The sequence below is a fragment of the Camarhynchus parvulus genome, chromosome 15, assembly GCF_901933205.1.
Source record: "Camarhynchus parvulus chromosome 15, STF_HiC, whole genome shotgun sequence".
NCBI lineage: Eukaryota > Metazoa > Chordata > Aves > Passeriformes > Thraupidae > Camarhynchus > Camarhynchus parvulus.
This window is the reverse complement of record NC_044585.1, coordinates 9852452-9954704: the sequence shown is the minus strand read 5'-3', so window position 1 is coordinate 9954704 and position 102253 is coordinate 9852452. Positions and strand designations below refer to the sequence as shown.

The window sequence follows — 102253 nt, the reverse complement described above, 5'->3', positions numbered from 1 at the left end:
AAACCCAACTTTAGCACATTATTACCATAATATGTGTGATGTAGACATAATTTGTCATACCATAATGTGTATGAAATATGTAGACAAAAATGGTTTTTTATTTGCTAACATGAAATTAGCACCTTGGTTTAAGTAAATAAAAATCACAGTATATTTTTATAGACTGGGAATCGAGCTTGACCCTCAGCAGTGAGAGTTTCCCAGATAAATTCAATTTCTACTATAAAGAATCAGAAGTGGACGGTGCAAGAGGATTTGGTTGTGCCAGGGACAGCCTCTTTTGCACCTCTCAGCCTTTGGAGAAGGATGGGGGATGCTGGGCAGGGTTTAACATCCCCAGGTTCCTCTCTGATCATTTTATCAGCAGTGGCCGTGCCTCTCGCTGGCGTGTGGGGACATCTGCTGCCAGCACTGAAAGCTGACTTGGAGCTGCTGCTGGAAAGCACTGGGAATCACATTCTTGTGCAGAGTGCTGCTGTGGGATTCATCTTTTTTTGCCTACAAGTCAAATCCCTCGCAGCCTTTTCCAGGGATTCTCTATTTTCACACCTAGATCTGTATAAAGGGAAAAAATAAGGATTTTTTCTGGTCCCTTCCACTGTTTATTCCAACTTTATACCTGAAAAATTCTGTCAAGATTGAGTTATTGAGTGTTCAGATCCTGATTACATGTCCAGGGCTGGGTTTGCCTCAATTTTTATGGAAACTGGGATCTTCCTTCCTGCTCACAGCAGCGAGTCTGGACTGGGAAGAGCCTGGATGGAATCGCCATCCTTGGACAAGCTGGAATAATGATCTCTTGGAATTACCTGTGCAAGGCTGATTTTTGTCCCTGGGGAAGGGACCTCTCTGCCCCCTCCTGACCCTGCACCCCAAAACCTTTGTGTTGTAGAAGGAGGAGGTGGACGAGAACGGCGAGGACATCATGGAAGGGGCTCTGATAGCCCGGGACAAGGTCGGGGTGCAGGATTTTGTCCTTCTGGATTCCCACACCAGCGAGGCTGCTTTCCTCAACAACCTTCGCAAGCGCTACCAGGAGAACCTCATCTATGTAAGTGTCCCTGAGGTGGCCACGTGGCTGCTGAGATGTCCCTGAGGTGGCCTTGCTGGTCAGGTCCAGGAGGAAGAGCTGAGTATCCTGTGTGTATCTCACAAGGTGTTGGTAGTGCCCAGCAGAGTGATCACCCAGGAATAATTTTATCTGCTTGAACTCATGAAAATAAATCTCAGCTTGCTCTGAGTTGCCTTGCAAAGCTTTAAAGGATGTGCAGTAAATAAGAAGGGAATGGAAAAGGGAAAGCTGTGATTGCAGGAAGTCAGGACAAGGTTTATCTGGGAAGGGCTGAGGGTTTTATTTTGTGTTGTGTTAACTTTAGTAGGAGAAGGGTCCTGGAAGCACCAAGAGATCCCAAATCCTTGCATTTAAATTGTCAGGCTCTGAGCTTGCTCTCATGGTTCAGCTTTACTCATAACCAAGGGGATTTTGGAAGAAGTTTGGTATCAGTTTGGGAAGGGTTCTGCTTGGTTGGTTTGGTTCTCCCATAACAAACTCTGTACCAACTTTGCCATTTGTTTGTGAATAATGTCCTCAGGTACTTGGCTCCTCCTTTGGGATTTTGGGGTAGAGCAGGTGCCCCTTGGCTCCTCCTTTGGATTTTGGGGCGAAGCAGGTGTCCCTTGGCTCCTCCTTTGGGATTTTGGGGTGGAGCAGGTGTCCCACCAGGCTTTCTCTCCCTGCAGACCTACATTGGCTCTCTCCTCGTGTCTGTGAACCCCTACCAGGAGCTGGACCTTTACACAGTGTCTCAGATGCAGCTTTACCGGGGCGTGAACTTCTTTGAGCTGCCCCCACACCTGTGAGTGTTCCCCTGGCACCTCTGTGCGTATTCCTAATTTGGGATTTCCCTGTAATGCTCTGCTGCCACCACGGGGGGTGTCCACAGTCACTAGGCCTGGTTTTTGCTGTCAGGCCTTGAGTCAGGCTCAGGTTTTGAGCCCAGCTTTCGCAGTGGGTATCCCTGCCCAGAACGAGATGATCCCTACCACCCCTTCCAACCCATTTTGGGATTCCATGACCCTGTCCAACACTAAACCACGAGTAAAAACTCTTGGAAACCTTTGCTATTCCTCCTCCTGTGCCATTCCTAATGGATGTTTCCCCTCCTGTGCCTGTCCCAGCTATGCCATAGCTGACAACGCCTACAGGGTGATGTGCAATGAGTTCAACAACCACTTCATCCTCATCTCTGGGGAGAGTGGGGCTGGCAAGACAGAAGCATCCAAGAAGATCCTGCAGTACTATGCAGTCACCTGTCCCACCACGGAGCAGCTCCAGACTGTCCGGGACCGGCTCCTGCTCTCCAACCCCGTCCTCGAGGTGAGAAACCAAAGGAAGACCCAAAAATGCAGAGGGGTTGGAGTTGGTGGCCTCACTGCTCGAAGATTCCCTGCAAATCTGCAGCTCTGAGCAAGAATGACCAATATTGGCACAGCCCCTGAAAGGATATTTGGGATTTAGTATCATTTAATGTTCGAAAAATTTGAATTTGGGGTTTGATTTGAGGACGTCTGGAAGAAATACAAGAAAATACAAGAAAACTGCACTGTGCAGCAGTTCCTTAGGGCTAGATAAGGAAAATCAGTAATTGGTTTAGCTGAATTCCGCTTCAAAGCTATGAAAATGCATTAGTTTGTATTTTTTTTTAATCCCACTCAATTCAATGGGACTTGGCTGAAGCAGCAAGTCTTGGTCACTTGGTCCCAGTGAGGTGAGGAGTGACTTTCCCTCTCTGCTTGCCCCCAGGCTTTTGGGAATGCAAAAACCCTGCGCAACGACAACTCCAGCAGGTTTGGGAAGTACATGGACATCCAGTTTGATTTTAAGGTGAGAACAAGCTCAGTGGAGCGCTGGGGAAAGGAGCTGTGTCTGAGAAACCTCCTGGATGCTGAGCAGGCAGCCCAGGATTTATTAATTCTTACCCTGCACATTTCTGACCCTGTTTTTGCAGACCTTGCATTTTGCAGGTGAGGTCACTGGTTATCCATCCTGAAAACTTCCAGCCTTGCTGGCAATCCTGGCAGTGCTCCAGGGAAAGCTCATAGAGAGTTTTAAAGCTCAGGTTACTTTTACAGGACAGCAAATCCTTGTCCTGTTGCTGGACACTCTTAAACAAAAGGTGGCAGATAAATGACAGCAGAATTTGGCTTTTCCTGAGCCTGTTCCTCATTCCTGGGAGTAAAGAAACAGCAGTCACAGGGATTATTGGTATTTTTGGTGTTGATCTGCCTGCTTTGCTGTGCCAGGGAGCTCCAGTGGGAGGGCACATCCTCAGCTACCTGATTGAGAAATCCCGAGTTGTCCACCAAAACCACGGAGAGAGGAATTTCCATATTTTCTACCAGCTGCTGGAGGGGGGGGACAAGGATCTGCTCTGCTGGCTCGGGCTGGAGCGTAACCCCCAGAAATACACGTACCTCATCCAGGTCAGTGGGAGCTGCAGCTCATCAGGGACTGTAAGGATGGAAAATGCAGCTTGGGCAGAAGGTATTCTTACCGTAAAAATAAAGGATGGCTGGAAGATCAAGCTCTGCACAGCTTCAGCCAATTTATGGTGATGCTCTCCACACTCAGGGGTTTGATTTATTTGGGGTTTCCAGTATAAACTGAAAGATTTGATCAAAGGAGCCATGCTCAGGATTAAGAACAGTGAAAAAACTCACCAAGGGAACTGGCAATGAAAGCAGTGTGCCCAGAAGTATCTGTGTTTGCTGATAATGAAAGTTCTTTACCAATTAATTATATTAATTCATCTTTCTTTTGCTGCCCAGGGTCGATGTGCCAAAGTGTTTTCTATCAATGACAAGAATGACTGGAAAATAGTCCGGAAAGCTTTTTCCATCATTGACTTCACTGAAAAGGATATCGAGGTACTGCTGGTGAAAAGGGACTGAGCAAAGGGATTTCAGAGAGGAGGGCACTGCTCTTTTCCTGAAGCGATGGGAGCAGCCTTGGAGAGGGGTGAAAGGTGGAACAGGACACACTTTGGGTGATCAGGACTGGAGGGGCTCACAAGAAACATGGAGAGGGACTTTGGACAAGGGCCTGGGGTGACAGGACAAAGGGGAATGGCTTCCCACTGGCACACAGTAGGTTTGGGTTAGATATTGGGAAGAAACTGGGTCCCTGGCACAGGCTGCCCAGAGAAGCTGTGGCCGCCCCATCCCTGGAAATGTCCAAGGATGGATGGGGCTTGCAGCAACCTGGGATAGTGGAAGGTGTCCCTGTCCTGGCAGGGGTGGAACTGAGTGATCTCTAAGTTCCTTTCCACCCTAAACCCCTCTGGAATTCCATGATTCAGTGGGATTGAGGGAGTGGGTGGTGAAGAGCATGATGCCAGCGGTGGTACTGGATCCTTTGGTTCACCTCCTTCAGCCCGGCCAAAATTCTGTTAACTAATGGCAGGAAATATCAGCACCACCCCACAGGGCTGTGAGAAACCATGTTCTAATGGAATATCTCCCATTATCAGCATCTCTTTGGAATCGTTGCCAGTGTCCTGCACCTTGGGAACATCCAGTTTGAGGAGGACAGCAATGGCCACGCCATCATCCGCGACGGCTCCCAGATCAAGTGGATTTCCAAGGTGCCTCTGCCCAGATGGGCCCAGAATTCCCAGTGCTGGGAGGAAAACCTGAACCTTGCTGGGCTTTTCTTATTGGTACAAGATATTTATTCCCGAAAAGCATAAGGATAACTCTAAAAATACCCAGCTGTAGTAAAGCACCTCGAGTTTTCTCCCTGAAATTTCCTTATCTCCTATGGCTCCAAGATGGGGGTGGCTGGAGGTTGTGCCCTGCTGATCACACAGTGCTGCTTTTTTAATCAGGGACCTGTGGCTGTGCTCTGAGTGCAGATATTTCTCTCCCTGCAGCTCCTGGGTGCTCACCTGTCCATCCTGCAGGAAGCTCTCACCAACAGGAAGATCGAAGCCAGATCTGAGGAGGTACCAGGGAGTTCTGTGTAGTCACAGATTAATCTGGGAGACCCCCACCTGGGGGGTGGGTGAGGAGCCAGTTCTGAGTGTAAATCAGATTCCTCTGACTGTCCCTCTCCTCCTCCACATCCCCTTCTTCCAGTCTGAGACATTAAACTAAAATATATTGGAGTTTTATTGCTGAACAAGGCAGGAGCTGTTAAAAAACTGGAACAGGGACTTGTATTTGAGCCAAACAATTTCCCCTTGCCCAAGCCACGGTGCTTCCTGGGCTTCACAAACAGAGAAAACCACTCTTTGAACATTTTATATTTTTATTTTAATAATATAGAAGTAAAATGAGGTCAGAATATTTTCCTGCTTCATCTAAATTAATGCTCACCAAAATGTAGTGCCCCAAACCTGCTGGCAGCTGGGGATACACCAGACTGAAGGAACACTGGTGGAAAATAAAGCTGTAGGGAAAATCAGGGAATTCCAGATTGATTTGGGCTGGAAAGGACCTTAAATGATCCCATTCTAAGCCCCTGCAGGAACGGCTGCAGTCCAGGGGTGGCTGTGCTGTGCTTTAGGACAATGTGGCTGCTTCTCCAAGCCATAGATGCGACCTGGCTGTGCAGAGGTTTGCTCTGATCCCCTGGGTGCTCATCCTCTCTGGGATATCTTTATTTCCAGGTGCTCAGCCCACTGAATGTGGATCTGGCATTCTACGCCCTCGACGCCGTAGCAAAAGCAATTTATGGAAGGACCTTCACATGGCTGGTCAACAAAATCAATGGCTCTCTTGCCAACCAGGTTGGTTTCTTGTCTGGTGTCCTGAATGCTCCTAAAATGCTGAGCAGTTTCTCCAGAGAGGCCCCACAACCCTCATCACCAAATATCTGGGATGTTGGATAAATTGCTGCTGGGACATGCCCCAGCCCTGAGCTGGAAAACCCTTTAGTTACTCCCTGTTAAAGAGTTTTAGCAGTCCATTACCTGCCTTAAAGTGGCTTCTCCACTGAGATTTCTCTGAAAGAGAAAGTTTGAAGCTCAGGTGAGAGCAGCCACCTGCAGGGAAGGAGCAATGGCAGAGCAGGGGTGTTTTTGGCAGGACCCCACTCCGAAAACAGTTATTGGCCTGCTGGATATTTATGGCTTTGAAGTGCTGGACACAAACAGGTAAGGGCTGTTCCCGGGATTTGGGGTGACCTGGGGGTACAGGACATTCCTGCATGAATTTTTGAGAGTGCCCTCAGCCCAGTACAGGGCACTAAAACCTGGGTGCAGGGCTTTGCTGGACCCCAGGAAAAGCTTTGCCTTGGGCTGTGGTGCAACAGTGTGGGAGCAGGGGGTGGGTCTGTTTGTGTGGGAATGGGGAGGTTTGGTCCCTGTAAAAATGGGGAATTTGGTCCCTGTGGAAAGGAGGGCTTGGTTTCTATATGGGAATGGGTGGTTTAGTCCATGGAGGAAGAAGCAAAAGTGCCCCGGGATCACATCAAACCTGCTGCTCATTTAACCTCCCTGAAGTTTTGAGCAGTTCTGCATTAATTACTGCAATGAGAAGCTGCAGCAGCTGCTGATTGAGATGACCCTGAAGGCAGAGCAGGAGGAATATGAACTAGAAGGCATTGAGGTAAATTATATTTCCCCCTCCCTTTTCCCTTTGAACTGCCATTGCACTGAATGCTTTTGATCACCAGTGTGAAAGTGATCCTGCTTTTTTGGATTGTTATTGTTCCCATGGGAAGTGTAGGATTTGCAGGGGTCTCTTTCTGCAGCCCTTTTGAAGTGCAATTTAGCCCAGATTTAATTGATGTCATTTAAGTAAGAGGAAGGACCTTCCCCAAAACTCAGATGCTCAGCAGTGACAATGTCCCTGGAGAATGAGGGATTCCAGCAGTAAAACATGGGAAGATGGAGAGGATTTAAGTAGAGAACAAGAGGATGGTGTGGGCTGCTGGGAGCAGGAGAACTCTGGATTGGGATCATGGATCACTGTACTGTCACCTTTTCCCTCAGTGGATCCTAATTCACACCACTCATTTCAGTGAGATCTGATGCCAAATCTTATTTAAGTACCAAAAAACTTCAAAAATTGCAAAGAAAAGGTCCTAATCTAAAACTGTTCTTCCTTTTTCCCTTTTCCAGTGGGAACCAATCCCATATTTTAACAACAAAATCATCTGTGACTTGGTTGAGCAGAAGCACAAAGGAATAATCTCCATCCTGGTAAGAACAGAGTTTGTACTAAATTAAAATGCAGGCCTGTGCCTTGCTCTAATGGTTCTTAATCACATTTTCCCCTCTAATTATGGGATGGGTCTGTGTTATCCAGAACATAAACACAGATTCCTGTAACAAACACCCAGAGGATGAGGCAGAGGATCTGATTTCGGGGGGAGTTAAAGGTGGGGGATGTTCTGCTTCCCCTGCAGTGGAGCTTTGGGTTTGTGGGGCAACGTTGTCCTAAATTTTGTTGTTGAGGGGGGAATATGAGCTCAGAGCAGCTCTGATCCAGTGCCTGCTGTTCCAGGATGAGGAGTGCTTACGGCCTGGGGAAGCGACTGATTTGAGCTTCTTGGAAAAGCTGGAAGAGAAAGTAGGAGACCATGCCCACTTCGTGACGTATGCATTTACCCTCTGTATCCTACCCCAGACCCTTCCTATCCCAAATCCATGCCAGGGCTGGGAGGGAACAATCTCTGCCTTGTCCCAGAGGGAACCAAACAGCCCATCCAGTGTCTCATGTTGGGAATCTCCACTGGTGGATCCAGGGTGCTGGGAGGTGTGAGCAGGGCTCTGTCTCTTCACTGCTCTGATGCTGAGCTTTGAGTCTGTCATTCCACACCAAAATTAGGGGATTTTAACCCAGGATTTTAGCCTAGGAAGGTTAAACGGCTTTAGGCATAGATGGCTTTGGTCCCCAGGGACTCCAGGAAAAGCTGAAGTTGTTGTGACAAGGAGCCAAATGCCTGAGGCTGAGGGGGGATATGTAAATATTTACACCCATCTTGTTCTGTGTGAGCTTGGAGTACGAAGAGGAGAGAAAATGCTCGTGCTCCTCTCCCCCGGATGAGTGACATTTTGGTTCATACTCCATTTGGAGAGGGTTTGGATCCCGTTTTGGTGGCAGCTGAGCGCGTTGGCGCCGGGCTGCGCTGGCACTTCCCTGCAGGAGCTGCTGAAGGGCTGTGACAAGTCATCAATTGAGAGTCACAGTGCTGAGCTGTCACTGTTCCTGCAGCTCTGAACTCCACCACAGCCAAGTGGAAAATTTGTAGCCAACTTCCTTGTCACCACAATGTGCCTTAATGCTGTTCTGCCTGATTAAAAGCTTTAAATAGAAGTGCTGGAGCTACTTCCACGGGATCTGCTCTTGGAAGGAGCTTTGATACATGAACGTGCTGTTGTGACACTCAGCTCTGCTGTTTGTGACTGCTTACAAAGCTGAAAATTCAGCTGTGAAGTTGCTCTTTTTTTTTTTTCTTGTTTGGTTCTTTTTTTTTCCCCTCAGAAATCCTTGCTTTCTGAAATATTCCTGCTATTCTTGAACATTTGGATTTTTCCTTTGTATTTGGGTTCTTGCTCTAGGGCGAAATGTCCGAAATCCTTTCCCCCTTGGGTTCGCTTTGGGGTTGAGGAAGCTGGTGGTTTTTTCCCCCCACATAAGCAGTAAAAATATATTTAAATGGATGTCATGGGAAGAAATAGAAATACTTCTGGAATGGGTGATTACTGCCAAATGACCACGAGTAGATCCCAGGTATCCTGAGGAGTTTATGGGAGTGCCAGCAGCGAGAGATGATGGTTTGCTCAAGGACCATAACTGCACAGTCAGAGCCCCATCAATAGGATCAAACACCACCTTCCTAGCTGTCCCCAAGCTGAGGGAATCTCTTTGCTGCTCTTTCTCCTGGTGTTCTGTTGGGTTTTCCCCCCGGCAGGCGCAAGCTGGCGGATCAGAAGACGCGGAAATCGATCGACTGGGTGGATTTCCGCCTCCTCCACTACGCAGGAGAGGTCACCTACTGTGCTGTGGGTGAGTGGGAATGGCCAGGCTGGATCTCCTGAGCTCCTGAACTGCTGTGGGTGACGGTGACTTGATGGGCAGAGGAATTGCAAAATACCTGCCCTCTGCAGGCACTGACCTGCAAGGCTTAAATGTGGCTGCAGTGAGAATTTTGAGGATATGAGTGCTCCTATTTTCTTTTTTAATTTCTTTTAATTCAATTTTTTCAGGATTTCTGGAGAAGAATAATGATCTGTTATACAGAAACCTGAAAGAGGTAAGCACAAAAAAAGAGATGCTGCTCTTTTACATCACCTGCTTGGTGCAGAAGATTTATTTACTCTATGTAGCAAACAAAAACATCATTTTCTCTTTAGCGCTGATCTTTAGGCATCTCTGTGCAGGTTTTCAGGGCTGTGCTGCTCTCAGGAGGAGTAGAAGGACTGCTCAATAGGGCAACTTTTATCTCCTCCTGTTTTAGGTGCTGTGCAACTCCAAGAACAGCATCATCAGGGAGTGTTTCCTCCTGTCAGAGCTGGACAACAGGAGGAGACCAGAGACTGTGAGTTCTGTCTTTAGTCTTGATTCTGAATATCAACTCAGCTTCCCAAGCCTTGGTTTAATCCCTGATCCCTTCCTCAGTCCTGATGGCCATAAACTAAAACACAATAAAACACAACATAAACTAAAACACAACATAAACTAAAACACAAGTTCTGCCTCAACCTGAGGAAGAGTTTTCCATGGAGCTGCCCAGGGAGGGTCTGGAGCCATTCCAAACCCACCTGGACACATTCCTGTGTCACCTGCTTTGGGTGACCCTGCCTTGGTAGGGGGTTGGACTGGGTGATCTCCAGAGGGCCCTTCCCACCCTATAAACTGTGGGGTTTTGGGATTCCTGCACTTGGTGGATGTTTTTGCTGCCATCCACCCCTGAGAGCTCCCTGGCAGAGGGACAGTGGCGCTGCTGAGACAGCAGTCAGCCAAGTGACATCCCATAGCACATCCCCCAAGGAGCAGGGGGCTCTGAAGGGCTGCCTGCTGTGTCCAGATGTGTCCAGCTGCATGGCCAGAGCTCAAATGCTCCAGCTCAGCACTGACACAACTGACCACGCTCCAAATCTTCAGGCTACCAATGCACCATCAGCTTTTGCTTCCAGGTTTAAGCTGGATGCAGGGAGTCCATTTCCCTTCCTGCAGGGAGGAGTTCCAGAGCTCAGGAAGTCCTTTTGATGCTGTCCTAGGTTGCAACCCAGTTCAAGAACAGCCTGACGAGTCTGATCGAGATCCTGATGTCCAAGGAGCCCTCGTACATCCGCTGCATCAAACCCAATGAGAACAAGGAGCCTGGTGAGGCTGGGCCTGAAGGCTCTGCTGAGTCCAAGGAATGGGCAGAGGGATTTCTTTGGAGCAGGGTGCAGTGTGTGTATGTTGTGGGAACCCAGGAAATTCCTCTGGCTGCCCTGGAGGACTTGAGACCTGTCAGGGGGCTCAGAGACCTTGGCACAGAGCCCAAGATCCCTGTGCCTTTGATTTAGCCCTAGCCCTTACAATTACCAACCTTTACATGAAGGATTACAAGCCACAACAGTTTAAGTGGAATGACAGTGAATTTATCACAAGGGTGAAAAAGTAGATTTTGGGGTTTTTAGAATGGGGGTTCAGGAGGCAAGATGGAGGGATCTGGGTGTGTCCTGCCTTTCTCCTTCTTCTTCTTGGCCTCCATCTTTTGCTGTGGTGTTGGCATTTTTAGACTGGTTAAGAGTAGAAGCTCACTGTCTAACATAGGTGATAGGTATTGGGGAGTAAACACCGTGCTTAAACACTGTTTAAGCTGGCAGCAGATTTGTCCCCGTAGGTAATTGGGGATTTGGTTCCTTCCTGATTTCCCCCAGCACACGGGGATGTGGATGAGCTTCCCCAGGCAGAACTGACCAGTGGAGGTGTGCTCTTGCTGCAGGGAAGTTTGATGATTTCCTGATCCGACACCAGGTGAAGTACCTGGGGCTGATGGAGCACCTGCGGGTGAGACGCGCTGGCTTCGCCTACAGCCGCAAGTATGAGCTCTTCCTGCAAAGGTGAGGGAGCTGCCTCCCCTCTGGCCAGGTCATCCTGCCCTCCTGAGGGCTGCAGAGCAAGCAAAACTCCAGTCCCAGCAGTGAGAGTTGCCAGCCAAACCCCTTCTCCTTCAAAAATATCCTTTGCCTGTTATCTGCATTGTTTTGGTCTCTGTTGGCATCTCCTGCCTTGAGTAAAGCAGAGGGGATTTCAGGGCTGGTTTCAGGAAGGGGTTCCTCGAACTTCAGGTTGTTTGCATGGATGTCCTCCTGATGTTTCAGGTACAAAAGTCTCTGCCCAGCTACCTGGCCACACTGGCATGGGCCAGCAGCAGAGGGTGTGGAGAGACTCATCAAACACATTGGTTACAAGCCTGAGGAGTACAAATTAGGAAGGTAAGTTCCTTGCTCTGGCTGCTCAGTGTTTGCTGTCCTGCATCCTCTGTCCTGTCTGTGACAGGAGCAAGGAGAGAGATAAAACCCCCAGATGCACAAATTTCCTCATTATTTTTACCTGTTTCCATGGGAGCTTGAATCCAACCTCATTTCTTCCATTTCTGGGTTAGGGCTCCAGCTTCTCCTGCTTCCCTGGGCAGCCCAAGGCAGCTCAGGCTTGGGTGGCATTACAGCTGTTTGTGGGGGTCTCTGATCCTGCTCAGGAAGGATGGCTCACCATGGATAACCTGCTCCTGGTCTCTTTTTCAGAACCAAAATATTCATCCGTTTCCCAAAGACCCTGTTTGCCACAGAAGATGCCTTTGAGTACAGAAAGCACCTGCTGCGTAAGGTTCCAATTCCCTTGCTCTGGGACCTTCTTTCTGGCTCTGGCTTGGGTGGGGCTTGGGGCAGCCTGGGATGGTGGGAGGTGTCCCTGCCCATGGCAGTGATGGAATGGGATGGGCTATGGTCTGCCTAGCTCTCAGAATCCATGGAAAACTCAGTAAAGTTGCTCCAGGCTGGGGGGAAATCCCTCGAATTGTGGATTTGTGGCTCCTTTGGAGCTCCTCAATCCTATGAGTACCTCCCTGTCCATGCCCAGATGCACCAAGAGCCTTTCCCTTGGGACTGGGGTCTCTTCTGTCTCATCCTGGGGGTTCCTTGAGAAGCAGAACTGAAGGGCATGGTCCCTACAGGGGCTGCTTCTGGTGCCCTCTGTCCCCTGTGCCATGGAGGGCAGGAGCTCAGCTCCTCACCGCCCTGACCCTGCAGGTGCCAGTGATGTCTCTGCCTTCTTTCCAGTTTCCAGACTCCAGGCCAAATACAAAGGATTCCTTGGGCAAAGAGCCTACCAGAAGAAGAGGAAAGCAGGTACAGGCTCTGCAATGGGGGATTCTCTTAGGGCTGGGGGCTTTCCAAAACCTTCCAAACTTGCCACCAGCTGCTTTTTAGAGCTGCAAAATAACCAGTTTTGGCTCCTGCTGGGGGAACGTGAAGGCCAAAGCCCAGGAATGATTGTCTCTTGCAGCAATCAAGCTGGAGGCCTACTGGAGAGGAGCCCTGGCACGGAGGGCAGCCAAGAAGAGGACGTGGGCAGTGCAGACCATCAGGAAGTAACTGTCCCAGCCATATTGCCCAGCCACAGAACCCCACGATGGTTTGGGTTGGAAGGGACCTCGAAGCCCATCCAGTTCCCCCTCCTGCCAAGGGGACACCTCCCACTGCCCCAGGCTGCTCCAAGCCCTGTCCAGCCTGGCCTTGGACACTGCCAGGGATCCAGGGGCAGCCACAGCTTCCCTGGGAACCTGTGCCAGGGCCTCACCACCCTCACAGGGAAGAATTTCACCCTAATTTTTCTCATGCCTCTCCATTCTCTTCATCCTCCCTCTCCACTCCCCTAAACGCAGCTCCTGAGCCGATTCCTTCAGAACTCCAAAGCACTGTGGTTTGGCCAACAGAACTAAATATTGTTAATATTTAGAATATTCTAAATCTTGGGATTTCCATGGCTGACCCTCAGTGTTAACACCAGTGATCCTTAGCCTGTCCCTCCCCTCATTTCCATGGATTTCTGGAGGTCACGGGATATTTTCTGTAGGTTCATAAACGGCTTCATCAATCGGAAGAAACCCCTCTGTGCAGAGAACAGGGACTTTGTGAGGCTTTCACAGTACTACTACCTGATGAAGCTCCGAGACCACCTCCCAAAAATGTCCTGGACAAGAGCTGGCTCCAGCCTCCCTCCATCCTGGAAGAGGTGAGGGGTTCTGGAGGCTTTGGGGGAGGTGGAGGTGGCCCCTGTTTGGTGGCCATGTGTGTGCACATTCCAGGTGGGAGAAGATGATCTGCTGCTGGCTCATCCTCTATTCAGAGCCTTTGGAAAACCCCAAGATCTGCTGTGTTTGGGTGGGAATGGGTGGAATAGCACAGTGGTTGGTCTTTGCAAGAGAAATTATGAAGCAATTAAAAGGGAAAATGCAGTGTCAGAAGAGTGAACTCACAAGCCGTAATTAAGACAAAATTAATCCCACGGGGTTCTAGGCTCTGGGCACAGGCAGAGCTGTTTGTACAACTTCCCTACTTTATTTTTTCCTGATTTTTTTTTTTTAATGCAGACATCTGAGATGCTCCAGAAACTCTGCATGAGGAACCTGGTGAGGAAATACTGCCGAGGGCTCACTGCTGAGAGGAAAGTGCAGGTAACAACCCCAGGAATGCAAATGTGGCAGATCAAACAGGTGTGAGCCCTGAGGATCACTGGGACACAGGCAGCACCTTCTGATCCTGCTGCTCCAATCAGTCCCTCAGGGATAAGAGCAAACTTCTCATCACAGAGAGCAAACTCCTGGAGCCAGGGGTTTCCTCCAGTGTCCTTCATGATGGAGAGACCAGACAGGTGGAGCTTAATTTATGGCATGAAATCTGCTCTCCATATAATTGGAAAAGGTCCATAAATACCAAAAATCTGTAGGATTTTCCCAGAATAACCCAAAGCTCTCAGGAGAAACGCAGCACATTTCCAAGACTCCATGGGTCAGGTGGGCAGTGTGTGGGCAGAAGGATGCTGTGGAGTGGCAGTGTTTGCATTGTCCCTGCTGGTGTTCCCAGTGGTGGGATTCTGAGGGTCAAGGCTGTTCCTTCTCCCATCAGCTGCAGCAGAAGGTGGTGACCAGTGCTGTTTTCAGTGGGAAGAAGGAGGGCTACCTGGAGAGCCTCAGCCAGCCCTTCCTGGAGACCCGCCTGAGTGAGTGCAGCAAACCCCTGCAGGCCTCAGCCACGTCCTCCTGGCTCTGTAAATTCCTGCCTGACCAAACAGACTCTTTTCCCAAGAGAAATTCCCTCCTGGCAGAGGCAGCATCACCTGCCAGTGGAGTCCCTCCCTGTCACATCCAGTGACATGACATCTCTGCTGGATTGTTCTCAAACTGGGGGTACTGGGATCCCTCTGGGACAGAAAGCCGTAAACCTGAGCAGAATTCCCTGGATGGACCAGGGTCTGAACCAAGAACAGGCAGAAACTCCCAGTGTGAATTTACTTGTCAGGCAGGAAAAGTCACCAAAATGGGTCTGGGAGCAGCTGGAGGTGACCACCCTCAGTTTGGAAGGGAGGAATTCCAAGGGGAAAAAGCCAGTTGGGGTGAAGACAGCTAAACCAGCTCTCTGGAGTTTGCTGGGGGGTGGGGAGTGTCTGTCTGGGGCTGTGGCTCTGATACCCACACCCAGTTTCTCTTTCTGGTTTGCTCCTCAGAAGAGAATGACCTAAACCCCAAAGTGCTGCAGCTCATCCGTGGGGAGAACATCAAGGTAAGGGAAGGACAGAACTCTTGGAATTACATTCACTGGAATCCTGGAGCTGGTTGCTCACACAAGGACTGATGAAGAGCAGCATTTCCTTGAAGAAATGCTCCATGAAGAGCCACCATCTCCTTGCTTTTAAATTAGAGACGGGTCTCAAAATAGTCGAGAAAAATAATTGAAATAATTGAAAACCTAATTAAAAGTAATTTAAGAGTCCTTTTAATGAAAGCTTAAAGAACATTCCTAGCCCTGTCCAGGGCAGGAGCAGAGCTGGAGTTCCCATGGTTATGGCATAGAGGGCACAGGGACCCCATCATTCCCAGGATTCTGCCTCCTGAATTTCCCAGTGTAGGGAATCCAGATCCCTGGGAGCTGAGACCTTGCTGAGCTGCTTCCAGTCAGGAAAATCCAAACCCCTGGAGCAGGAGCTTGCAGGGGTGGAAATGCTGATTCCAGCTCGCCGTTTTCAGTACGTGACCCCCGTGGTGAAATACGACAGGAACGGGTTCAAGGCGCGGGAGCGGCTCCTGGTGCTGACCCAGAGCTCGGCCTACGTGGTGGAGATGGCCAAGATCAAACAGAAAATCGAGTATTCCACCCTGAAAGGTACCTCTGGGAGTCACTGTCCAAGGCTGGGTGGGACTGGGAGCAACCCTGACTAGGTGGAATGGGATGATCCTAAATGTTCTTCCAACCCAAACCGTTCCCTGATGATTCTGTGAATTGTTGTGGGGTTTCCTGTCCTGCTAGGCATCCTTTAGGAAGGATGGCATTCTGAAACTTTGTCTTGCAAGGATATTGGAATGATCTGTCCCTCTTTTCCTGGGGGCTGGACAAAGCCTTGAAGGATGATTTTATGAGTAAGAGTTCCTTGAAATGTTTAAATGCAGGAGGATGTCACTTTCTGCTGACACAGAGAGGAGAAAAAATAACCCCAACCTTTCCTACTCTTTTTTGTGGGTATTTTTTAAATCCTGGCACTGTTGGAACTACAGTTCAGGGGTAGAATGGATCCTTCCCCCTCTTCTGTTACCAAAACCAAGGCACCAGGGAAAAGTTTGGGGCAAACAGCTCATGCAGGGGTTTAAATCACCACTGTTGGACTTGTATTATGGACAATGGGTGACATAAAGGGACCTGCAGAAGATATTTTGAAAATTCAGATTAATTAATCAATCCATGTAGGAGCTTTGTGTGTTTTGCTCTAAGAATGGGAATGTTCTTCACTCAAAGGAAGGACAGGAATGTGATTTCCTCTGTGACCGTGTGGGGCTGGAGTTGCTTCTCCTGGGGGAAGGAGCTGAGGGTGGTGTGGAGCTGGGTTTGGTAGGTTTTCCTCTAATTTTGGGCTTCTTTTGAAGGGATCTCCACCAGTAACCTGAGTGATGGCATCGTGGTCATTCATGTTCCTGAGGACAACAAGCAGAAGGTAGGAAATGGGGATGGTGGTTCAAGTGAGGGGCTGATGCCTCCAATACCATCCAATAAACTCCTGGAGTGACTCAATTCCTGATGTTTTTCAGTGTGTAATCAGCCAGGCCTTTACATCCTTGCTGTCTCAACATGAAAACTTTCACTTGAATCCCAACCTGCCAGGGACTAGTGGAGAATGAAAAGATCCCCCCTGGGCCTCCTTTTCTCCAGGCTGAGCCCCCCCAGCTCTCTCAGCCCCTCCTGGTGTGGCTGATTCTCCATCCCCTTCTCTGGACATGCTCCTTCCTTTTTTTTAGACCAAATAAATCCTAAATAATCCCTGGAGAGGGTGTTTAAATTGGTCACTTCTGCCTCGTAGTCATCCCAAAGGAGTTTCTCTGCACCATCACGTGCTGGGGTGATGCCAGGTGACTTTATCCCTCTTTTTTTTTTTTTGTTTCCAGGGAGATGTGATCCTGCAGTGTGAGCACGTCTTTGAGACAGTGACCAAGCTCTGCATATTGGCCAACAAGCAAAGCGTCGTCAAAGTGGTGAAGGGAAGGTAAGGAAGGCAGGAAGGTGGATGGGGAGCACTGGGCAGCCTCAATTTCATGGGAAAACCTTTTAGGCCTGGACTAGGTCAAGACTGTTGACATCACCCCAGCAGACAGTGCACAAAGGTGGACAGGTCTGGGGCAGCAGCATCTCTGTTTTTGTGACTTCCAGAGGCACAGGGAGATGAAATGGGATGCACTGAGAGAAAATGTATTAAAAATCATCCCAATGAGTCCTTGTACCTTGCTAGGAGTGCTGCTCTGCTCTGACAGCTGCCCATGCCCCACCTGCCTAAACCCAGCTTATTTCTAGGTGATTGTACTTTAAACCCTCTTTTTTTTTTAGTTTTCTGATGTGACCTGGGCATGAGGTCATGGCTTTAGTGGTTCCACAGGGGATCCCATTAGCCTCAGGAAAGCCAGCTGGGAAGCTGTGGGTCACATCAGGACAAATGCTCCTCTCCCAGAAGGATTGAGGAGGCCCAAAATGTGATTCCTCCCAGTGCCAGCCCCGAGCTCCTGGCAGGTGGATGCAGTCCATGTCTCCAACCTCTCTGGGAATTGGAGCTGGCAGGTGAAACCTGCACTTCTGCTCCAGCTTTTCAGCCTGGCCTTTGCATTTCAGCTCTAATTAGATTTGGTGTGCTCAGTGCTTTCCTCCAGGTCAGATCTGCTTAGCTTCCAGTGCTTAATTGCACCAAGAACACTCAAAAGCCTGGGCTGGGCAGCCTTGTTCCATTCATCAACCCCTTGGGCTCGCTGGGATAATGCAATTGTTTAGGAAATTCACCGAAGCTGAAGGCTCTGATCTGCTCCTCTAACGAGATTTGCCATGGGAACAGAAATAAAGGGGGTTTGGAGTAAAGCCTCTTGTGGGGAGAGCTCTCCAGGAGCTGTGGTGATGTTCACAGGGGTCCCAGGACGAGGGAAGAGATGAGAATCTTGACTCCATGTTTCAGAAGGCTGATTTATTATTTTATCATATATATTAAAATGATATATTAAAACTATATGAAAAGAATAGAAGGAAGGATTTCATCAGGAGGCTAGCAAAGCAATGGAAAAGGAATGGAATGATAATAAAATCTTGTGACTGACCAGAGAGTCTGAGACAGCCGGACTGTGATTGGCCACTAATTAAAAACAACCACATGAGACCGATCAAAGGTGCACCTGTTGCATTCCACAGCAGCAAATAATTATTGTTTACATTTCATTTCTGAGGCCTCTCAGGAGAAAAAATCCTAATGAGAGGATTTTTCATAAAATATGTCCGTGACAAGGGCCCTCCTGTGCTTCCAGCCTCCGGTTCCGTGTGGGCTCCGGCAAGGGGGGGACCATGGTGTTCACCGTGGGGCCAGAGCCTCAGGTCTTCAAGGACAAAACTGGACAGCTGACAGTGGTAAGGACTCAGCTGAGCCCAGGGAGGCACTGGTGCTTCCTCCTTTGGATCTCCACCTGCAGGAGCGCAGGAGGGACTGAGTCCCCTCCCAAAGCAGGAGGTGACCATCCTGTCAGTGTCACCTGCATGAGGTGATCCAAGACACTGCTGGGAGCTGCAGCTCCAGGGGTTGTGCAGGAATTGGCCCAGAGATGGGGCAGCAAGGCTGGTTCCAGGTGTGGGCACTCAGAGAATTTAGTCTGACCTAAACTCAATGTGCACCAGCAAAATGAGGCCTTAGGGGATGATTTTCCACCTCCCTCAATCAAGTTATGTTTGAAATGGGTTGTGGGATGAAGGGAAGGCACTTGTTGTCACCCAAGCAGGTCCTCTGAGGAGCCGACAGCTCCAAGGAAGAATTCCGAGTGGAGTTCTCCATCCTGCAGATGAGATGGGGGGAATTGTCTCTGTGTACCAACAGAAACTCCACCACCACCTCTCTTCCCAGGCACCTTGAGAATTCCTGATTTAATGGCTCCTTCCTCTTCTCCTCCCAGGTGTCAACCCCCAAAAAGTCTTGATGAGAACCAGTTCCTGTTCCCTTGGCTGGGAACAGAAAGGAGCCTGCAGGATGAGACCAGCCCTCACATCTCCCCTGGAATCTCTGATGCCACAGGGCTGCTGTGATTTGAGAGTTTGTTTGCATCTTTTAGGCTCTTTTTTTACAGCTTAAAACGATTCAACTATAGATAAATAAAATCCCTGACGTTGCTGTAACGTTCCCAGTAGGAGACGCTCGTTACGTGGTCACAGGGACACTTATCCCCAAAGTTCCAAGGTAAAATCTCCATCTCTGAAAGGTCAGGAAGGATTAGGACAGAAGCCAAAAGGCTTTTCTAGCTGTACTTTGACTCACTACTCAGGAGCACTGCAGAAAATGCAGAGCAGTATTAACCCAGGTCTAAAAACAATTTTCTCAAGGCAGACTGACCAAAGAGAATCCCAACAGCTGGGCCTCTCCCACAGGGAGGGCTGGGAGGTCAAACTGACATTAATTAGGATGGAGATCTGATATTTCATCCCAGAAGTTCCTCCAGCCACACAGCCCATGAGGATATTGAGCTCCAAGCAAGTAATAAAGTGACACGCATGTAAATATGAAATATTTTCTAATTTATTGTGTTATATTAAAAAAAAAAAAAAACCAAAAGTACATATTGCAAACATCAACCATACACTGAAATCCAGCTGAAGCTTGTTCTGTGCAGAAGTGTGGACAGGTGGGAATGATTGTACAGAACAGGAATTTGCTGTTGTCCATGAAACAATTCCATTAAGACTGCAAGGTTCTACCTATGCTTTGCTCTAAGGTAGGATGGGAGCTTGGAGCCTTGCCCAGGTGCTGCTCAGGGGGTCCAAACCTGCCCTGGGGAAGTGCAGGAGCAGCTGCTACAGGGAGAGAGGTGGCAAGGGGACACCAGGGCTGGTCCCTGTCCCCTCCTTGTGCAGCCCCACCCGTGTCAGGAGCTGGGAGGGGACAAAATCCCTTCCCCAGGGGGACTTTCCTCAGCGCCCCTGGGCTGTGCTGGCACTGCTGGTGCTGGGGGATGGAAGCAGCCAGCTCTGCTCTCCCTGGCACTGGGAGGCAGGGAAGGATAATCTGAAGAGCTGCTTGTGCCCAGGACACCTGCCCTGAGCCCCAGCTGCACCTGAGAGCTCAGAGTAAAACCACTTAGAGTAACGAGGCTCAGGGCTGAGAGCATTTGTGCAAGGGCATGACCAGGGTGTGGCCAGAGCAAGGACAGGGGCAGCAGGTAAAGGACAGGCCCCAGGACAGCAGAGCTTGGCTGCACCACTCCACACCCCGAGGGGTGAGCTCAGGAGTGAGTTAAGACAGAGTCTGCCCACAAATGCAGCAACAAAACTGAAATGGAAACTTTAACTCTCCTGGAGTGACTTTGCTAAACCAACAGCTCTACAAAGTGCTGTACAAAGATTAAAAACAGCCCTCCCCTGGTTTTTAAGAACTTAGTTTGCATATCCTGAAAGGGAAAAGCCTGAAGCCAGTTAAGGATCTATTTACAGAGAAGTTAATCACGTAGCTGTGACCTGTCAGGTGCTTAGTACTGCTGTCACCTCCTGGGGCTGAAGCTGCTCTGCCCCACAGGACTGGATTTGGTCTGGGGTCTGCAGGTCAGCACAGCCGGGGATGAGCTGGAGAGCAGCACCCAGCTGGAGTGAGCAGGGCTTGCTGCAGGACTGGTGCTGGTCCCTGGTGCCCCTCTGCTGGGACACAGCCTCCACCCCCGAGGGCTGCTCCAGATGCTGAGAAGCCCAGCGACAGCCCAGTAATCACCAGTAAGTGTCAAAGTACACAGTGCTGGAGAGACAGCAACCCAGGACTTCCCTGCCTCACCCTCAGCTTCTCCCAGCCCTGAGGGGAGAGGCAGTGGCTCCTTCCCCCTCTGCACTGCTCCAGCCCTAGAGGGTGCTGCAAACAGGTTTAGGTACAACTCAAACTGGAAGCCCTGAGGTGTCAGGACAGAGCTGAAGCTGCTGAACCCCAAGGAGACTGTGGAGCTCTCAGTGAACAATCAGCAGCTGCAGGAGAAAGAGGAGAGGAGACAGGTATAACACCCCCACCTGCCACAGCCAGCAGCTGCCTGCAATGTGGAGAAGTCTTTGGTTACTAGAAAGATGGCCTCAGATTAAATTTTAAATCTTTGAGCTTTACTTGATGATCCAAAACTGTACAGCCACTTCCTGGTGTGTTTCAGCCTCTACCACCGAGCTCTGTGGAACAGAAGAACGTGGCTGGTGCTGCTGCAGCACCTTTGGTTTCACACTGTTCCCATGTCCTCAGCAGCCCTGAGCCAGGAGCAGGGATCCTTGGAGCAGGAACACAGAGCTGGCTGCTCCAGAGGAGTGTGGCTGTTAAAGCCAGTGCTAAATATTCCAGAGAAAGGGTCAAAAGAAATTCTAGCCCAGGGCAGAGTGCTCTGGTGTCACCCACGGGTGCTGCTGCAGTGCAAGTTTAACACTTCCTACCTCAGGTTTCTCTCCCTCCCAGGACTGGTGACCTGAACTGTCACAGCTGTGGCTCTGCTCAGCCCTATGGAATGACACCCCACCTCCCACCACTGCTGTCACTTGACTCCACAACAGGCAACAGGAGACAAGGAGGTAGATAAAATATTCATTGAAAGAGAAAAGCACTCGTAGAAAACCACAGTGCAGTGGCCTTCTCCATGCTCTGCCCTTCCACACACAGCTGCCATGGCTGGGAGGACTTGGAACAGCCTCAGGGTGAAGTCAAACAGGGAATATCTGCCTCTGGGTCACTGCCTGCTTCTGTTTCCCCTCACTCAGAGCAGGGCAACGCTCCTGGATCAGCTCCAGAAGGGAACCAGGGCTGGGGATCCCACCAGCATCCCCCAGCATGGGGGGACTGAACCTGCTGTGACTCCTGGGGCCTGTCCAGCTGGAAACCAACCCCCAGCTGAGATCCAGGCTCAGGCAGAAGCTCTAAGCACTGACCAGCACCAATACCACTCCTAGGGAAAGCAACCGTGGACAGTTTGCTCCTGATTCTCCTCCTTTGGGAGGAATTTTAACCTTGAACTGTAGGGATAAAACAGGGACGGGTGTTCCCAGCTCAGTGCTGCAGAAGCTCCACTGAACCCTTGGAGGAGCAGATCCTGAGAGCTGTGGGGAACCTGAGGGAGCAGCCCCTGCTCTGAGGGATCCCTCTGCCCCCACACTCCAGGAATCTCATCAGCCTGTGCCATTTATTCTTTGAGGAGTCACCCAAGGCACTCCCAAGCCCTCTCCCAGGAGCCAGGGAGCTGTGCAGCAGCCCTGGGTCCAGGTCCCTGCCTTTCCCCCCAGCCCAGGAGGGTCAGGGAGTGCCTGGAGGGAAGGAGGGTGGCTGGCTGACCTTTGTTTGTTGTTTTGGTTTTAAAGTGCAGGATCATTACCAAAGTCACAAGAAGCCAGTCCTCCTCCTCTCCAGCACAAAACAGCAACAACAAGAGTGCTAAAAATTCTGGGCATTTCTCCAGCTGCTCAAGAGGCCCTTCCAGGCTGCCCAGTAACCTCATGGATCCTCGCCCTACAACTACCGCATTTAAATACCCCAAATAACCTAGAGTTTGTTACAAATCCCAATTTACAGACTGTGCTGGACAGGAGTTGCACTGCCTGGTCCTGCTGCAGGGCAGCCCCTTCCCCAGAGCTGAGGGGGTCCCCAGGCTGGCTCACTGGTGCAGGTGGGCCCTGTCATCGGGGCGCTTGATGTGGATCCTCCGCACGCGCTCGATGCGCTCCCGCTCCTCGTCCTCCTCCAGGTGGTGGGAGCGCCCTGCAGCCCCTCCCGTGGCTTCCAGGAGGGCATTGTCCGGCCCCCTCCCATCCTGGGATTCGTACAGAAGAATGTTCAGGGTCTCCTCGTAAATTCGGGCTTCTGGGAACTCCACCTGGCAGGGAGGGAAGAGAAGGTCACTGACTGCAGGCGCCAGGTTACCTCGGTGTGGATTCCTGACACCCGGTGTTACAGCTCCTGAAATGCACCCCAGCCACAGAAATCCTTTCAGGCACAATCCTTTCTATTCCATTTTTTGCTTCCAGCTTTTGAGTCCAACAACAAGTTGAGTTTTTACCAGAACCAGGCAGATCTCTCCTAGGAGAGGGAAGAATACAGGGAAGGTGTGCCACCGCTGGATCCCTCATACATGGGGGTGTAGAGCCAGGGAATGGTTTGGGTTGGGAGGGACCTTAAAGATAATTTAGTTCCATCTCTAGATCATCTACTTGCAACTCCCAAACACAAATGCAGTTAAATGCACAAGCTTGGACTGAACATTATGGATACCACGATGCATTATGGAATACCACAGAGCTTTATGGAATATCCCAACTTCCCAGTGCAGGCAGCTCCTGCTGTACCCCCAGCATGAGTTCCAGCTGCTGCTCCACTCTCAATGCACTGATTACCCTCCAGAGGTGCTGAACAATGACAAAGTGCCAGCCTGTTCAGCTGTCACTGTCCCAGGTTTCCTGTACCTTGGTCTGCTTCTTCTCAGTGGCATAAACGATGGAGGTGCAGCAGACCTCGGCGATCTTGCGGCCCTGCCCGTAGAAGGACCAGCAGCAGATCTCATCCCCAATGACATCCTTGATGAAGAGCACCCTCCCGTTGAACCTCAGGGACAGCTTGTCAAAGAGCTCAATGTTCTTCAGCATGTTGTCATCGGAGTTGCTGTGGGAATGGAGGCAGCAGCAGGAATTTACAGAGCACGTGGAAAGAGTGGGAGCAGTGAGCACTGACGGCTCTGAGATCCCAGAATGCTGTGTCACAGAATCCCAGGATGGGTTGGGTTGAAGGGACCTTAAAGCCCATCCAGTGCCACCCTGTGACATGGGCAGGGGCACCTTCCAGTAGTCCAGGTTGCTCCAAGCCCCATCCAGCCTGGCCTTGGACACTTCCAGGGATGGGGCAAACCAAAGAAATTAATTCTTATTATTACTCTCAGGCAGAAAAACCTGAAGCAGCAGCAGCAGCAGCAGCAATACAACAGCAACAGCCCTGTGAACAACTGTCCAAGGCCATTTCACCCAAGTGCAAAATCCTATCAGCCAAATCAAACCATTCCAGAGCTCAGCAGCCTGGATGGGCACTGTTTTGTCATAAAACTTATAAGGGAATAAGGGAAAGAGGACAAGGCCCCCAGTTTGATGATTTCACCACTCAGTGAGCTCCCTGTGTTCAAATACCACACAGCAGTCCACGGGAATGCAGACAGCACTTGGCCAGGAGCCTCTGCCAGCTGCACCTAAGGATTAGAGGAACTCCTCTGGCACAGAAATAGCACAGGCTCAGCCTTCCATGGATGGCAGCAGACTCCCTTCTGACTCCAGTTTGAAATTAATTGGGAAAAAATGGAGTACCTGCCAACACCAATCTGTCATTGGGTCTGGGGGAAGAAAAATGAAACTTTTATAGTGGATTTTAGTCAATGAAAAACTTCCAATAATTCCAGCTGAAATCACTTACCTGGTGTAGGAATATTTGTTGTTGCTTCTGTTATAGAGCAGCTTCACTGCTGGCTGTAAGAAACAAAGCACAGATGAGTTCCAGGGAGCACAGCCTGACCTGGAACCTCAGCTCAGCCCAAGGCCCCACAGAGAAGCTGCAATGACAAATTCCCAGTGGGATTTTGATGGCATTACCACTGTTGCTGCAAACCTGTGATGCACAGGCTGGCAATGGGGGTACAATCCCTCCTGACCCCTTCTGGGACTGGATCCTCATCTATTCTTATCTTCCCTCTGTCTTATCAGCACCCCCTGCTATGTGCAGGGACATTTTCCACTATCCCAGGTTGCTCCAAGCCCTGTCCAACCTGGCCTTGGACAATTCCAGGGATGGGGCAGCCACAGATTCTCTGGGCAACCTGAGCCAGGGCCTCCCCACCCTCACAGGGAAGAAGTTTTTCCTAATACCCCATCTAACCCTGCCCTCCTTCAGCCTAAAGGCATCACCCCTTATCCTGTCACTCCATCCCTTGTCCAGCACTCCAGCTCTCTTGGAGCCCCTTTAGGCACTGGAAGGAGCTCTGAGGTCTCCCCAAAGGTTCTCCTCTCCAGGCTGGACACCCCCAGCTCTCCCCATGGCACATCCCAGTCTCTCTCACCTTGTTGGAGGTGGCAATCAGCTTCTGCTCCTCCTTGGAGGAGGTGATCACCGGGACTTTGCAGAAGGGCTCGTAGGCGTCCTTGTTCTGTGAGAGAAGAACCAAACAGCAGCTGAGTGACACCAGCTCCCAGGGCACACCCACATTTCCTGGGAATGATCTCTGCTGAGGGGTCAGTGTCCACTCTGTCCCTGTGGTGGTTTTTGGGCTGTGGCTGGCCAGGCACCATTGCTCAGGGAGCACCTGAGGTGTCTATTCCTGTGCTCCACCACTGAATGTACTGTGCCCAGTTAAACAGCAGGGTCTGCAATAGGGCTTCTCTCAGACAGGACATCAGTGACAGTGGCATCAAACCCAAGATGGCAACCTCAGAGCATAACAAAGAACACAACAGGACTCCAGCAGCTCTGGAAAGAAGCCGGTTCTCCTAGACGCGACCAGACTCCAGCAGATGACAACATGAACTACTCCCATTTCCATCCCAGCCTCCAAAATCACCACATGAAGACCAGGAGAAAATCCTGCCCACCCCCAGCTGCCCCTGAGCCCCGTGCCCACCTGCAGGGCTGCCTGGCATTCATCCACCAGCCCCTGCACCAGGTAGTACTTGGCCTCAGCCAGCAGCTCCTCGATCTCCCGGCGGCTCTCCGGGAGCGGCACGGCCCCGTCCCGCAGGTAGTTCAGGATTGTCCCAAAGTGCTTCCCACAGCGGTCGATCAGGATCCAGCCTGGGGACACAGGAAGGCCACAGTGAGGACAAGCTGAGATCAATGTGGCAAAAGGCCTTGGCAGAGCAAACTGGTGAAGGTCATGATGGAACTGGGAGTGGGAGGATGGAACGGGGAATGTGAGCAGGGAGTGCAGCACAGCTGGACCATGGTGGGAAGAGAATCATGGAATGGTTTGGGTTGGAAGGGAATTTAAAGCCCATCCAGTCCCTGGGAATATATTCATGTGTTCCTGCTGAGGAGTCTGTGAAGGGTGAGTACAAATAACCCCTGACCCTGCCCTGCCCTGCCCAGAGAGGCACTGGGGGTGTTCAAGGCTGATGGAAACCACAGAATGGTTTGGGTGGGAAGGGATCTTAAATTCATGGGCAGGGACACCTTCCACCGTCCCAGGCTGCTCCAAGCCCCATCCAACCTGGCCTTGGACACTTCCAGGGATGGGGCAGCCACAGCTTCTCTGGGCACCCAGTGCCAGGGCCTCAGCACCCTCACAAGGAAGAATTTCTTCTCAATATCCCATCTAACCCTGCCTCTGGCAGTGGGAAGCCATTCCCCCTTGTCTTGTCCCTCCATGCTTTGCCCAAAGTCTCTCTTCCAGCTCTCCTGGAGCCCCTTTAGGCACTGCAAAGTGCTCCAAGGTCTCCCTGGAGCCTTCTCTTCTCCAGGGAAGAAAAGAGCTACAACCAAAGCTGTGGGTGCAGCATCCACACTTCACCTCTCACTGCTGGGATCAGGCTGGACCCTGGAAAAGTCAGGCAGTGCCAAGGCTGGAGTTTCCCTGAGTGAACAGATGGCCACTCTCACAGGCTGAGGCTCAGGAATGCAGTGAGGAAACGCTTGTGGGGAAGGAGTCATATTTTGGACAAATAAGGAAAGTAGGTTAAAGCAGCCCCTGTGTGCTCTGCATGAATGGAATTACGAGGAAAAGTCTGAACATTTGGTTCAGTCTGGAGAGGGAACACGGCCCTTTCTGAGGGAAAAGGAGACACTCTGCAGCAGCTCACTCCAGGCTTCCCAGCTCCCTCATTCCTGCTGTCCACAGACAACACAAAGTGTGCTCCAAGTGTGATTTTACAGGCTGGAGCAACAAACTAGAGAAAGAAATGATGGAAGAAAGGACTGATCCAGACTAATGGCTAATCCAACTAGAGCAGAAAAAAGCCCATTTGGCAGTGCAGAGTATGGAAAGAAAGAAATCCCATTTTAGTGGGAGACTTAGTGGAAGGTGTCTCTGCCCATGGCAGGGGTAGAACAACGTGAGCTTTAAAGCTTCCTAACCTTTCCTACCCAAACCATTCTGGGATTCTGTGATAAAGAGGAAAGCCGTGGTAATAAACCATTCCACAAATGCAGCTGCTTCCCAAGCTCACTGGAGCACACAGGAAGGTAAAGGGCCAGCTGGGAGCAGAATTACCATCCCCAAACTCCTCTGTGATTCCTCATAGGCTGCAAAAATCTGCTGCAACTTCATGTTTACAGATGGTGAAACTGAAGTAGAGTTGCTCATTTTCATGTGGGGATGAGAAAACACTTCCAGTAGCATTGCAAAATCTGAGTGACCACTAGAAGAGCTTTAAAAACCCTTCTGCTTCCCCCAAGCAGCCCAAAGGAGATGAGTCACAGGGAAGTGACCCTGGTGCCACTCGGCCACAGCAGAGCCAGCAAGTGGGCTGAAGTCTTTTGGAGTCATTTTTTAATTGCAGTGTTCCAAAAACATCCTGTGATCCATTTAGGAACATGGACATGGAATCCATGGGCTGTATGGAATCATGGAATGGGTTGGGATGGAAAGGAACCTAAAGTTTATCCAGTTCCAACCCCCTGCCATAGGCAGAGTCACCTTCTGCTATCCCAGGCTGCTCTAAGCCCTGGCCTTGGACACTTCCAGGGATGGGGCAGCCCCAGCTTCTCTGGGAGTTCCATCCCAGCCTCTCACCACCCTCACAGGGTGGATTTCTCCCCAATATCCCATCTATTCCTGCCCTCTGGCAATTTGAAGCCATCCCCACTTGTCCTGTCACTCCAGGCCCTTGCAAATAGTCCTTTCCCACCTTTCTGTCAGCTCCTTCCCTTCTCCAGGCTCAACAATCCCAGCCTTTCCTCCCAGCAGAGCTGCTCCATCCCTCTGATCATGCTGGTGTCTCCTCTGGACTCCCTCCAGCAGCTCCAGCTCCTCCCTGTGCTGGGCCAGCTCTGCAGGTGGGGTCTCACCTGGGCAGAGGGGCAGAGCCCCCTCCCCTCACTGCCTTAGTCCATGGACACATCACACCTTTAGAAATTCATCTTTGTCTTAAAGGAATTCTCAGGGAGAGGATCCAAACACTCCAGTTAAAACCAGATATTTTCCAAGCAGGTGAAACAGGAGCCTGACACTGGACACTGCCTGAGGCTCCACTCTCTTATCAGCAGCTGGACCAGGAACAGCTTCCCCATCAACAGCAGCAGGGGAAAAAAAGAGAATTGGAAGCAGGTGGATGCACCTGGAAAACTCACATCCTTCTCCCTGCTCATTACCATCCAAAAAAAAAAAATGTTCCAAATATGCTGATTTGCTACAGTTCATCAATAATTTCTAAGCTGAAAACAATCATCTGCCACCCACAGCCAGAGAAGCCCAGACTGTTCTCCTCCAGCCTGAGAAGCAGCAGGTTGGAATTGTTCAGCTGGGAGGAGGAGGAGCTGGGATCTGAATCCCAGACACAGAGCAGGACCCAAATTCCAGACTGGTTAAACCCAACTCCTTCCAGTTGCTCCCCAAGCCTGGCTTCTTTTCCTAAGAAACATTTTGTTTGGTGCCAGGTTTAGGGTGTGACCAATGAGGAGGATTTTGAAGAATTCCAGATAAAAAGTGTTTCCTTTAGCAGCCCCAGTGCTATTGTCCCAGTTTCCAGGCAAGGGGAGATAAAGCATGAACTGCTGCAATGGGAGTGTCTGTGTTACAACATACAGGAAGTATCAAATTCCTCTTAAAACACAAACTGGTTCCATGGAACAATCCCACACACACACTGTGGGAGTCACAGCAAAACAAACTTGGGATTTTACATCCCAAACGTGGTGTTTTACTGGGAGAAACTCCAGTTATCCTCAGATTTGGGGTGCAAACAGCACTTCCAGAGCTTCTGAGCCCTGGGGATGGGATGTCCCAACCCTCCTGTACCTGCCCAGGACAGTGGGATCATGCCAGGGTGAGTTTCCAAAATGAATTTGGAATTTCCAATCCATTTCCAACCACAGGAAGTCTGGAATTATCAAATTCAGCACAGCAGTTTCAGGGAGGGACAGGAAGATCCAGCCCAAGTTTACCAAAGGGAGAATGTTCACAACATTTCCACTCCTCCAGTATTCCCAGTCAAGATGCTGATTCCCATTTGACAGGGGTTTTCCCAAACTGGACCCAGTGTTGATTCCCATTTGACTTTTTTCCCCAAATTTGACCCACAGACTGAATTTTTCAATGCAACCTCCATGGTCTGTGTCCAGGATAAGTATCCCAGAGACCCTTTGATCCAAATCACAGCATCCACATTCCTGCTTTATCCTGGCCTGGGATTACACCTGGAACAACACAGCTTTGTTTTCCCCAGCTTAAATAGAAAGACTTCTGGCTAAACCAGGAATATTCAGCTAATCAGGCTGTATTTTTACATTTTTTCCCCTAAAATCCACTTCATTTTATCTCAGGAAAGCTTATCATAAACCTCCAAACAGACTGTTTTAAAGCACTCAAAACTCAGTCCACCCTGTAATATATTTCCTGTATTTTCAGCAAATTCAAACAAAATTTTCAAATAATAATTGACTAATCCTAAGGGAGGTTATTGAATCTCCAGGATCAGCTTTGCAGAGGCTGCAGTTAAAGACAAAGGTTCTTAAATATTGTTATGGGTAAAACATCAGAGTGAAAATAAAGCTGAGCTTCCAATTAAACTCTGACACACCTACAACGTGGGAGCGTGGAGATAAAATTCCAAATTTTCTGAAAATTCTGCAACTGGTTCTGTTGTAGCAAAATCAGCTGTCAAGTCCCACAAGAAACTAGTTTCATTTTAAAAAATCAGCTTTTAACTCATTTATACCTATGTTCAGAGCTTGTTTTATATTTTATTTATAAGCAAGGAGACGAGAAGAGGAAATGGCATCCTGAGCTTCCCAGAGGACACACAAGAAGTCCCAGCTCAAAGATTCCTGATCACTATCCCCACCTTTTTCCATGGGCTTCAGAGCTTTAGTGTCTAAAAGGAAAAGATGCTCCAGGTGTCACCTGGGCCTGACAGGAGCTCTGGCACTTCTTAGTGTCCTTCTGCTGTTCAGGCAACCACCCAGGTCATCCTTGTCTTTGGTTCCATGTTTTTCCCAGCTGTATAATCCCAGAATCATGGAACAACAGCATGGTTTGGGTGGGGAGATTGAAGATTATTTAGTCCTTGAAGATTATTTAGTCCACTCCTTGCCATGAGCAGGGACACCTCTCACTATCCTAGGTTGCTCCAAGCCCTGCCCAACCTGGCCTGGGACATTTCCAGGGATGGGGCAGCCGCAGCTTCTCTGGGCACCCTGTGCCAGGGCCTCCCCACTCTCACAGGGAAAGATTTCATCCCAATATCTAATCCAAACCTATTCTCTTGTCCTGCCACTCCAGGGCCTTATAAATATTCTCTCTGTGGTTCTTGTGGCTCCTTCAAGCACTGGAAGGCCACAATTAGGTCACCCCAAACCTGCCTTTTGTCCAGGCTGAACAATCCCAACCCTCCCTTGCAGGAGACATCCTCCATCCTTCCAAGAGAAGTTCCTCTGACCTTCCCAGGACCCCTGTGACTTTCCCTGACCAGGAAGGGCGTGGAGAGCACCAAGAACATCCCAATCCTCACCTTCACTGTCCGTGAGCACCTCCATGCGCCCGCTGAACATGGCCTTGAGCATGGTGTCCTGCTTGGTCAGGGTCTGCATGGTGGTGTAGTACAGAGCCCCCCCAACGTTCAGCTTCACGTACTTGGAGCTGGGGCTGCTCCCCTTGAAGGACGTCGTGCGCGTCGCGGCCGCCGGCACTGCTGAGCTCACCACGCTCTCTCCCGACATCTCTTCCTGCAAGGAACGGGGTCACCCGCTCAGGGAAGGAGATCCCAGCTCAGGGAAGGAGATCCCAGCTCAGGGAAGGAGATCTCACTTCAAGGGTGCAATTTCCAGCTCAAGGAAGCAGCTCCCAGCTCAAGGAAGGACTTTCCAGTTCAAGGCAGGACTTCCCAGCTCAAGGGAGCAGCCCCCAGCCCAAAGGAGCAGTTCCCAGCTCAAAGGAGCAGTTCCCAGCTCAAGGAAGGACTTTCCAGTTCAAGTGAGCAGCTCCCAGCTCAAAGAAGCAGCTCTCAGCTCAAGGAAGGACCTCCCAGCTCAGGGAGCAATTCCCAGCTCCAGGAAGGACTTTCCAGCTGAAGGAAGGACCTCCCAGCTCAAAGGAACAATTCCCACCCTGCAGTGTGACACCCCCGTTCCCACCGGGTGTTTCACACCTCGGCTCCTCCCCTGGCTCTCCCTGTGAAGTTCTCAAGTGTTTTAAATGTTTCACTCTCAGGAACTGAAGGACACTCGTGGACACAGCCCCCGGTTTTTTTTTTTTTCCCGGGGAAAAGCCCTGGGAATGCTGAGCTGGGCTTTGCACTGCAAAGCCAGTGCTTTCCCACAACAACTGCTTTCATTTCTTACACAACTCCACAGCTTAAAGCTCTTACTCCATCAATAATCTGGGATGGAATTAGGCAATTCCCAACACACACAAGTGGAGCAGACGATTCCTGCGAGTCCAAATGCAGAAATCAACAGATTCCCCAGGGCTAAAATGCAGAATATCCACAGGTTTTCAAGGCTTTTTCCCTCGGAGCAAACAGGGAGAGCACACCAGAGCTTTTCCTGCCCTTCCCTGCCCTCCCACCCTGCTCAGAGCACCAAAATCCAGCTGGACAGAGCAGCCTCCAGCCACATTCCTGTCACCGAGCTCACACTGGCACAGGAGGCTCAGCTCCACAAATGCCCCCAGAGCCGATAAATCCTTAATCACTTGGAGCCTCCTTTCCTCAGGATGGGACCGGGTGGCATAATTAACCCCCTCCATCCCTGCTCCTGCAGCTCCCACAGCTCCGGGATGAGCGGAACCCAAGGATTTTTGCTTCACCGCCGTGAAACTCTCAAAGGAGCCGGAGAGAGAGCAGGAGGGGCAGGGATGGCCTAGACATGATCCCATCATCTCCGGGATGCACCGGCAGCAACCTCAGCTCACGTTCCAGCTCCCTCCGGTACCGCAACACCCCAGCCCGGGCAGGAATGAGCCCGGCGTTGCAGAGGGGATCGATCCCACCACTGAGAGACCCCAAATCGCAGCGCAAACCACGCTGGGGACGGGACAGCCGCAAACGGGACCGTGACCGTGGGTCAGACTCCTCCCGGGCCCCTCTCTCCAGCCTCGGGGCTGGCCCAGCCCGCCCTGGGGGCTGCCGCTGCTCAACACCCGCACCGCTCCGGGGGCCGGACCCCAAATCCTCATCCGGACCCCCAAATACTCATCCCGACTCCCAAATCCTCATCCCGACCCCCAAATCCTCATCCGGACCTCCAAATCGTCATCCCGACCCCCAAATCCTCATCCGGACTCCCAAATCCTCATCCCGACTCCCAAATCCTCATCCCGACCCCCAAGTCCTCATCCCGACCCCCAAATCCTCATCCGGACTCCCAAATCCTCATCCCGACCCCCAAGTCCTCATCCCGACCCCCAAATCCTCATCCGGACTCCCAAATCCTCATCCCGACTCCCAAATCCTCATCCCGACCCCCAAGTCCTCATCCCGACCCCTCCCCAGGGCAGCGGCCCCCGCACGCACCCCCGGGCAGGACCGCTACCCGCAACCCCCGGCCCCTCCGCCTCTCTGAGTCCCCCTCCCATGGCCCAAACCCCCCTGAGCCCCCTGGCCCAGAGTCCCTTAACCCCTCCCAAGAGAGCCGGAGCCCCCTCAGCTCCCCCTGCCCCGCCGAGGCCCCGCAGCCCCTCACACCCCCCTCCCCATTCCCCCGTCCCCCACCAGCCCCTCACCCCTGCAGCCCCTCCTCCCCCGCGAGGTCCAGAGCCCACCCCGGCCCTGCAGGCGCGTCCCCCGGGCCCCGCGCCGCCCTTTCCCCCTCACCATGAACGGACCGAGCCCCTCGGACCGAGCGAGCGGGAGCGCCGGGCGGGGGAACTTCCGCCCCTCGCCTCGCTTCCGGCGCCGCCCGGGTGCGCCCCCAAACCCGTCCGATGGCCCCCCCCGGCCGCTGCCGCGCTGCGCTGCCTCCTCACGGGCTTAGCCCGGCCCGGTTTGCCCCGGCTCGGTTCGACCTTCCCGGTATCACCACGACGCAGGGCCGGCTGTTCTCCCTGCGCCGAGCCGGTGAGCGGGCCGGCGGAACGGCAGCGGCGGGGCGGGTTGGCGGCCGGACGGGGAGCGCGGACACGGGGGCGAGGAGGGGGCTGCGGCCGCGGCCTGGGCGGGGGAACCGGGAGGGACCGGGGGGTTCCGGGGCCGCTCGGCCCGGCCCGGCCGGCCCGGTGTCCGCCGGGACGAGGGTGAGCGCCTGGGGGCTGCGGGGAGGCTGCCGGCAGCGGCGGGGCCCGGCGGGGCGAGCCTGGGCCCGGGGAGGCTGCGGTGCCAACGGGGGCTGCGGGAGGGATGCGGGCGCTGTCACAGGGACTGAGGGGGCTCTGTGGCTGCGCCGTGGGCGAGTCCCGGGAGCTGCAGCCCAGCTCCAGGGCTGTGGGTGGCTCTCGGGTCCTACTCGGGGGTGGCACCTGCTCCGGTCCCCGGCGGCCCGGGTCGCTTTGTCCTTCCCGTGCTGTCACAGGGGAATTATCCGTCCCCCACAGCTGCCTGTGCTGGTGACCGCCACCGAGCCGCGGTGCTGCTTCTCCTCCCACTTACCGTTTTCCTTGCGGGTGCAGGGAGGGGTAAATCGGGTCCAAAGGACCCGGGAGTGCCGAGGGAAAGTCTAAGTCCGCAAATCAGCCGCAGGGAATGTGTTCGTCCATGCAGGAGCTGCCCGAAGCCTCTGGATGGGGATCATGTGCGTGTGTGAATGAGCATCACACGCTTCCCTTGAAGAAGTGACCCCTCAGGTGAGCTCTTTGTCGCTGTTTATAAAGCTCTGGTTGGCCCTGGGTGTTTTATCTGGTGAGTGGCAATAAATCAGTGTCCCTCGTGCCCTTTGCCTCCTGTCCCTGGCCGGGGAGTTGTTCTTATCTGTTACCAAGGAAAGAACAGAGGCTGGAGAGGGGAGGGTGGAGCACAGTGTCAAAACCACTGATTTGTTTATTTTTCCACTTAAAACCTCCCAGCCTGCAGCAGGCTGTGGGCTGTGCTGGAAGGATTCCCTGCCGGCGTTTTTGTGTCCCTGCTGCAGCCCCGTGACAGTCACTGGGGCTTTGTTTCATCCCACTTTCCCCTCTGATGTCGGATTCTCCCCTCCCCTGCAGGGAGCCGAGAACTGCCTTTCTCTGAGTGTTTTTCCCACTCTGCTGTGTTTTTCCAGGTGTTTGCTGTGAGGATCCTTTGCTCCCTTTGCCATGTTCAGTGCCAGCCAATCCTCCAGGGCGCAGTTCCTGGACAAGGCGCGGCAGGCGCGGGAGGAGCGGCGGGAGCTGAAGGAGAGGGAGAGAGCAGCAGTGCAGCTCCAGGCCCTGGTCAGGAGGTTTCTGTGTCGCTGCCACCTGCAGAGGGACATCAGGTGTGTGGGATTCGTGGCATCATGCAGTATGTTGGCTTGGAAGGGCCCTTAAAGCTCATCTCATTCCAAACTCCTCGCTGCTTTTCACTAGCCCAGGTTGCTCCAAGCTGGGCTTGGATTTTTCCAGGGGTGAGGCAGCCACAGGTTCTTCCACCCTCACAGGGAAGGATTTCTTCCCAATATCCCATATAACCCTGTGCTGTGTCAGTTTGAGTCCATTCCCCTTTTTCCTGTCATTCCAGACCTTTGTAAAAAGTTTCTCTCCATCTTCCTGGTGGGCCCCTTCAGGGAAGGAATTCTTTGCTCTGTGATTGATTTTTTAAACTCCTCGTTTTTCCCTCTTTGCTAGGAGAGAGGTGGATGATTTCTTTGGGACAAATGAATGTGGCTCAAGTAAAAGAAGTGCCCTGTCTGTGTTCAAGATTGCCAGGAAGCTGCTGTTTGTGTTCAATCCCAAGGAGGACAAGGAGGTGAGGACACTGCCCTGACATCCTGCTGTGCTTTTGGGGACAGGTTAAATATGTTTAATTCCTTACCCGGTGATCTTGGGGGTTCTTGCAGTATATTTTGCCTTCAGCAATGTTCTCTCTGACTCCTGGCCCTTCCTGAAGGATTGAAACAGGAGAAGCCTTGAATTTTTCAGCAGTGGTTCTGAATTTGGGACATCCTTTAAAGGATGTTTTTCCTGGTGACTGTGCCAGCTGCAGGAGCTGTGCCTGGGGATGTTGGCACACCCCAGCTCCCCAGGCAGGTACATTGGGACAGCTCCCAGAGATCTGTGCTGGCACAGGGAAGGCTGTTTGTCCCCCAGCAGCTTTTCTCACCATGCCCTGAACTTGTGGGTTCAGAGTGAAGCCCTGAAATGATCATCCCAGGAAGCTGTGAGGGCTGACTGGAAGGAAACCAGCTGGAAGATGGAAAGCTGTGTTCCAATGGCAGCAGCAGTGAGGGATTTTTTAATCTCTGTCCCATGGAAATCTGTGCTCAAATGCAGTTTTCTGTAGATACAGCACCCAAAAAAAGCCCTGTGTTCCCAAGTAGGGAATCCTGCACAGCAGCAGCAGTGTGATGTGTGTGCTCCCAGGGAAGGAGCCATCAGGATTCCTGTAGGGAATGTGCTGGGAACATTTGCTGATTTGAGACAGAGAGATCTTCCTCCCTCTGCTGAGCTGTTCTTGTGCTTTTCCAGCCCTTCCTGTAGTTAGAACTAATGCCACCTTTGGATTTTCCCAGAGGTTTGAAAAGCTGTGCCGTTGTATCCTGAACAGCATGGATGTGGAGAACGAGCCCAAGGTCAGCACGGGGGGTTTGGTTTGGAGTGGGGAGGGCTTGGTGGTCGTTTTTCACTCTCTGTGTGGGGATTCACTTTGCTAATGTGTAATTTTAAGCTTTCAGAAGCCCTTGAGCACTGTGGAGATTCCACAGGGAAAGTCTGGACAAGTCCTTTAGTATTCCTGGGATATTTTGACTCTGTGCAGCCATGGGAGTTGAAGGACACTTGGTTTCTGGGCTGGGTGATGTGGGAATTTGGGGAGAGCAGCATCTTGGTCCCACTGCTGGCTTCAGTCCCCAAACTCTGCCCAGCAGTAGCACAAACCCTGATCCCTCTGTGCATCCCCCCTTGCTCAGGTGTGGTACGTGTCACTGGCACTCTCCAAGGACCTCACACTACTCTGGATCAAACAGATCAAAGACATCCTGTGGTTTTGCTGCGAATTCCTCAAGCAGCTCAAGGTAAGGATTATTCTTGTGTTTTCTCTCCCTGCATTTGGCACAAGGCTCAGGGGATTTGTTAACTCTGCTGTTTGTTATCCCAGCCTGACATCCTGCAGGACTCCAGGCTGGTGAACTTGCACCTCACAATGCTGGTCACCTTCACAGACACTTCCACCTGGAAAATCCTCCGGGGAAAAGGTTGGTGCATCCAAATATTTAAGCCACTGATTTGGGACTTGATGTTAAAATCTGCTGAATGCTCTAGCACAAGTTCCAGAGAAGCTGTGGCTGCCCCATCCCTGGAAGTGTCTCAGGCCAGGTTGGAGAGAGTTTGGAGCAACCTGGGATAGTGGGAGGTGTCCCTGCCCTTGGCAGGGTTTTGGGATGGGGTGATCTTTAACATTCTTTCCAACCCAAACTGTTCTGAAATTCTGTTTCTGCACCTTGGTTACCACAGACATTCATTCTGCTCCCGTGTTTGCCCAAAACAAGGATTCCCTTGGGATTAGACTCTTGCCCTTGGGATTAGGCTGTTTCCCTTAGCACACCAACAGTTGTTACAGCATTCTTATAATATTCCAGAAACCCCCACACAAGAAGTGTTCAGAGGATAAGGGAATGTGCTCTTAGCTCTGGTGTTTTGTGAGAAATAGGTAGAAAAGGCAGATAGGTAGTGGGAGGGAATGAGACTCTTAGAGCCTGAACAATACAGTGTGAAATGCTGCCAGAATGATGGGTTTGTGTAGAAGGACAAGGACTTTGTGCCAGGAGGGCTTGGGCAGTGACAAACCTTCCTGTGGGAGTGACATCAGTGCTTTAACCCAAAGGTGAGACCCTGAGACCTGCCATGAACCACATCTGTGCCAACATCATGGGCCACCTGAACCAGAAGGGCTTCTACTCCGTGCTGCAGGTCAGTCTGAGCTGCCACAGCCCCAGCTCCACCCAAACCAGCCCCAGCCCTGCCTGTGCCCCTCTCCTGAGGAGCTCTTTGGGTCTGTGCTGGGGTCTCAGGGATGAGCTGCTGGTGATTTGTGCATGATTATATTTTTCTCAAGCAAAGCAAGAGTCTCTCAAGTTTCTCAAGTGAAGCAGAGTGTCCCCACCTGAGACCAAATCCACCCTTCCCCTTCTGTCACTGCTGCTGAACCTAAATCCTGCTCAATCACCTCCTCATGAGATGGACAGGGACAAGTCCTACATAATTTTGCCAAACTTTGCAGATGCCACATTGTATTGGTTGGGTTTGTTTGCTGCTCTGCTGGGAAAAGGAACTGATGTAATGAATCTTTTAAATAAGAATTACATTACCAAACTCTGAGCTTTGCCTGTTAATTTTTAAAGCCTGTGAGCACAGGTTCTAGGGAAATAAGTCCTGCAGAGTGTCTGATTTCATTGCAGTATCTCTCTTCTGCTATTATTAACCTGAAGCACTTCTGGTTCTGCCAAACAACTTGTAAGAACTGGATTTTAGGCTGCTCTGATGTTCTTTTTCTCTGCATGAAATAAACTTAATGTCTTTCAGGAGTAATAGTATTTTTTTTCTGAGTACTACAGCGTTTTTATATTTTGATATATTTTTTCCATTCCAGATTTTGCTAACTAATGGCTTGGCAAGATCCAGACCTTCCCTGTCCAAAGGTTCCTTAACTGCCATCTTCTCCCTCGCCTTGCGGTGAGTCTGGAGCTGCCTGGGGGGGGATTTGCAGCCAAACTTGTCTTTTTTTAGTGGTGTTTTTTTTTAAAAAGACTTCTCATTCTTTCAGTGGTTTTGTGCCACTGAGAATATCACCCTGAGGAAAGAAGTTGCTTTAGGCAAATGGCTCACTTTGCTGTCACCCTTTTTGAGATTAGAGTGGTTTTAAGTCAGGAATTAGTGTGAGCCTAAACTCGAGGGTGCAGTTCAGTTCAGGGTGAGCTTGCTCTGAGAGCAGAGGTGTGAGTGAATGATCTTTTCCCTGGGATGCTTCAAAGTCATTTGGAAATGACTTGGAGCAGCCTGGGATGGTGGAAGGTGTCCCTGCCCATTGCAGGGGTGTGGGATGCGCTGAGCTTTAAGTTCCCTTCCAGCCCAACTCATTCCCTGTGTCTGTGGTTCTTGCTGAGGGTTCCCAGTTCTGGATGGCTCAGTTGGAGGCTGTGTTGCTTTCCCAGGTTGGGTTGAGCTCTGGAGTCTCTCTCTCTCTCTCTGTAGCCCTGTGGTTGCTGCACAGTTCTCAGACAATCTGCTGAGGTCCTTCCTGATCCATGTCATGTCTGTGCCTGCTATAATGACTCACCTTGCTACTCTCACCCCTGAGGTAAGTGGGTGATCTCAGAGGACTGATGATCACACCAGGCCACTTGTTATTCCATTTTACCAGCTCTTGGAACAGAGCTTTGGCATTTCTCTTTGCCAGAAATAGGAAAGCCTTACAAATACTCTGGATTTCTAATGCAGAAGTTACTAACACCAGTGGGATGATGGGCTGAACTGCCCTAAAATACCTAAATAAATAAATAATAAAGGCATATATAACCCACAGCTTGAATTTTTCATGTCCTTGCTTTTCCTTTTCCATAACCACAGACAGAGCCAAAGCCAAAATCACTGTTTTGGGTGGCAGAGGCTCTGTGGGGGTGACAAGTGTGCTGCCCACTAATCCAATCCAATCTGCTTGGTGCAGGTTTTGTGCCAAATGGGCAAATCCTGTGGTTTTGCAGACAGATCATTGCAAAGGTCTGGCTCCATCTCCAGCATGACCTGTTCACCTGCCTGGGGATTTTTTTTCCTGTGGAGCAGAGTGTTTGACACTAAAGCAGCCTCAACTTGCTGCTTTATTTGGGAAGAGAAGCCAGTGCCAAGTGCTGCTGGCAGGTCAGGAGTGGGACTGTGCTGCTCTCCAGCCTCAGTGGCCCCTCCATGCTGTGTTCCAGCGCCTGGCAGTGATGGAATCCCACGATCTCTTCCGCAAGTTCATCCTGTTCCTGAGCCGGGAGTCGCAGTGCCGGGATGTGTGCGTGTGCCTGGAGGGCAGTCACACCCTCTGCTTGCTGGGTGAGCACCTCCATCTCTTCTGCCGGGTTTGAAAAAGAGTTTTGATTCAGATCTTCTTTTTTCACGAGGCAGAGGTGCCTCCAACTCAGCATTTTTTATTGTTATTGTGATAATTTTCTCTAAATAATAACTGAGGTGTGTTTTGGGATGTTACAGACAAGGTTTAAGACCTTTGCAAAGGGAAGAAGGGCCAGAGATTTGCTCTTTTATCCATGACATGCATTGTCTCTGCCAGCTTTTCACTTGGACTCTCAGCAAGTCTTGGAGTGTGGCAGACTTGGATCTCCCTCCCCTCAATGCTGCTACATATTTAAATTCACATTTTTGCAAAAGTAACAAGATTACCAGTTGGGACTCTGAGATAACCGTGGGTTGTAGCTTTTAGTAGTTTGTAGAAGGTGTTGGTGGGAAGGTGACCAAAGGGACATGTCGCCTCAGGGGTTGATGTGTGCTGGAAATGGCTTCCTGCAGGGTGGCCTCTGAGATCACTGCTGACACAAATCCTCTCCTGGGACTGGGAGAGGATTCACTTCACCTGTAACCCCTGTCCCACAGCATCTGTTCCTCCCTAAGCCTTGCTGTGCTGGTCCTTCCTCCAGGCAATCTGGTGTTCCTGGGCTCCCTGAATGACCAGGTGCTGGAGGAGGAGACAGCTCATTTTGTGGGGGTGCTCATCCAGATGCTCTCCTACTGCCAGAAGTACGTGTCCCAGAAGAAATCCAACCTCACCCACTGGCACCCTGTGCTGGGCTGGTTCTCACAGACTGTGGATTATGGGTGAGTGGGAAGAACCTCTCAGGGAGAGATAATGAAGCCTCTCCTTTTATTTTTAATTTTTTTTAATATGTTGCAAAGTGTTGTATGTTTTGAGATGAACAGTGAGAATAATTTCTCAGCTCTTTCAGGTTCTAGCTGCACAATAAACTGCAGCATTCCTGCACAGACTATTCCATGGGTGGGTGCACATTCCAGTTGGGATTTTGAGCTAAATGGATCAGTATCACTGCCTGGTGTTTTATTCCAAGCTGCCTCCTAAGCTGTCCCCCTGCTCTGCCTTCCAGGCTGAACGAGTCCATGCCCCTGCTGACCAAGCAGCTGCAGCACCTCTGGGGGGTCCACATGATCCGCATCCTCTTCAGTGATGTGCTCAGCAAGAAACTGCTGGAAAATCAGGAGATAGCTCAGCTGCCAGCACAGCCAGTCTCCCCTCAGAACAGCCTTCCTATGAAAAGTCAGTTCTGGAGGGTTTGGGGGTTTTTTGTCTGTGTGTGTGTTTTTATGTGGATCTCTCTCCCACACTTGCAGGGCTTTGACTTTTCCACTTATGCCAAAAGCTTTGCATAATTACTTGCAGCAGCTGCTGCTGCTTAGGTGGAGAATGTGATGTCTCCTATTTGTAATTCCTCCTTGGAATGCTTCTGTGACCTGGGGCAAGTCTCTTTCTTTAGTGCTAGAAAAATATTTGCTTATTTTAGCAGTTTCTTTTCAAAAAGCTGAAGTGCTTTTGGCAAAACTTAAAAACTTCCAAGGGAAGATGAGAGCTCAGCTTCCCATGTGGAAAGCAAGGTGAAGCTGGATCCTGCACCTGGGAAGTGTGATGGTCCTGCAGAATAAGATTTGGGATAAGATATCTGTAAATCTGATATTTTCTAGTTGTTGTCCATAACATGGCATCCTGTGGTCATTATTTGCTGCAGTCAGGACTGTGGATCATGAGTAGTTTGGGTTGGAAGGGCACTCACAGCTCATTCTTTTCACCTTGTCCTGTAGATCATGTATAGCACTGTGGAATGGTGTGAATTAGAAGGGATTTGGGGCCATGGGCAGGGACACCTCCCACTATCCCAGGTTGCTCCAAGCCCTATCCAACCTGGCCTTGGACACTTCAGGGATCCAGAGGCAGCCCCAGCTTCTCTGGGCACCCTGGGCCTGGGCCTCCCCACCCTCACAGGGAAGAATTCCTTCCCAAAATCCCATCTAACCCTGCCTTCTGGGATTCCTCCTGTGTTTCTGCCCCCAGACCTGTTCAAGAGAGCTTTCCAGAAGTCAGCCTCAGTCAGGAACATCCTGAAGCCGGTGGGAGGGAAGCGTGTGGACTCTGCCGAGGTGCAGAAGGTTTGCAGCATCTGTGTCCTGTACCAAACCACCCTGACCACCCTCACCCAGATCCGCCTGCAGATCCTCACAGGTCAGGCCACCTCCCTGCTGCTCAAATCCTTTTTTTTTTTTCTGTTGATTTGTTGGGAGTTTTATCACTGCCAACAGGTTATTGACTGGCTGGGGAAGGCTTGTTCCATCCTGAATCATCCATGGGATCAATAACATTCAGCACCACTTGATCAAGCACAAACTCTCAAGAATACAAATTAAAGCAAGTTTTCCTCTCATGAAACCTTGCTTACTCCCTGTCAGTCTTCAGCCTGAGTCAGGGTTTTTGGGGAGCCTGGCAATATTAATCTTTCTGTGGTGGGAACATTGAATGCTTTCATACATCTTGAGAACAAATTGTCTGTCTTGGGAAGGGGTGGAGGAGGAGATCACTGTTTTGATCTGGTGGGTAGAGCAGGGAGTGAGTCCATGCTTTGGGTGCTTTGTGGTGACCATGGGTGCAGCCCTGTTGTGTTCTCATCCCTAAGGTGGATATGGGATCACAGGAATTCATTATTTTCTAAAGCTGCAAAAGAATTGGAGGGGAAAGGTTCAAGATGTGCAAACAATGCCTCACTAAAAGCCTGGGGGTTTTTTTGTGCCTTCCTGGTGATTGTCCCTCTCCTGTTAATGCAGACAGGCCTGGGAGCCAATGGGATGCTCATGTTCCTCTTCTGCTTTGCAAAAGGCTCTTTCAGCTTCAAGCTTCACCTCTCTGAGCTTTCACAAGCAGCAGAATGAGCCTTAATGGGTGCACTTTATATTTCCATAGGTCTCACTTACCTGGATGATCTGCTGCCCAAATTGTGGGCTTTCATCTGTGAGCTGGGACCACAGGGAGGGCTAAAACTCTTTTTGGAGTGCTTGAACAACGACACAGAGGAATCCAAGAGGCTGCTGGCCATGTTGATGCTCTTCTGTGACTGCTCCCGTCACCTCATCACGTAGGTAGCACTTGGATGGGGATCCCTGGATTTGTGACATGGAGCTGTTGTGTTCATCCAGGTTCAAGAGAAACATTTAAGGGTTTATGTCTTTTCATGAAGATAAGTAGGCAGGGTAAAGCAGCAAGCTTTTGGGATTGATTCCTGAGAAATAAAAGGTTTCAAAAGGACTTTTCTCCCTCAGCCATGTGCTGCTTGCAGCTGGTGACAGAACTGGGCAGGAGAGGTAAAAGAAACAACACAAAAGATGGGAAAGGGGGAAAATTGCCCTTGCTGGTTACTAGAGACAATTCTCTCCTTTAGAATAAGGCAAAAATTTTCTTGGGAATGGAAAAGTTTTTTTAAGCCTGAAACACTGACTTTGCTTGTATCTGAGCCTCTCATACCATCTTCTGTTAGGATCTGCTATCAGTCAAAATCCATAAATAAGGCTTGGTTGTTTATGACTTTGGATCCTCATGGGTGTCAGTTGTCATAGAAATAAGAGCTGCTGCTAAAGGATAATGTGCCTTTATGAAAATTTCAACAGGGAATTAAATTTACACTTGTGCATTTGCATTTGTTTTCTCTGACAGGATTCTGGATGACATCGAGGTCTACGAAGAGCAGATTTCATTCAAACTGGAAGAGCTGGTGACCATCTCCTCTTTCCTGAATTCCTTTGTGTTTAAGATGATCTGGGATGGAATTGTAGGTGAGTGCTTTTAGTAGATTGAGTTGATGTTACTCTTAGAACCACAAATGGCATTAATTTTGGAATTTGAAGCTTCTGCTAATTATTCCTTGGCACAAAAAGCACTTCAATGTGGGAATACGTCCCAGTCTTTTGATGTCCAGATGCCACGATCATGCTTTGTGCCAAATCCAGAGCACTTCTCTATTTCCAGTAAGGATTTCTGTAACAGACATGATGGGCATGTTGGTTTTTGGCAGAGATGAGGGTTTAGCAAGCCTGGGCCATGTGTTGGACAAGAGCAGGGCAGTGCTGTGACCAGGCAGAGCAGCTTGCTTGGGTCTCTGTAGAATCTGCTGTGGATCTCTCTGCTGATATAATTTGGGTAGAGCTCAGCTCTCTGGTAATTAGCTGAGATAGTCCAGCTCTGATGTGAAATGAGATGGCTTTGATTAGCTCTGTTTAAAGAAGAGACCATCTCTCTTCCCAGAGGCACAAAATCCTTCCCTCCAGAGGCCGTGCAGGTCAGGAAAACACCCCAGTGCTGTTTCTGTGGGGAGAGTAATCAAGGTGTGGCTCCTGCTGGTGCCAGGGGTGCCTGGACTTTGCTGCCTTGTTCCTTTTGTGCAGAGAATGCCCGAGGGGAGACCCTGGAGCTGTTCCATTCTGTGCATGGCTGGCTCATGGTGCTGTACGAGCGGGATTGTCGCCGGCGCTTCGCTCCCGAGGATCACTGGCTGCGCAAGTGAGTGGCCCAGGGCAGGGATCCTGGGCAGCTCCAGGCTTGTCCTACTGCCCCAAATCCTCTGGGGAGCCTGATTTGGGATTTCTTATTGACATTCTGCCTGTGGGATCGAGGTGGAACTGCTGCCTGTGTTGGCAGTTAAGGATGCTCCTCGTGTTGTGCTTTTCTCTGTGGTGGGAGGTTTTGGGGGTGCTTTGAAAACTGACTCAGCACCCAAGAGCTTGGGTGTCCCTGGCCCCTTTTTATCTTCTTAGTGTGTACACTGAGCACTTCAGTCATCTTTGGAATCGCTGCCTGTTCCCTCTCTCCCACACCTGGGATCTCTGAATCTCTGCCTTTCTTTGTCAAGGGACCTCAAACCCAGCGTGCTCTTCCAGGAGCTGGACAAAGACAAGAAACGAGCCCAGCTGCTCCTGCAGTACATCCCACATGTCATTCCCCACAAGAACGTGAGTGGGATGGGGGCAGAGGGTGGAGGCTGGGAGTCAATAGCCTGGGTGGCCATTGGGGTGGGAGGGACTCATGTCTGGAACATTTTGTGACATGGAGCTTCTTTTGAAATACCAGCTAAATAAAAGTCTTCTCTTTCATCCTCACCTTCCCCAATAGATTTCCTCTAAATATCTTGCTTTCTGTCACTGAGAGAGGACTGATCTGTGTCCTCACCCCTTCCTAGTGCATTTCCTTCAAATGCCTTGATCCCTGTGTTGAGACAGAACTGATCTGTGTGTGCAGCTGCACGCAGTGAGTGGGTGACAGTGGCACCGCTGGGAACAGCAGCAGTTCTGTGTGTCAGGAGCCTCCCAAATCCCTGCTGCCCTGCAGGATGGGGATCCCCATGGATTGTCCATTTGTTTTCTTTTTGCAGAGGGTGCTGCTCTTCCGGAACATGGTCACCAAGGAGAAGGAGAAGCTGGGGCTGGTGGAGACGAGCTCAGCGTCCCCTCACGTCACCCACATCACCATCCGCCGCTCCCGCATGCTCGAGGTGAGAGACACGAGCCATCCCACAGAGCAGCAGCCTGGCCTGACAAAAACAGGGCAGGGAGGTGTGATTTTACCTTCTCTGTGGCTGCTGAGGGACCCACTCCCAGAACTGACATCCCAGGAGAATGCTGGGCCCTCGTTCAGCTCAGGCTGCTGCAAACCTGGAATTTTGACTCGGAAAATGCTAGGGTTTTGAGCTCAAGACTGAATGACAAATACAGATTTCTTTGGTGGGCCTGTGTCCTGTCTCTGCTGCATCTCTGGGTGGGTGTTTCATGTGGATTATCCTCTGGATTTTCTGCTCTGTGTAGGATGGGTACGAACAGCTCCGGCAGCTTTCCCAGAACGCCATGAAGGGAGTGATCAGGGTGAAGTTTGTCAATGACCTGGGGGTTGATGAGGCTGGTATTGATCAAGATGGGGTCTTCAAAGAGTTCCTGGAAGAGATCATTAAAAAGGTGTTTGACCCTGCACTGAACCTGTTCAAGGTAGGACACAGGTGCCACCTGAGGTGACCTGGTGCAGGCAAAACCATTCTGGCTCACTGGGCTCTTATCTCTTATCTCTTTGTGCAGACTACCAGTGGCGATGAGAGGCTGTATCCATCCCCAACATCCTACATCCATGAGAACTACTTGCAGCTCTTTGAGTTTGTGGGGAAGATGCTTGGGAAGGCTGTGTATGAGGTGAGCCAGGAGCACCAGGTTGGGATCTTGTCAGTGGTGGTGCCTTTGAGGGTGTCTGTCCTGCTTGGGGGGGGTTTATTGAAGAGTGGAGTTTGAAAAAAATGGCTTGGATAAAGATCCTCTAAGTGGAACAGAGTGGAATTTCTTTAGGCATGTATTAAAAATAATTTTGGAGGTAAAACCTGGGTCATGCATTGATTGTTCCTCATGGTGCTGGGACACCAGCCTGGTTTTTTGGTGTTCCATCTTACAAACATCCACTTGTGGATACCTCAAAGGGGCATGAGGCAAAAAGGAGGATGAAATAACAGAATGACTCTGATAGAATGATTTGGGTTGAAAAGGAACTTTCTAGTCCAATCCCCTTCCCATGGGCAGGACACCTTCCACTGTCCCAGGCTGCTCCAAGCCTTGTCCAGCCCAGCCTTGGACACTTCAGGGATCCAGGGGCAGCCACAGCTTCTCTGGGCAACCTGTGCCAGGGCCTCACTTCCCTCACAAGGAAGGATTTTCCATGTATCTCACTAAATTTCCCCTCTTTCAGTCCAAACCATGTAATGCAGTTCTTTCAAAGAACACATGGAGTTCCCCAAGTGCCTTTTTGCACCTGCCTTACTAATTAATGGATTTTAAGAGAATGTGGGGTTTGTAGCTGATTTTGGTGCCTTGCAAAGTGCTCTTTGCACTTGTTCCACATCACAAGATCTGCCTTGCAGGTAACCAAAGCTGCCACAACCACAAGTGTGTGGCAGGACCTTACCTGTGCATTCTTGTTGTCCACAGGGAATAGTTGTGGATGTGCCATTTGCTTCCTTCTTTTTGAGTCAGCTCCTTGGGCACCACCACAGTGTCTTCTACAGCTCCGTGGATGAACTGCCCTCCTTGGACTCAGAGTTCTATAAAAATCTCACCTCAATTAAGGTTGGAGCAATAATTTTCTTGCCATTCACCTCCCTGATTGCTGCCTGTTGTTAGAACCTGGGAGTGACTGGTGGTTCTGCTGCTAAGCCCTGACCTTTTTTCCCTTTTTTTTTCCCCTTCTCCTTGTTGTTCTCCAGCGTTATGATGGTGATATCAGTGACCTGGGCTTGACACTGTCCTATGATGAAGATGTGATGGGTCAGGTAGGTTTGTATTCAGTGATTTTTTGGACCTTACCTCTGTTTTGTCCTCTCAGCTTGTCTGAACTCAGCCATAGGATTCAGTATTTACCTGTGGACAGAGAACAGCTCTTTCCACAACAAAAGGTTCCCCTCTGACCCTTAATTTTTCTGCTTCCAGGGTTGAAAAAGTGTTTAATGCTTCCCCTGCATAACTGGTGTTCCCCTCTTAAAATAAGAGCTTGTGAATTGGGATGAGTTCCTTTTCTTCCCACACAGATGTTTCTGTCAGGGAAACTCCCAAGTGTGTCAGGAGGTCTCCTGGCCTAGAGAATGAAAAGCTGTTTGGCAGTCCCTTAGGAAGACTTGGAGGTACTTGGTTGCACTTGAGCCCTGTGAAGTTGTGTGTGCAGAGCTGGAAAATCTGGAGAGAGATAAGATAAAAACGCTTTTTGCTGGCAGTGTCGTGCTGCAAATTCCATGGGGAGCCATGGAGGACACCTGCTGCTGCCTCAGGATTGCTGAGGTTCCGTGTAGAAAGTGAAGGTAGGAGCAGGATATGGAGCCCAGCAATGAGACACTTCAGGCTGTGGTTCACTGAGGTTAAAAATAAAATAACCCAGGCACTCCTGTTTGCCCAGTGCTTTGGTCTTGCTGATGGAGCCAGGTGGGGTCACCCTGACTGAACTCTGTGTCTCTGCAGCCACAGCCATGTCACAGCTGAGCTCATTCCCTGTGCTGGCTTCAGTCTGACCTTGGAATTCACCTGGAGCTGAGGCACAGAGGCCTCTGTAAAGTGGGAATGAGGAGTGGGGACTCTGCAGGCAGCACCTAGAGGGTCCTGCCCTGGCCCTGAGCTGGAGGAGATCAGCAGGCACTGGGAGATCCCTCCTGGCTCTCTGCCTTCCTGCCTGGAGTGCCCAGCTGCAGGGACAGAGCCCCTGCATGAGACTTATGGCTCAGCCAACTTTGGATTGTGCTGTCAGGCTGAGCTCTCTGAGCTTGCTCAGCCTCTGGATTCTGGGATTGTGACAGTCCCCCAGGGCTCTTGGAATTGATTTGTGTGTGGTTCAGCAGTGATGGATCAGACTGCAGAGGAGGCTTCCTTGGAGAAGGGCTGGCTGCACTGGTGGGAGAGCTGCAGTTCCTACTGTTCAATTACTCTGTTAATAGTTAAGTGAAACTGGTTCAAGGCAGAAGCAGGATTATTACTTAAATTTTAAATCCTGCTGTTTTATTGTAAAAATAAATGTTTTATGGGGAGGTAACAGTTTAGCGTGGCATTTCCTTCCATTGTGGTTCCAGGCAGTAATTAGCAATCCAATCATTTCTTCCCTCAGCTGGTTTGCCATGAACTTGTTCCTGGAGGGAAGACCATTCCTGTTACCAATGAAAATAAGTAAGTATAGCAATTAGATTTTTAAGGTCACCACTGCACAATACTTTATTCTGGTTCCTTGGGCTTGCATCTGGAATGAATTGAGATAGATTGGAGCAGAAGGAGCACATAAATATCTTAATAGAATTTGCTGGTTACAGTTCATCGGCAGAAATTGTATTAAATTTGATTTGCAAAATAAAAATTGACAATTTACTTCTTGAAACAGCACTTCTGAGGTCAAAGGCACCCAGTCAGGGAGATTTTGCAGGATTTAATGATGGTGATGGATACAGACAGATGGATTCAAAGCAATTCAGGCACACATTCGTGAACACAGAGGGCACAGATGCTCAAAGACACCTTGGAGCAGACAGATCTCCTCAGAATGATAACATGTGGCAGTTGTATAAAGCACCGTGTTCCGAGCAGACAGTGCTGAATTCAAATGTACTCGACAGTCGTTCTTTAGAGCCAGGAAATCAGAGGAGACACCGAGCCCCGGGGCTGTTTTCACAGATAACCGGCTTTTAGATCGTTATCAGAAATGTCAACTCCGGAGCCTGAAAACCAACCCCACCTTTTTGTTCCTTTTTTTTTCTTTTCTTTCCCTATCCCCTTCAGTGCTCATAAAAGCAGAATGAAATATCTATTAAGCAAATGTGTGTTTGAACTGGTGATCTGGGGGTTGTTATCTTTTTCCTGACAAATGGAAGCTGGATCCCACCTGGATCTGTGCTTTGCTGTCTGATGTTTCCAGGCTTTTCTCTTCTCCAGCTCTGACCAGGGAGTTTGCATTTGAAAGGGTTTTCCTCTGGCTTGTCACAAGTCAGCTCAGGGGGAAAAAAAGTTGAAAGTCCTGGATGCTGCTCTAGTAATTTATACCAGAAATTTTAGGCTTTTGCACCCAAAATTGGGGATTGGGAGGGAGCAGAAGTGTTGGGAATGGCAGCGATCTGGAAACAGCTCTGCCTGGGGATGCGGGGGTGACCTTGCCAAAAACCCAGGCAGTGGAACTGAGGTGGGGTCTATGTGGGAGCTGCTGAAGAAGAATCAGCAAGTTCAGGTGTTTTGCCTGGAGGCGAGAAGAGGAAAAGCCTCTCTCTAACAAAAAGTTCACCTTTCCCACATCCTGCAGGAAGGTGGGAATCTGCTTCATGGTTTTGGTGTGGTGTTTCTCCAGCCATGGGGCAGCAGAGCCTAGTGAGCTGTTGGTCAGACCTAGAGGAGAGCTGAGCTGTTAAAAGGACTTGGAGCTGTGTCCAGCCAAGGTTGATCAAGGAGTTATTAAAGCCAATTAGTCCCGAGCTGGGCAGGAGCTCTGAGAAATGAGCAGAGTTCCAGAGGGGGAAAAGGGGCAGAAAAAACATCTTCATCTGCTGAAATAACAAGCAGGGCCTGGAGGGGGAAGTACAACCCTGTCCAGGCTGCCCCAGTCCTTTGGGGCTGGAGAAGCACATCAGGGCCAGTTCAGTGCTGTCTGTCCCTGTCAGCTGCATGTCCCCTGTGGCACCTGCCTGTCCCACAGTGTGAAAAATGCCAATCACTTGTTTTTTAAAATTTTAAAAGTTTAATTATAGTAAAACCGTTATAAAAACAGCAATATAACTAGAGTAATAATAATAATTTGGACAATTTGGATTAGGACAATAGGACAATATGAGACAATAAAAACAAAGAGTTACAGACGTCCTCTTTCTGGGCAAAATAAGCCTGAAAAAGGACACACATTAACAGAGGATTAACCCTTAAAAGCAATAGGCTGTTACATATTCATACATCTCATACATGATGCATAAATTCCATTAAAAAAAAGGATTCTGTCTGGTCAGTGTCAACTTCTTCCTCTTCATCCTAACAGCATCTTCATGGCTGAGCAAGGCAGGAAGAAGTTTGTTTCTTCTGATAAGAGAGCAATTAATTCTCTTTCTCTGAAAGATTTAGGTGTCCTGTGGCTGCTATCTTGCTGCAAGTCCTTTCTTTAAAATAAGTATCTTACATAGCATAGTTTCTATTTTAACATTTTGTTACAACCTAAAACTATATTTAAAACTATATATTAAAACACTACTAAAAAAAATTAATACAGCATAACTTTCTAATATAACACATAAATTATTCTTTTTAATATTTGCAAAAAGCCAGTCATAAAATATGCATTTTTCACACCCAGGATCAGCTACATCAGCTACCCAGGATCTGGGTGGCTCATTTCTGGATGCACACCCAGATCAAGAGCCAGACCTCTGCCCTCATCGGTGGCTTCAGGGCCATCATCAGGCCCGAGTGGATCCTCATGTTCTCCAAAACCAATCATCAAATTTGCATTTTTCACACCCAGGATCAGCTACATCCACCTGATGGCTCATTTCCGGATGCACACCCAGATCAAGAGCCAGACCTCTGCCCTCATCGGTGGCTTCAGGGCCATCATCAAGCCCGAGTGGATCCGCATGTTCTCCGCGCCCGAGCTGCAGCGCCTCATCTCCGGGGACAATGCCGAGATCGACCTCGAGGACCTGAAGTAAGTGACAGCTGGGGCTGCTGGGCACCCCTCATCTGGCCTGGGAGCTGAGCTTTTCCTTTGCAGAGCTCCTGGGAGGTGGCAGGGCAGCGACTTGGCCACAATTTCTGCTGCTCCTACTTGGAACGGGAGGAACAGGCAGGAAGAGAGCTTTGGAATGTGTTCCTTAAGGCTGATTTGGGATGGGTCCTTTCTTCCATTGGTTCCTGGGAGCAGAATTCCTCTCTGCTTTTCCCTTTCCTCTGATCAAGTGCCCTGGGAGTGCTGGGGTTCAGTGTCAGCAGTGAACCCTGACCCATGGCAAATGTTAGACAGGGCTTAGAACAACCTGGGCCACTGGAATTTGGGGGTGCAACAAGATGAGCTTTAAGGTCCCTTCCAAACCATCCCACCCTTCCAGCACTTGTGCCCCTCATGCTGCAGTGGCAGGCCTGTCAGAGCCTCTCCCTCCCCAGGAAACACACGGTGTACTACGGGGGCTTCCATGGCAGTCACCGTGTCATCATCTGGCTCTGGGACATCCTGGCCAACGACTTCAGCCCTGAGGAGAGAGCCATGTTCCTCAAGGTGAGTGAGGAGCCATCCCTGCCCAGCTGGCACCTGGGGTGGTGGGGCCAGGGCTGTTCTCCAGTTAGCTGGGTGCTCTCTGAAGGGGCACCAGAATTCCTGACACCTGGAAGTGCCCAGCAGAGCTCTGTGGATGCTGTGGTGTCACCATGAGTGGCCCTGCAGAGGTGGCACTTCCCAAAGGCTGTCAGACACACACTGGGGGGTGCTCAATGCCAGTCCCAGCAGTGCTGGGACTGTGTCACTGTGTGGCTGTTGTGTTCCCATCATCACCATGTGGCACTTTGCAGTTTGTCACCAGCTGCTCCAGGCCTCCACTTCTGGGCTTTGCCTACCTCAAGCCTCCTTTCTCCATCCGCTGCGTGGAAGTGTCTGATGACCAGGTAGGCATCCTGCTCTCAGGGTTGGGAATTCCCTGCCCAGCTTCCTCCCCTCCATCTGACCTGGAAACAATTCAGAGGTGTTAGGATTAGATATCAGTGAGAAATTCTTCCCTGTGAGGCTGATGAGGCACAGGGTGCCCAGAGAAGCTGTGGCTGCCCCATCCCTGGAAGGGTTCCAAGCCAAGCTGGATGGGACTTGGAGCAACCTGGGATAGTGGAAGGTGTCCCTGCCCGTGGCAAGGGGATGGAATGGGGTGAGCTTTAAGGTCGCTTCCAACCCAAACTGTTCTGGGATTCTGAAAACAGCCCTACCCCAATAGGATGCTCATGGTGGCACACACACAGGGGAGCTCCAGACTCTTCTGCCTGGATTCCCTGGGTTCCTCCAGGGCAGTGTTTGGGATCTCCCTGTGTCCCACCTGTCTCCCTGCACACCCTGCCCACGTCAGCCATTGAGTTACCAGCGAAGCTCCTTGGAGAGGGGTGGGAAACTGAGCGCTGAGCTTTGGCTCCCTATTCCCAGTGCCAGATTTTGTGCTGGCACCTCTGCCCTGTGCCAGGAGCCCACAGAGGGAGGTGACAGCTGTGTGCCCTTGCAGGACACGGGGGACACCCTGGGCAGCGTTTTGCGCGGTTTCTTCACCATCCGCAAGAAGGAGCCGGGCGGGCGCCTCCCGACCTCCTCCACGTGCTTCAACCTCCTCAAGCTCCCCAACTACAGCAAGAAGAGCATCCTGAGGGAGAAGCTGCGCTACGCCATCAGCATGAACACCGGCTTCGAGCTGTCCTAGGCACGGGATGGGGCTTGGAGCTGCTGCAGGAAGGGGGAGCCCTTCCCACGTGGAGCCCGGAGCAGCTCGGCGGGAGCTGGCTGCTCGCTGGAGGCCTGGAGAGGCAGTGGAGGTTCACAGGGATCCAGGGAGGAGCTGCTGGGCTCAGGGCTGTTTTTTCTTAGGCACAACTCCAGGCTGGAGGAGGGGATGGGCCTGGCTTTAAGCCCTTCACTTGACACCCACGGAAATCGTCCTTAAAAGCAAACCCCGGGGGAGCACGGAAGGAATGCTCCAAGTGCCACCCAGATTAGTGACAGTGAGACCCCCAGCAGGCTGGGCATGGGAGTGCTGCTTTTTCCTTCCCCAGGAGCTGGGCTGGCTGGAAGCGAGTCTGGGAAGCTGCACAAAGGCAGAGGGATGGCAGAGCCCAGAGGAGATGACAGCGTTGGAAGTGCCTGGATGGGCATTGCTCTCTCAGGACGGAGATTCCAGGTGTCCCTTCTCCTGCAGGGTCTTAGGTGTGTCTTGGAGAAGGAATCACAGGGAAGCAGCAGCTTCAGCAGGAGCAGATGGACCCTGTGGCTCTCAGGAAGGCTTTGGAATGCCGGAGGTTAAGGGCTGGAGCAGCAGGAGTGGGCTCAGCCAGCTGTGCCTCTGCCAGGCTCCTGCCAGACCCAGCATTGGGACAGAAAGAGTCACGTCTCGATTTCTCAGGAGCAGGAAAGGTTTCATTTTCCTTGGTTTCTAGAGGACAGGAGCTGGCACACACTCTGGCTCCCCAGCACAGTGCTCAGGTGGGGCAGGTTCCTCTCTGGAGCCAGGGGAATGTGTCAAATCCTCTGGAAACCTCCACTGGCAGAATCCCTCTGGGATGGAAGTTTCCCTTTCCTTGCAGGCCCTTTCTTAGGGAGTTGTTTGGACCCAGGACAGGCTCTCTTTGTAATGGCCACATTTTCTTTGTTGCCAAACTCTTTTATTTCGGTCACTTTGTCTCTTTCTGGCCTTATTTCTGTCAGTTGGTGTTTGCCTGGAGCAGGCAGCTTTGGCAGGGGGTGACTTGGGAAGGTGTGGATCCTTCCTGCCATTTCTGAGACACCCATAAAGTGTCTCTGCAGCTTCCCATCTTTGGTCCCTTGAGCTGCTGTGAGCCCTGCCCTGGCCCAGGCTGGAGACAGCAGAGACTGGGCTGCTCCTGGGCTGTCCTGGCCCTGCTGGGATTCTGGCACAGAGCAGAGCCATGGCATTGCCTTTTTGGGGACAGGCTTAAAAGCCAGTCACCTTCTCCCCTTCAGCTCACTGGTAAAACACAAAACACAGACTGATGGCTTCTGCCCAGGGTTTTCTCTCCCTCCTTCCCTCCCTGTGGCACTGGGGATCCTCATTCCCCTCCCTGGCCATATCCCACCTCTCCTGCTGCCCTGCCTGGTCCATCCCATGGGATTCCTGTGCCCAGGTGAGCTCAGCAGAGCACAGATCTCCACAGCCTGGGCTCTGGAAGAAATCCCTTACCTACAAGATTTCACAAGATTTCCAAGGGGTCGGAAAACCCTCGGCACCGAGCAGCGAGATGGCCTTGGCTTCATCCTCCTCCTGTCGTGCTTCAGATGGATTTCAGAGAAATAACCCTTTTTTTAGAGCCAATGCCTGGAAATGCATCTGGAAAGCAATGTCAGGATCCTTCTTCTCTGTCAAATCAGTGAGATTAAACAGGAGTGATGGGAAGTGTTGGTGCGGACAGGAATGTCTGCATCCAGAGGGTTCAGGACACTGGGCTGTGAGTCACAGAAATTAAAGATGATAGTAAATTTCTTTTTTTTTTTTTTATACATAGAACATTTTGGCATTAACCAGTTGGTGACTGTGTAGTTGGGAGGTTTAGGCACTGCCTTGGACTTCTCAGAGTTTAAATATCACCCAAAATCTCCTTTTTCCTTCTAGGAAGTGCAGTGTGTCTGACTAGAGCACAATGAGCATTCAGTGAAATGAGTTGTTGAACACTGAGATCAAATCCTTGCTCCCCTTTTCCCTTTTGTTCCTCAGGAGTACAATTCCTAGAAAAAAAAATCTTACTGCAGACTTAGCTTGGTCCCTCCAAACCTGGAGATGTTGCACTACAGACACTGCTCCCGTGCTGGAGCTGGTGTGGAAAATGTGATAAATGTTTGGGGAATTCCTAGTGGATGCAGGCAGGGATTCCTGTGGAGGGGCTGATTCCTGTGTCCCAGGGAGGCTGTGTCAGTCTCTGCCTGCTGTGTGGATTCTGCCCAAGGATGGTTTTGCCACAGGAGATTCACAAGGATCTTTTCTATCCAAGAGTTGCTGTTGTGGGAGACCTTGGTTCCATCCCTGTGTGTCTGACCTGCAGAGAAAATAAAGCTGGGATGAGTTCAGGTGGTTGGGTGTCTCCTGGTCCTTTTCTAGGGCAGGGAATGTGCTGGTGGGATACTCCTGGTAGAGCAGAGCAGGGCACTGGGGCCCTGGCACCTCTTAGAGGGCACCTGCCTTTATTCCAGGCATGAGGAGGTCCTGGCACAGGGTGCCCAGAGAAGCTGTGGCTGCCCCTGCATCCCTGGAAGTGTCCAAAGTCAGGCTGGACAGAGTTTGGAGCAACCTGGGATCCCAGTGCAGGAGTGGGGGAGCCCTGAGGAGCAGTCACTGGAGCTGACATGGCTTTGATGTTAGTAACAATATCATAATATGGTGTGTTTCTGCCTGAGCCTGATGCTGGAAGCTCCTTGGAGGAGTGAGAGCTGTGCCTGCTGCTTCAACTTCCCTCTGACTTTGGGTTTGGAGCCCTTCAGTGCCCTTCCATCCCTGCCTGGAGCCCTCCTGCCCCCCTGGCCATTCCCAGCCCTCTCTGGCTCTGCTGGGAGCGGGAGCACGATGGGAGCGAGGGAGAGGCTCCCAGTCAGTGTGCAAGTGCCATTGTTTTGACACAGAGGCATCTGGCACTGTCAGGAACAGCAAAAAGCAAGCCCAGAGCAGCTGCTGCCAAGGCAGAGCTGGCAGCAGCCAGGCCTGCACAGCCCCTGCTTCCCTGGCATCAGCCGGGACCTGGGCACGCATCGCTCGGGGCCACCGAGGGGAGAGTGACTGTGGCTACCCCGTAAAACTGGGAACTGTGGGGTGAGGAGCTGGGAGGGATCCCTGGAGGTTGGGGGGGATCCCTGGAGGTTGGGAGAGATCCCTGGAGCCTGGTGCTCGCTCAGTGCTGGCACAGAGCAGAGCTGGGTGTCCCAGCCTGCTGCAGGCACGGGGTGTTCAGGAGCAAACAGCAGCTCCTGCTGCCCCTCTCCTGCTCCCACAGGCTGTCCCAAACCCCTGGCTCACACCCAGGCTGGTGTTCCCTCTGTTAGATCCCTCTGTTCTGCACCTGTGCCCCATGCTAGATTCTAGGATAGGATGGAGAAGAAGCTGTGCTGTGCTCTGGTCTCCACATCCCTGATGTCTCTGCAGCTCATTTTTGTGTTTGCTCCCATTTACCAAGAGGTGCAGCAGCTCCTGCAGCAGGTGCTGGACTGGTCACACCACATGGCACTGTCACCACCTGGGTAAGTGGCACTGAACTGGTGCTCACAAGCTGCTTTTGTGGCTGTTTCTGAGGTCAAATTCTTCAATTCTGACCCTCTCCAGTTTCCCTGGGGTGGTTTGAGCCCTCCCTGTGTTGCTCTGCCTCTCTGTGCCTGCCCTGCCAAGGCAGGGATGGGACACTGGGGTGAGGTGGGCACTGGGGTGGGCACTTTGGGCCAGGCTGCAGCACAGGGGGAGCTGAGGGTCCCAGGCAGCCCCTTCCTCCACAGACAGGCTCACAGAGCTGATGGTTCCTGCCCTGGGCTGCTCCAGGGTGAGGAGGGTTTTTCCTTGCCCATTTCCAGGCTAAAAGGGGATTTCAGGAGCTGTGAGCCCACAGGACTTACCCTGTGGTCCTTTCAGCTCCTGCAGCTCCAGTGGAGCTGTTGTTCCCCCACTGCCAGGGCTGTGCACCCCAAAACTCACCGGGCTGGGGCTCCAGCACATCCTGTCAAGGTGGGGGCTCTCATCCCTCTCCTCCTTTGTGAGCCCTGGCCCAGGAAATGCTGCCTCGTGTAAATTTACATCTGACTTGGCACAATGGATGTTTGTGTCGTTGCTGGCGGAGCAGCAGCCGTTCTGCTGCTCCCACATCGTGGTGGTAATCGAGGTGCTTGAGTTATAGCCCAACTTATTCCATTTTACAGCTCCTACAGCGTTAACAGATGTACGGGCGTCTGATCCAATCATGCAGCAAGAGATTTTGGGGCCAGTTCTTCTCGTTTTGACAGTGTGGAAGCTGGGAGCAGCCATACTTTTTACAAACAAGAATAAACGACCCTTAGCAACATATGGCTGTGCTGGCAGCTCCAGAGCAATCCCAGATCAGGCACCCTGCGAGGCAGGAATGTTGCTGGGCGCTGGAGCTGGGCAGCCTGGACAAAGCATCTGCCTTCCCCCGTGATATTAATGAGGTGCAGGCACTGGAATCCCTATGCTGGAGGGCTGGGAAGAGACAAAGAGCTTGGAAAAACAACTGCCAGGCCAGAGCAAGGGAGGTTTATTTGGATTTAGAGGCTGGGTTTTGTTTTGGTCACTCTGCTGCTGCTTCCTGGCTGACCTTGTGGGGTTGAGAGCAGGGGTAACTCAGCTGCTCTGTGCCTCTGCTCCAGCCTGGTGAGGAGGGTGCACCAGAGCCTGAGGAATCACAGAATTCCAGCATCATTCAGGTTGGAAAAGCCCTCCCAGATCACTGAGTCCAACCTGTGACTGATCCCCACTTTGTCACCAGCCCAGAGCACTGAGTTCCACCTCCAGGAATTCCTTGGACACCTCCAGGGATGGGGACTCCAAACCTCCCTGGGCAGCCCCTTCCAGTCCCTGACCACCCTTTCCATGAGGAAATTCCTCCTGGTGTCCAACCTGACCCTCCCCTGGCACAGTTTGGTGCAGTTCCCTCTCTCCTGTCCCTGTTCCCTGGGAGCAGAGCCTGACACCCCCAGGCTGTCCCCTCCTGCCAGGAGTTGTGCAGAGCCACAAGGTCACACCTGAGCCTCCTTCTCCCCAGGTGAGCCCCCCAGCTCAAGAGCCCATGGCTGTCCTGTGACCTTGGGGACAACTCTCAGGGCAGAACGTCCCAGCCCTGCTGAGCTGCAGCCTTGCCTCAACTCCCTCCTAAAGCCAAGCCCTGCTTAGTGACACATGGAGGGTCACCCCAGCACCTCCCTCTGCCTCAGCCCTCCAGAAACAACTGCTGTGGGTGGAGAGGGAGGGGGCAGCTGGGTGCACCCCAGTAAATTTAATCTTTTTATCATGTTAAGTGTAGTAGCTTGATTTATTTCTCCTTGCAATCCAAACAATGCCAGCTTTGGTCCCAAAACAGTAGTGAGATTTCTTCCCCCCAGCTGGAAAAAAAAAAGGAAATACTATAAATCCCTCCCCAAGCTGATTTATGGAGCATTCATGAAGAATTTATATTGCAAAGGATTTTATTAAATTAAACTTGAAAAGCCTCTTGATTCCTGAGGTTCAGTCCCAGAGCCTGAGCTCTCGTAAAACTGGCTGGAGCAGGCAGAGGGAATGGCTGAGGTGATGCTGCAGCTGATGGGACCATCCAAATCCAGAGCATTTGTCACTGGGATGTGTTCCAGGCTGAGGCTTGGAAAATTACTCCATGAAAAATGTGCATTAACAAGAGCCATGAAATATCTGCCTCAAACCCAGGTGAGTGATGAGACGGGGGATCTGTTAGTGCTGGGCACTCCTCACTCATTCCTGGGCATTCCTCACTGCCTGAAAAGGGACACAGAGCCAGAGATTCCTTGGAGAACAAGTTGAAGGTTGGTTCTACTCAAATAATTGAATGGGAAAAGGGGCAGGATGGATTTAAAAGCTGCCCCACTAAAGGCAGGACAAGCCCTGGATGGGCATCACCACCTTGCAGCCCACAGCTTTCCCAGGGGGTAAAATGACACCAGCAGGCTTCACATGGGTTCTTCCCAGTAGGATTTCCAAGCTGGAAGCAGCTTGGACATGAGTGCAAAGCTGGGATTGTGTGTGTGATGTGGCTGTGAGCTCTGCTGAGGGCTCAGTGCAGAAACATTTGGCGCAGCACAAACCCCCTGGGAGGAACCCTTGGGGTGCTGCCCCTCTCACCCAGCTCCAGCAGGGCCCTGCTCCTCACCCCAACCCCTTTTCCTGCACCTTCAGTGCTCCCAAACCCTGGGCTCTGCTCCCCCAGCTGTTCCTGCAGCTGGTCCCACCATTCCAAGGGACAGCTCCACATGGAGACACCCCCAGCACACAGATCCTGGGATTTGGTCTTTCCTGCTTCACCCCCTCCATCCTGTTCCTGGCAGAGGATGCCCTGGATTGTCAGTTCAGAGACATTCCTCACATGCACAACGAGAGGCAGCCAGAGCCAAGGAATTCTTGGTGCATTCCTGTAAATCTGTACAGCTCAGCTCCAGCCAGAGCTGATGGATTGGAAGGGACTTGGAGCAGCAAAGCTCACAGGGCTCGCTGTTAAAACGTGACAGTTTGTGGCCCTTTGGTACAAGGAAATTCACATTTATTATTTCAGAGCTGTGGACACAATTCCCAAAGGCGTCCAGCTGCTGCTCCATACGAGCACTGTGACTTCAAAGGAGGAGCTGATTGTTTTCCTGATTGTTTTCCCTTCATCATCCCTCAGAGTCCTGTCAGAGCCTTCCCACAGCACCTGCTGCTGCCCAGGGAAATGAAGGCATCTCCAAAATGTTATGGAATTCTCCTGCCTCTACTCCCAGCTGGGAGAAGCAGTGACTCCAGAGCCATCCCCACATGGGATGTGTGGGCCAGGCCCGGGGAATAGGGCAGGTGTGTTTGGGTCCCTTCCAACTCAGGATATTCTGTGATTCTGTTCCTCTCAGGATTTATCAACAAGGTCCTGGTTATTTCACATGGAAATCCTTGGCAGCTCCCATTTCCAGTCCAGGCTTGTCCTCTCTCCCTTCCTTGATGGACAAAAGCAGTCAACTGGATTTAGTTTTCCATGATCAAGGACAAAACATTCCAGCTCCCAGCTAGGGGTCAGGTTTTATGTAGATTTTCTCTTCTTTCCCTTCCTTCATTGCAGCATAACGTGCCAGGACAAAGAGATAATCACTGAGCCTGGAAAACAGGGGAAAAGCAGGAAAACCAGAGATCTTACTCCAGAAGAGAAGCTTGTTGAGAAGCAAAACCCCCCAGTTTTATTCCCAGAACTAAGGGAATGCTTCAGTAGGACAGTGGAATGGTTTGGGATTTTTTTTTTTTACCTGTTTAAATACTTGGCCACATTTGGATCTGCTTCCCCTGCTTGGACTAAAGGGACCACGCTGGAAAAAGCAAAGGGAAATGCTGGTGTTTGATTTTCCAGCTCTGAGTGCACAAAGGCTGGAGCCTCTTCCCACCCCAAACCTCCCCATGGGGTTCCCACTTTGACTCCTGCAGAAGTGAAGGATCTCTGCTTCCCAGGGGGATCTGGGAGGGGTAAGTGATGCCAGAAATGTTTGTGTTTGTCCTGGAAGCCCCTGCTCTGCTCCTCCCAGGATACTCATCCATGGGAATCACTGAACAGAGACTATTTACAAGGGCCTGGAGTGACAGGACAGAGGGAATGGCTTCCCACTGCCAGAGGCAGGGTTAGATGGGATACTGGGACAAATTCTTCCCTGTGAGGGTGCTGAGGCTCTGGCCAGGGAAGCTCTGGCTGTCCCATCCCTGGAAGCATCCAAGGTCAGGCTGGACAGGGCTGCAGAATCCCAAAAGGTTTAGGTTGGGGAAGGAAGAACAGAGCCCAGCTTTGTGCCTCCTGCACTCCTGGAATTGGGCTAAACACACAAAAGCCTGGCCTGAGCCCCAGGCCCAGCCCAGCCCAGCCCTGGTTTGCTGTCACTGGGGTGTCCCCATGCCCTTTCCTCAGGGTGACCCCAGCACAGCACTCACCACCTCTCGGCCCTGCGGCACACGGCTCGGGAGAAATGGAGAGCAGCACTGCTCCTGCCCCCAGACTGGAACAGCAAGGAAACACCACTCAGGGTCTGCACCAGCAGGGACAGCCCCCCCTGCCCTCCCACACACATGGAACTGAGCCCTGTGCCATGCCAGGCAAGGCAGGGACAGCCCAGTGCAGCAGGGTGGGCAGATGTAACTCCCAGCTCCTTGTCTCTGCTTTTCTCTTGGTGTTTGCCCATAGGAACAGCAGCCTCCCAGGCTGTCTTCCCATGGTAAGCAGGGCAGCAGGGCTACCCCAAGGAGGTGAGGGGCACAGGCAGCACCTACGGGCAGGATGAAGGCTCTGAGGGGAGGCAGCTGCTCTGAGTAGCTGTCAATCCACTGCTCCAGCTCCAGGACGGGCTTCTCGCTGAACGACGTTCGCTCTACAGAGAGAAGAATTGGCTGAAAAAAAGTGATTCAGACAACAAGCTGAGCTCTCATTTTGCTTTCTTGGATCAGCAAGTCCTAAGAAACCAAACACTCAGCATCCCAGCACCCACACCAGGCTGTGCCAGCCCAGGAAAGGCAGGACTTACTGCGGTGAGCCTCCCTGGCTGAGGAGAGTGGTGTGGCAATGTTGGAGCCCACATCCTGCAGCATGCACTGCACCTGGACAGAAATCACAACTGCTGTCACTCCCAGCCACAGCCTTTTGCATTCCTGTGCTCAGCAGAGCTGATCAGGCAAACTCACAGGTTGCCCAGGCAGGACCTGGGTCACTGCTGTGCCCTTGTGGTTGTTTGTGTCCCAGTTTCAAACCTGGAGCTCTGTTACAACAAAACTCGTGTTCATAATGTGGATCTGACTTAAAACAAACCTAGAGATGAATCTGTCTGCCCATAACTAATAATTTGATCTACCAGCTTCCTTCTTGGTTAAAGAAATTTGCCTCTTAGACAGCAATCAAGGGAGTCTTAAAGATTTATATATTGAAATACTAAATGTATTGAATTCCTGTGTGTCAGTGGGAGCACTGTGGCTAAAATTAAGGAGTCCATGTTTTAATTGCACTGGAATGAATATTATAGTTAATACTCACTTTATGAAGTTGATCAACAAACGTGTGACCCTTTTCACTGCTAAACTCACCAGCCAGCCTTGGGTAGAGAGATAAAAACAAAACAGAGTTAGCTGGGAATGAAGAAATCATAACAAACATGCTTTTTTTCCATGTGATTCGGATACTCCCAGCCGATCCTTACCCGATGGCCGAGCTCAGCTCATCCGTGGCTCCGAGGGCCTCGAAGATCCGGTCGCCCTTGGGCCGCCGCTCCCCGGTGAAGGTGCTGGAGAATCCTTTGGGAAGGGCGGGAGGCGCTCAGGGCCCGGCTGGGGAGCTCTGCCCGCGGCCCCCCGGGGCCCCCCGGGCTCTACCTGAGTCTCCCGTCCTCGTGTAGATCCTCGGGGCCCGCTCGGCAGCGGCGCGCTCGGGGCTGTGGAGGCACAAAGCGTGAGGGGACACCGTGAGGGGGGCACACACCGTGAGGGACTCAGCGACACCGTGAGGGACAGAACCACACCGTGAGAGGGTCCCGGCCCTCCCACGCTCACCTGCCCGCCCCGCTCCGCCACCGCCGCCCCGCCATCGCCGGCAGGCCCCGTCCCGCCGCCACCGCCGCCCGCCGCCACATCCCTGCCGGCCGCCGCCGCCGCGCCGTGACCCCGCGCGGCCACCGTCCCGCCCTCAGCCCACGCTGTCACCCCAGCGCCGCGCCACCCCGCAACGCCCCCTTCCCATTGGCCGTCCGCAAAGTCCCGCCCCCATGCGGCGCCCGGCTATTGGCTGAGCGCAGGGAGGCGGGGCAGGGCGCGGCCCCGATTGGTGGGTGGGGCTGTCAGTCGGCGCGGGTCGTGCGGCGGCCGTGAGGCGATGTGGGCGCGGGAGCTGGCGGTGTCGGCGCCGGGGAAGGTGATCCTGCACGGGGAGCATGCCGTGGTGCTGGGCAAGGTGAGGGCACGGCGGGGAAACGAGGGCTGCGCGGCCCGGTAAGGGCTGCCCATCTCGGTAACCGGGGCTGCCCGGCCCGCTGACCCCCGTTCTCCGCCCGCAGGTGGCCCTGGCCGTGGCGCTGGACCTGCGGACGTTTCTCCGCCTGCGGCCCGGCGCTGAGGGCCGGCTGAGCGTCTCCCTGCCCGGCGTCGGCGTCCGGAGGAGCTGGGACACCCCCAGCCTCCGGGCTCTGCGGGGGCGGATCGCAGGCAAGGGCCGGGGGAAGGAAGGAGGAGCTGCCCCGGGGCACTGAGGGGCTCTCGGTACCGTTCGGTGCCTGCCACACCCCGGTGGCCGTGCTGGGACCCCCACCGTGGGGTGACTCTGCACGGACCCCCATGAGGTGACTGCAGAGACCCCCGTGGGGTTATTTGTTCCCCCTGCAGTGTTTCAGGGCCTCGCTGTCTCTGATCCCGCTCACTGACCTGTCCCTGCCCCTCTCAGTTATTTACATTCCCCTTGTGACCCCGCTGATGCTCAGGTGTCCGTGCGTGGCCCTGTCCCCTCCTGCTTTGGGTTCCAGGGACTTGTTCTGGTGCTGTTGTGGCTTGAGCCAGCCTGGGTCTGTTTTCCTGCCTGTCTGTCCCACACCATCCCTCACAGGAGTTTCTGCAGCACCTTGCACTGGCTGGAGCCCCAGGATATCCCAGTTCCAAAATCTGCATCCTTTAATGAGGAGTTTGTGACTTTCCATGCTTTCCATAGTGATTATGGATGGATGCAATGGCAGGTGTAGGCAGGGAAACATTTGGAAATATGGAGTGTGGAAACCTTGGGATTTCAGAGTGCCTGATGGGCATTTTGCTTTTATTTCATCATAGATCCTCAGGTAGAACCTGAAATTGGCCCCAGCTCTTTCTGCCTGCTGTAACAGAAGGTTTTGTTGTAAATGCTGCTCTCAGTGTAACAATTCCCTGGTTTTTAAGTGTTTAAACTCTCCCCTGCTTGCTTCCATAGCTGATGGTGATGAGTCCAAGTCCCCCAGCATAGAACAGCTGGATGCACTGAGGGAGTTTGCTGGAATTGCTGCTGGGGCCTCAGCTCCAGACAGTCTTGCTACTCTTGCCTTCCTGTATATGTGCCTGGCTGTTTCTGCTAAGTATGGGTAAGGCTCCACTCCTGCCCCAAAATTTTGGTGGTGGGCGGGTGCTTCAGGCAGGTGAGCTGGGAGCCTCTGCTCTCACTTAGTTCTGAGGGCTGAAACCAGAGCAGTTCATGCCACAGTCCCAACACAGACACCCCTCCCCACAGCAGGGAGCTCCTGTCATCCTGGCTTAGGCTGGAAAAACAGAAATAAACTGTGAATTTCTTGTCTGAACTAAGTCTGATCTCTTTATGGGTTGAATCTGCCTAAAACACTGAAAATTTGGGGCTGTTCCAGTTCCCAGCCTTGCCCAGCACTGTCAGTGATCTTGGTGTGACTGGAATAGGTGCTCAGGGCAGTGTCAGAAACCAAAGCAGAGCCCAACTTCCATGTTCTCATCCAAGAAATCCAAGGATAAAGAGCTGGGATGTGCAGCTGGGTTGTGATTTCCCTGCAGTCTCAGGGTGGCACTGGGACTGTCACTCAGCAGCCCTGAGAAGCTCCTGGGCTTGATTTTGGGGTCTGTAACAGCCCTGGTGTGTTCAGTGGAGCAAAGGGACGTGGGTATGTCCGTGTTCCATCTTCCCCACCAGCCTCTTGCTCCAGTGGGATGTGGCTGTGCAAGTACAGATTTGGGGTGTTTGCACTTCATTCAGAAATATGTTTATAACAACCTCTGAAGGGGCTCTTCATGGTGCTGCTCAGGTATTTATTTACCAAGAGCCCCTTCTAGCAGCCTGACAAGTTGTGCCAATCGTGGATCCAGCTCAGGAGGGCTTTATTCCAGCACAAGGGCTTGCCCAGGCTGCTCCGTTCAGGAATGAGCCCTCCTGCAGCCCCAGTGTGTCAGATGCATGTTCTGATGTTGCCACTTCTCACCCACCTGTCCCTGTGATCAGTCCTAACTGGTTTTTTTGCCTTTTTGATGTTGTCTGGAGGTGGAATTCAGGGTGCTTGTGCCAGTCCCTGTGTGTGTGTCTGTTTTCCCAGGGATGTTCCCAGCGTGGATATCGTGGTGTGGTCGGAGCTGCCCACAGGAGCAGGGCTGGGGTCCAGTGCTGCCTATGCTGTGTGCCTGGCTGCAGCCCTGCTCATGCTGTGTGGAGCCATCTCCTGCCCACTGCAGGAGGGACAATCCACAGCCAGGTAAGGAATTCCAGCCTGGCATGCACAGCTCTGCTCCCTGTGCCCCACCTTTCCTTTTGCCTGCACGAGTTCTGGCACTGCCACCTCTGCTGGTCTCTCTTGGCTGTCACCACAAGTGACACCCTGAGCCCATCTCCTGTCCAGGCCAAGTGTTCCCAGCCCTGTCCCAGACTTTGTAAAACTCCCCCTGTTTCTCTTGTTTAGGGTCAGAAAAACATACCTAAAAAGGGGGGAAAAAGCTTTATTTTTTCAATCTAATAAAACACACTGAAATTTTTCAACCTCAGTTTCCTCTGGCTATGAGCGTCTTCCAAGTTTTGCTTTGAGTCCTCGAGGATCCTCTCTGGGTTTCTTTTGCATTTCCTCTGAATTCTTTTCTCCATGTGCTACATTTCTTCCTGATCTCCTGCCTGTCTTTCCCTTTTATCAGTACCTGATGAAAGAGAGTTTCATTCCTTCTGCCCTTGGAGCTCCCCTTTGGAAGCCTGGAGTGCTGTGCCCCTGTGAGAGGGAGCTCTGTTTGAAGCTGTTAAAAATCAAAGCTGGAGGGGCAGAACCTCTGTTGTGTGGGATTTTGTGTGGGGCTGAGAGTGAGACAGCAAGGGGGGTGGTTCTGTGTTCTGCTTCTGAACCAGAACTTGCAGCCTGACCCAGAAAAAGGTTCTTGTTGGGAGCACTTGAGCAAATCTCCCAAACTGGGAAATAAAAAGGCAGCTCCAAGTGTTGCAGCAAGGATGTCTTCATTCCCTGCTCTCCCTCTGTGGCTTCAGCATGGATCCAGCATAATTCCTGCCTTCCAGCTGGTGTGCAGAGAGCTGGGGGTGTCAGACTTCAGAAGGGTTTTGCTTCCCATGGCAAGAAAAGAACAGCAGGATAGAAAGGCTCCTGTGTCTGGAGGAATTGCAGCCTCTCAAAGAGGATTAAAAACAAGTGGTTTACTCCTGTTCCCGAGGCTGCTGCTGGGAGCTGTTTGCTGAGTGCTCCCAGATTAAATCCTGGCAGGTGGAATGCAAGGGGTGTGGATGTGGATAAGGACATTCAGCCAAGGCCCAGGGAAGCAGGAGTGAAGGGGAACAGTTTCTGGATAGCAGGTGGCTCTTGGAATTTCTGCCTTGCCTTGTAAGAGGCTGCGAGGTTTTCCCAAAATGTGCATTTGTGCCTCTGCCCCAGCATGGAATACCTATTGAATGGACTTGTGTGTGCAGGGAGGGTCAGAGGTTTTGTGCTCAGACTGAGAGCAGGGTTAGATGGGATACTGGGAATTCCTCCCTGTGAGGGTGCGAGGCTCTGTACAGGCTGTCCAGAGAAGCTGTGGCTGCCCCATCCCAGGAAGTGTCCAAGGCCAGGTTGGATGGGGCTTGGAGCAACCTGGGACAGTGGAAAGTGTCCCTACCCAACCAGGGCCTCACCACCCTCACAGGGAAGAATTTTTCCTAGTATCCAATGTAAACCTGTCAATCTCTGTCAACTTAAAGCCATTCCCCCTTGTCCTGTCATTGCAGGCCCTTGTGAATAGCCTCTCTCCATCTTTCTTGTAGCCCCTTCAGGCGCTGGAATGAGGTGACCCCAAAGCTTCTCCTCTCCAGGCTGAACAATCCCAGCTCCCTCAGCCTTTCCAGTGTGTGTGGTAACACTCCCTGTTTGCTGAGGTGGGGATGAGTCTGGACCCGAGTTCCACTAAATCTGATCTACACCAGGCCAAAGCTGGGATCTTGCCCCTGAACCTGATCCCTCCCTGTCCTCTGGTTTGGAGTGGTTTGTGTTGGAGTTATTTCCTTGCCTTCCAGGTGGACAGAAGAAGAGCTGACACTGATTAACAGCTGGGCCTTCCGAGGGGAGCAGGTGATCCATGGCAATCCATCGGGTGTGGACAATGCTGTTGGCACCTGGGGTAGGTGTGTTTGCTGCTTCTTGGGCAGAAACTCCCAAAATCAGCTCCCTGTTCTGGCCTGAGCACAGGGAATCCTTCCCCTGTCTCAGTCTGCCCCATCTGTGAGCTGGGCCTGGAGCCAGCTGGAATGTTGGGAATGGGCTGCAGGAACACCAGAGCTCTGTCCCCCCCAGGCAGGTGCCACAGGGCAGAGACCTTGCTGCAAATAACTGATACTGAAACATTCTGCAGTGAACAAAGAAACCTAATCCTGTCCCAGGGATAATGCAGGGGAAAATGCAGTTGGACAGCTGTCATTTAGTTTCAATTAGCAGAGACTTCCCAGTGTTTTGAAAGTGTCCTTGGAGACTGTTAATAATCTTTCTAATGAGACCTAATCACAGTGCCTCTGTGAGGGTAGGAGCCAAGTGAGACATTCCTTCTGGACAATGAAATTCCATGCTGCAGGATGGCTGCTGGCACCAGTGCACACCAGTTCAGTCCATGGAATCCCGTGTGCTTGGCTCTGCTGGATTCTGTTTTCTCAGGAAAGGTTTCATGCTGGCCAAACTCTTTGCCTTTTCAAAAATTATTTGTTGTGATGCTGGAGGAGAGGAGAGCAAAGGGAAAGGCCTTGGGTTGAGCATGTCCAGCCAGACCCTCTCATTAAGGCAGCAGGGTGAGGCAGGGCCGTGCTGCTGGAGAACATGGTTCATTTAGCTGGTGTTTCTTGCAATTACTGTCACAGGCTCTGGGTGAGGTTCTGAAGATGAAAGACCTTCTGCGTTATCTCTCAGCTCGCTCTCTGCTGAGACAATAACACGTATTTTACTTTAGGTGGAGCCCTGAGATACCAAGCAGGAAAAATCACACCGTTAAAGAGGTAATATTGGAGTTTCAAAATAACCCTCACACATGGTGGGTGGAACATGTCAGAGAGCCTCTGGGTGGGTGTTGGAGGGTATGAGGATAATGGGAGATGGCTGGAGTGTGGGAAGGGCTCTGCAACCCCATTTTGGGTGTGGGCAGCCTCAGTTGTTGGGGTGGATGGGGACAATAAAACGTTTGGTCATTATCTGACATTAGATGAACACAGCACAAAGGATCAATATTAATTTCATGGCATTATGGGCAGCAGGAATGGATCTGCTCCTGGCAGCAAATGACATTGTGGGGAGGGGGAGCTTTGAGCTTACCTGGTGATGGGAAAACCCATTGGCAGAGAGAACTCTGGGTCCTGAGTGTTCCCTCTGCCTCCTGCCAGAGATGTATAATCTGACTCCATTAAAATCTTTCACAGTGCATGAAATTGCACTATTAGCAGTTAATGGCCACTGCTGGCTACTCTTGTAGAGAGTATTTCAAAGGAAAAAATTTGCTTGAAAAACATGGATTTTACTAAATACATTACAGTCCTATTTATAGCTCTAGTACAGTTGTTCCTTGTATCCAGGAGGAACAAGCCTGAACCCAGCCAGCACTGAAACACCTGCTGAAGTTTTGTAAAATGAATGGGACTCCTGATCTTGGGTTCCTGCTCAAAGAGGCCTTTTGAGGCAGAATAAGCTGTAGCCTTGGGGAGTGTGAAGGAAAGAGGCCAGGAGATATTCCCTGCCCATGGCAGGGGGTTGGAATGAGATGAGCTTTAAGGTCCCTTCCAATCCAAAGCACTCTGGGATTCTCTGTCTCCTGTTGCTTCCAGGGTGCCCACACTGAGGATCTTGCTGACCAACACCAAAGTCCCTCGGAGCACCAAGGTCCTGGTGGCTGGTGTAAAGGAGAAGATCCTGAAGGTGCAGGTGGTTGTGGGATGGAGATGTGGGGGATAACCTTTGGGAGATAACCCTGAACTGCAGGTCCCACAGGATCTTTTGGGACATCTCTCCTATAGCCACTGTATTCCTGTCTCCCAGCGGCTTGGGAATGGGATTTCAGCTCATCTCCTCCCTTCCTCCAGTTTAACAGGAGTTAAAATCACCAATTTGTAACCATGAAAAGAGCAGTTCCTTCCTCTGGCCTGTTTCCTTCTCTTCCTCCCTTTTCTGCAGCCAGAAGCAGGTTACCATCACCCTGCTCTTTGAATGAGTGAGGAATTGCCCAGCTCAAAGAGACTGGGACCAGTTTCCTCCCAGTGGTTTTGGAAGAGCAGCCAGCAGGCACCTGACATCCCTCCTTCCCCCTTTCCAGTTCCCTGCCATAATGAACCCAGTGCTGGACTCCATCGATGCCATTTCTCAGGAGTGCCAAAGTGTTCTGGAAGCAATGCCTGCAAATCCATCACCAGAGCATTACCCTGTGCTGGAGGTAAGGGGCTTGCTCGCCAGTATTTTTAGCCACTGTTACTGTTGAACATCAAAATGTCATTTAAAGAACATTAGGTCTGGAAAAAAAAAAGTGATAGCAGGAAATGTTCAGTTCTAAGTGAAACCGTGGTCTGGGTGTGCTGCTTTTAATGCCCTTCCTGGAGCCAGGAGACAGAAGCTGCTGCTGGTGCCTCTTCCCAGCTGTGTGCAGGGAGGGAGGGGCAGGCCTGGGGCTCTGGGGACCTGTGGCTCTGGAGGGTTTGTTTCTCTTGCATTGAGTGCCACGGCTCTGGCAGTCACTGCCTGTGAATCAACAGCTCTGTCACTGCCAGGGCTGGGGTGAGGAGAGCCCAGAGCCGCTGGTTTGTGATGGACTGACTGGTTCCCAGCCAGCTGCTGGTGCTCCAGGCTCATCCTGGCTCCAGAGAGCCACAGACAGAGCTGTGCCCAGAGCTGACCTGACATTGATGCACGAGGTGCACACAAAGATCTGTTTGTCTTGGCTTTGCTCAAAGAGCAGAGGCTGGGGAGGGGGAGGAACAGGCTTCCGAGTGGAAGAAGTGCTGAGAGTGCTGTAATGCTGCTCCACAGCATCGTGGGGGAGGGATTTGTGTCTGTGTCCCAGCTGAGGAAAACCTGGCCTGGCCCTGGGAGCCAGCCTGGGCACTCAGGAACCATTTGGTACCAGTCCTTGTTGGCATCTGGATGCTTCCCCTTGGCTCTCAGGAGGATCTCTGCTTGTCCTTGCTCTTGCTCTGCGTTGTTCCCATGGGAGTCATAGCAGAGTCCTGCTCCCTTGGCACCAGGGTGGGATTCTGGACCCCTCACGGTGGGCTGAGCTGCCATCAGCTGAGGGAGGTCTGTTCACAGAACAGCTTCACACAACTCATCTTAATTCCACGTCCTCAGGCTGTCAGAAGTGTCAGGGGACAGGGAAGAGAGGGGATAATTTGAGTTGTGCTTTGAGCTCCTCACATGGAAAATGCCAAAGCATCCTTGTGTCCCACACCCGGGAAGCAGCACTGCAGTGAGCAGGTTCCTGTCTTGAATCTTGTTGTTTTGTCTTGTGCTTGAAGAGCCCAGAGAGGCCCAGCTGATTAGATGCAGCACACAGATATATAAATACATCTTTTGGGCTGTTTCTGAAACATGCAGCTCTGGCCAGCGCTGTATTTGAACCATGGAACTAGTCTAGTGTGTCATAAGCTGTCATCGGATTCCTGGCAGATTTTGGATCAGGAGATGACAGGTGTCTTGGATCATCACAGCCACTGCTGTGCCCTCACTCAGGCATATAAAGAGGCCTCTGGATGGACGTGTGTCCTGCCCAGCCTGGAGTGGGTGGTGGCTGAGCTCTGCCTGCCACCCACTCCTTGCTCTTCCCACAGTTCCTTAAACACTGAACAGAAATGCCCTGGAGGGGGGAGAGGGACTCTTTGTGCAGTGTCCCCTCCTGTGTGGGGTTGGCAGGATTCCTGGGTGGAGCTGAGGGAGGGGGCTGTGGCTGACACCTGCCCTGTGCTCCCTGTGCACAGAGCCCCTCCTGGCTCACCTGGAGCTGCAGGCAGGGAACAGCTCAGTGCTGCTTGCTGGGAGAGGGAGCACAGGGCTGGGAGGGCCCTGTGGTGCTCAGGGAGCTGGTGTCTGCTCCTGGCCCTGCTCCAGACTTGCTCCAAGCACAGGCCAAGCCCTTCCCTCTGCTCCTGAATTCCTCACCTGTCCTGCTGGGAGGGGAGAAGCTGTAACTTCCACTTCTGCATGGTGCTGTCCATCCCTCGGGCCATTTGAACCTTGCTGCTGGGGCAGCTTTCTCCAGGAGCAGCAGGTGTGGCTGGCTGGGAAGCGTGGCAGGGATGCTCCCTCAGCTCTGCCAGGAGGATGGGCTCGCTCAGAGAGGGGCCTGTGCTGCTCCCAGAGGGAAGGACCCTCTCAACCCCACTTGAGCTGGGTGCCAGATCCCCAGCGTGGTGCTGCTCCTTGGCTCCCAGCCCAGGCCCTGCCCTTGAGGAGGGAGAAGTGCAGCACAGAGCAAACAAAGGACATCCCTCTGTGTCACCTCTCAGCAATGCCTCAGCCGTGTCAGAAGTCCCTGGATTTGGCTTTGCTGGATGGATTGCAGAGCAGGGCAGGGTGACAGCCAGGAATGAGAGCTGCTGGCTCAGTGCCCTTCCCACGGCCGGCGAGGGGCCTTGCACAGCCTCCTGCTCAGCACTCAGTGACAGGGCAGAGGAGAAGCAGTCAGGAGGCATTGGAGAGCTCTGGAAAAAATTCCTGCTGGCAGCTTGCAGTGATCAGGATTTTCCTGGAAAGTGCAGGAGCTGTTGTACCCCTGTCACTGTGCAAGTTGTGATGGGGGACAGGGACACACGAGCAGCTCAGAGCTCAGACTCTGGCCTGACCTTGCTCCTTGGTGCTGGTGGCCAAATTTCTGCAGAAATGAGGTGGTTGTGAAGGGATGGCTGGGAAGGCAGGGCTGCCTCTGCTCTAAAGTGTCTCTATGTGTGCTCATCTCCTCTCTTTGTGCTGCTTTTAGGAATTCTTTGACATAAACCAACACCACTTAAATGTGCTCGGAGTGGGCCACCCCTCCCTGGACAGGCTGTGCCAGGTGACAGCATCCCACAGCCTGCACAGCAAGCTGACAGGGGCTGGTGGGGGTGGCTGTGGCATCACCCTGCTGCCACCAGGTCAGTACAACCCCTTGGGCATCTTCCTCTTCCTCACAGCTCTGGGTGGGGGGCAGGTCAGGGAGCAGAGGAATCACTGCCAGCCCTGGTCTGGCTCTGGAGGGATGGGTGGGATGTGTCCCAGCACTGCCTGGCACTGTGGGTTGCAGTGTGTGATCCAAGGCCGATTCAGAGTGTTCATTTATGTGTGTCAGCCCCTGAGGGCCCTGGCCCTGTGCCAGGGGCTGTGTTTGGGGGAGCCATGGCCCTTTCCCTCTCCCTGCAGTGCCCGAGCTGACTCGCTGGCTGCTCTTGCCTTGCTCTTGGCAGACACCTCCCCTCTGGCCGTGGAAGCAGCCAAGCAAGACTTGTGTGCCTGTGGATTTGAATGCTGGGAGACCAAGATTGGGGCCCCCGGGGTGACCCTGCACTCCTGCTCCTCCCTGAGTGCCCAAGTGCTGCACGCGCTCGCCCAGAGCTGAGCTGCTGCCTCTGGCAGCCCTGAGCTCTTGGCACCACCTCCTCGGAGCTCTGTGTGCCCAGATGCCTGGAAACTTCTTTCCCCTCTGCTGTGTGCCTGAGGGCCTCCAGATATGGGTATGGAGCCAGTTTGGGGCCTGGTGTCACTGGGATTTGGGGCTGCAATGGGGACCTGGGAGCACCCACCCAGTGGTGTTTGACCAAAGCTCTCAAAAATCCTGGTTTGAATTTCCTTCCTCAACTGCTGTGCTGATCCCAAGGGGCAGGAGAAGAGGGACTTGGCTGGATTCCAGGGTGGGTAATGACACTTCACTGCTTCAGATGCATGTGGTGTCTCTTCCTTCATCCCTGCTGTCCTGTGGGAGCTGGCAGGGTGGATGTGCATGGTGCTTTGACGTTTTTGGGTGAAGAACATCTTTGGCAGCTCAGGGCTTGATGCTCAGGTCTCTGTTTCTTCTGGACTACATTCCCAGTGAAGAGGAAACCTTTAATACAGCTCTTCCCTGCTATTAATTAAGTGTTGGGTAATTAAAATGCAAGATAAAGCACAATTCTAGTGAAATTACTGATTTCCACTCTTTTCCATAATCTCCGCCTGGGCTGATAAGCAGAGTCCTGTAGACAGGCTCTGGTTTTTATTCACATGTACAAGGTCTGGCTCAAACAGCACCTGCAAGGAGGGCAACTCCAGGCCAAGGGCAGGCTTAAAATTCCTCCTTGTAAAAGCTGTTCTCTCACACTTCTCTCTTGAACCAGCCTGTCCCTGACCCTGCCTGGTGTTGGGTTTACTTTGGTGTAATTAAGTAGGGGAAAGAAACCCAAACCACGTCCTCAAAAGCTCACCATAAGTTGCAGTTGACAAACTCTAAAACCTAAATGCATTTACACTTATTACACAAATGTAAATGCATTTTTTACTCCTGAAATTTTAATGAGCTGTGCCACAGGATGAAAGGGAAGTGGCTGAGGCCATAATCTCTGGGAGTCATGAGCTGACTCTGAGGGACTGTGGTCTCTGCTGTACCTGCCAAGGGGGTTTTATCATCACTCTGTTTGTCTGGGGTGGGTTTTTTAAGTGGGTTTTTAAGTGTAGCTGTGTTCAAGAATCACTTCACTCAAAGCTGAGTAATGAATTGGCAGAGGTGGGGAATTTGCCTTCCCCTTCTAGCCCAGGGATAAAAAAAATCAAGTATGAGAAGCTGAGATGTTCTAGCTCTAAACTCCCAGCATCATGGTGACCAGCTTTAGTTCCCTGATCCCATGTAAAACTGTCTCTGGTTTTAATAAATCCATGGGTTTTTTTATGTGCAAAGTGTTCTTTGATAATTATGCTGGATACAAAAGGAAAAAAGCACCTTACACTGCTTCAGGAAAGCAGGTCTCAGATGCTGCCTTTCTACATGTCTAATTACAATTCCAATTTGCATCTGAGAGCTGCTTTACACTAATCACAAGTCAGAAAGGCTGATAAATAATTTACCATTTTCTAATACAGTGTAATCAATGTGAGGATCTGGGAGCGTGTTGACTTTAACCACTTACATGTGTCGACTTTGTGATGTTGGCACAAAGAGATGCCAGATCCAGCACGGGGAACTTCCCTTCAAAACAGCATGTCTGGGGCTGAGCCTTGTTGGCTCTGAGGGCTGGGGACTAGAACTGAAGGGAAATCCACAGAATCCCAGGATCATTCAGCTTGGGAAAGCTTTCCAAGTCCAGCTTGTGACCGATCCCCACTTTCCCACCCAGCCCAAAGCACTGGGTGTCACATCCAGGTGTTTCTTGGATGCCTCCAGGGATGGGGAATCCAAACCTCCCCAGAAGGGACCACCCTTTTCATGAGGAAATTCCTCCTGATGTCCTCCTGAGTGCTCATCCTGCTCTGCTCTGTGGCAGAGTGGAAGTGGTGACATTCCGGGGCAGGGAGGGTGGTGGCAGTGACGTGGCAGGAGGGTGACCCGTACTGGGGTCTGTGGGAAGGGTCCAGGGTGACACAGGCACTGCTGGGATCTGCCTTCCCTGTGCCACAGGGAGCAGATCTGCCGAAGTCAGCAGCTGGAGCCAGTCCCAGTCTGGAGTGAGCACAGATTTCACATCCATCTGTGAGCACGGGATGCCCATTCCGTCCTTTCCAAACTCCTCCTTCACCAGCTCCATCAAACGCTCTGCAGGGGCATTGCTGCCCCCAGAGGGACAACTCGAGGGGTGGCTGGGATGTTCCCGACCCCACCTTCCACACGGGAATCTCCCCTGCACTCACCCCGAGTTCCAACCTCCTGCTGCAGCTCCTGAGCCCAGGGACACACAAAACCATCCCTGCCCCTCCTCACCCCGGGGCAGGAGCAGCTGCTGCCATGGGACTGATGCCCCACGGGGACACAGAGAGGGGCAGAAGGAGGCACAGCTCTGTCTCTTGTGTGTTTTGCTGCTTTGGAAGCAAAACTGAAGCCTGTGGAGCATGTTCTCCCCACGGATCAGCCCCTCCTCTCGCAGGCACCCCGCGGGACGGATGTGCAGCAGGGCAGCGATTGCTGCTGAAGGATTAGCCTGGTAATTTGGCTAATTTTTCTTGAGCTTCATTTTTCACATTACGAGCTCTGCAGCAAGACTAACGAGCCTGGCTTTGCCTCTAATAGCCAGCACAGGGACGGGGAGGGGAGGCTGTGCTCCAGCCTAAAGGAGGGATTGAGGAATTGCCGAGGTGAGTGAGAGCTGGGGGTCACCGCTGTTTGGTGACAACAAAAAGGAAAACACTTTGAATAAAAATACCTTTTAAAATCGTCCTTGTCCTTCACAGCCAGTGCCCGGGGCAGCATCTCTGCCGGGGTGTCTCCCCCCATCCCTGGGGAATGTCCCGGTGCCCCGAGGGGCTCCTGCCCCCCTCGGCACATCCTCCCCTGAGCCGGACCCCTCTCCCCGCCCGGCCTGGCAGGCACAGATGGTATTATTGTTTGTTTGCACTCGGTGTCAGCAGTGCCTTCTTTCTGCTCCGCTGAGTAGATGCTGAGGAGGCAGTGACATTATTGGAGATCACGGAGAGAGCAGGAACAGGGTCAGGGAGAGAGAGAGGAAATGTCAGCGCGCAGTCAGGCGGGGCTGGGGGGCTGCTCACACCCCCGGGGCTCCCGCTGCTCCAGGGGTCCCTCCTGGGGACAGGAGGTGGCACTGGGACCCCCTGTATGGCCTGCAGGGCCAGTACCATGTCCTCGGACACACTTGGAGGGTTTGGGAGGTCCCCTGGGGCGAGTTGGGACCCCCCCAGAGCCATTTTAAGAGCTATTTGTGCATCTGGCACCTCCCTTCTCCCCTCTGCTTCCTATCCCAAGGGATTTTAGGGCTCCCTCATTCCCAGAGCTGGTGGGGAGCCCGTCCCCCCCGTTCCCCCCATCCCTCTCCCCTCCCAGCACGCTGAAGGTTTTGAAAGTTAAGTATTACCGTCTGCTTTGTTGTTGCCTAACTACGACAGACAAATTGAGAACTAGTTGTCAAAATGTCAGTGCACAACAAATCAACATTCAAAATGAGTCTCAGCGCTATGTGGTGTATAATTAAAAAAAAATCCTTTTTAGAAATTTCAGCAAGCGTTGGCTCTGCTTTATATTTGTCTGTGTGATTAATAAAGGCAGCTAATTTTCAGACTTTAAAAACAGCTAGAAAATAGCTCCTAATTACATATTAGGTTCCAAGCGGCCCCCGCTGAGCGAGGCTGGTATTGGTGGGCCAGAGAATTTGGCAGGGGCTTAATTACATTCTGAGCATCATCTAATTTTAGTTAAATGTAATGTAATCAGCAGCAGATGTCTGAAATAAAATATGAATTATGAATATGATGAAATTTCATTCTTGAATAAAAAAGTAATTTGCTATTTAGTTCATTAAAGTCGCAGAGGTTTATTAGGGAGCAGGTACACGGTGTGGCTGGGTTCTATTAAAATGATATTTCAGAGGGAGAAGGAAATTGCATTAAAGGTGCTAAAATATTCTGCCAGGATGCTGTGCCGGGTGGGAATGAACGTTTACAAAAATAATGGAGCCCTGGGCCGGTGCCAGCCCCAGCTCCGGAGCTTCCCTTTACGTGAGGTGACGTCCCACGTCCTGGGGGGACCCAGGATGGGCTCTGTGCCCCCTCTGGGTGTCCAGCTGGGCTCTCCTTGCTGGTGGGCTCAGTTATTTCACAGAATCCCAGCATCATTCAGCTTGGGAAAGACCTCCAAGAGCAACGAGTCCAAGCTGTGCCCGATCCCCACTTTGTCACCAGCCCAGAGCACTGAGTGCCACATCCAGGCCTTCTTTGGACACTTCCCCAGGGATGGGGACTCCAAACCTCTCTGGGAAGCCCCTGCTAAGGCCTGACCACCTTTTCCATAAGGAAATATCTCCTGGTGTCCTCCTGACCCTCCCCTGGCACGGCTTAAGGCCGTGGGGACAAGGCATCCCAGCACACATTGAGCTGGGATCCGTGTGCCTGGGAAACGAAGCCTTAATTCTCCCTTCAGCTCCTGGACTGTGGTGGATCCTCCTGGGACACCATCTCCAGGACATTCTCCCTGCAACATCCTCTGCAGTTTCAGCTCTGAAGTCGAAATTGCTTTTCTCTATCCCTCAGTGGCCCGGGCTGACAGATAAGCATCTCCTGTCGAGGGGGAAGGATGGTGTGTTCATTATTTCCTTGTATTACAGATCCTGTCATTTTAATCCCTCCTGGATGCCGGGCACCAGCTTTGAGCCCTGCCCATTTCCTGGGTGCTCTCCAAGAAAACCCTGTGGCCGATTCTTCCTGCATGGCAGGAAATCCCAGGGCACATCCAGGCAGCTCTGGTGATGCTCTGGCATGGTCTCGGTGCTGGTGCCGTGGCACAGCCAGGCTGCTGCTCACCGGCATGGGTTCACCGTCCTCCCTCTTCTATTCATCAAGGGCATGACAGCTAAAATTCATTTGAAGATGAAGAAAGTGCCGGCTAATCCTTTCTGGGAGACAGTGATAGACTGGCGGCTCGGGAAGAATTGCACAGCAGTAATGAAATTAGGCTAAAACTGCTGGCGGATAGCAGATAATTGCCCTTGTCTGTCACGAGGAATAACATCTCCCAAATCCAACACAATGATTGTTAAAGTTGCAGGAATTTATTTTATTTATTTTATGGGCTCGGGATTGGCTTTCTGAAGGTCTTTCCCAGGAAAATAAAGGAGAGGGAGCTGCGCTCTCGCCTCCCGCCTTCCCCGGGTGCTTCCGCCGCTGCGGCAGCTCAGCAGCTCGTTAGCCCTGACGAAGCAGCATCACCACGATGACAAGGACACCCCGATGGGGCCACTCCGGGGAGCAGGAGCTGAACCAGCCGGCACAAGCTGCTTGGAGGAGCTGCTGGAAGAGCCAGTCCATCCCCAGCTCCCTTTGACCTGCTGGTGTTTTCCAGGAGGAATCCATCCACCAACACTGTGTGCCTGCCTGGTGCTGGGGCAGCTCCTGGTGCCACGGTGGCCACACAAGTCCTGGGGCAGGTCCTGGTGCCACAGTGGCCACACAAGTCCCAGTGCAGTGTCCAGGCTGACCAGCAGCCGTTTGTTTTGTAATTGATGGGGCGGTGGCGGCCTGGCGCGGGTGAGTGACTGCGCCGGCCGGCGACGGCGATGTTTTATCCGCCGGGGCTGGCACGGGTAATTTACTGTGCTCGGCAATAACATATTTCACTTCCCGTCTCCCAGATGAAGATTACTTGTGTTTGAAAGTGCCTGAACACACACTCAATTCTGCTTAAACGCTCGCAGCCAGCCGAGCGCGGCTCGGCCCCGTGCCGGGGTGGCACAGGGACGAGGATGGGGACAAGGATGGGGACAAGGATGGGGACGGGCTGGAGCACGGCCCCTGCTCCCTCTGGAGCCACTCACAGTGCTGGGGAAAACCCCCTGCAGCGCCCGGCTCAGCGGCTGGAAATATTCCATCCACCTTCCCTGACATTTCATCTGGCCGGGCGAGGAGCTCTGTGGCATTTCCGAGAGGGGCTGGGGAAAGGTCAGGGGGTGGAAAAGGTTGGCAGGGTCGGTGCTCCTGCTTCATCCTGAGGCTGCTTCTGACCCCCCTGGACAACTGCAGCACAGGCACTGCATGGGCTGGATATCCATTCCAGTGCTGGGATATCCCTTCCAGTGCTGGGAATGGCACACGCAGTTCTGGGATGCCCGAGCCACCTGAGAGATGAGTCAGCACGGGCAAGGAGGGTTCTTGTGTGCACCCCCAAGAACTCCCTGTGAGAGGCAGGTGTGAGGGAGGGCAGGAGCTGGGGCTGCAGGGGTGAGGGGCTCAGAGCAATGGGGACGTGGAAGGGCTGTGCTGCCAGGGCTGGATCCCATCCAGCTCCTTCTCTTGCCAATAACGCCAGGTGGGCTCTGGGCAGAGCCGAGCTGGGGGTGTGGAAACCCAAGGCTGACCCTGCTGACCCTAGTGCGGGGTGCTGGCCCCAGTGCTGCTGCTCCTCCTGCCAGTGCTGGCACTGTTCTGGCACGTCCCCAGCGTTCCCGGCACAGCGCTGCCGGTAATGGATGCTGATGTGTCACCCAGCCCATTTGTCTTCATTTGGTGCCAGCCGGCGGCTGCGGGGACGCGCCAGGGCTGGGCACAACGCCCTGGAGCTGCAGCCTGGCCCAGCAGCAGGATGGGGGATGGCACGGCCAGCACAACCAAAAGTGGATGTTGATGTCCATTCCCATTCCCAGTGAGAATCCCCGGTCACTTTGCAGGCAGGGACTGCCAGCCTGAGGACACCTTCCTTGTTTGTGGCACGACCTCTGTGCCACCGTGCCTGCTGAACCAGTGTCCCAGGGGAGGTGGGCATGGATTTGGGGGCACAGCATGGCAGGGACCAGATGAGCTGGCCCAGAGGCCCCTCCATGGCCATCATCATCCTCCCTCAGTGAGGGACGGCACCGTCACCACCGTGTCCCACCAGATTCCGGATGGAACCTCTCCGCTGGAGCTGGGTAATTTCTGATTAAGGATTACTGTACCATCGGCTTCGGTTTGATTGCAGATGTTTTTAATTATATCGTATAAGATCGTATTATGTAATTGCATTTATCTGATTGAAGCCTTAATTGTAGGATTTCATAATGGTTTGACTGGGTAAATACACCGTCGCGTCTGTTGTCCCCCACCGAAAATTAGGTGCTTCATGTCTTTATTGCATTATCCTGGAGAGGAGCTTAAATTGGGAAGGAAGGAAGGAATTAGGAGAGAGAGAAGAAAGGAAAGGCGAGTTTGTCATAGGATCACAGAATCCTGGAATGGTTTGGGTTGGAAGGGACCTTAAGGATCATCTCGTCCAACCCCATGCCATGGACGCTTTCCACTAAAGCAGGTTCCTCTCCATGGGGAGAGGAGATTCCTTCTCTTGCCAATCCCAGAGATCATGGTCCCCTTCCCACCTGGGCTCTGGAAGCACCAGCAGCCACCAGAGCTCATCCCAAGCATCCCCTCCAGCCAGGCATCTCAGAGGCAGCTTCTTTTCCAGAAGCAGGTGAGGCATGGCAAAAATTCCTATTTCCATTAATACACAGCAAAATAATTGGAAATCTCCCCACCTTAATTCCCCAAAAAAAAGCATTAACGAGCTGCTGGCAAGGGGGAATCTGAGCTGCACCTCCCACCCTCCGGATGGAGGGGTCTCTGCACCTCCCCCTGGCAATTAAAGGGAGGTTTGGGGTTTTGTGGGAGCCTTTTTCCCGGCTGTAATCCGCAACATGTGGTTCACACGGAGCCTCCTGGCTAATGGGTTTAGGATTACGGGAATATGCGCAAATCCAGCGGCTCGCTGTCACTCTGCTGGGCGCACTAAGGTGATTTCATTAGGATTTAGGTTTAGAGAAAAGTCTCTCTCTCTCTCTGTCTGTGTCTCTGTCTCTCCCCCCGCCCCTTCTCTCCCCTTAATATTATTTTTATTCAATTACATCAGCAATTCATGAAACTTCAAAGCCGTTTCATCAGCGCAACCCGAACGCTGCCGGATTGCGCTTGAAAGGAGGGGAAGAGGAGGAAAACATAAGCTGCTGCTTTAATGGAATTACTGAGAGGGGCTTTTTAATTAAAAACAAAGGTTGGGCTGAGGTCTATCCATAATTCAGTGCCGCTGGATGTAATATCTGCCGGTGGTTTAATTTTAATAAATGTATGTATTATTAACGGTGGGATCTATATTTTCCAAGCCCAAGGAAGGCCCAGCTGTTCCCAGGGCCAGCTGTTCCCAAGGAACGGTTCTTGGTGCCACAGGGGGCATGAGGGGACACTTGGTGGCCACAGGGCAGAGGATGGGGATGGGGATGCTCCAGGTGACCCCGCGGTGCCACAGGAGCTGTCACAGCCCTGAGTTAATCACCAGCAGCACCTGCGTGGGTTATTCAGACAACTCCAACCCCTCTTTTTGATGATTTACTCTTAATTAGCCTTTATTAATGAGATGTGACCTCATCCAGCGAGCTGGTTCCTCTCTGCCATCTGCCCGTCCCGCCCTGGGGTGGGACAGTGCTGTCCCCAAGGCCAGAGCAGCCAGGCAGTGGCTGAGGGGACGGTGACACGCAGTGATCCAGGTGCCACGAGGGATCCTCATCCCTGCGCTGCTCCAGCGGGATGGCACCCACCCCCCACCCCCTGCCAGCCGCCGCCTGCTAATAAAAACAAATTAACTTGTAGCAGCGTTAATTTCCCCACATCCATCCATCCCGGCCTCATTACCAGGGCGATCCCAGGAGCCGGGGGTTCGGGCAGATTGTAATGAGGAGCATGCGGTAGTAAAAGTCCTTCTAATAGGATTTATTTACTGTAATTGTGATTCGAGGCACAGTGCCATCCCCCCGGCCGGGAGGAGGGGGCGTGGAGCTGAGGCTGGAGCTCGGATCGGGCTGGAGCTCCCTGAGGGGTCTGGAGGGTCCTGCTGGACCTGGGGCATGGAGCAGGGGCTGTCCTGGCACAGCCACCCCTGTCCCTTGCTCCAGCAGATGTTTCCCGGAGTATGGACAGCACATCCCGCTTCCCAAGCATCCCAGCAGGAGCTGCCGGGCAGGTGGTGCCTCCTGGTGCTGCCAGGGATGGGGTCACACATTCCAGGCTTTCCCACCAGAGCTGGGATTCGGGGGCTGCTTCCATGGCACATCTCCATCCTCTTGAGCAGAGGCAGCTCAGAGATTTGGGAGGCGAGGCTGCTCCTTGGGGTGCTCAGGCAGTGCCAGGGTCAGCACTCCTGCTCTGGTTTGGCTTCTCCACACAGCAGCACTGGCACCCAGATCCCCTCTCCCGGCTGATCCCGATGCCGGGATCTGCTGCAGCTCCACTCCCGCTCCAGCGCTCACCCCGGACACTTGGAACGCCTCCCTCCTCCTGGGGTCCCCAAACCTGCTGGGAGTCCCCGGAGGAGGGAGCAGAGCCGGGAGAGCTTTTCTCTCGCTCACACTTCATTATTGTTGCTAAGGAAACCTCTTCCCAGGATCTCGCCTGGAACATGTCTGCCTCGGCGGGGCCGCACATCCATCTCTCCCAAAGTGCCCTGAGAGCCGGAGCCGGCGCAGACAAAGGCGGGGATGGAGGCGGAGGCAGCTCCGGGACCACCGCTGCGGCTTTGAGCCGCCCGGCCCGAGCGGGATGCGCCGCTCGGAAAAGTTGTCGGGGATCACACAAAGACAAAACAAAAAAAATCCTGATGGAATTTGGAATTAGCTGCTCTGTAGGCAGCAGGGTCAGGAGTTTGCAGCCGTGCTCCGAGGGCTGGCACGGCGGCGGGATGAGCAGGGACACCGGGATGGATCATCCCGCTCCCGTTCCAGCCCATCATTAATTTTTGTTCCCATTTTATGGACGGGACTGGTGCTCCCGGCCCCGTGTCCCCCCCTCGTTCCCGGCTAACGCTTCCCACTGTAGCGAGACGAGTTCCCATCGTTCAGAATGAGCGATTCCCGCATTGATTTGCAGCTTCCTTTTGATGCGGCAAGAATTTATTCCTCGGGAAAGCTCTTTCTGTAGCCATCAGGGATTATTGATGGTGTTGAACTCGCTGGCTGCCCTCTGGATTGCAGCCGGCCCCGGAGAGCTGCGGTGCCCACGGGATGGTGGGGGCAACAGGGATGTGTGACTTTTGGGGGGATGCAGCCATGGTCTGAACTGCTGGGAATTGGGAAAAATATTAACAGGGCCAGGATGGCCCCACCAGCAACGTGATGGATGCAGCACTGAGCAAACCTGGTGCTGCTGTGGCACCAGAGCGAGCTCAGGGCACCAGCAGCTCCGTCCTTGTCATGGTCATGCCGTGAGCTCCTTGTGAGTCCCACACAGCTCTGCAAGGCCCCCACGGGTGGGAGCAGCATCTGAGCACGACTTCCAGGTGGGACACACCTGGAATGCACTGCGTGGCGCTGCCAGGCCCTTTCTCCAGGTGCTGGTGTCTCCTGCAGCCTCCCAGGGATGCTCCCAGAGCCTTGGCAGTGCCTGGCCCTAGCAGGGTCCCTTTTCCCTCCTGGACAGGATGGTCCCCGCAGAGCACAGCAGCGTGCCAGCCCAGTGCCCTGCACCCTCCAGAGCCCCACACCCCACAGAGGTGCCTTTTGTCCCGCCCTTGCCAAGCCGCTACCTCCACTTCTCCTCTTTCCCCCCTACACTCCTCATTAAAGAGAACACCGCAGATTTCCCAGCCTGTCTCTCTCCCGGTTCTATATTGAAAAGGCTAAATGATATGCTGACACCTTAATTACACCCCATTGTCACAATGCAGCGTGGCAGTGGTGTGAGTGATATGAGAAGAAAGGGCTGCGGCGTGCGTGGCAGCTCCTTTGATTCGCGCTGGCAGGTTTGGGAGCGACACAACCGGGGGCTCGCGCCAGCGCCACCGCCGGCGTCACCCGCGTCACCCCCGCCACGGCACGGCTGCTCTGGGGGACACCGCGCTGCCCCTGGCATGGGGACACCCAAGGATGGGGGATGCGGTTGAGCCAAGCCAAGTGGGTGGCCGCGGCCATCCCGGGTTGTCCGCGCTCTGTCCCCACCGAGGGCACGGGAGGCCGCGGCTGCCGGCAGCGCCGAGGTTCCCTCCTTGGCAGAGACCCCAGCCAGGCAGAACTGTGCCAATTAAGCGCCGGCTGCTGATTAGCGGGGGCTGGGGAATTCGCTGCGCCGTGTTTGGGAAATCAGCGTCACCCGAGCGAGCGAGCGGTGGCAGCGCTGGCTCCGGGCCACCCCCGAGCCGGCCCCTTCCATGCATGGCCAGGGGCTGGCAGGCGGTGACAGTGGCGGCAGTGGCGGTGGCACTCTGTGCCCTGCTAGAAATGGTGCCCTTCTCCTGTTGACTTCCCTCCAGTCCCTGTTGGCACTGCTGTCACACACACGGTTGGTGGCTCCAGGCTCCCTCACGGGCTCTGATGGGTGTTGGGGTCCCCAAGGCTGGGTCGGGGTGCAGATGGAGCCTGGCTGTGCCTTCTGGGGGTGTGGGACCCCTCCAGCTCTGCGGGACCCTGGAGGAGCAGCTCCTGCCACGGGGGTCTGGCTGTACCCAACGGGAGGGTGCAGTGCCACCCCTGTCCCCTGCCTGTCCCCACTGTGCCTTTCCCTGCCATGGCTGGGGGGGTGAACCTCGCTCCCCGTGCCACCTTCCCACAGTCAAGGTCGTGTCTGCTGCTCCTCACACCACGGCTCTGAAAGTGGCAGCACGGATGGCACATGGGCAGCGCTGGTGGCACTTGGCCTGTCCCTCTGTCCTGCCCCTCACCAAACGAGGGTGGGAGAGAGGAGAGGGAGGAGCCCGGCAGTGTTTGCCATGAACAAAAAGTCGCCTTTTAAAAGGACACGATGTGGGCATAGACACAGAGAGGCACTTCCCCATATGCATCCCGCAAATGCATTTGTTTTGGAAAATGCCATCCCAGGGGAGTGCGGGTGGGAGAAGGAGCGAATCCAACAGCTGGAAAAGCCTTTGCAGGATCCACAGCAGAGCTGCTTGCACGGCTGGGCAGCAGCAGCAGGAATGCGGGCCCTGCTGGGCTGGCAGCTCCCCCGGGAGGCCCTGAGTCCCCACACTCTGTCCCAGCTCCCTGTCCCTGCTCCCTCTCACTGTTCTGTGTCCCCATTCCACGTGCCAGCTCTGTGTCCTTGTCCTGTGCCCCAGCTGCATGTTCCTGCCCTGCATCCCTGTCCCTTGTCCCCGTCCTGTGTCCCTGCCCCGTGCCCCAGCCCTGCAGACATGGGTGACTCAAGCTGTTACTGCAGAGCAGAGATTCGTGTCCCAGCTCCGTGTGCCGTCCTGGACAAAGCCGTGCCGTGCCAGACCGTGCCAGGGGCACACAGACATTCCCAGGACAGCGGGTGCAGACTGCGAGAGCCTCAGGTGGGGCCAGAGCCGAGCCGGCACCGCTGGGAAGGATCCAGGAGCCAATTTACATGCAAATGTCCTTATTAATCAAGGACAAGAGGAGGAATGAGCAGGAACCCCCCAGCACAAGGGCAGAGGCTTTTTCACCGGATGCTTTTCAAAGTTGCTAATGAGGCATCAGCAGCTCTTTTCAGAGCCAGATTATTTGCTGTCTGGATTCTCCAGCGATCCCGTCTCCTCCGCTTCCAGCATCACCCAGCCTGTCCCCAGCCTGTCCCCAGCCTGTCCCAGCCAGCCCGGCTGGAACACCGGGAACCGGAGGAAAACGGGGATGTGGAGGCCCCGGTTGTAGCAGAAGGGTAAAACCCCGGCTCTGCCGCGCCCGGACCGAGCCCTGAGCTCCTGAACCTGCAGAGCCGCGTCCTGCCCCGGGGTCACTGTCCCCAGGTGTCCCCATCACCCCTGAGACATCCCCGCATGTCCTCCTGTCGCCAGCAAGGCCTGGACACCCTCCGGGCACTCTGTGTCCATCTGGGGGATGTCCCTGTGTCCCCCGGGGTGGGACAGGGACCCTGTGGGGGACACGGGGCTCGGTTCCCGGCCCGGCCACCCCATTCGCGCCCGCGGGGTTTGTTCCTGCGCGGGGCTTTGTCTGCTGCCCTTCATCTGATTTCGTGCGGTTCAGGCGTGGGAGCCTCGGGAGGGGAGGGGGAGAGAGGCCCGGGGCGGCTCCAGGGGGGTCTCAGAGGCCCGGGGAGGAAAAACCTCAGTGGGTGATTTGGGGAGAACCCCCGGGGCTGTTCGCCCAGTGTGGCTGAGTTTGGTTTGCACCCTGAGATGGAGGGCCTGCAGAAAAACTGGGGAAAGAACACAAACAAACAAACAAAAAAAACCCCTGGGAAACTGGGACACCCACTGGGGTTGTAGGGCACCCACCCTACACCCTGTGCTCCCACTGAGGGACCCCAAGCAGCACATCGCAGGGGTGACACTGTCCCTGTCCCTGCTCCCTGCCCTGGAGGGGGATCTGCCAGCTGTGCAGGCAGGAAGGATTTTGGCACCTGGCACAGGGACTGAATCTGCCTGGACTGAGGGGCTGGGGACACTCAGGGCACCTGAGGAGCTCACCTTGCAGGGCAGCAGGGATGGCTCTGCCCTCCCTGAGGGTCCCATCCCTGCCCCTTGTGCCCTGGAGAGCATCCAGCAGCCGGGATTTCACGGATAAAACCCTGGGATTGCTCCACGTCCACCCTGCTTGCCCTTGCCCAGCTCTGCAGCGAGGCAGAGGCAGCATTAAAAACCACTAATAGGACACAAAAGTCATCAAAATAAAACAGAACTTGTTGGGGCGACTCCCCCTGCGCAAACAAACGCTGCCTGATTCAATTAACGGGGCAGTTAAGCAGATAATATTGTTAAGCAAAGCAAAACAGCCTTTTGATGTGTTAATCATCCCCGTGCCTGGAAAAAGTCACCGAAAGCAAAGAAATCTGGGCCCCCGTTTGAGGGGAGGCAGCGGCACAGGGGCGGCGGGAGCGGGCTGGGGATGCTGGGGTGGGATGGGGATGGAGCAGGGCGGGAGGGGATGGAGGGGGACCCGTGTGCCGTCCCCCACCTTTGCATGTCATCCACGTCCCTGATTTTATTTCGATTTCATTTAACTGAGGCAATTGCTGAGCAGCTCTGGGTCTGTGGCGTTTTCTCTGGAATTTTATGCAATTTCCCAGTGGGAAAGAACCAATATTGGAGATCTCGGGCAAAAGCTGCCTCTGGCTTCCTCCAGAAGAATGAAATGAAGTGAGGGGGGTGTGCAGAGCAGAATCTGGAGCATCCAGGGGATATTTCAGCCTCAGAGGATCCTGTGGGTGAACGCTGGAGCTCGCAGCTCCCCGGAGCATTCCCCTACTCCTCCTCAACCCCACCGGGAATCTCAGCCTTGAGAATGGAGGGAGGGGGATGCAGGGAATCCGGGGTTGTTCCTCTCCCGGGAATGCTGCAGCGGGCTCACCCCAAAGGAGCCCTGAGCCCCCTTTTTAACCGCCCAGAAATTGGATTTATTGGCCCCCAGCACCCCGCGGGAAGAGCTGGCAGCACCCAGAGCCCCCGCAGGGACAGGCCCGGTGTCCCCAGAGCCGAGCCCGGGGACAAGCAGGGCCTGGGGCTGTGCCATAAATCCCGGTGACACCTCCTGGGGGCAGGACGGGGCGATGACAGCGACAATTCTGCGTCTGTGCGACCCAAACGGGGCGGGAGGGGGTGGCACGGCGGGGCTGGTGGTGACATCCCTGTGCTGGTGGCACCTTGGGGCCGAGACCCTCGCGGTGATGATGCTGGGAGTGGATTTTCCCCCTGGAAGTGATTCTGGAGCCCTGGGGCTGGAACAGGGATGGGATGAGGGGGGACAGGACCCTGGCATCGCTCCCCCTCTGCTGTTGAAGCCCAATACGAGGTGGGTGCCAGGTGCTGGGCTGGGGAAATTGCTGGGAAAATCGCTCAGAAAGTCAACAAAAAGTTCATTCAAATTATCCCCACTGCGAATTGCCTCTGGGTACGAACTTGCGAGTGGTTCCGGAGCAGTTCTCTGGTTCCACAGGAGCCAAAGGCGCGGGTTAACGGGATCAAAGGGATCCCACGGGAATCAGGAATCGCTCCAAGGGGGCTGGGTGGGTGCTGCTCAGCGCCAGCCACCTTCCCATCACCCTCCCAGCAGCAGGAATTGAATAATTGATGCCATTTGAATAACACTGGGATTTGTAACCGTGCCGGAGCTTGCAGACGAGGAGGCTGTAATCAAAAGCTGAAGGCAAACACTCGTTCTGTGCAGGTGGGGACGGTGCTGCGGGGATGGGGACCGTGCCCATCGCTCCATCACGGCTCTGGGGACGGATTTTGGGAAGCAAACTGCTCCCACCACAGCACCGGGGCTCCTGCTCCGCATCGAGCTGAATGATTTCTCCAGGAATCGCATTGAGCTCGACAATAAATCCTTCCCTGGGTGTCCAGCCAGAGCCCCCCACTCCTGCCCCATCCTCGGGGTCCCCTGAAGCTGCTTTTGGGGAGGGGGTGACGGAGGGGCAGCGTTCCTTCTGGAAAAGCCAAGGGAGGAGCTTTTCCCGGTGATGCATATGAGCCTCACATCCCTCTGCTCCCTCTTGGCTTCATCTCCAGGACCTGGCGCTGCCGATGTGGGGCTGGAGCCGCCCCAGCTCCCCTCGGGAACGCCGGAGCTGCTCCCCCTCCCGGCCCCGTTCAATCCCCGCCATCAAAAACGCCACAAAAGACTTCGTGAAGTTCCCGGAGCCGCGTGTGCCGAGCAGCCTCCAGGCGCTGTTTGTGAAGAGAGGTTATTAAATTGATTTTTCCCCCCCCTTTACATGCTCAACGAACATTAAAATTAAAGTTCTGCTCAGCGTCCCACCCCGGGGCGAGGAGGGGCCGCGGTGGAGCAGAGGGGAGGTGTGCCCGTGTGCCAGGGCTCTGCCAGGCTGGGGGATGATCCTGGCACCACCCAGGGCTGTGGGATGGGATGGGAGGGTGTGGAGAGGAGGCATTGCTGCCCTGAGTGCTCCCAGGAGCAGCAAAGGCAAGGAAATGCTGGGAGCAGGGAGCCAGCCCTGGACTGAGGGCTGTCACACCGGGGTGGCAGTGCCAGGGTACGGGGTGAGCCTGCTGGTGCCATGGGGGGCCAGGGTGGGCGGCTGGACCGTGGCTGCGCTGCTGGCCCTGCCCCAGGGCACAGCTGGCGCTGCTCAGGGCGGGTTTTGCAGCATCAGGAGCTCAGGGCCCGTCTGGGAGCAGCTCAGGGCAGGTTTGGCAGCGTCAGGAGGGAGGTCTGCAGGAGGTGACAGTCCCCCTGTGCGGCTGGGGGGGCCCGGAGGAGGCTCCCCATGGCCACCCCTTCGTGCTGCTCATCCCCATCCACCCCCTCCCAGCCCAGCCCCAAGGACTGGAATCATTGCCTAATTTAGAAAAATGACAGGGAGACGGTTTTCCACTGACACAGTCACTACTGAAAATTTACTTCAAGGTTCATTGTTGGCAATGTCAAAAGTGATGAAAACCAATAAAAAGAACCAGCACAGCATGAATGTCTGGGTGACAGCCCGCGGGGGGGGGCCCGCCCCAGCCCCCTCGCCGCAGCCTGAGCCTGTACAGATAAAAGGTAATTGAAATGTTAGTTCCATTAATATTTCAGCGTGCCCCATATCTGACAGCAGTGCTCCTCACACGCTCCCAGCCCTGCCTCTTGAGCTGCTGGGGGTGGAGGTTTCCCACAGCCCCGGCCCAGCAGGGGTGTCGGGCAGGGCTGGGTGGCACCGTGGGTGTCCCTGAGTGTCACCTGTGTCCCTGCATTGATGCTCACGGTGCCGTGCTGGTCCTGCAGGAGCTTGGAGTCACCCTGGCATTGATGGCAGCAGGTGGGAGGTGGAGGTTTCTCACTGACCCAGCCCGGTGTGGGCATTGGGCAGGGAGGGGTGACACTAGCTCGTGTCCCCTCAGAGCTGAGGATATTTGGGTATTCCAACAGGATATGAGGCTTTGCACCTGCCCCAGCCTCAGCTGCTGTCACAGCCTGGAGTGCCACATCTACCTGGCCACAGAGAGTGTCCTTGAGCGGCACTGGGTGTCCCTGAGTGGCACTGGGTGTCCCTGAATGGCACTGGAGTGGTGTCCCTCCACCGCGTGATGCTCCAGTCCTGCAGGAGCTTGTGGTCACTTCAGCAGGTCAGAGATGGGCAGAGGCACTTTTGGCCACCACTGGCACCTCTCGCACTGTGCAGGGCACATCTCACAGGGGCACAACTCTCACGAGGCACAATTTACACGGGCACACCTCACAGGGGCACATCTCACACGGGCACAACTTACATGGGCACATCTCACATCTCACATGGGCACACCTCACATCTCACATCTCTCCCGGGCACATCTCACCCGGGCACATCTCACTTGGGCACATCTCACTTGGGCACATCTCACACGGGCACATCTCACATCTCTCATGGGCACATCTGTCAGGGACACATCTCTCACGGGCACACCTCACATCTCACAACTCTCACGGTGCTCAGCACATCTCCCACAGCTCATCCCCCCTCCCCTCACTCTGACAGCGCCGTTTCATCTCTCCCCGCGCCCGCCTCGCCGCATCCTCATCTATATCAAAGTATCAGGCAAATTAAATTGTTTGCAAAGCACCGTCTGCGCGTCTGTTTTATTCCTGCTTTGGGAGAACACGACGCCGCCGCCGCGGCTGTGCCATTTTGTTGAGTTTTCCCTGTAATTCCTGTTCAAAGCGGCGCCGCGGCCCCGCGCTCCCGCCCGCCTCCCGCCGCCGCCGGCATCAAAGCCCCACCGGGAGCTCGGGGGGGCTGGATGGGGATGGGTGCGGGCTTCTGCGGGGGTTGTGCAATTCTCCTTGGGATTGAAGGGATGGGATGGGGAGGATGGGGAGAATTCCCAAGCAAAGCGTCCCCTCCGGGTGACAGCACCGAGTGTCCCCCCGGGAGAGGGAGGAGGATGCTCCTGGCTGCTGGAATATCACCAATATTGCAGACGGGATGTGCCTGAGCTTGTCCGGCCCTTGGTGCTGAACCAAACAGCAGCACTGTGGTGTTTCACCCCACAGACACTTTTGGCTCTATGGGTGTGTGGTGTTTCACCCCACAGACACTTTTGGCTGGCTGGTGTGTGGTGTTTCACCCCACAGACACTTTTGGCTGGCTGGTGTGTGGTGTTTCACCCCACAGACACTTTGGGCTGGCTGGTGTGTGGTGTTTCACCCCACAGACACTTTTGGCTCTATGGTGTGTGGTGTTTCACCCCACAGACACTTTGGGCTGGCTGGGAGCTGCAGCTGGGCACTGCAGACAAGTCCAGGCCTGCAGGAGCTCTGGTGGTGCTGGGATGGAGCTTCCCCCCATAACAGGGGCTGCTCCTCAGGTTTCCCTCTGTGGAGAAGCTTTAAGGCGATGGTGAAGGAAAGGAGTCGGTTCTGATGGAGGTTTGGATCCAGAGCTTTATTCTGGCCCACAGGCCTCTGAATGCAGCACCAGCTCCAACAGAACTCCCTGAGCCCGTGGTTGCTGCTCCTTTTAACCTCAGGGAGAGGGGCAGGGAAGGGACAGGGAGCCACCAAGCAGGGACAGGAGGGGAGGGACAAAGGGACAAAGGACACCTGGATGGCCCAATGCCCCCCCAGGGGTAGAGGGCATCCTTTGGATCTGCCAATCACTCGATGCCCTTCTGGAATTCCAGGACTGACAGCGCTGGGAGGGGAAAGGAGAGGTGAGGGACACATCTGGCAGGGACTCTTCAGGGGAAGGACTAGGGGTTCTGGAGTAAACCCTGAAATCCCAACACAATCCTGGCGATCTAGGAAGTGCCAGCCCTGGCTGGTGCCCACGGAGCCAGAGAATTTGGGATATCCCAGCAGGATCCCTCGGGATGAGCCCCCGCTGCTGTCACAGCGCAGGGTCGCTCTTGCGTCACCTCGGCCGCCAAAGCAAACAAACAAACCCAACTCTCAACACCAAATTGTTTCCCATAAATCCTCCGTTTCCCGCTGTGCTCTGGAAAAAAAAAGCTTTTATTTTTCTCCATTGACTGGTGGTGGCTGGAAACCACGCCGTGTCCCAGAGCTCGGGATGTTTGTCCCTGGCTCCACGGGAGCTGCAGCAGCAGGGAGAGGGCAGACACCAAGTCACCTTTTATTGAAGCTGCTCCCTGCTGGGTTTTCACTCTTTTTTCACTTTTATGGCAGAAGGATTGAATTCAAGTTGACTTTTTTTTTAATGGAGTGGCAAATCCAGTGTGCACCCTGGGGTGATGGGGAATTCCTGGATCCAGGCCTTGCCATGGGCACCTCCCTGCTTGGGGCTGGGGGGATTATTTGTGTTGGCAAAAAAAAAAAGCAGATTAAAAGCCCAGAGAGCAATTCTTTGCCACTGAATTGCAGACGTGCTGTGTGCAGCAGGAGCTGCTGCAGTTGTCTTGGTCCTGAGCCACGGTAATTGTATTCTATGAAATATTTATTCATTTTCATTTCAATTTCATTTCCAACATGTATTTCCTATAAAATGATGTGGGGGAAAAGGGAAAAGAAAAAAAAAAAAGGAGAGAAAAAAAAAAAAAAAAAAAGAAAAACCCATCCTGGATGCATTTATCATCATCACAGGTTCCTTGCCAAAGCTCCCCGAAGGGGCACCGCTGGGCAGGACCACACAGGCTGCCAGGGCTGGTTTTTCTAAAAACTTTAAATGCCATTTTTCATTCTGCTAGAAGGTCATGGGAGATCTGGAGGTGCTGGACACTCTGGAGCCTGGCTCCTGGGAATTGCATGGCATCGAATGGAGCAGAGCTGAGCACAGGAACAGGCACCTGTGGGTGATGAAATGCCCCTGTGCTGAGTAAAATACCCCTAAAACGCACCTATGACACACTGAAATACCCCTGTGCACACTAAAAGTGTCCTGTGCTCTCTAAAATACCCGTTTGTATCTTAAAATACACCTATATACACCAAAATACTCCTGTGCAGAGTAAAATACTCCCATGCACACCAAAATATTCCTGTGCACACCAAAAGATCCCTATGCACCCTAAAATACACCTATACACCCAAAAATATTCCTGTACACCCTAAAATACTCCCCTGCACCCCAAAAGTCCCCTACACACATTAAAATACCCCCATGCAGAGTAAAATACTTTTGTACACCCTAAAATATCCCTTTAGACACCAAAATATTCATGTCCACCCCAAAATCCCTCCCTGCAGATTCCCGGCTTGCTGCCAGTTTATACACCCCAAAATATCTCTATACAACCCGAAATACCCCTATACACCCCAAAATATCTCTATACACCCCAAAATACCTCTATACACCCCGAAATATCCCTTTAGACACCAAAATATTCATGTCCACCCTAAAATTCCTCCCTGCAGATTCCCGGCTTGGTGCCATTTTCTACAGCCCAAAATATCTCTACACACCCCAAAATACCCCTATACACCCCAAAAATATCCCTTTAAACATAAAAATATTAATTTCCACCTCACAATCCTGCCCTGGGCTCGGTGCCAGGCAGGTGCCCGCGGGCATTTCTGTCACCTGCCGGTGCCACCCGTGTCCGCCCCCATCCCACCTCCTCCTCCACCCATCCCCAGCTCTTCCCGGGTGATTATTCCCAAGCTTCTGGCCTGATAAACAGTTGATTACTTCTCCTCCCAGCCCCGTGCCCGATTTGCATACAATAAATATCGCCCTCGGAGAGCCGAGCCCGGCTCATGCCTTATTTATGAGGGATAAACCCGGGATCGAGTTTGCATAATCAACACGTATTTAATTTGCGAGCTCTTCCACGCGGGTTCGGGCTCTAATCAGGCTCCGCTCGCCGCTGACAATCAGGGTGGAAATATCTTCATTAAGGGCTGGCAGGTTCAGGAGCCGACGGGGAAAGAGCCAGACCTGGAATGCCACGGTTCCCCTTCTCCCCCACTCCCAGGAATTTCCCTTTGCTGCCTCTACACCAGATTTTATTTTTACTCTAATTTGGTGACTCTCCTTCCTTCCGCATGCTAATATATGCAAAAAACCACCGGGGCTCCTATTAAAATGCCATGAAAATCTAATGAAATTAATGTTGGCAACAAATATTACCTAATGGAAGAGCCTCCGGGAAAAGGGAAAAAAAAAAAAAACGACCGAGTCCAAATATATATTTGCACATATTTAAAGGCCTCTGTCAAGGAGTTTAGCTCCACAGTTTGGATGTTATTAAAAAGGAGGGGGAGGGAGCCTGGTGTTTTCCGAGCCCAGCACAAGCGGAAGGGCTTCCATGAGTTATATTTTTAATTTCAGTGGAAAGTGGAGCTGGCATGGCTGGGATGCTCTGGGTGCTCGGCCCAGGGCAGGGGTGGGAAGGGGAGGTGAGCAGGGCACGCTGCATCCCATGGTGTCCAGGGAGAACCTGGGCAGCATTCCATGTGTCCTGTGGGAGAATCACATCCAGTGGCTGTCCTGCCCTGAGAGCAGCCCATCCAGGAGGTGTCCCACCCACTGGGTATCCCGTCCTACCCGGTGAGCATCCCATTCGCTGAGCATCCCATTCACTGAGCATCCCATTCAATGAACATCCCATTCAATGAGCATCCAGTCCCATGAATATCCCACCTGTTGGGCATCCCATCCACTGAGCATCCCAAACATCAGGCTTTGCTTCTGGGCTGTGTCCCACCCAGCAAGCACCACAGCCAGGGACCATCTCACCTGGAGAGATCCCCATCCATGCATCCATGCATCCATGCATCCATGCATCCATCCATCCATCCATCCATGCATCCATCCATCCATCCATCCATCCATCCATCCCTCCATCCCTCCATCCATCCATCCATCCATCCATCCATCCATCCATCCATCCATCCATCCATCCATCCATCCATCCATCCATCCATCCATCCATCCATCCATCCATCCATCCATCCATCCATCCCTCCATCCATCCCTCCATCCATCCGTCCATCCCTCCATCCATCCGTCCATCATTGCACCCAGTGACCTCCAGCTCCAGCAGGGGTTGCAGGGACCAGCAAGGTCCCTTCCTGATTCCTCCCAATTATCCCTGTTTATTAATTTGGGTGTTCACACTCCAAAGCCACCCGGCAGTGACAGCTCATTATGAGCTTATCTCTCACAGTGACTGCTCCTCGTGGGCAATTACAGCACCTCCGATTAATTCCTCTTTAAAAGAGCCCTGGCAGCTTCTAAATTTAAGATTTGTTGATAAAACCCCAAGACCTGAGAGCCAATATTCCCATTAATTATGTTACATTTGGGGGTTTTTGCCAATTTACAGCAGGCACAGTGTGTTTTCCCTCCAGGCTCAGCAGAAGTGATTTGAAAGTCTCCATAAAGACATATCCTAGCCTAAAGTTTGGGGACAAGCTTGGAGCAACCTGGTCTAGTGCAAGGTGTCCCAGCCCATGGCAGGGGGTGGAACTGGATGAGTTTTAAGGGCCCTTCCCACCCAAACCAGTCTGGGATTCCATGATTCCCAGATGGGAAACACCAGCGTGGTTGATGGATGGTGCTGGGGGCTGGATGATGCCCCCTCCTTTTCCCCATCATTGTGGTCCCACCTGTGGGACTCAGATCATCACCAGCAGGACAGGGCAGGAGGGAAATGCCTTGAAATCCTGGAAATGGGCAAATGCACTTGTCCCTGTGGAAAAGAAACAACAGAGGTGGCAGCTCCCAAACGCAAGTAGTGTGGGAGGGGTTGATTCCCACTTGGGAGCACACAGATTTTGTGTTGGAAAATAATCCAGGAAAAAAAATTGTGGAAGGTCAAAGCAACTCAGGGTATTTGCTTAGAAATGTGAATATTTGGGATTTCTCCTTTTTTTTTTTTATTTCAAGTTAAGCCTTTGCAAAAGCCTCCCCATAGTTATAGTCATATATATATATAAATATGAAGATCTATTTTTATACTTCTATCAAAATGAAGCTCACTTTCAACCATCAGCACATCCAAAAAAATAAAAACCAGCAGCAGAATTCCACTTGGGAAGCACCGGGATGAAAAGCTTTGAGCCACCTGCCCTTGGAGCCCCCAGACCTCCCTGGGGTGAGGGGTTCACTCTTGATTTTAAAGCCCAATCCCCCCTGCTTTGCCCATCTCTCTTCCCAAGTCCAAAATAGCTCCGTTGGTATCCGCTTGGCTCTTCCAGAAAGGATTGTTCAATATTTCTCTGCGAGCTGTGGGATGTCTGCTGCTAGTGAGCACATTAAACAGGGGTATAAATTCGTAATGAGAGCCCTGAAATGAATGGCTCTTATCATTTATGGATGGAATAATTAAAGATACTGTACTTGGAGGTTTTACATGGGCCTGTAAATTGTCAGCCGTGAAAGCAGGAGAATCAGGAGAGTTGGAACAAGCTCAGACTGGGCAGTGGAGGTGGCACTTTGGTGCAGTCAGAGCTCAGGGACCCTGGAGGAAGCCAGTGATGCTCTGGGGACACCCCCGTCCCTGCTTGTGCTCCCCCCTTCCCAGCTCCCAGAGAGAGCCAACCCCGACTGTCAGAATTTGAGGATTGGAGCATTTTTGGTGACTTTCCTGCCCTTGGAAGTCTCCTGCTGGCAGAGCCAGCCCTGGGGCTCCCACCTGCTGCTCTGCCCCGGTGCCCAGGGCTGGCAGGGCTGTGGGGGATGCTCTGCTCCGGCATCCTTGGCTTTGGGATGGGATTCCCTGGTAGTTCCATGCCCAGCCCATGGGATACCCCATGGGGGTGTGGGTGCAGGGGGGGCATCAGCCCACCCAAGCCCCCAGGGTGCCCCAAGGGGCAGAACCACTCCTGCCAGCACCTCGTCCTATTTTAACTCCGATCATCTAAAATACTGTAACTATGGCAACAGCTGCAGGTGAGACTCATTACAGTTAATCCTCTAATTACTAACTACCTCTTCAATCAGTTGTAATTACTTTGGGGACACAGTTAACCTCTCATTAGAAACGCATGGCCACGTTTTACCAAAAGCACAAACAGTGACATGCCTGGTAATTTAGCACCGCGGCACTCAAGGCCACTCTCTGGCTTTTATGCCGGCACAATCTCATCCCTGTCATTAACCAGGAATGGTTGTCATGACAATTAATCATTCAATCCCTCATCAGCAACTTTTGCCAAATGTCACCCTGCTCTTGATCAAATGAGAAGGGAAAATTAAATGAATCAATTCAGCACCTTGGCATTTGTAACTATTTTTTTGGGGGGGTGGGATGTAAGTTGGCGGTGGCCCAGCAGCCACAGTGCCATGCTCTGCCCACGTGTGGGGGGTCTGGGAGCCTGGCCTGGGGCAGGGGGGCAGCTCTGGAGCTGGGGGTCACTCTGCATCCCTCGGGGCTCACTGACCTGGCAGTCCAACCCTGCGGGGCCATGGTGGCACTGCCAGCTCCTGCCATGGCCACCCAGGTGTGCTGTCCCCAGGCTCAGCCAGCCTGGTGACCTCCAGAGCTGAGCAGAGCGTCCCTTCCTCCACCTCCCTTCCTCCGCCGTGCCCCAATTTTGCAAACAATCCTCTCTCCGATCATTTTCCTTTTAAACCTGCAATTAGCCGGAGTCATTTGCTGCATGCAAATCCCAGCCCTTAATTGCCAGCACTAACCTTGAGCTGCGCTGGGGTTCCCAGCAGGCTCAGCCTCACGGTCCTGCCAGACCCCCCTGCAGCCCCCAGACTGACTTTGGGGTTTACACGGGGTCAGGGGGCTGCTGTGGCTTTGTTCCCACAAAAAAAGGTGTTGGGATCTCAGCTCCGACAGCTCTGCACCTTCCCCTGGGCCTGGGAGCAGTTGTGGTGCCTCTGGTGGGGTACAAGACTCCCAAATACTCATGGCAATGCTTAGGGCTTAATTTGTAATTTTGGGGGGCTGGGAAGGCACAAGGGGTGCTCACCCAGCTGCAGGGACCCCAGGGAGGTGGATTTGGGATGTCTGTGGATTTGGGACAGTTGTGGATCAGCATGGCCATATTTTGGGGCAGAGGTTCATCAGTCCCTGGCCCCCCTGAGGCCACGTCTCATCCCAAAGGGGAGCTGACCCCATGGAGAGCAGGACTTTGGGAGGATGCAGCCTCAATCCACGTGCTCTGTGACGGGAGGGGAGCCTGGGGAAAGGGAAGTTTTGCTGCCACTCGATTATAGGAGATTGTAAAATCGCATTAGGGAGGTTGGCATTTCGAGGCTGATGCGTTTGGACAGGGTGTCTCTCCCCAGCTCGGAGGGATCGATTATCCATCAGAGGGACGGCGGCTGGAGCTGGCACTGCACACAGCTCCCAGCTCCCATCAGCATCCACAGCCAGGCAGCCCAGGGACCCCCAGCCAGGGCAGGGCCGGGGGAACACCCAGGGCACCTGGATCCAGTGCCCCCCTGAGCAGGGCAGGGACAGGTCCCCAAGGAGGTGGATATTCCTTTGCTGGAGAGTGGGATCTGGCAGTGAACAGCCCAGCCCACACTGTTGTAGTTGATAGCCCAGGTTGTGAATTCCTGTCCTGTTTGCTCACAGGTTGTGACTCCATTCCTGCTCACAATCCTGCCTGGGTGACCCATTTGGTGCCAAAAACCCCTGGCACCAGCGCCTGCTTCCCTCAGTACCCCCACTGCCCTGCCAGGACCAGGGCCCTGCTTGCTCTCCAAGCCAGGTGTGGCTGGGTGACACCGTTCAGTGTCACCTCCCTGGGAGATGTGGGAAGTGTCTCTTTGCCTTGGGCTCACTTCTTTCCTCTCCATGTCCCACCACAGCCAGGATCTGGCATCGCTGGGTTGTGAGTGGGGATGTGGGGCTCCAGGGAAGGGGTTGGCTGTTATTTTGGGGAGTCCTGCAAAGGCCAAATCCCCCTGGTTCCAGGGAAACACCGGACACTTCCAGCACAGCTCCAGGCACCATCGGCTGCGCCGGGTGCTGCCATCACCCTTCCCTCCCTGGCTGTCCCGGCTACCCGTGAGCCCTTGATTAATTCCCTGAAACCTGCAGTGCGCAAATGAGTAATAATCCCAGCAGTGCTAATTGGTGAGCTGTGTCCTGACAAATTGATTTGAGCTGTGTTAACATCGCACGCCCGGCCGGCCCCGCGCCCACCGCGCTAGGGTCACTCTGGCCTGCCAGGAGCAGATCCCGGAGCCACGGCATGGATGGCTCCTTCCTCCCCATCTCCTGCCCACCCTGGGGTGGGCAAAGACTGGGGGTGAAGCCAGAGCAGCGCCCAAAGCCCCCTGATTTTCATCCTGTTTGGTCCCAGGGGGTCTGTCCTCTGGACAGCGGGAGTTTCTAGAAGATGGGCAGGAACCCGGGATGGGAGTAGGGCAGGAATGAGGCAGGAATGGGGCAGGAGTGGGGCAGGAGCTGGGAAGGAGCCTGGGGCAGGAACAGGGCAGGAATGGGGCAGGAGTGGGGCAGGAGCTGAGCTGGAGCCCGGCAGGAGCCCGGGGCTGCGTTGCTGCCGCTTGCTCTTGTCAATTCTTTATGGTGCTGCATCTTTAATAGCTTTACAGAGCCCATTTAATGTGCTCCCAGACATGAAGTGCTGTCTAATCAGCACATTTAGGAGAATTGCCCACATCCTGGTCTCGCTGCCATAAAACAGTGCCCACAGAAGCATCTGTAATTAATGTTTTTTTTCACTCGCTCTCTCTCTCTCCCACTGAATCAATTTATAAAGCGCGGACTTCCTCTGCGCTGGAGCTTTTAGGCTGTTTTACTCCGGCAGCCGAGGTGACTCGGCAGCGCTCGTCAATTAAGCAGCTGTGTATAATGGATGCTTCAGAGTAAAAAACACAGCCTGATTCCCAGAAATGATCAATGCGCATTTTTCTCACAAAAAAACCCAGGCTCGCACGTCCCCACCGGGCTCTGCTCAACTCAACCTCCCGGGCTCAGCGGAGCCACCGAAAGGGAAAGGGGGGGTTGGAAAAGAGCTGCTCTCTGTGCCTGCTTTTGGAGTGGGAAATTAAAAATGGGATGAGAATTAAGGACGGAGATAATTAGTGTCACCCGCTGGGCAGGACATGCCTGTTGCCTCCTGGGGCTGGGAAAGTCACTTGAAGTCCTGTGCTGGGGGAACACATCAGTGTGATCACAGAGGGTGGGACGGAGCGTCTTGGGACCCCCAGGGGGTTCTGTGAGGTGTCACAGCCCCCAGCCGTGACCAGGGAAAGTTGACAGGTTTTATTGCCGGAGGTGGCTCCTAATTGGGAAGAAGGAAATAAAACGGGAGTGAAAGTGGGGCTGGGCAGGCAGAGAGGGGCCAGTCACTCCCCTGTGCCCCATTTTGGGAGACTTCAAAGCCTCCCGGCGCACAAAGGCGCTGCCTTTGCTCTTTGGCCGTGCGGATCAAAGCCCGCGGCGGGAGGGCACCGGCAGCGCACGCAAAGCTCAGCCGAGCGCGGGGCCCCCCGGCCCCAGAGCCCGGAGATGTCCAGCACCACCCAGAGCTGCCACCTCCTCCCTGTTCCCTTTCCTGTTCTTGGGATCAGGGATTCCTACTCCCATGGGATCCCCACTGCCATGGGATGCAGCAGGAGCCAAGGCCTCCAGCACTCTGTCACGGCGGTCAGCCCAATGTGGGTGTCCCCAAATGTCCAGGGGTGGCACAGGGACCACCCCAGTGCTCAGCCCAGCACCAGAGATGCCCAGCACCATCCAGAGCTGCCACCTCCTCCCTGTTCCCATGGGATCCCCACTGCTGTGGGATGCAGCAGGAGCCAAGGCCTCCAGCACCCCGTCACGGCCATCAGCCCAATGTGGGTGTCCCCAAGTGTCCCCAGGGGTGGGACAGGGATCACCTCGCTGCTCAGCCCTATCCATAGGGATTCAGGGCTGGGAAGCCACCCAGGGGTGATGAGATGGGGTCAGGAGTGTCCCCCCCACACAAGGGCAGCCCCAGGCTGGCACCCAGCTCTGGGAGGCCCAGCAGGACAGCGGCTGTCCCATGGAAACCTGCTCTGAAATGGAAAACTTATCATGGTGGTTAATTGGTTCTGAGCAAAGCCTAATTGGGATTGTACACCTGGGCACCGTGCTAGTTTCTGAGCCATAATTGGCCTCAAAACTGGGAGAGGGGGTGGCGTGACCAGGCTGTGAGAGGAGGGATGCTGGGATGGGATGTTGGCAGCACATTCCTGGGGACATGGTGCTGCCAGCTGGGTGCTGGGAGCTGACTTCCAGAAGATGGATATTGGGAGCAGGATTCTGGGAGTGGGATCTGGGAGCAGGATGCCACAGGAGGTGGGGTGGTCCTGCCAATCCACTGGGCTTGGCAGCCCTCCCGTGGGAGCCCTGCCAGGCTCCTGTTATCCTGGAACAACAAAGCTCTTGCCCAAGAGTGCTGTGCCTTTTCCAGGAGGGATTTTGGGGCTGGCTCCACGCAGAGCCTGGCTGGGGGCACACAGAGCCTGATTTGCACGGTCCTGGTGTCACACAAAGGCAGAGCTGTGCTGATGGTGACAGATGTGCTGGCTCGGTCACTGAGACCCGGCTGCCTCATCCCAGCCCCAAGCTGAGCATGGTGAGGATGGTCCCATGGAACAATCACAGCCCAAGCAGGGCTGGGGATGCCCAACGCTGCCAGCTGGGCTTCCAGGGAAAGCCAGGGTGCTGCAGAGAAAGAATTTTCTGAAAAAAACAGAAGAAAATCCTGATCATCTGCTGTGGAGGCAATGGGCTTGGGCACACCCTGCTGAGGACATGGGCAGGTCCCAGTGCCAGGTAACAGGGACAGGGATGGCAGGGATGGATGGCAGAGCTGCCAAGATGTCCCATTTCCCCTTCTCTGGAATACACCACGTGGGAATGGGGTTCCTTGTGCTCTCTCTGTCTCCATTCAGCTTCCCTGGGTGCTGTGGGGCATCAGGAAGGGACCCCCAGATCCTGAGGAGCCAAAAGGGGCAGAGAGAGCAGGAGGAGCTGAGCCTGGTGCTGTCCTGGCCACAGTGCCACGGCCAGGCTGGCCAGGGGACAGGCAGAGGTGTGGGCAGGGGACTCAATGATGCCTTCCCAGAGGTCATGGCCCAGCTGTGGCACCTCATGGATGGGTTTGCCTGCAGCAACGTGCCAAAAATTAATATGCAGGTGGAAGGATCCTTCCCCCTGGAGCTGGCTGAGTGAGGGGAACACAAACCCGGCGGCTGCCACGGGAGACGAGCTCTTATCAGAGCAGCGACACCGACAACCCAGCTCTATACATTTTTAATAAATCATTTGAAATTCCTGACTGTCAGGAGGATTGAATCGGGTGCTTTCCCTGGCTGAAAGGCCATGGGGCTGTGCCAGTTCTCCTGGCAGCCCTGACGGGGGGGCACAGGGGTTCTGGTCCCACCATGTGGCATTGCTTGGAGCTGCTGGGTGTTGCTTGGTGCCCTGGGCACTGCTCTGTCCTACGTTGGAAGGTTCAGGGGTCATTCACCTTCCTTCTCCCACCTCAGTTGGTGCCTTCCACGGTGCTGGGGCTGCTGACAGCCCGGCAGAGCTGGGAGCAGCACAGGGGAGAGGGGGAACCTGCTGAAACAAGCAAATTGCAACGATTCCCCTTTTCCAAATGTCAGCAGATTTGGAGGAGAAAGAAGCAAATAAGTTAAAGGTGAAGATCTCCTGGGAATCTCCAGCTCGCTCTGCTCTCATTCCCATTGCTCAGCTTCCTGGGGCTGCCCCCCTTGGCAGGGACCAGCTTGTAATCCAGGCTGGCAGCACACCCCAAAATGCAGTTAAACACCCCAATCGAGAATTTTGGGGCAGAAGGAAACTGATTAAAGAGCAAGGGGAAGGAAATAAAATATTGGTGTGGGGAGGGAACACCACGTGCAAGGGATGGGGCAGGAACAAGCCCAGCAGCACCATCAGACCTGGCCCTGTTCGTGTCCTCTTCCAGGAAATGGTCACTCACAGAGCCAAAAGCTTTGCCAAGGAGCTGGTGAATTCCCTGTGATGGGCTCTGAGGCCCTGGCACCCTGGGGACCAGCAGGGAGGAGGTGATGGCCACAGCACAGCGCCCAGCTGTGCCCACCGAGCCCTCCCTGGGAGCGGCACTTTTGCTCTGCCCACAGAGGGTCCCCTCTGCAGCTGGAGCCTGGGGACCCCCTGAGACCTCTTGGCCTTGCCTCCACCCAGTGATGGTTCTGAGCACTCCAGCACAAAGAGGCTGTGGGAAGGCCCCGTGCAGGATGTGAAACATCCCCAGTGAGATAAAACCGAATCACCCGTCAGTCAGCGCCTTATCTCGGGTGGCATCAGAGCCTCAGGACTAACAGGGATAGAAAATGCTCCACAGGCTGGAATTGGCTCCTCCTTAAGCTCCCAGCCCCGCTCACAAGGGCTTTCACACAAGATTTTGGTGAAATAGGTTGAATTTTTCAGAAAATACCAGCAGGAGGGAAGAAAAAGGCACAGGATCTGCTCGGGCAGTGACAGTGGAGAGTGAGGACACGGTGACCTCAGGATGCTCCTGGTCACTGCTGGGATGCAGAGCTGGCTCAGGGCCACGCTGGGGCAGGGCTGGGGCTGCAGCTCATCACCCTGCAGCCCCAGGAGCACGTGGATATTTCTGTGCCCCCACAGTTTTGGGGCTGTGGTGTCCCCTCGGTGCTTTTGCAGCATGAGAAGGGTGAGGGGGGCTCTTGCAGGAATCTGGACTCTGCTCCTTGTGTTGGAGCTGGGAAGACCCTGAGGGGAGTCGCAGGAAGGATGATCCATCATGTGCCAGTGACCCGGACGGGGATATTTTTAAGCAGGGAATAAAAATAGACTCAGGCTGGCAGTGAGCACTTGCTCCTGGCATCACTGTCAGGGGGCTGGGGGCTGGGAGGGGGGGCAGGGTGGACCCCAGCCCCTCACCCCATCC

The 102253-nt window shown here is 53.0% G+C and overlaps 5 protein-coding genes across 11 annotated transcripts; 3 read left to right on the top strand and 2 right to left on the bottom strand.

The window, feature by feature from the left end:
- The first annotated feature begins 925 nt into the window (after window positions 1-925).
- MYO1H (myosin IH) lies at window positions 926-19102 on the top strand. Its single transcript, XM_030958830.1, is given in 32 exon segments — window positions 926-1051; window positions 1741-1856; window positions 2179-2377; window positions 2804-2884; window positions 3304-3483; window positions 3829-3927; window positions 4530-4643; window positions 4932-5003; window positions 5670-5789; window positions 6088-6155; window positions 6504-6609; window positions 7125-7205; window positions 7510-7601; window positions 8921-9015; window positions 9216-9262; window positions 9467-9547; window positions 10230-10335; window positions 10946-11063; window positions 11325-11438; window positions 11748-11824; window positions 12282-12350; window positions 12508-12592; window positions 13078-13187; window positions 13190-13236; window positions 13595-13678; window positions 14130-14223; window positions 14728-14783; window positions 15248-15383; window positions 16139-16206; window positions 16655-16752; window positions 18047-18146; window positions 18683-19102. Coding segments are annotated over 32 exon segments (3063 nt in total). The 3' UTR covers window positions 18707-19102.
- Window positions 19103-19277: 175 nt separating this feature from the next.
- Window positions 19278-33587, bottom strand: KCTD10 (potassium channel tetramerization domain containing 10). Of its 2 annotated transcripts, none has more exons than XM_030958742.1 (7): window positions 33489-33587; window positions 30417-30630; window positions 25376-25545; window positions 24818-24904; window positions 24178-24230; window positions 23187-23382; window positions 19278-22600 (listed from the first exon to the last, which is right to left on the bottom strand). In XM_030958742.1, exons 2-7 carry the CDS (start codon window positions 30622-30624, stop codon window positions 22382-22384), a joined length of 933 nt encoding a protein of 310 aa, XP_030814602.1. In that variant the 5' UTR covers window positions 30625-30630; window positions 33489-33587; the 3' UTR covers window positions 19278-22381. The 2 variants fall into 2 exon arrangements, with proteins under 2 accessions (XP_030814602.1, XP_030814601.1); XM_030958741.1 differs by lacking the exon at window positions 33489-33587 and adding an exon at window positions 32718-32788.
- Window positions 32770-54519, top strand: UBE3B (ubiquitin protein ligase E3B). 4 transcript variants are annotated; one of them, XM_030958739.1, is made up of 28 exons: window positions 32770-32960; window positions 33600-33682; window positions 34096-34290; window positions 34640-34760; window positions 35524-35583; window positions 35920-36024; window positions 36108-36204; window positions 36834-36919; window positions 37599-37681; window positions 38201-38306; window positions 38923-39043; window positions 39643-39820; window positions 40105-40274; window positions 41064-41231; window positions 41964-42135; window positions 42711-42829; window positions 43439-43553; window positions 43903-44002; window positions 44422-44541; window positions 44852-45028; window positions 45116-45226; window positions 46010-46147; window positions 46285-46350; window positions 47667-47725; window positions 50046-50228; window positions 50684-50795; window positions 51086-51178; window positions 51762-54519. In XM_030958739.1, the coding sequence occupies exons 3-28, from the start codon at window positions 34130-34132 to the stop codon at window positions 52131-52133; spliced, it is 3393 nt and encodes a 1130-aa protein (XP_030814599.1). In that variant the 5' UTR covers window positions 32770-32960; window positions 33600-33682; window positions 34096-34129; the 3' UTR covers window positions 52134-54519. The 4 variants fall into 4 exon arrangements, with proteins under 4 accessions (XP_030814599.1, XP_030814597.1, XP_030814600.1 ...); XM_030958737.1 differs by lacking the exon at window positions 32770-32960 and adding an exon at window positions 33078-33136; XM_030958740.1 differs by lacking the exon at window positions 32770-32960 and adding an exon at window positions 33078-33136 and having other exon boundaries at window positions 51778-52105.
- Window positions 54520-57431: 2912 nt separating this feature from the next.
- On the bottom strand, window positions 57432-61578 carry MMAB (metabolism of cobalamin associated B). Its single transcript, XM_030958905.1, has 9 exons — window positions 61531-61578; window positions 61354-61412; window positions 61182-61275; window positions 61019-61076; window positions 60516-60588; window positions 60265-60362; window positions 59929-59993; window positions 59259-59318; window positions 57432-59112 (listed from the first exon to the last, which is right to left on the bottom strand). The coding sequence occupies exons 1-9, from the start codon at window positions 61563-61565 to the stop codon at window positions 59025-59027; spliced, it is 630 nt and encodes a 209-aa protein (XP_030814765.1). The 5' UTR covers window positions 61566-61578; the 3' UTR covers window positions 57432-59024.
- A 233-nt stretch (window positions 61579-61811) lies between these two features.
- On the top strand, window positions 61812-72830 carry MVK (mevalonate kinase). 3 transcript variants are annotated; one of them, XM_030959222.1, is made up of 10 exons: window positions 61812-61927; window positions 62031-62178; window positions 62927-63074; window positions 64044-64199; window positions 65987-66090; window positions 66907-66952; window positions 67772-67862; window positions 68257-68373; window positions 70906-71059; window positions 71369-72830. In XM_030959222.1, exons 1-10 carry the CDS (start codon window positions 61850-61852, stop codon window positions 71518-71520), a joined length of 1194 nt encoding a protein of 397 aa, XP_030815082.1. In that variant the 5' UTR covers window positions 61812-61849; the 3' UTR covers window positions 71521-72830. The 3 variants fall into 3 exon arrangements, with proteins under 3 accessions (XP_030815082.1, XP_030815079.1, XP_030815081.1); XM_030959219.1 differs by having other exon boundaries at window positions 61813-61927; window positions 67772-67868; XM_030959221.1 differs by having other exon boundaries at window positions 61813-61927; window positions 67772-67868; window positions 71325-72830.
- The last annotated feature ends 29423 nt before the right edge of the window (window positions 72831-102253 follow it).

Excerpts from the sequence above, each read along its gene's own strand:
- KCTD10 (XM_030958741.1), bottom strand. Across the intron at positions 25,546-30,416 it reads GGTGCTCACGGACAGTGAAG|GCTGGATCCTGATCGACCGC; the intron begins GTGAGGATTGGG and ends CTGTGTCCCCAG. Across the intron at positions 24,231-24,817 it reads TGATTGCCACCTCCAACAAG|CCAGCAGTGAAGCTGCTCTA; the intron begins GTGAGAGAGACT and ends TGTTTCTTACAG.
- UBE3B (XM_030958739.1), top strand. The coding sequence starts at position 34,130 with ATGTTCAGTGCCAGCCAATCCTCCAGGGCGCAGTTCCTGGACAAGGCG. Across the intron at positions 35,584-35,919 it reads ATGTGGAGAACGAGCCCAAG|GTGTGGTACGTGTCACTGGC; the intron begins GTCAGCACGGGG and ends CCCCTTGCTCAG. Across the intron at positions 50,229-50,683 it reads ATCGACCTCGAGGACCTGAA|GAAACACACGGTGTACTACG; the intron begins GTAAGTGACAGC and ends CTCCCTCCCCAG.
- MMAB (XM_030958905.1), bottom strand. The coding sequence starts at position 61,565 with ATGGCGGGGCGGCGGTGGCGGAGCGGGGCGGGCAG. Across the intron at positions 61,077-61,181 it reads GAGCTGAGCTCGGCCATCGG|GCTGGCTGGTGAGTTTAGCA; the intron begins GTAAGGATCGGC and ends TCTCTACCCAAG. Across the intron at positions 60,589-61,018 it reads TTGTTGATCAACTTCATAAA|GTGCAGTGCATGCTGCAGGA; the intron begins GTGAGTATTAAC and ends ATTTCTGTCCAG.
- MVK (XM_030959219.1), top strand. The coding sequence starts at position 61,850 with ATGTGGGCGCGGGAGCTGGCGGTGTCGGCGCCGGGGAAGGTGATCCTG. Across the intron at positions 64,200-65,986 it reads GAGGGACAATCCACAGCCAG|GTGGACAGAAGAAGAGCTGA; the intron begins GTAAGGAATTCC and ends CTTGCCTTCCAG. Across the intron at positions 66,091-66,906 it reads CAATGCTGTTGGCACCTGGG|GTGGAGCCCTGAGATACCAA; the intron begins GTAGGTGTGTTT and ends ATTTTACTTTAG.